The 144,179-nt window shown below is 38.9% G+C and overlaps 3 protein-coding genes across 13 annotated transcripts; 2 read left to right on the forward strand and 1 right to left on the reverse strand.

The window, feature by feature from the left end:
• Positions 1-12,209: 12,209 nt before the first annotated feature.
• On the reverse strand, positions 12,210-37,052 carry STARD6 (StAR related lipid transfer domain containing 6). Of its 7 annotated transcripts, none has more exons than XM_047826718.1 (9): positions 36,987-37,052; positions 36,112-36,408; positions 35,412-35,495; positions 33,383-33,476; positions 33,136-33,185; positions 22,953-23,079; positions 19,860-19,977; positions 16,849-16,942; positions 12,210-12,724 (listed from the first exon to the last, which is right to left on the reverse strand). In XM_047826718.1, exons 4-9 carry the CDS (start codon positions 33,470-33,472, stop codon positions 12,523-12,525), a joined length of 681 nt encoding a protein of 226 aa, XP_047682674.1. In that variant the 5' UTR covers positions 33,473-33,476; positions 35,412-35,495; positions 36,112-36,408; positions 36,987-37,052; the 3' UTR covers positions 12,210-12,522. The 7 variants fall into 7 exon arrangements, with proteins under 7 accessions (XP_047682674.1, XP_047682677.1, XP_047682675.1 ...); XM_047826721.1 differs by having other exon boundaries at positions 36,112-36,171; positions 36,987-37,045; XM_047826719.1 differs by having other exon boundaries at positions 36,950-37,024.
• Positions 37,053-37,127: 75 nt separating this feature from the next.
• Positions 37,128-87,406, forward strand: CD3H18orf54 (chromosome D3 C18orf54 homolog). Of its 5 annotated transcripts, none has more exons than XM_047826712.1 (10): positions 37,128-37,209; positions 37,853-37,948; positions 40,316-40,641; positions 41,726-42,514; positions 42,829-42,979; positions 46,155-46,257; positions 52,302-52,433; positions 53,724-53,794; positions 85,748-85,855; positions 87,276-87,406. In XM_047826712.1, the coding sequence occupies exons 3-9, from the start codon at positions 40,359-40,361 to the stop codon at positions 85,836-85,838; spliced, it is 1,620 nt and encodes a 539-aa protein (XP_047682668.1). In that variant the 5' UTR covers positions 37,128-37,209; positions 37,853-37,948; positions 40,316-40,358; the 3' UTR covers positions 85,839-85,855; positions 87,276-87,406. The 5 variants fall into 5 exon arrangements, with proteins under 5 accessions (XP_047682668.1, XP_047682672.1, XP_047682671.1 ...); XM_047826714.1 differs by lacking the exon at positions 37,128-37,209 and adding an exon at positions 37,218-37,602; XM_047826716.1 differs by lacking the exons at positions 85,748-85,855; positions 87,276-87,406 and adding an exon at positions 62,699-65,287.
• On the forward strand, positions 82,792-99,622 carry LOC125148706 (conglutin alpha 3-like). The gene is made up of 9 exons (XM_047826717.1): positions 82,792-82,804; positions 86,567-86,571; positions 87,282-87,292; positions 91,294-91,524; positions 92,499-92,652; positions 94,291-94,400; positions 95,173-95,286; positions 96,746-96,892; positions 97,766-99,622. Exons 4-9 carry the CDS (start codon positions 91,492-91,494, stop codon positions 97,898-97,900), a joined length of 693 nt encoding a protein of 230 aa, XP_047682673.1. The 5' UTR covers positions 82,792-82,804; positions 86,567-86,571; positions 87,282-87,292; positions 91,294-91,491; the 3' UTR covers positions 97,901-99,622.
• Positions 99,623-144,179: the final 44,557 nt, after the last annotated feature.

A 144,179-nucleotide genomic window follows, 5' to 3' on the forward strand; every position in this document is an offset into this window, starting at 1 on the left:
ACAGTTACATTTTTTTTTTTTTTCCCTGTAATGAGAACTTTTAAGATCTAAGGAAGTCCAGAGTTTTTCTTGGGGTTTCATCATGTAGGGAGGGTTTGGTAAATCATTGACTCTGTGGTTAAACTCCATCTCCAGTTCCCCAGGCTTCTACCTTCCCTGCGTGTCAGGATGGTGCAAAGTCTCACCATTCTAATCATGTGGTTGGTATTTCTGTTGTGGGCTACTGCCATCCTAAGTCTTCCTGTTGGCATAAGCTGTCTAGGGCCCCCCATGAGCCACCTCATTAGCATGCACCATGATGAATAAGAGACACATTGTTTGGGATATTCTAAGATGTTTAGGAGCTCCATACTGAGAACCCTGGACAACAACCAGATAAATTCTATTGCAGACTATTTTGAAATAAGTTTTGAGATGTTTTATGGCTCCAAATGTGTCCTATCTTAGTAAATGTTCTGTGTGTTCTTGAAAGGAATATATATTTTGCTGCTGGATGGAATGTTGTATAAGTGTCAATTAAGTTTAGTTAGTGTTCAAGTCTTCTGGATCCTTACTGATTTTTTTTTTTTTTTTTTTTTTTGTATAGAGAGAAGAGTATTCTAATCTCCAACTATAAGTATAGATGTATCTTTTTCTCCTTGCTGTAGTATATCAATTTTTGCTTCATGTTATTTGAAGACACATTCAGGGATATTAATTTCTGATGAATTGGGCCCTTTATTATTCTGAAATGACCTTTATCTCTGATAAATTCTTTGCTCTGAAAACCAGTTTCCTGATAAGAGCCACTATAGTTTTTAAAAAAAATTGTTAGACTAGTGTCTTTTCTTACCCTTTTAACCTATTTGTATGTTTATGTAAAAAATGAGGGTTTGGGGGTTTCACAACAGATAGTTGGATCTTTTTCATTCAGTCTGATATCTTTGCCTTTTAATTGAGGTTTTTGACTTTATATTAACATGACGACTGATGCAATTTTGTGTAAATCTACCAGTCTGCAATTTATTTTCTACTTTTCCCTATGTGTTCTTTGTTCCCTTTTCTTTCTCTTCAGACTTTTACTGGGATTGAGTATTTTTTTTTTTTTATCATTCTGTCTTTTATCTTCCTTACTGGCATATTAACTATATAACTCTTTGCTCTCTTAGTGGTTGCTTTAGGGTTGATACTATATATCTCTAACTACTACTTTATGTTTAGGGGCCTTACACCAATATACTTCCATTTGTCCCCAACTGGCCCCTGTGCTATTGTTACTATACACTTGACTACTCCATACCTTGTAACTCCATAACATATTTTTATTATTTTTATTTTTGCTTTATACAGTCAAGGGGGAAAAGGCTATTAAATATACCCACATTTCTGGTACTCTTCGTTTATTTGTGTAGACCCGTATTTCCATCTGGTATCTTTTATTTCTGCCTGATAGACTTTAACATATTTTTGTAGTACAAGTCTGCTGGGCATGGATTCTTTCAGCATTCTTATGGCTTATGTCAAGTTGTTTTTATGTTACCTTTATATTTTTGAAGATAGTTTTGCTAAGTATAGAATTCTAATTTGACAGGCTTTTTTCTCCTCTTCTTTAAAGATGTTTTGTTCATGTCTTTTGATTTGGTATTATTTCAAAAATGAAGTCTGCTATTTTCATTGGTTCTTCTCTAAATAACATGTGGTTTTTTGGGGGGAGGAGGAGTAAGGGTCTGGTTGACTTTAAAGTTTTCTCTTTATAACTGGTTTTAAGAAATTTTATTATGACTTTCTTTGGTACAGTTTTATTCATGTTTGTTGTGTTTGGTATTTGTCAAGCTTCTGGAATCTGTTAATTTATAGTGTTTTATCAAATTTGGAAAAATTTCAGCCAGTGTTTCTTCAAATATTTTTATGTCCCCCACTTCTTCTTTGGGGACTTGAATAAGACATTTTCAGGGTGCTTCAAGTTGTCCCATAACTCACTGGTATTCAGTTCATTTTTTTTCAGCCTTTTTTTTCTGTCTCTCTGTTAAGTCTTGAATAATTTTTATTGCTCTGTCTTCAAGTTCATGAATTATTTCTTCCATAATAATTAATCTGCTGTTATTTCTATTCAGTTTTCATGTCAGATATTTTACTTCGTTGGATATCTGATTTGGGTTGTTTAAAAAAAATTTTTTTTAATGTTTACTCATTTTTGAGAGGCATAGAGAGAGTGTGAGTGGGGGAGGGGGAGGGAGAGAGGGAGATACAATATCTGAAGGAGGCTCCAGGCTGTGAGCTGTCAGCACAGAGCCCGGAACAGGACTCAGACTCACAGAGTGTGAGATCATAACCTGAGCTGAAGTTAGATGCTTAACTGACTGCCACTCAGGTGCCCTGATTTTGGTTTTTTTTTTTTATATCTTCCATGTCTCTACTTAATGTACTCAATTTCTAAAATTTGTGTAGATATTTAAGCAACAAGGTTTAATATAGTAAATTAGATGCTTATAGAACCATTGAGTTGCTGAAGTAAGTAGTGGGTTCTGGGGTTGGCCTCCAGAAACACATCTGAGAACTAACTAGGCAGAACCAGTCTGCCAGATGAGTTGTCATTTGAAGCCATTGATGGAACTATGAATTCAAGGAGCTGGAATTAATGTGCTGTCACCACTGCCAGGGCTTGACATCTAGAAGGCTGGAGAATAGTTACCTGCAAGTGTGTCCCAGTAACCAGGGACAGGAAATCCAGAAGATACTGCTGCCTCTGTCATTGATGTACCCACCATTTGGCACAAAAGAATCTAGCAGGTGGGTCCTTGCTGGTCAGCAGAAACAAACAAACAAACAAACCAAACAAACAAATAGGAAAAATGGCCTCTGCCTCACTCCCAGAAGACTTCATCCAGTGGGTGTAACCTAACACATATCCAGAAGGCAGGTGCAATCAACCCTGGGGATGCATGATTTATTTTTTATTTTTTTTAGCTTTACATCCTCTTTAGTTAGAAGCAAGGTAGAATGGAGGTGAACAAGCCAATACATAGAATCTGTCTAGTGTGTGTGTGTGTGTGTGTGTATAATTGAATTTTTAAATAAAAAAATTTTTTTTTAATATTTATTTTAGACAGAGCATGAGTGGGGGAGGGGCAGAGAGAGAGGGAGACACAGAATCCGAAGCAGGCTCCAGGCTCTGAGCTGTCAGCACAGAGCCCGACGCAGGACTTGAACTCACAGACCGCAAGATCATGACCTGAGCCGAAGTTGGACACTCAACCAACTGAGCCATCCAGGTGCCCCTATAATTAAATTTTTAAAAAGTGGGTTACAACAGTGTTTGTCTCACAGTGACAGTTTTTTTTATATCGTATTACAGACTTGTACTGTGATAAAATTCAGCCTGCGGTTGATTTGTCTAAACTAGATTTATGTGGATGCAGATCTATTGAGGTAGAAAAACTTGAGAAGTTGATAGAATACTTAATCTTCAGATTTAGCCGGATTATAGTATTCTAGTTCAGTGTCATCAACTTTTTTGATGTATCAACCTAGCAATGAAAAGAATGAGTAGTCATACATTCCCAGTATCCGTATATTTAACTAGGGATGCACCAAAGTTTAGCTTTAGCCTTGGTTTTCAGCCAAGTTCAGTTATTTGGTTTTGGGGCTGTTAAATAATCAACTACTTTAACATCATTTGTGGCTTTAGGGAAATTGTGCATGAAACCACTACATGATTATATAGGTTGCCATCATATCTAATCATTGTTAGTGATTCTAGTCATAAAAATAAGGCATCAGATTTACTGTTACCATTCGAGTATTTGATTTCAAGTATAAGTAGGCTTTCAAGATATAACCAAATAAAATCTCATGAGCTTCCTCCTGTAATTCCATCAAAGTATAAATTTGTAATTGTTATTGCAAAGTAAATTGTTGCAGTAATTGATGAATATGAAAACTATTAATCGTATGTAGAAAACAGTTATTTTCAAATTATTGAATAGGGAAAGAGATTGATAGGTGTGTGTGTGTGTGTGTGTGTGTGTGTGTGTGTGTGTGTGTGTACGTGTGTACCATATTTGTTAGCCAGAAAACATGAAATCTTGCCATTTGTGAGAACATGGACAGACCTAGAGTATTATGCCAAGTGAAATAAGTCAGGCAAAGAAAGACTAATACCATACGATTTCACTTATATATGGAATCTAAGAAACAAAAATAGACTCCGAGAAAACAGAACAAACTGGCGGTTACCAGAGGGGAGGAAGTTGGGGAGTGTGTGAAATAAGTGAAGGAGATAAACTTCCAGTTATAAAATAAGTCACAGGAAAAGTACAGCATAGGGAATATAGTCAATATTATTACAATAATGTTGGGGACAGATGGTGACTGCTTTTATTGTGAGCACTGAGTAATATGTAGAACAATCAAATCATTATATTCTACATCTGAAACTAATATAATGTGTGTCAACTGTACTTCAATAATACTTTAAAAAGTTGAATTTATATGGATATTGAGAGTGCAATCACTAACTTTATTATGAACATCCCCTCTTTTTGAGTCAACAAAAAAATGTGTGGTTGTTTTGTGGCATTAATTTGGTAACAACTGCTACACAACTTGGTACTGAAGGTGGGAGCTGTACAACAAAATTGTAAGTGATATGCTCTTGGCTCTTGGATAGTAGCAAGTTGAGCAAACCATTAGCTGAGGCTCGAATAATAGAAAACGACATTAAGCTGTTATGAAACATTAGATAAAACGGCTGTTTGTGCTATCTTAGGAAACAGGAAATAGGGGCACCTGGGTGGCTCAGTCGGTTAAGCTTCTGACTCTTGGTTTTGGCTCAGGTCATGATCTCAGAGTTTCATGAATTAGAGCCCCGTGTGGGGCTCTGCGCTGGCAGCGAGGAGCCTGCTTGGGATTCTCCCTCTCTCCCTCTCTCTGCCTCTACCCTGCTTGCTCTGTGTCCGTCTCTCTCAAAATAAATAAACTTAAAAAAAAAGAAAGAAAGAAAGAAAGAAAGAAAGAAAGAAAGAAAGAAAGAAAGAAAGAAAGAAAAAAAACCTGATGAACTTTGGCTTTGGGCAAGGAAGTCTCCAGGCAAAATGTGGAAAGTGCCACCTGGTGGCTTATGGCTGCATAGTCTAAAGTACTACTACACGAAAGAGGTGAACTTTAAAAAGAAAGAAGGAAAGGAGAAAGGAAGAAAAAAAGGGGAGAGAAAGAAAAGAAAGAGAAAGGAAGGAAGGGAGAGAAAGAGAAGACAAAGAAAAAAGACAAAAGGAGCTGGTTAGGTTGCAAGCAGAATTATATAATATATAAAGCCAGAGTTACTAAATTGGAAAATAAAACTGTTGTCTTATCTCCAGCCAGCTCAGCTAGCAAAGTCTTAAAGTAAGACATGAGCACACATCAAACATCAAATCAAGATTGTGACTATCAGATATATTTTTTATTCATATATATTTTTTAATTTTTTTATAATGTTTATTTTTAGTAATTTATTGTCAGGTAAGCTAACACACAATGTATACAGTGTAGTCTTGGCTTCGGAAGTAGATTCCCATGATTTACCACAACACCCAGTGTTCATCCCAACAGGTACCCTCCTCAATGCCCATCTCCATTCAGATGTTTTGATAATACAGTTCTGAGTTGAGTTTAAGGTGTTGCTAAGTAGATCTCAAGTGGAAAATAGCTTAAGGGTGTGGTCCCACAGAAACCTGATCCAAAAAAGTAGCAGTGAGAAAATCTAAAGTGTATATTGATACCAGTTATAGATGTGGCTTTGGGATGTGTAAGGGACCCTAACAAGACAAGAAAGCTCAAAAGTTTTAAAGTGTTACTAGCGGGGTGCCTGGGTGGCTCAATCGGTTAAGCATCCAACTGCGGCTCAGGTCATGATCTCACAGTTTGTGAGTTCAAGCCCGCGTCAGGCTCTGTGCTGACGGCTCAGAGCCTGGAGCCTGCTTCAGATTCTGTGTCTCATTCTCTCTCTGCCCCTCTGCCACTCATGCTCAGTCTCTCTCTGTCTCTCAAAAATAAATAAATGTTAAAAAAATTAAAAAATAAAATAAAGTGTTACTAGCAAAAACACCAAATGCTTGGCGTAAATGATGATCATGCTATAAAAACATCTCTTGGCCTTTGACTTTCTTTGGCATGAAGCAGCTTGAGAAAGTTACTCAGCAGCTAACAAGGATCACGTCTTCAGAAAGAATAAAGGAGACTGATGGGAAAAGAAGCACATAGAGTAACCAAAGGCTGTGGGGAACAAGGAGTCAGGGAGCAGCTCCCAGAGAGCAGTTAGAGATTGGGCTCCAGTCAGGGAACATTTCCGCATTGCCAGAACAGTAGGCCCAGTAGGGTATCGAAATGGTTAGGAACCAGAGACTTTATGCTTCGCTTTCTTCCCCCTTTCCAATGGAACTATTTATTGTGGTTATTCTGTTCCTTTTGAATTGTGTGTGTGTGTATGTGTGTGTTGAGGCAGGGGGCAGGTTACTTTTTACTTCATAGATCTCTGGATCAAGAGGAGGTGCATCTGGATCTGACATGTATCATGAAATCCTAGACTTGAGGGCTGATGCTGTGATTGTATGAGATTCTGGGGGTCCTGGAATGAGTGAGTGTATTTTGCATGTGGAAGGAATGTGAATATCACCACTGTGGACTGTCAAAAATCAGTTGCATTAATGGTCTCATTTCTCCACCTGTTGTATTTATGCTCCTTTACCATTTGACTCTACAGTTGGAATAAAAGGCAGGTTCTAGGGGCACCTGAGTGGCTCAGTTGGTTGAGCGTCCGACTTCAGCTCAGGTCATGATCTCACAGTTAGTTCGAGTCTCGCATTGGACTTTGAGCTGACAGTGCAGAGCCTGCTTCAGATTTTGTCTCCCTCTCTCTCTGCCCCTCCCCATGCAAAATAAACATTTTTTAAAAGGCAGGTTCTATTTCTTTGCTTATTGATTACAAGTTTGGCCATGTGACATACTTTGCTAATGGGATGTTAGACTTGAACAAACAACGATGTTTCCATTTTCTTGGTTTGGCTTCATCATAAGAACATACGTGGTCTAGGCTGCTGGAGAATGAGACAAAGCACGCTCGGTGTCTCCAATTGTCCATCCTTTCTCAGATGACCCACAGCCAATTGCTGGTCATGTCAGGGAGCCCAGCTGATCCCAGTCTAAATTACCCATAGAGTTAACAGATAAAGTCAATTGTTATATGCCCCTGAGGTTTTTTGATTATTATATATTCTTATTGTGGCAATTGGTAGTCATACAATAATTTATTATAATATACTGGATGAATCATCTTTATCACAAAGTATATGAAGAAAGTATCAGTGAAAAAAGTGATAGTGAAAACTCATTTTCTTCTGACTCATTAAATCCTCAACAACCTTTAAATGGAGGATAAAAAAATTTATTAAAATGATTATAGTAGATTGCCTCTCAAACCTGTACATTTTATTGTATCAAATGTGTATAGTGTCTGCAGGTAGTCTAGTAACAATACTTTCCCCTGCATTCTGTCAAACTTTAAAGCATTGACTTCTAAATTCTTTAAGCAAAATTGTAATAAATATTTTTGGATAAACTGCAGACTTATCCTATTATCATCATTTTATGATGATGATAATAGGACCTGGCTTTGATTTGGCCAAAAACTTATTTATTATTGAATAATTGACATATAATATTGTGTTAGCTTCAGCTGTAGAACAGTGATATGATATTTATATACATTATGAAACAGTCACCACAATAAGTCTAGTTATCATCTGTCACCATACAGTTGTTACCATATCATTGACTACATTCCTTATATGGCAATTACATCTTCATGTCTTATTTATTTTATAACTGGGAGATTGTACCTGTTAATCCCCTTATTTTGCGCCCCCCACCCCACTCTGGCAACCATCAGTTTGTTCTCTGAATCTATGTGTCTGTTTCTGTGTTGTTTGTTAATTCATTTGTTTTGTTTTTTAGATTCTACACATAAGTGAAATCACGTGGCATTTGTCTTTCTCTGACTTCTTTCACTTAGCACAATAGCCTCTAGGTCCATCCATGTTGCTGCAAAAGCAGGATTTCATGTTTTGTTTAGTTTTTTCTTTCTTTTCTTTTTTTTTTTTTGGTTGAGTAATATTCCACTGAGTCATCCTCCATTGTGTGTGTATATATATGCCACATCTTCTTTATCCATTTGTCTATTGATGGACATTTAGGAGGCTTCCATACCTTGGCTATTATAAAAAATGCTGCAATTGAACATAGGGCTGCTCATGTCTTTTCAAATTAGTGGTTTCATTTTCTTTGGAAAAATATTTAGAAGTGGAATTGCTGGACTGAATGATACTTTTAATTTTTTGAGGAAGATCCATACTATTTTCCATAGTGGCTGCACCAGTTGGCATAAGGGTTCCCTTTTCTTCACATCCTCACCAACACTTGTTAGTGCAGAATTGTTAAGTTGCTTTTATTTTTGGATGATATTATCTTCAAACTTTTATATGGAATTTTTGTTATTATAGATGGTACCTTCCACAATTCCTAGCTATTTAAAGGTAACTGAGATGGTAAAACACCGTAATCTATAGGGATAATGACAGGACAAGGAGAAGGAATCAAAGATATAGTACTTATTTCTTTGGTATTATTTACATTTTACCTTAAATAGGATACAAGGTCATTAAATATATTATTTTCCTGTTTGTAAAGTGGGGAAAATAGTAAATTTTTTGCTTCCTGGTTTCAAAATCATCTTTCTTGGATATATGTACTGTATTAAAATGTGTTATTTTGAGATTTGTGTGTTTATGGCATTGGTGTATGGCTAAAAGGCTCACAGTCCTGTGAAAGTACAATCTAAATTGGAAAATAGTGAAAGTGGCATTAGGTACTCACGAAATAAGGCACAATCTGAATCATAGTATAATTGCATCTTTAATTATGTGTTTTGAAAATTTTGTTAGAGAAGGAAAAATACTCAGAACCCAGAGTTTTAGGGAGACCAACATCCAAGGATTTGGGGACAGAGGTCAGAGACTCCCTTTAGTTAAGCTGCTCTTCAAAATCTCAGTGGGTTTCTACATACTTCTAGCATCTTTCCCACTATGCCCTCTTGTCCCCCACCCCACCAGGTTTCTGTGCATCCTCTTAACGCACAAAGGAAGCTAGAAGGTGATTATTAGAGAAGTTAGTTACTTTGCAATGAAAAATCTAATCATTCTTCATGAGAATGGTACTTCTGCATCTGCTTACACTTGAATTTTGACATACTTTTATGTGAAACATCAGAAGCTGTTCAAGCCACAACTCCAAAAAGGTGTGTACCTCTTTATAGGTTTGAGATTTGGTATATGATATGTATAAACAAAAGCAGACTTTTTTGTGGGGCTAAATATCTCCTTAACAATAACTTCCATACAACCAGATTAGAAAATCTTGACTAGAGGAATTGCTTATAAAGAGATTTAACAAGCATTTATAATGTAAATGCCTCAATTATATACTGGTAAATAATAATAGGTTATTAAAAATAATGATTTTAAAAACAAATGCTATTGACTATGAGATAGCTTTATAGTTTATGGGGTGCCTGGGTGGCCCAGTCTGTTGAGTGTCTGACTCTTTATTTTGGCTCAGGTTGTGATCCCAGGGTGGTGGGATCAAGCCCTGCATTGGACTCTGTGCTCAGTGTTTCTCTCTCTCTTTCTCTCCCTATGCCCCTCTCTCTCCCCTGCTTGTGCTCTCTCTCTCTCTCATATATATATATATATATATATAAATATATATTTATATATATATCAGTTTGTTCATATATATATGATATATATACATACATCTTATATATATGTTATATATATCTTATATATCATATATATAATTTTATGACTCATTCAATTTTAGGGACTTGGATCGGTTTTTAATTTTTTTTTCTTTTATTTTGAGTTTTGAGATAATTGTGCATTTAGATGTAATTAATAAAAAATAATGCAGAGAGATGCCAAATTTCCTTCACCCAGTTTCCCCCAAAGTTAATACCTTGCATAACTATAGCATAATATCACAATCAGGAAATCTACATTGGTACAATCCACTGATTTTATTCAAATATCATCAGTTTTACATGCACTAATTTATGTGTGTGTGTTTAATTCTGTGCAATTTTGTCATATGTAAATAGATTCATATGACCACAATCACGTCAACACACAGAACAAGTTTATCATAAGGATTCCTCCTGCTACCCTTTCAGAGCTACAGCCACCTTCCTGCTTGCCCCCGCCTTCTTGATCCCAAAATTCTAGTTCTGTTTTCCATATCCATCATTTTGTCAGTTCAAGAATGTTATACAAATGGAATAATATACCATTTAACCTTTTGAGGTTGGCTTTTTTCACTCAGCGGTATTCCCTTGAGACCACCTCAATTGTATCAACAGATCTTTCCTTTGTATGGCTTAGGAGTATTCCACATATGGATTGCTATAGTTTGTTCACCCATTAAAGGATTTGTGAGTTGTTGCCTGTTTGGGGCTATTTATAACCAACTGTTGTGAATATTTGTGTACAGGGTTTTTTTTGTTTTTTTTTTAATGAACATTTGCATTTCTCTGGGATAAAGAGTACGTTTCCTGGGTTGCATAGTAAGCATGTTCCATTTTGTAAGACACTGCCATTCTCTTTTCCGGAGTGGCTGTACCATTTTACACCCACAGTGTATGAGTGGTCCAGTGTCTCCACATCCTAACAGTTGATATAATCACTAATTTTTTCTAAAATTTTGGCCATTCTGACACGCATGTACTGATAACTCAGTGTGGTTATTTGCATTTACCTAATGGCCAGTGATGTTGAATAACTTTTTGTGGACTTACTTGCCATCTACATATACTCTTTACTGAAATGTCTTTTGTCCATTTTGTAATTGGATTTTTTAATACTGTTGATTTTGGAAAGCTCTTTACATATTCTAGATACAAGTCCTTGACAGAAATGTGTTGCAAGGCTGTTGCTTGTCTTTTAATTTTCTTCACAAGTTCTTTCCCAGAACACACATTGTTAATTTTGATTGAAGTCATTGGCTACCATAACAAATTACCACAAATTTGGTGGCTTTACAAAGTTTTTTATTCTCTTATAGTCTGGAGACCAGAAACCCAAAATCAAAGTGTCACCTGGGCCACACTCCCTCTGAAGGCTCTGGGGGAGAATTGTCCTCACTTCTTCCAGCTTCTGGTGGCTCTAGGTATTCATTGGCTTGTGGCTGCAAAACTCTTCTCTGTGCATCTCTTGTAAGGACACTTATGATTAGATGAGGGCTCACCTAAATAATCCAGGAGGATCTCATTTTGAGGTCTTTAATTACATCTGCAAAGATCCTTTTTCCAAATAAGGTCTCATTCAAGGTTCCAGGGATTTGACAAGAACATATCTTTTGGGGGCCACATTACAAAGGGGAAACCATTGAAATACATTGGGTTTGCAGCACCCTGCTGGGTCTTGGTGACACTGGGGGTAAGGGAAGGGCAGTGAAGTGAATAGTAACCCAACCTTCTTTGCATTAGCTGGCTAAGTCTTGTTGCTGCCAAGTTGATGTGGGAGGGAATGCTCACTTTGCCACAGGACCCCACTGACATTACCCCAGGAAGGATATCAAAGGTGGTTCCAGGCTGGAGGCTTCTGCAGTGCCCTGACTGGAATATACGGAAGGCAATAAGGAGACCCCAACAATGACTATGCCATCCCTCAAGTCCTAGGTTTCTAGGTAGTTTGCCTTCTTTTCACCTATGCTTGAATCTCCCTATGCTTATGTGCAGTCTATTAGTTTTAAAGGGAAGGATTTGGGAGGAATGGATTGTTACATCTTGGCCAGAACCAGAAATTGATTCATGCATTCATTCAATTTTACATTTTAGATATCAGTCGTTATACATTCTATTGGAATTCTTTTCAATTTTTATGTACATGTCTCCAATAATTATCAATTTAAACAGTAAGTGAAGAAAAAACAAAATTTTTAACTGGTTATTTATTTTTGAGAGAGAGTGTGCAAGTGGGGGAGGGGCACAGAGAGAGAGAGACAGAATCCAAAGCAGGCTCCAGGCTCTGAGCTGTCAGCACAGAGCCCAATGCGGGGCTCGAACCCACAGACCCCAAGATCATGAGCAGAAGTCGGACGGTTAACTGAGCCACCCAGGCGCCCCAAGAAAAAACAATTTAAAATATATTTTAATTTTTAATTAATGCTGACCTCTGACTGTGTATGCTTTCTTACTGATTCTTTTGCAGGGCATTTTCCAGGGGGAACAAAACAAAAGATAAAAGTACATTAAAGGACACTTGTGATTCACATCATTCTTATATGAGATTAAAAACTATATTGAATGCTGTTCTCTTGCACGACTGTGAGTTCTTATTTTCACAAGGTGCCTTCAGTAATTTGTACAAGGATACCGTCTAGCAAAGTTTAACAGTATTTATGCACATTGACTTGGAGGTGAGTGGCAATGACTGCCACGCATGCTCTTCTGTGGCCTCATTTCTTTTTTAGGAAAGATGAGTGGCCGTTAGGATGAGATCCGTGTCCCGATGGAATTCTGTGTGCTTTTATTCCATCTTTTGCATTGAGGATGAAGCTTATTAAGTTGGAAGGCATGGTTGCTTCAATTATTGATGGGGACAATTTTCCTTTCATTTCTGTCTGGACAAACATCACTAGTTTGGAATGTGCTGGGTTCCTATAAACAAAGGAAGCAGTAAAAATATAAAGATTTTTGGATTTATCTACTGAATTTATAATTTCATAGAAAGCAGGATCCTTGTCTTATTCACCATCGATTCCCTTCGTGGTGCTTATGATAGGACAAACAGTTACTGAAGGCGGGGAGGAAGGAAGGGCACAAAAAAGGGCAGAGTGATTTGCACTCATAAACATTTTACATAAAAATATTAAGTAGACTATATGTTACAGTCTTCAGTCAGCTTTTCCTTTTTGTCATTTTGTTAACTTTTTTAAATTACGAAATTAATATGTGCTTACAAAAATTTAAACAAAACAGAATTTTCATAATTATTCTCCTTATTCTGTTTCCCAGAGATATTTACTATACTTTTGATTGGATCTTTTCAGACTATTGCCTATGTATATATAAAGATAGCTTACATATATGCATATACGTTTGCCTACCCCACATATATACACATACACATTTTTGCTTTTACAAAAATGAGATGTGTTTTTCTGCAACTAGTTTTATTTTCCTCTTAGTAGGACATCATGCACTTCTTTCTGTGTTGAGACATACCAATCGGCCTAGATATTTTTCATGACTGCATACAGTATTTCATTCTCTATGTGACCAGACCTTTCTGGACTATCATTTGGGTGGTTTCTCACTTTTTGCTGCTGTACAAATAAAGTGGCAATAAAACATCTTTGTAATGGATCCATTTGGATTTCTACAAACACATAGAGTTTCTGGGTCAAAGGTTTTGTGCATTTAACATTTGGAAATATTCTTTCCAAGTGACATTAGGAAGACTGTAGTACTTCGTATTCTAACCCAGTGATCTTCAAACTGGAGTATGTGAAGACTTTCCAAAGGGTGTGAGAGGATAATAACATTTAAGGGAATAAATTTTCAGGTCTCTAACCTTCACATGTACCTTTTCCCTAAACTCATCTGAGACCATCTTTGATGGAGATGTAGGCTTCTCCTTTCCCACCAGCATGTTCATATGATCCTCTGTTGCTTTATAGAACACAAGTATACCCATCACCCTCCCTGAATAGTACTGAGTCATACTACAGTGGTTTGCTCTGGCATGTAAAAATCTCTGAGAGGGAAGCCTGGGTGGCTCAGTTAGCTAAGCATCTGACTGTTGATCTCAGCTCAGGTCTTGATCTCAGGGTCATGAGTTCATGGCCCATGTTGGGTTCCACACTGGGTTTGGAGTCTACTCAAAAAAAACCCAACCAAACAAACAAAAAACACAACTCTGAGATCCCAAAGGAAAAATCTGATTAATTGGAAGTGAGTTGGGTAATAAATCATGTTGTCAATTCTTTGCTTTCAATAAAATTTATGGATCTAAATTATTTGTCATTAAAAATAGTTTTTGATTAAAAAATGTTTTTGATTATAGGTCTCTATGTAATTTATGGTACATAACACAAGAGAATTTCAAAGGCATTTAATGACAGTCCTAGAATTATACTCTTTTCATTTTAACCCACTTATTCAAAAAAAATTTCTCAGTACTTACAAAGTTGGAGTAGACAATAGTAAGTGCTATCTCATTTTATTAGTATCACCAATACACAGATAAAAGAGTGTAACAGTTAGAAGCATGGACTCTGGAGCCAGTCTGGATTGGTTTAAAGCTGAGCTTTGCTATTACCTATGTTTAGCCATGAGAGAATTACTTAATCTCTCCTGGCTTCCATTTTCTTTTCCACAAAATGGAGATAGTAATACTACCTACTTCATAAGGTTATTGGGAAGACCAAATGAGCCAATATATGTAGACTGTTTATAGACTGCCTGGCACAGAGCAAATGCTACCTAAGTTTTGCTAATAATCAAGGCATGTTTTCAGTAACAGTTGGCTTTTATATTTAATAGCTATGGAACATTTGGTAATATATTTTTATTTTGCTCTTTTAATAACAATTTAATCTAATACAACATATATTTTGTAACATTCATTTATTTTTATTTTTTAATGTTTATTTTTGAGGGGGGGGAGGGGCAGAGAGAGACAGAGACAGAATCCAAAGCAGGCTCCAGGCTCTGAGCTGTCAGTATAGAACCCGATGTGGGGCTTGAACTCATGAACCATGAAATCATGACCTGAGCTGAAATTGCATGCTTAACTGACTGAGCCACTCAGGTGCCCCAACATATATTCTATTAGGATCAAATTATATGAGGGAAGAAAATAAGAATGTAGGAATCAAGGAGAAAAAGAATGATGTAAATTTCTGAGTGTTGAAGTTTGTATGTATTTTGAAATTGAGTTATGGTAGGTTTCAACTTATTATGGTATTTAGAGTCTATTGGATATGCTTACAAGAGTGATACAACACTTTTTAAAAAAAGTATCAATACTTAAAGTGCCATAAATTGCATCCTCTATATTTAATCCTATGCAGAATTTCAATATCAACTTACAAATATGCAAGGTGGAGTACAGTTTTACAAAATTCTTTTGGGGGGTATAAAGACCACTGCTCCCACAAACTGTGTGAGTGTCCCTTTCCCATACTCGTCTCTATGCAGTTTAGACTATTTTCACAAAAGTGTCTCTGGTGGCAGGATTGAGAATATTCACGAGCCATGGGTAAGGTCTTAAATCTCTTTGAGTTTCCAGTATTTACTAGAAAAGTGCCTTTACTACTGATAATTTTTTTTAAGTTTATTTATTTTGGGAGAGAGAGAGAGAACGAGATAACGAGAGAGGGAGAGGGAGAATCCCAAGCAGGCTCCACGCTGTCAGCACAGAGCCCAATGTGGGGCTTTATCTCACCAACCGTGAGATCATGACCTGAGCCGAAATCAAAGAGTCAGGCATTTAACCAACTGAGCCACCCAGGTGCTCCCTGATAATAAGTTTTGTAAGTTTACTACATGACTAGTTTACAAATGTTGGTTGTCCAAAATGTTGTGCTGCGTGGCACAGAAGAATCATTTTCTATTCATACCTTTCTCTGAGACTATGAATGAAACCATCTTTTCTCTAACAGGATGCTAGGCAGGGCTCTTGCCCGAAATGGGACGTCTAGATCACCCTTTGTTCCATGTTTTTGGCAGTGGAAAGTTAACAAGATGCAAGACGGGGCCTCAGGCTGTGATGCACACCTTAGAGCGTGTAGCTTCCTGACTAGAGTCCCCGCCAGTGGCTGATTTACCCAGTTGATTCGGAGCACTACCCCTTCCCTTGTGTTGCTTTCTCCTGCTGTGGAGAATGCAGTCTTGACCATAGATTCAAAAGTGACAGGTGGGTAGAAAGACCATGTATCACCATCATATCATCTGCACCAATGATCCTGTCCATTAATGTACATAATTGTGAAATTCTTTTGGTTCTCTAATTCAGTAGAGAACACGTTAAGGAATACAGCCTAAAATGTATTTTATTTTGACTTTCTTCACATAAGTTTTTTTTTCCCCTCCTATTGAGAGGTTTATATCTGGCCAATAAAAAATTTTACAAGTTTTTATGTGCTGATATATTTTACTTATATAAAATCATTTAGCAAAAATCAAAACTTAAGGAATTTGTGAAATGAACTACCTTGAATTAATGTACATACATTTACAAAATATGTGTATTTTATGTCACCATTTACCCCTAGGCTGGTCACCTGTGGGCAGTGACTCATCTCTGATTTCTCCAGCTCTTTCCAAATTTACCTACTGTACATCTCATTCTGCAGGTATCTGTAGGTGGTCCACTGGAAAGAATTCATTTAGGACGAAGCATTCATTGCTGATAATAGTGAATATATTATAATTCTTGGGAAGTGTAATTTACAAAAATTGCTTAATAATTCACAGAAGTGACTCTAATGGGGAAATCTGAAGCATCAGGTGAAAGTTAACTGGGGGTGAAGGGATGGGGGGCAGGCAATGCATGTGCATGTGTGACTCATCCCAGAGACCTCACATCATACTTTGTAGGGAATTATCCATTCTCATGATGAAAACACTTATAAAAATTGTCATTTTAAATTACACTTAGGGGCAATTTTTCCCCCCTAACAGAATATGCTGGCATATACTTGTACCAATGAGTTAGGAATTTAGTTAAGAATTGAACTAAAAGCCGTTAAAATAAAATAAATGCAAGTAACACTTACTCTTTCAGAGGAGAACATATATAGCCACAAGCATGGTTATAACCACGTATGTAATTTGACGATGGTGGGTATGCTGGAAAATCCACACTGTTAGCTAAGTGATTTAAAAAAAAAAAAAGAAAAAGAAAGAAAATGAACACTATTCCACAAAGATGAAAAATTCTATTTGAAGTAGTGTATTAAAAAAAAGTGTGATATAGCATTTAATTTAATTTAGTTATTGTCAGCATTGATATTAGTTTTATACCTGTGTATGTATGTTTGTACATATGTATGTGCACACAGGTCAAAACTGAGAAAATGCCTGCATGAGCACTATTGTCCTCTCAAATGATCTCATTCTAGTATCTCTAAAGATGTTGTTACCTTTTACATACAAGAAAATGTGTTAAAAGTATCATTTAATTAGCTCCTGAGATTTGAAGCAAAAAAAAATCACAAAGGAAAAGACTATTCTATGAAGATATCAGGTTTATAAATTTTACTGACCATTTTTTATTATTTATTATTTTTTTAGGGTTAGATCCTTTTTTTACATATTAAAAAATTTTTTTTTATGTTTAAGTTTGAGACTGAGAGAAACAGAGCATGAGTGGAAGAGGGGCAGAGAGAGAGGGAGACACCGAATCGGAAGCAGGCTCCAGGCTCTGAGCTGTCAGCACGGAGCCCAATGTGGGGCTCAAACTCACAGACCGTGAGATCATGACCTGAGCTGAGGTCAGATGCTTAACCGACTGAGCCACCCAAGCGCCCCTGTATATTTTTAAAGTTTTTATTTGAATTCCAGTTAGATAACATACAGTGGAATATTAGTTTCAGGTGTACAATATAGTGATTCAATACTTACATATAAATTGTTAATCATTTTTTAAATAAAATATTTGATGTAGTTATTTGGTGTGTCAGTAAAGATGGCTTAAATGCTCTTTTCTGCCAATTCCCTGTAGCTAATTCAGAGGATAATTAAAAATCAGTAGAATTTGTTTTAAGAACTGTGTGGCATAGCCATACTGTATGTGAATGTAGAAGGGAGGTGATTTGATTCTAAGCTTATGATAATTATATATACCCTTTCTGAAAATATTTTTACATTGTATTTATTTATTTATGTGTGTGTGTGTGAGAGAGAGAAAGAGAGAGAGAGAGAGAGAGAGAGTGCGCACTTGTGTGCTCATGCACGCGGTGGAGGGGCAGAAGGAGAGACTCCCAAGCAGGCTCCTGTGCTGACAGCGTGGGGCTCAACCTCCCAACCATGAGATCCTCCTCTGAGCTGAAATCAAGAGTCAGAGGCTTAACCAACTGAGCTACCCAGGTGCCCTAAAAGTATTTTTAAAAATATATTTGTTTTTTTCTTGGCAACTGAATCCTTCTCTTGTCAGAGATGGTGACTTCTCGTTTAGGATTTTAACACAGGCAATCAATTCTGTGGTAAATGCAATGTAAATCACTTAACGGACAAATGAGGCTGAATGCATTTTCCCTGTTCACAGCGAGTTCATCATCTCAACAGATCCTATTGTGCTGGCATAACGGTACTGCTGGAAGTGATATTAACATAGTGTTTCTCTGTTTAAAATACGGAGATTATCCTGGTCTTTCTTTAAAACTTTTTTGGTTGTATTTCAGAAACAAGTATGGATCTTTTATGAGGCATATAGTTAACCCAGAGTTTGGAAAGTCAGAAGACTTGAGTTTTAGTTCTGGTTCAGCTGCTTCTTAGCTAATGTAGCTTAATTTCTGTGAACTTTAGTTTCCTCATTGGTGAAATGATGCACACAAAATATTTAGCTCAAAGCAAGCTGCGTAGTAAGTTAAATAACAACAAAAGGAACATTAAGAAGAAAACTCAGTATTCATCAAAAATTCATTTTAGGAAAATTGCTTAAAGCAAATTTAGTATTGATCACTGAATGACGGATTACTACTACTATTTGTTGATGTTAACTTCTTCCATACTTCTTTTTTACCTTCCCTCTGACCACTAAAAATGAGATTGAAATGGTCTCCTTCAAATACAGAAAATAACAGATCTATAATTCAGACATATAGTATTTTGTGCTGTAGATGGTGAATAAACTTTTATGCACTCTCATTTTAAAAGGAGACAACTCAATGACGACTACATGAAACTACAAGGGACAGCCACATACAAGTGATGAATATCAGGCCTTATTGCTATGCTGCAACAGAGCTGTGTTTGAGCAGGCAGAACTATGTAGTAGTCTAGTATCTGAAATTTAGAGTACTACAGACATAGAATAACTGAAACTTTGTTGGAATATAATAATTACAACACTTAATTGTCCCTACTCCCAAGTAGTTTACAATAGAGAAGATTATTCAGATAGGAATGGTGAGATTAAATTGAATTCTGGAGAAAAACAGGGCTTTAGGCTACTGTCCTACCAAAATCCCTTCACCAGGAGTTACTGTATTTATCTGAGTCCAAGTATGAACTGGTATGTGTTAAGTAAATAAAGCCAGTTAGGAAAAGACTATACACATTTGCATTTTACAGAGTGACACATTTACAGAGTGACACAGAGCTAAGGATATCAAAACTTCCAATTTCTAAAAGAAATATAAGCACATTTATGTAAAGACTCATCTAATGAAAATTTATTCAGGAATTTTCAGTTACTGGATATGCCCAATCTACATAATTCATATATAACATAGCATATCCAAAGATTAACTTTGTGTCTTAGTAGTTTTAAAATGTATGCTGTGAAGTTTCAGCCTACAAGTTATCTGTCTATACTCAGTGCTGCATGGTATAAATTGCAAAAAGGCCAAGAGATGCCATAATTATTGACTGATATAAATGGCACCTCCAGAGTTGGGTAAAACTCAGGCTTGTCTATATTATACATACATTTATTGGTCTCACCAAATAAAGAGAATAACAAATTAATTGAAAGCAGTTTCTCCCAAACTGTGAGTTAAAGGAAAACAAAATTTATTAATGACTCATAGTAATTCCAAAATATGGGCAAAATGCTTCAACTTACAACTGATAATATCCATATTCCCTTCGCAGTGCTTGAAGTATACTAAGTCGATAAAGTCTCGGGGGGAAATTGAGCCCATGGCAAAACTTTGTGTAATGGTATGACATATGAATGTGTCCTGGAACAAATCAAACCGTAAAGATTGGAACAGTTACTTCATATCTATCTTTTGTATCTCTCCCCAGAGAATTTCACTGCATAACATTAGCTACTCTTTGGAAAAAGAAGGGGGCTTTGAAGTTAGAAGAACATCATCAAATCTACTCGCGTTTTCAGTGTTAGAGGAACATTAGATCTATAACCAGACGCACAGGGCAACCAAAGCAAAAATGTGGGACCACATCAAACAAAAAAGCTCTGCACAGCAATGGAAACCATAAATAAAATGAAAAGGCAATGTACAGAAATGGGAGAAAGTAATCTGGAAATCAAATATCTGGTGACAAATTAATGTAAGTGCAGAAAATTCAGAAAGGAATTTCGTTATTATCTACTCTTTAAATTTTTAGACGAAGGAACCGAAGCCTAACAGATTAAATCACATGCAAAACTAGAGATAAGTACAGAACTAGAACCCATGTTCCTTATTCCCAGTGTATTTCTACCAGTCCACACTGATTAGGTAATATATTCTGACAAATTGGTTTAGCACCCTGTGGTATAAGGCCTTAAAATTAAGGACCAGTATTATGTGCCACCTTGACGTCTGCTGAAGTTGGGAGAGTCTTAAATGGCTTAACTGCAAGGTATTCTCCCCATTCTGTTCCTACAGGTAAGGCCCCTTTGCCAGGCAATGCCCCTTATCACAGGATCAGCCACAGTTCCTATTTGTCCCTGACTGGTGGGTTTCAGTTCCCTGCTGGACAGCAGAATTGATCCAACCAATCACAGCCTCCTGTAGGAGTCAGGGGTCACCTCAACCTCTTGACACCACAATGCTGGTCTTGCACAACCACTGGTTATTTACTCTGCTCCTGGGTGCAACTCCCATGTCACTCCGCATGGCGGTGTGTCCTTGGGAGTTTAGCTAAGCTACTCCATGGTATTGCTGCTTCAGTAAACTTTTTGTTTGGCTACTGAGCCTGTGGGGGCCTTAAACTGACACCAACCCCCCCCCCCCCCCCCGACAAGTGCATGCCTTGGTCACCACAGTCACAAGGAAACGTCAGTTCCTGATGTAACTTCCCCAACACCCCTTCCGATCAATGGTCTCCCCTGCCTCCCACAACCTTCCCCTCGTGAGCTCCTTGGACACCTCTGGGACTTGTGTTTTACAAAGTGACCTGCTCTTTTTGGTTTGAATTGGCCAATCTGGCCTTAGCCCAGGAATCCCAAAGCACTCTACTCACAGACGCTCAGGTGCCTCAGGGCCTGCCTCTCTCTGCCTGCGGCCTGCCTTGACCTCCCCATGTGGCTCCTGGAGGCGTTCCATGTACCTTTTCCAGGACTTGTGAGTAAGAAACTTCTCTATTTCAATTTCTCTTGTGGTCTTTCGTTGAACTGTGGCTCACCATCTGGCACCCTGTGCTCCACTTAACAAATGCCAATTTGACAAAGTTGTAACAGTCCTCCTCTCCTGGACTGTGACTAATGATTGATAAACTGGTGTTGATCTCATTTGTCTAGTGTCAGATGTCATGTCTTTGATCACCCTCATAAACCCTGGAGTAGGAATCCCTCTCTCACCAATGCAGGTGAATGAGTCAATTAAAACATCCCTGGAGATGCATACTATAAACATTCATAGGAAGGTAAAAGAATTCTTGGTGCAGTGTAATGGTATTCAGAGATTCTGTAATATATTGGAAAGGACATAGAATTGGAATCAGGAGATCAAGTGTTAAGTCATGGTTCTGCCTGGTATGCGACCTTGGGCAAGTCACATAATTTCTCTGGATCAGTTTTTTTTGATGCCAAATCTAGTTATTACAGTTGATTTGCAGCAACAGCAGGAACATATGAAGTATAAAAGGAACTGTGAGATTAGTGTCACGCAGTCATGAAAGAGACAGTCCAAATGTGTGAATCTTCATTTGTGGTGGACTATGCTTCTCAAACTGTATGTTTAAATCCCAAGAGAGTAATAGATAGGTGTTTTTTGTGGATAGGAACTTCAGGTGCTCTCTATAAAATGAAACATTTACTTTCCTGGGCTTTTCTACAACCTCCCCCAACTCCCAGGCTTTAAAATCAATTTAATAAAAGGAGGTAAAGTTAACCTAAGTTCTGAGAAGATGATAAGGTGATGGCAGATAAGTAGGATATTTGTTTTGACGTGTGGAATATGGTTTGGAGACTCAAAGAACCAAAGACCCAGTGACCTGAAGTTTTACACGTGTAATTGTTTATGAAAATCATGAAAGTTCACTTTATGACTCGATTTTTAAAAACACCTTATTGGGGTCTAATGTACATACAATAAAGTATAGCTGTCTTAATAAATAAGAGGTCTATAGTGTGCTGCTTTTCTTGTCTCTTACATTAGGTCTTTCCTCCCACCTCTGTGACTTAAACTTTCTACTCTAATTACCTGTACTTTTTTCTCTTTGTTTTTATTCCCCCTGTTCATCTGTTTGAGACAATGTATGTGAAAGTTCCTAAAACCACAACTATATAAGTATATATATAGGTTTATATAACCACAATATATAGATATTATTCCATACTATAACCTTACTCTTAAAAAAAAAAAAACAGTTACAGTATGTGTCTGCACTGTTCCTGCTGTCTAATGTATTATGATTAAGATAAATCTACTGACTTCCCATCAAGAAGGCATGCTTCATCTTTTTTTCTACCTAATGGAGGAGGTGAATACATAAAGTTCAATCCCCTCAAGACCAAAGGCACATGTCTGCGCGAAAGCTGGATAGATTCAGAAAGTGCTAAGCCTTTACAAGAGAATAAAGCTAACTAGAATTAAACGTTTGACTAATAAAGAAGGAAGTTTTAAGGCTTTTATAAAGATTTCAATTCAATGGAGTCTATAAAATATGAAGTGTTTATAATCATACAGGTTTAATATATTCAAATCACTAATAAAACTAAAAATATATTGATACAGTAGAAGTCTGATATCAAACAGCAAATTACCGAATCAATCTTGTGTACCATATTGTACACTTTCAATGATTTATCCCATGTAACTCTGTTTTCAGGTTTGTAGAGGAACTCAGATAGCTTAGTTGTTGATTCTGGAATTATTCCTTCAACACGATATCTATAGTTAACAAAATAGAGAAAATTCAAAATTTTACTGGTTTAGGCTTAGCTCAAAATATAATGTACCATAGTAGGCTAATTTAGCAAATAGCAGTAAAGAACACTTGTAGGTAATATCAGCAATTCAAAACACTAGTATTCAATTGGAAGTAGCCAGGTTTATTGAAATAAACATTGCAGTAATTAATATAAATTATTTCAAGATGCATTTTTCTACATATCTTGTTTATAATGTTTTATAGTTGTCTTATTAGAGGGGCTACTTTCTTTTAGGATTTTTCTAAAATATTTTTCATAAATATTTACCTGCCATATTTATCATAAGCCAAATGCAATTGATGAGAAGTTTGTGTGTTTATACGAACAGTATCTTTTAGCCCCAATTCTTTTTTTTTCTTTTAAAAATTTTTTAATGTTTATTTATTTTTGAGACGGAGAGACAGAACACAAGCTGGGAGGGGCAGAGAGATAGAGGGGAGACACAGAGTCTGAAGCAGGCTCCAGGCTCTGAGCTGTCAGCACAAAGCCTGATGAGGGGCTTGAACTCATGAACAGCAAGATCATAACCTGAGCCGAAGTCAGCTGCTTAACAGACTGAGCCACCCAGGCCCCCAGGCCCAATTCTTAATTTATGGATGTAATGTGGTCTATAGCAGTGGTCAGCAAATTCTCTGGGAGAGGGCCAGACGGTAAATAATTCAGGCTTTGCAGGCCACATGATCTATGTTGCAACTATGCAACTTAGCTAGGGTAGCAGTAAAGCAGCCATGGACAATATATAATGAATAGGCATGTCTGTGTTACAACTGAACTTTATTTATAGACACTGACTTTTGAATTACATTTATTTTTTGCATGTCAGGATTTGGGCAAGTAACTAACCTTTGTGTTTATCCATCAGTGAAATTAGATTTGGCTATCCATCAATGAAATTAAGACAATGTGAGAAAAATGGATTAAAAGTCAGTATTTAGGAGAAGGCTGTTGAACTAAAATGAAGTCTGAACAATATTGGCTCTACTCTTCTCCCAGTTAATCATTCTTTCCAACCTGAGGGGATAGGTTTAAGTAAAATCAAAATTTTAAACCTCTAAAAAGTTATAATTTCTGGGGGGAGTGAGATAAAAACCAAACAGTATTGTTACACTAAACAGTCATATTTATGAAGGATTCTTCCTCTGAAACTTTGTTTTTATGATTTGGGAAACAAATAAGGAATTCATTAGACTATTTCTTTGTATGTTAATTTCTCTTTAAAAGCTCAGTTAGTCCTTAATTTTCTCTATAAGATATCCTCAAATTTCCTTACTATGTAATGTTTCCTTCCTTCAGATCTACAAAGTTTTAAAGAGCTTATTATGAAGCTTTGTATAAGACAATGAGAAAACAACCTGAATAATTATCAGGTCCTGTGAAAAAGAAGTCAGATATGATAACAGTTAAAATTTAAGTACAACATTATTAAGGGATATGTATATACTACCACTGATTGTTTTTTTACATAATGAGTTATCTCTCTCTCTAGTTATATTGTAAACTTGGAGTATGAAGAGTTTTTAACCTTTTGATATTTCTAACTAACATATACATATCTTCCTTGACTTTTGATGGGGTTACACTAAGATAAATAAGATTTGGTGGGGTTTACAATAAGCTCTCTCCATTGTGAGTTGAGAATATCTTAAGCCGAAAATGCACAATAATACACCTAATCTACATCACAGCTTAGGCCTCGCCTGCTGTAATTGTGCTCAGAACACTACTTACTCTACAGTTGGGCAAGATCACCTAACACAAAGCCTATTTCATTAGAAATAGTTGACTATCTCATGTAATTTAGGGAAGGATATCTAATATACCTATAAGTTTATCAACATTTAAGGATTTGTGACTTTTCATATCTACTGTTTAGAATAGGGAATGGCAAGCTATGGCCTATAGGTCAAGTCTAGTGTACTTCCTGCTTTTGTAATTAGTTTTGTTGAAACACAGCCATACTTACTCACCGTGGGTTGTCTATGTCTACTTATGTATAATGCTTTCATGCTATAATGGCGTAAAAATGTATTGTCTATTTATGTGTTGTTCTTCTATGCTATAATGGCAGAGCTAAGTAGGTGCAACAGAGACCATAGTTGCTGCAAAGCATAAACTATTTACTTATTCTCTGTACCTCCACTGAAAAAGTATGCCAACCCCTGGTTTAGACTATCTACTCAATGGTTAATATGTTTATTTCCCAGTCATTTGTAAAGGTGAGAAAAGTATAAGCTACAGGTATTATATGACTACAAGGCAGAAATTATTTATTTCGCTTTTTGGAAGATTATAAAACACAGTTAAAGCTCTGTATTGGGCAAAGGGTAGGCTACTAGTTAAAAATGACCTTATCTTGGGGCGCCTGGGTGGCACAGTCGGTTAAGCGTCCGACTTCAGCCAGGTCACGATCTCACGGTCCGTGAGTTCGAGCCCCGCGTCGGGCTCTGGGCTGATGGCTCAGAGCCTGGAGCCTGTTTCCGATTCTGTGTCTCCCTCTCTCTCTGCCCCTCCCCCGTTCATGCTCTGTCTCTCTCTGTCCCAAAAATAAATAAAAAAAACGTTGAAAAAAAAATTAAAAAAAAAAATGACCTTATCTTAATTCACTAATTAGAGTTAGTGGCTTTAAAAAAATATGTAAATATCAAGCCTCTTTGAAAACAAAACATTAATGTGTCTTGGGTATCAGCATCTACTGTGTTCATGGCTCTTTCAGAGATAACGATTTTGTCATATTTGGATCTAAACTATATTTTTATATCTGTTGATCATTAAGATGAACAGTTCATTAGATATTTTACTATGATCTACACTAAAGCTTTGTGCTCATTATACATGAAGTGACCTCAGGTTAAATTAAAAATATTTTAACCGTGGTGCCTGGGTGGCTCATTTGGTTGAGTGTCCCACTCTCTTGATTTTGGCTTGGATCATGATCCCAGGGTTTTGGTATCTAGTCCCTCCTGCACCGGGCTCCACACTGAGCTTGGAGACTGCTTGGGATTCTCTCTCTGTCCTCCTGCCGCTCTCCCTTGCTCATGCTCTCTCTCTAAAAATTAAAGAAATAGATATTTTAACTATTTTCTCTTGTCTTTTACAGTTTCTAACCAGCTTTAGCTGCTATATGGAATAACTGATCAGTATATGTGAAGTTACACTTTATTTACAGACCATACATTTCATGAAGATTTCAGGCAGCAATGAAAACCTTTTGGTATGTGTGGATTTATATCAACATACCAATTTTAATGTCTCTAAATACTTTATGGCCTTTTATGATTTTTGTAAATGAGCACTGCCAGAAGAGTAACTAGGAGGTTGAGGAGGAGAAAAATAATATAAAGTGTTTATTTTGGCATACTAGAAACTGTAAACTTGGGGAAGCATCTGTAAGATGGTAAGACACTCACGGGCTTTTAGGGATCATATTTTTCACATATCCTATGTGATATTAGAGTTGGGGGTGGGACTTCCAGAGTAGCTGTGTGAGAATTTTAGTAAATCCTCCTCCACAGTGACAACAACTGTTTCACAATAACAAACTGATGAAAATTACCTTAAAAAACAGCTATTGAAATTCTCTAGAAAATGACCAAAGGGCTTTCAGGAAATGGAGAAACATTTATTCAAGAATATCTACTAAATCTAGATAGGAAAAGTAAGAGTCTGTAGCATTTGAGCCACGATCTGCTTCTAGCCAACCCCTTTTCACACCTGGAAGACAAGGAGGGGCTCCCTCTCCCCACTAGCTCCCAGTCTAGGGCTATGGTTTTATCCTAGACGGGTGGGTCACTGACATCACTCAGCTCGTGCTGTTAAACTCTATTCCCAGCAGGCACTGCTGAGAAGACTGAGGCTTCCTTACCCCACCCAGAATTTACTGATAGGAAGAGGGCTCTGTCCAGGGCACAACAGGCGTAAATACTGAGGCCTATTTCCCCTTCCTGCTACATTAAGAGGGCAAACTGAAGTCATAGCAGCATCTCTCCCCAATGTCACCCTCACATCCCCCTTCTGCTCATGGATGGAGGCGTCACTCAGCTCCAAAAGTAGTGCATAGGCTCTGCTCAGGGGCAAAAGCAAGACAAAATGAGCTGGCAGTATCTCAGCTATGCCTGAGAAGATGGATTTCATTTGGAACAAAATGTGGAGAAAATTTTGAAAAAAAAAAAAAATACAGATCTTGTTAGTGAACAATTAGAGGAATTACATGGAACTAGTGCAAAAGCACAAAAGACCAGCCAGAAGTAGGGAGAGATAACAGCTAGATGGACAACATAAGATCACACTTATCCCTGGCAGGGGGGTTGTGGTGTGGAAGGCTGTGTACATGAAGTAGATTGTCCCTGCTAAGATCAAGTGGAGTGGATATATTACGTTGCCCCTACTCAGATATAAGAATGGATGTACAAGGATACCTTTACTCAGAACAGTCAGAGTAGGTACATAGGCTGCCCGTATTCAGAGCAATCAGAGTGTGTGTACTAGGCAGCTCCCACCTAGAAAAGAGGGGATGTACTAGGCTGCCCGAACTCAGAGAAATCAGAATGCATGTACTAGGCTCTCCCACCGGAACGAATCAGATTGGATGTCTTAGGCTGCCCAGACTCAGAGCAATCGAGTTTATGTACAAGGCTGCCCCTTCTCCAGAGCAGTAAGAAGAGACAGGCCTTCCCCTATACAGAGCAATCAGGAGGATATACTGGGCTGTCTCTAGTCAAAGCAATCAGTCAAAGAAGTCAAAGCCTCTAATCAAAACAAAGGGTGTTATACTAGGTTGCCCCTACTCTGAGCAATCAGATTAGATACACTAGGTCGCAGCTATGCAGAACAAGCAGAGTGTATATACTAGGATGGTCCTACTCAAGCATTTTGATTGGGTGTACCAGGCTGCCACTACTATGGGGTAATCAGAGTGGATGTAAAAGACTGCCCACTCAGAAAAATTATACTGGATGTACCAGGCTGCTCCTATTCAGAAACAATCAGAATGGATGTCCTAGGCTGCCCCTCACGGGAGCATTCAATGCAAGGTATGTGTTGGTGACTTACAAGCATTTTCCAAGCTGCATACAGATTAATCAACAAAGAATTGAAGCCTTACTGCCTTTAGATTAAGTGTAACCTCTGACACATAATGTATCCTGACTACTTTAAAATAAAATCATACTCTTTGCTGCTGTTCTGGAAGAATGTCTGTATGCCCACGAGTGCTCCCTCTGAGGAGTGACTGGTTACAGAACTTCCAAGTTACTTGTCCCTGGCTAAGTGCAGGAAAAAATCATAAAACTGCTGAATTGTGAAAACAGCCTGTAAACCACACACAGATCCAGCTGTAAAGGGTAAAAATCTTGCTAGTTTGGGGGTCTTAAGCACAACTTGTGATCAATAAATGGCTTATGTTGATCCCTCCTATAGGCTAAAGGATAAAAACAAGGGAAAAAATCAGAGCAGGGATTATCAGAGGCTGCAGAATAGACTTCCAGAATTGGTCTACACAAACCACCCAACTAATAAACAAATATAACAACAAGCCCTGGGTGGGTGGGTGGAATCTGTATCCAGAGTTGCCACAGTACATGACTTAAATATTCAGTTTTCAATAAAAAACTATGAGGCATTCATGCAAAGAAACATGAGTGTGATGTATGCAAGGAAAAACCGCAGGCTAGAAAATACTTGTAGGATCTAAGAGGAGTAAATTAAACATTGAAGAAAATTATTAGCCTACTGCCTGACATATAGTAAAAGATTAATAAATGTTAGCTGCTGCTAACATTTTGGGGAATGTGTAGTGTTGAATTATGTGCTGGTAATCTGTATTACATCCCTTGAGGGTGGAAAGAAAGAAATTCCCACCAAAGAACTGGCACTCTTCTCTTGCATATACCCAAGTGCTCCAAGCTAACCACAAAAGGAACTTTTTGGGTATGAAATTATGAAATCAAGGTGTAAGTGCTAAGAAGATATCTTTGGTTTATATTTTTGTACTGCAGTTACAAGGGAAATTTAAATACTTTCTATTTGGCAACCAATATAATAGAACTAAAGTCCATAAGTTCAGTCAATACACATTTGCTGAGTGTCTAAGTGATAGACACTCTTCAGGTGCTAGGGATACTGTGACAAACAAAAGTGATTTCTTTATAATCTCGTTCCTATTCAGGTTCCTATTTCCATCAAGTTTACAGTATTTTTTTGTTTGTTTGTTTGTTTTACTGTTTATTTATTTTGAGAGAAAGAGAGTGCGTGAGAGAGCATGTGAGCAGGGGAAGGGCAGAGAAAGAGGGAGAGAGAGAATCCCAAGCAGGCTCCATGTTGACAGTGCAGATCCTGACATGGGGTTCAATCCCACGAACTGTGAGATCATGACCTGGGCCAAAACCAAGAGCCGGACACTTAACCGATTGAGCCACGCAGGTGTCCCAAGTTTATATTCTAATAAGACATATACTAAATGAGAGAACAAAGGAAGAAGATAAATTTCACATAGTGATAGATGCAAATGAAGAAGGTGGCAGGGTGGTGTAGTAAACAGCAAGTGGGTGTGGCCAGGAAGGTCACTCTAAAGAGCAATGAGGCTGAGATCTTGAGGACAAAAATGACATTAGCCTTGGAAAGATTTGGGGGAAGAACATGCCAGGCAAGTGAAGAGCAACTACAAAGGCTCTGAGGTGGGTTTAAGTTCATTGCATTCATGCAACGGTAGTAGGAGAGCGAGGGTGAAATGGTAGGAGAGGTCAGAGAGGTAGGCTAGGGTTAGATAGTGCCTTGCAGAGCTTGATAAAGGGCTTGGATTTTATTTTAGATGCAATGGGAAGGCTTTAGAAGATTTTAGGTAGGGGAGTGACATAATCTGAATTATTTCAAGCATCTACTTTGGCCATTATGTGAAGAACAGGATACAGTTGAGTAAGAATAGATCCATGGAGTCCATTAGGAGTTACTGAGCTAATCCAGATAGAGATGGTAATGGCCTACACTGGGATGACAGCAGGGAAATAACGAAAAATAAATCACTTCTCTGTACATACCTAGTCAATTAGAGCTTCTATTAGAATCCAAATCTGAGATGAGAGATCCATTATCCAGGCCAATATTTTACAAGCATGTCCTTGGTCAGAAACATGTGGAAAAGTTAAATAGGTTTCTTTACACTAGGATTTATCTGATCTTAAGAGTGTATTTCCAAAAAAAGAATATAGTCTGGAGTGTTTAGAAAAACTTATTTGATAATGCAACCCCTTTACCCCTATAGGGCATTTTGAAGGATTACATTTCTCCCAGATACTAGTTTGGCCAATAACATTAGACCATCCTATCTAGCCGAAAGTGTGCAATGTTCACACTCTGTTGCCCATTCTAAATTCATATTCATGTTTCTCACTTTGGTTATTTCCAACTCTGTAACTAAAATGTGGAGCTCCCTTTGATGTACTGGAAAAGTTGTAAGCTTCCCTAGATTTTCCCCTTGATTTGACTGCAATTCTCACTTTCTTCTCAATCCAGGCCAGGGGAGGTCAATTTTTGACCGAGGCAGACCAACCTGACCAACATGTTCAGACAAGTTTCCTTTGTAGTAACCTAAATATCTGCCACAGCTGACACAGAATAATAGAAGTATTTTGAAAAAAAACAACAACAACAACAAAAAAAACTGGTCCAGTCATACTCTCCTTCTGTACATAAACATGGCAAATTTAGAAGAATCTGTGGGATGACCTTGAGAAAACAAGTATGCAAAATGGTTGCATTACCTTTTATCAAACTTAATTTATTTTTATTTCTTTATTTATTTTGAGAGAGAGAGAGAGAGAGTGAGTGAGGGGGAGAGAGGCAGAGAGAGAGAGTCTTAAGCAGGCTCCGTGCCATCAGCGCAGAGCCCCATGCGGGGCTCGAACTCACAAACTGTGAGATGATGACCTGAGCCGAACTCAAGAGTCAGATGCTTAACTGACTGAGCCATCCAGGTGCCCCCATAACCCTCATTTTAAAGCTGTGTTTGATATTTACTGGACTCTAGTGCAACTATAAAAAAGAATTAAAAGACGGTTTTCCAAAACCAGTGTGTGATAGTCTCTAACATGGCCCCCACTCATCTGCACTTCCTGGTATTCACACACTTGTGGACTCCCCTTCCCCTGAGTCAGGCTGGATCTAGTGATTCACTTCTGATAAACTGAATATTCCAAAAGTGATTAGAGGTCACTTCCAAGATTAGGCTGCAGAAAGGCTTTGGCTCCTGACTTACTTGCTCCTTCTCTTGTTTTCTCCTAGACTCCTCACTGTGAGGAAAGCACACGTCATGTTGTGAATAGCCCTGTGGAGCAGTCCCTATGTCAAGGAACTGAGGAAGGCTTCCAGCCTAGAGCCAGAAAGGAACTGAGGACCTCAGTCCAACAAGCCCAGGAAGATCCAAATTCTGCCAACAACCATGGAAGTGAGCTTGGAAGTAGAGCTGCCGCCAGATAAGACCGAAGCCCCAGGTGACAGCTTGATTGCAGCTTTCTAAGAATCCTTGAGGCAGAGGCACCAGGCTGAGCTACCCCTGGAATCCTGACCATGGGATAATAGTGTTAAGACACTAAGAAATGGGGTATGATATTTTTGTGCATCAATAACTAGTACACAGTGCGTATAAATTTCACTTAAAATGTGAGTGTAAAAAGTCCCAATTTTTGTTTAGTTTTGCATGAAAGAGTAAAATGCCTCTGATCAAAAATCTCCATAAAGCTTTAAAACACCCCATTTGGAGCTACTCCTTGAATGGCTCTAGGTGTGGTAGAGTACCTTGCACACAAATATCCAAGAAGTATTGTTGAATGAATAAATAACTTCCAAGGTTTCTTTGACGCATAGGTGGCTGTCTACACTTGTCCAGTATGTAAGACGCCAACAAGCTATAATATTTTTCTAAGAGTTTATTCCTCTAGTGTCACTGGCATTGACCTCACCTACTTCCCTCCTCGGTCTGTTTTTGAAAGCGCCTCTATTAGAATCATTACTTTTTTTTTTGTATTAAAAAAACTTTTTTTAATGTTTACTTATTTTTGACAGACAGAGACAGAGAGCATGAGCGGGGGAGGAGTAAAGAGAGAGGGAGACACAGAATCTGAAGCAGGCTCCAGGCTCCGAACTGTCAGCACAGAGCCTGACGTGGGACTCGAACTCACAGACCGCGAGATCATGACCTGAGCCGAAGTCGGACGCTCAACCGACTGAGCCACCCAGGCGTCCCTAGAATCATTACTTATTTAGACAATGAAAGCAGGGATTATCTTCCTGATAATTATTAAAATGAGTAGGATAAGGCATACCAGTTTTGTCTTATAGTAAAAAAATTGGATTGAGACAAAAGGTAAGCAAATTTTAGTCAGATAAAAAAGAGCAAGAAATACAAAATGAAGAAAAAGTGGACTCCAAAAAAAAAAAAAAAGGAACGGAATAAAATTTGATTTCGATAACATATGATGTGTTTGCATTAATGTGATATCATGAACAATGAATGAACAACTCTTAAGAATAAGGTTAAAAATGTCAGCCCACTACCCTCAGTGTAGTTATATCTGAAATAACAGGATCCTCAAAAATATCCTTAAAAGCAGCTTTCAGAAAACATTACACGTATCAGCAAGAGAAATGACTTGGGGAAAAAAACTTTATTTTATAGTGGCTTATTTAACGGAAAGGTGAAATGTTTGAAAGGCTGCAAAACACTACTGTTATCAAGGAAACACCAATCTGTTTTTATAGTAATTATTTCTTGATGTAGAAATTTCCTGTCTTAGTGAATTGTTTGCTTGGAAAGACTTTTTTTCCTGGTTGTCTTCAAGTTTGAAAATGATTAGGTGGTACATAATTGCTCTAATTTATTAATACCAAATTTAAACTAGTGACTTAATAATTTCTATTTCCTGATTACTATCAAGCAATGTTATAGCCAGTGAAGCAGCACTGAATTCTAGATATATCAATGCCATTGAATTCAAAACGTCTATAAATAGGAAACTGTACTCACAGATTTCCATGGAATCTTTTAGAAGCCTTGCTGGAAACAGTTATCTTTTTCTCAAAGGGGAATAAAAATCCAGAAATAAATTAGCTGTCAGATACAGAAAAAAAAAATGAAAAATAAAAACCAACAAACAAAAAGTAAAAATATATTTTTTTGGTTTGTAAAAGAAAAACATTTTAAAAAGTCTATATAATGAATTGCTTCTCATTAAAAAATAAACTCTTGAACCATATTTAACTTGTTTCCTTACTGAAGTCTTAACCACTTTCCAGCCTGATGTATCTTGATTGTATCCTAAAATTTCTTGAGCAGTTTCTTGGGCAAGCGTCTTATAGTCCATCTACCTGCAAAGTTGTAAAAACAGATGACTGGTAAGAATATAATCATACAAAACAATTTTAAAATGCTGTATTACATTTTAATACTATTTCTACAGTGCCTGTCACATAGTAATGAAGAGTCATTACTTGTTTTTTAATTAAGTTTTTATTTAATAATTGCTAAATGCATGCACGCATGAATTCCTTCTTCCTTATTCATAGTTTTTCAAATAGAAGGTGTGGTATACTATGAAGAGCAGGCTTTGGACTGAAAGAGAACTTGGCCAAATTCTGTCTCTGCCACTAATTGTGAACCACATTATTTACTATTTCCGTTTTCCTATTTTCTGGGATAATAACTAAATGTTGAATTAATGTGAGGATTGAGATAATGCACTTAACTGTCCTACTCCATGCCTGGTACATAATAAGCATTCAATAAATCATTAGTATTTCCAAAGGCTTAATCATGCTTCCTTACTCCTGTAAAGCTGCATCATCTGATGATCAAGTGTTCTTGGAAATTAGTCTTTTTATTATTTATTCATGTATTTACTTAAAAAATTCTTTTTAATGTTTATTTATTTTTGAGAGAGAGAGAGAGAGACAGAGCACAAGCAGGGAGGGGCAGAGAGACAGGGAAACACAGAATGTGAAGCAGGCTCCAGGCTCTGAGCTGTCAGCACAGAGCCCAACACAGGGCTCAAACCCATGAATCATTAAGATCATGATCTGAGCCAAAGTCAGAGGCTCAAAAGACTGAGCCACCCAGGTGCTCTGGGAATTAGTCTTTTTAAAGTGAGGGCAGTGGCATTAAATGATCTGACCCTTGGTTTCCTCTCCAAAGGCAACTCCTACCTGCCTTCTCTCCCACTCAGCTTCAATCATACTGACTTGGCTGTTCCTCAAATACAACCAAGCATCTTCCTACCTCAGGGTCTTTGTACTTACTGTTCCCTCTGCTTGTAACATTCTTCCTAAATATGAATGACAGATTCCTCTTCATTGGTGTCTTGTTTAAATTTCACCTCTTCAGACAGGATCAAATTCAAACCAGTTCAATATAAACATATTTACTAAATCCTTTACTAGGGATTAGGTACTGTGGTAGGTGTGGCAAAAACAGGTAAGATACTGTTTCTGTTCTGAATGGGTTCAGGAAACTGGAGTCTCATTGGTCCTTCGGCCCATCATCTAGTTTTCAGTTACGGGAAGCTGGTTGGTATGGTGGGAAGAAACACACAGCTGGATTCAAATCCTAACTTTGCCTCTCACCACAAGCTACATTATTTTGAATAAATTGCTTAACCCTTAATTTCAATGTTTACATCTATAGATTGGGGATAGTAATACTTATCTCATGGAGTCATTATAAGGATTAAGTGAGTTAATATATGCCAACGTGATTGAAACAGTGTGGGGCTCCTTCTTGATGATCAGAAATACTAGTTTCTTTTCTTGAAATGACACATTTAAATCTACCTTTTAAAAAACTCTCCAAAGAGCTGCCTCAATAAGCCTTCTTAAAGTTTAATGATCAGAACCATGTCTTTTTTTTTTTTTTTTTAATTTTTTTTTTTTTCAACGTTTATTTTATTTTTGGGACAGAGAGAGACAGAGCATGAACGGGGGAGGGGCAGAGAGAGAGGGAGACACAGAATCAGAAACAGGCTCTAGGCTCCGAGCCATCAGCCCAGAGCCCGACGCGGGGCTCGAACTCATGGACCGCGAGATCGTGACCTGGCTGAAGTCGGACGCTTAACCGACTGCGCCACCCAGGCGCCCCGATCAGAACCATGTCTTAATTAGCTCTCACCTAAAGGTCTAGGTTGGCTCATAAATCCACCTTCTCTTATTTTGTTCTCCAGCAAGGCATAACACCTAGTTGACATCTACATTTGAACAGCTTTAGTAAACCATTACAACTCCTTTTTCCTAGTAGACTTTCAGTTTCTTTACCTTTCCTAATAGATCTAGTCCAGAATTTTAATAATTATTGGGACTCTTCTCCAAATCCTTGTGGAGATCTCCATATCTCTTAACCTGTGAAGGAACAAAGAAGAATTATTTTGATCCATGAATTAGGTCAATATATTTGATCATTTCCTTAATATTTTCTCAGTGTTCTTTATTTTCACTTTATACCCTCATTAGGACACATTTGCTATATATGCCCATGATGAAAGAAAAAAGGAGTAAGAGAAGCGTTAATAATACTGTTTATGAAAGCAAACTTTAAGAAATTATTTTAAAGAAGGACTGGTTAAAAAGACATTCTGGTGGAATGTAAATAAAGATGTCTAACTTTTTAAGCTCATGCCATTAACAGTCCTTGGCTGGTCTCTGATCTGTGCTTGCCCCAGCATATATAACACAGTTCTTTATTTCCTATCAGCAACATACTTGATACTGACTGATTTAGAGAAGCACAGATTATTGGAACATAGCACTAGGGTGTAAACTCCTGCAGGGACTTTGACTTACTCATTTTCAAATCACTAGCACTTCCTGCCACAATAAACGTGTTTAATTGAACCACTCAATTGCATTTTATAGCTCGTGGACTTTTTCGTTTGCCAGGAAAAAAGGAAAGGTTAAGTTTAGTGGGCTACAGAGGGTGCAAAGAAGAAAACAAACAGCAGGACTACAGGGCCATTACCTTGTGATGTAACATCGGATGGACTGGAACATATTCCGGTGGAGTAATGGTCAAGGATATCTTCACCCACAGGGTCAGTGGAAAATAAACATAAACCAATATTGAGATGACATCTTTTTTTGGATACACCACTTGGTTGAAACTGGATTCTTCGCACCTCATATCCTGTCCCAGCCTCGTAGACAGAATCACGTATGTTGTTAGTGGTCTTTACATCTGTTTGTATATAATCTCCCTTTTTCTGGGCTGCCTGACTGGGTCCCCAATCCGTGCTGGGTCACTGACATTCATTCTTCCCTGGGAATCAAGGTTCCCAAGGAATTTGTTAAATCCCATCCCTGACCAAACTCCCTCCTCCAATCTCGCATCTGCTCTATTGCGAGGGGCTGGCTGCAAGCCCAGAAGGACCGGGCTCGGGATGGGATGCGGAAGGCACTGAGGAGGGAGGGAAGGAAGTGGTCCGGGGAGCTGCCCCTCCACCACCGGCGGAGATGGTGTCTTATCCCGGGAGGGGGTGCTCTGAAGGCGGGGAGGCCGAGACCAAACCGGCAGCCGCCAGCGCCCCCGAGTCTCCTTCCCCACCTCGTCCCCTCACACACTCCCGGGGAGCCAGCCGAGGGAAGTTCAGCCTATCATCTGCGCGGAGTAGCCGCAAAGACTGGTGACCGAGGAGGGGCGGGCGTGCGGGGCAGCCGGACGAAGCCGTCCGGAGTCCCCCAACCACCCCCTCCGCCCCCCACCCCCAGAAAGACGAGGACGAAGAAACCACACTTCCCGGCTGCGAGGGCGACCTTACACCCTGCCGCGCCCCCTTTCCCCTGCGGCCTCCGCCCCTCACCCAGCTGCCCCGGGCGCCGAGCGCCGCGCATGCGCACCGCAAGCCAGCGCCATGTTGGATCAGTTTGAAAGCGAGCGCGGGCGTCGCGTTCCGCTGTGACGGCGGAGCTGGCTTCGAGCGAGCGGAGCCTGGGGCGGGGCGGTGTCCGGGGCGGGGACGCTGTATCGCGTCTCCCGTCCGGTAACAGGCGCAGGCTTTCGGCGGAGAGTTGTGGAAGTGTGCGTTTTTTTTTTTTTTAATCTCTTTGGGAGACTTCGTCGGTGAGTTCGGTCCGAAAAGGGGCTGTAGTTTCGAGGGGCGCCCCATCCTTTGACGGCCCATGGGAGAAACCAGAGAAAGAGTGGCGTGGAGGGAAGAGGAGGACGGCTCCTGAGGGCGGGCGCGAGTGGACATTCCCCGTGGGAAGAGAACGTCTTTAGCGGGAGGCTCCCGAGCGGGGGGAGTCGCGGAGCGCGACGGAGGGGCCCTGACGTGGGCTTCTGGAGACTCGAGGGCGGGGCGGAAGGGGGATTAGGCCTTGGGGGCTGTCACCTCGGAAAAACGCCGTCCGCCCCGGTGGGGCTCACGCCTGCTGCCTAATAAATGACTTCTGGGTGGAAGTAGCTAAGTGAAGTGTTTGTCTGTGACCGCCGGGGGTGCTGGAATCCTGCAGGGTGGGTGACTCCTAGGTAAAGGGCGGAAGGATTGAAGCCAGCGCGTCGAGAGGGGAAAAGATGCTCTCCCGCAGGGATGCCCGCGATCTTCGCTTTCCGGGTCCTTTAATTCTTGTCGTTTAGCTGTGGAATAAACAAAATTCGGTGTCCAAACATAAACCACAGAGCTGTTGTTTCTAGGAGTTCTTCATTGCGCGCGAGCTGTTCCTATTGGGTATTTAACAGTGAACATTCTGTTCTTGAATCAAAGGTAGTTGAAACTTGTGGCCATTCGTGTAACATTGCATTCTTCGGAATGATGGATTTCCTTTGGGAGATAGGAACGGAAGTGTTTACGGAAGAAATGGTAAAATACATGGGATTTGCTTCCAAATAATCCTGTGGTGGAAGTGCGGAGAAGTGGGCGGATAGAAAGTTGGGGTGTGTGGGTGATTGTTTGAAGCAGGGTAATGGGTGCACGGGGGTTTATTAAAGTGTTAATTCTAGGGGCGCCTGGGTGGCGCAGTCGGTTGAGCGTCCGACTTCGGCTCAGGTCACGATCTCACGGTCCGTGAGTTCGAAACCCGCATCGGGCTCTGGGCTGACAGCTCAGAGCCTGGAGCCTGTTTCAGATTCTGTGTCTCCCTCTCTCTCTGCCCCTCCCCCGTTCATGCTCTGTCTCTCTCTCTCTCAAAAATAAATAAACGTTAAAGTGTTCATTCTACTTTTGTATACTTTGGGGAGCTCTCCCCAAGAAGAATTCAATTGTGGCTTTTCTTTCTGCCCTCCTATGAACTAAAATAAATGTTGTTACCCACTTACTGAGAACTGTAATCCAACAGCTTTGCCTTTTAGGAGTTCGTTTTTGGTTTTGTTTTTTATTTCAAGTTTTTATTTAAATTCTGATTGTTTAACATATGGTAAGTTGGTTTCAGGTGTAGAATTTAGTGTTTCATCACTAACATATACACCCAGTGATCGTCACAGCAAGTACCTTCCTTAATTTTTTTTTTTTTTTATGTTTATTTTTGAGAGACAGAGAGGGACAGACAGACAGATACAGATCGCGGGCAGGGGAGGGCACAGAGAGGCAGAGACAGAATCCGAAGCAGGCTCCAGGGCCTGAGCTGTCAGCACAGAGCCCGACGCGGGGCTCGAACTCTCGAGCTGTGAGATCACGACCTGAGCTGAAGTCGGAGGCTTAACCGACTGAGCCACCCACACCCCACAAGTACCCTCCTTAAGGGTATCACCCATTTAGCCCATTCCCTGCCCACCTCCCTGCATCAAACCTGTTTGTTCTCTGTACTTAAGAGTCTCGTATGGTTTGGTTTCCTCTCTCCTTTTTTGATCCCTTCTCCTGTGTTCGAGTGTTTTGTTTCTTAAATTTCACATATGAGTGAAATTGTATGGGGTTTGTCTTTCTCTGACTTATTTCGTTGGAATAAGGGAGAAAATGTTGGGTCAAGCCATATTTACGTGAGAAAATTTAAACATCATTAGTGAAAGCGGTAAAGAAAGAGCACAGCTGACTTAGTCTAGCCATTCTTTGGAGGCATACCAGCATCACAGTATTCAGGGAAATCAGAGAGGCTAATTAACCGTTATCTTCTGTTCTGTGGCTGCAAAGGCAGATGCATGCTCTAAAGCTGAGGCAGGATGCTGTTTTACTCTTCTTTAAATGGAAAACTTTCAATATTTTAAAGTCAAATTTGATAGTTACTAAGATTACATTAAAAGTTGTTCTAACTTAAACATTCCCCAAATTGTAGCCCAAAGTTGAACATATTAACTTTATAACATTATAGCATGTGTTAAGTCCTAGACATTAATCTTTCCTTTTTAGTACAGAAAAAAATCCATTTCCACTGATTTAATTTTTAGGAGTATCATATCTTACTGAAGTAACACCTGTTTGTTACATTTTAGTTTTTCAAATGATCCTATTTGAAATAGATCCTATTATTACTATTCTAAGATGAGTATGTTGTCAATTTCCAAATTATCTAAGTCTCTTTTAAAAGAGAGGTAGGTTGAATCTGTGTAACATAAGAAGTGAAAATGGTAAGTGTATTGCCAAAAATGAAGGTGAGAAAATGATTAACAATAACGATATTATCTTAGGAAAAGAGCATGTTGCTAGCTCAATAAACTTGTGGTTTATTTCTTTATAATAAATACTGTTAATTACTTTGTTCTTAGTTTTTTTTCCGAGGAAAGGGCTGGCAAAAGTTACATATTGGCATTTACAACATTAAAAGTGGATATTCTGTTCTTGCTTCTTGTTTCTAATACCTCATTTGATGCCTTTAAAAATTTATTGAGCACCTACTATCTGCAGTGTATAATAGTAGGCTTATGAATTGAAAAATAGTCTGTATAGGGGAGTGTTAGGTATTGTGATGTCATAGAATCTATTCCCATAAGAAAAGACTGCTCATCAGTAGTTTTTAGGACTTTGAAATAGTGAGTACTCTTCTCTTGGTACTGTTCTCAGATAATTATGTGTACACAATTCCAGGCACATAGTGGGTACTCAATAAATGTTTTCTAAATCAATGATGAAGGAATTCACAATAATTATAATATAGAAAATCAATGTGTATTGCCTAAAAATTATAGAAATGGATTTTATTCTTTAAAGAAGATTATAAAAAGTTTACAAATTTAGTAATTTCTCTCTATATGGCTATTCCCTTTAATGGAACCTTAACCTATTGTTTTTGTATTACAGTTTTTAAGAGAAATGAATAGAAATAACCCATTTTGAGGAAGCCATGGCAAAATCAATTACAAAACACAGAGTTTGTTCTCGGGAATCTTCAGTATCTTCTCTGCTAGCAAGCTGCAGCCTGAGTGGTAGCAATTCCTCTAACTCTGATGGCTCTTTTCAATATAAGGATAAACTGTATAGTTCTGCCTCTCAGGCTCTACAGGCCTATATTGATGATTTTGATTTAAGCCAGATGTATCCTGGTGCAAAAACTGGAAAGATTAACAACAATAGGTGTTCTGCTCATATGCCAGAATTCTCCAACTATATTTGTAAACCAAACAATGGTATGCTTTTATTTTGTGTGTGTGTGTGTGTGTGTGTGTGTGTGTGTGTGTGTGTGTTACCCCCCACTGATTTAAATAATGCATTTGAAAGATGTGTTGTAGCCTTGAAAAACTAGACACTTTTTTTTTTTTTTCCTTTGGGGTAGAAATGACTTCTGTAATATGGAGGTCTGGATATTTTTCTTAAATAATTCTGTAATTCTCTGGTTCTCAAGAATTTTCAGCTAAGATCTTCTTGTGACCTTGGAGGGGAAGCTGATGAATGTGACTAATAATAGCAGGTGGTTGATCCTAAACCCTTAAGCCATTTTATTTTAGCATAATGGAAAGAGCATTGACATGGTGGTTCTAGGTTTCATTAACTAGCTTGATGACTTCAGATAAATCTCAGTCTTTCTGAATTTATACTTGATTAATCCCAGTTGACGTGATAAGACTCTGTCTGTCTTCCTGATCTGTATTCTATAGGACAATAATATAAGATGTTAAGAGTTTTTCCTTGATGCAGTTCCCATGAAGACAACTTTGGAAAATGCATCTATTGATAACCCAGTTAACACTTTACTGAAGACTTATGGAATAGCCCTAGTATGGAAAAATTTTTCATTCAACTGTTAGAAGTATGTGAGCAATATATATTCCAGAAGACTGTTAGGACAGCTATTCTTTTTGTGTTAATGCTGTTGCAGGCTTAATTGGCAGAAAGCAAATTATTTTTCCACATAGTTTAATAGCATATTTTTCTTCTATGTTGCAGCCAGTGTCAAGTGACTAATAATAATATGAGTGTATTAGTGCACTGGATAGGTCTAGATGAAAAAAGGTTAAACAGTAAATAAAGAACAAGGGAAAACTTACAGGTTGGAGAAAAAAATGTACAACTTAGTTAAAACAAATTGAAGAGATGTGAGAAAACACATTGTATTTCATCAACCTATACTATTTATACTTTTAATCAAACTTTAGTGAAGATAAAGGGAAGCAGCAAAAATGACAAATTCTTAATTCTCATTTACTGTTAATGTAATGAACTATTGTTGTATGTGATTGTGGGAAATAAACAGAACTATGCTTTGTTTTTCAGCTTTTGAAAATGTTGATCACAAAAAAAGCTCCTTGTCCTTATCCTGTAGAAGAGAGACTGTTAATGACATAGACTCCATTAGCCTAACAACTGATGATCTGTTAAAACTTCCAGCAGATGGATCATTTTCTTTTGCTTATGTTGGATCAAATCATCGAATTAGCAAGAAAAAGAAGAAATGCATTGGAAGACTGAGTTCATCAGATACTGAGAAGAATACAAATTTTCAAGAACCCTCCACTCCCATGTGCAAGGATAACTTAGTTACTCCCGTTGTATACACAAATATAAATGGAAAGCAATGTGGTAGGCTGAAAAACCCAAAACTTGTGAGTAAGACTAATAAATGCGTTTCTGAACCATCTTTACCTTTTCCCAAGAAATTGTCTTTCGAGGACAGTTCAGAACACAATCTTGAAAAGAATTACCCAAGATGGCTCACTAGCCAGAAATCGGACCTTAATGTTTCAGGGATAACTAGTATACCTGATTTCACCTACCCAGTGTGGCTCCACCATCAAGACTTGCTACCTGATACAAATAGTCAAAGGATATATAAAATATTTAAAGAAGATCGGTGTTCCCCTAGACATAGTTACCAGGCACAAAGAACTTCTCGACTTATGAATAAATTAGATTGTTTTGAATATTCTTTTGAACCCTCAAACATTTCAGATTCCTTGAATGATGATAAAGGATTGATTAATGAATGTAAATGTGATTCTCAACATAGCCAGTGTCAATGTGAGAATCCAGTTCTCCCAGGACAAAGCAAAAAGCCATTCAGTGGTAATTGTTTTGTTTTATTTTTAAGAACCAAAGAAAGTGCTATAAGTTTGACCTAATGTCTAGGAGCTTTTATGTTACATTCTTGATGTAATGAACAGATGATAAATCTTGAACACATGATGGTCTTCATTTATGTATCATTTTGTGCCTAGAAAATGTCTCTTCTCCCCTTTTTTCCTTTGAAATGTCATTAAAAAATTTGTTACAGATGTGTGTATATTCTAAATTATCTGAATTCTTGTTTGTTGCCTTTGAGATTTTGTTGTGCTCTGCATTTACTTTTTTTCTTGAATTAATTTAATCTTTTAAATTAGGTGACAAAATTGAATTGCTTATCCTGAAGGCCAAGAGAAATCTAGAGCATTGTGCTGAAGAGTTACCGAAGTCTAAGAAAAAGGATGATAGTCCTTGTTCATTAGATAAACTTGAAGCAGAAAGATCATGGGAAAATATCCCTGTTACTTTGTACGTAAGTTACAATGGAAAAAGTTTTTAGTTCTCCAAGTGAAAAATGTCATGTGAACAGTTAATTTATTTAATTTATTTAACAAATTTTTTTCAATGTTTATTTTTGAGAGAGACAGCCAGAACAGGGGACGTGCACAGAGAGAGAGGGAGACACAGAATCTGAACCAGGCTCCAGGCTCTGAGTTGTCAGCACGGAGCCGGATGTGGGGCTTGAACTCACGAGCTGTGAAATCATGACCTGAGCTGAAGTCAGATGCTTAACTGACTGAGCCACCCAGGCGCCCCAGTTAGTTTATTTTTTACATAACTCTGTGATAATTGACAATTATAGTGACATGTTAATTCTATAGAATGTTGCCTTTGTGTTGTTTCTTTGAATTGCATTTTTCAGTTGTTACCACAAGATGGTGTAATGTTGCATAACCTTAGGCACATTATACAACTTTTGTCTTCTCTATGTGTTTTTTTTGTTACACCGTAAAATACTGATTTTACTGGTGAAAAATCACAACCAAAAGCAACCTATTTTGCAGATGGAGGAATGCTATGAAATTCTTGTTGTTTTCTTTTTACTTTTAAGTTTTTTCTCCCTCTATATTCTTTCCATATACGGAGTTATGCAGTTATCCATTTTTTTCATTTACATTTTATTTTCTCTTAGTCGTTATTTTTCTTAAACAGTGGTGGTGTTTTGGTATGGTCTATTGTAATACATTTTTGTAGTTTCTAATATTGTTTTTATTTGTGTGCTTAACCTTGTTACAACATGGTTTCTCAGAATAATTTAAACTGTTTACATTGATACCTATGAAGGTGGGTGTGGAGTAAGAATTGAGCTTAGGTAGGAAAGCTTTTTTCCTTAGTGATATTATTGTCTGAACTCATAAGAAATGCATTCTTGGTAACCCTGTATCCTGCCTTACGCTCTGATAATTTATTATCTTCTGTTGTCTAAACTTTCATTCTGTCATACTCTGTTATAGACAGAGTCTGTTAATTGCTGGATCCATTTTTTGATCACTTCTCAGTTGAACATCTTATTTTTTTTTTTTAATATGGACACTTACTATAATTCTGGTTTGGAATCGTAGCTCTGTTACTTTTTTTGTCTTTGCTGACACCTTATACAAGTTAAACTGCTTTGTACAAGACCTTATATAAATTCTCTACTTGGGGTTGTTGTGAGGATTCATTTGAGTAGAGAATATAAGGTACTTAGGACAATTTCTGACTTATGATGAGCTGTCTTGTAAATTGTTAATAGTGGTGATAATTATCCAGAATATTTTTTTTCCTCATTTAGCTTCATTTCTCAATTGTTGCTTCAATAGTATCTTTATTTTTTGAAACTTGGGTTAATAATTAGCTCACTTAATTCTTAAACTTTTTTTCTAATTTCTTATTTTCTTGTCAGTTGGTCTTGGTAATTGTAAAGTACCATAGCTATAATACTTTACTTTCAATTGCAACCAACAAGAATGGGTGAGCAAATAGTATCAGAGGTGTTTAAGAATAAAATTTTGAATGCTTTTAGTGTATTATGTAATTAGATACTATAATTTATGCTTGTATAATTATTATTATAATTGTTGGTTTGGCCCAGTACCTTGCATATAGAAGTTGACTTCTGGAAGATTGAATTCATATTGTGATGGGTATGTTTGTACATAAAATGAATGATGGATTGTCAGAAGGAATAGACCTGACCTTAGTATGGTGTTGACAAATTATTGTCAATCTACCATCAAAACAAAAATTGACTAGGAAGTAGTCAAGGTAGTATACTGAAAGGTAGAACACAACCAAAATCAGATAACTGCTTTTTTTAATTTGTTTAACATTTTTATAATGGAAAATTTCCAAGAAATACAAAAGTAGAAGAATAGTATAATGAATTCTTATGTATCCCACACCCATCTTCAGTAATCTGGTAAATGCTTTTTGATGGTGGTAGATGGATGTGCAAACTCCTTTGGTAAAGAATGTGAGAAAAGACTACATGGGAGTAAGAAAAACCTCCTAGTAAGTTACAAATCAAAGGAGTCAATAATGAAGTGCTGCTAATTATTAATAAAAAATTAGAATTGTGACATTTATATGTTAGGGAAAGATTCTTAGATATCTGATTACTTGAGTTAGAAACACATTTTATGTTGATATATAAATAAGAAAGAATGACTTTGTTCTCTGTGACTAATAGAATTTGTTTTGGGAGAATTCTGACTTTTGCTGGGGTTGCCCTACTGTCCCTTGAAACATCAAGAAAGAAACTAATATTTATTGTGCCAGGTACATAGAGTTAATTTATGCAATACTTCTGTGAGATAAGTGGGACTACTAATGTAAAACTGAAGTTTAGGTAGATAAATTATATAAAGTCACATAGTGAGTGGGATTGAGGTTTGAACTCAGGAGTTTTAATTTCACAATTGATCTTTTTCCTACTATAATCTGTCCTCTTTATTAATGCCTGTTCTGGAGGGCAGGACCTGTTGCTTTGACGTGGAAGAGCATGTAACTATCATCCCAGTAGAAACTCATATATCTGTGGGGGTTTTTATTATCATTGGGTAACTAACTGTTTATTTGGAAAAATGTACTGCTTATTTCACACAAATGAGCTTTTGGAGTGTAGCCATAGTTCAAGGCTTATTTGTTTGAGGACTAATGTTTTTACTTGATAGTTTTTTCTTAAAGCTTTAAAGGAGAGGGGCACCTGGGTGGCTCAGTCTGTTAAGCCTCCGACTTCAGCTCAGGTCACAATCTCACAGTTCAGGAGTTGGAGCCCCTTGTTGGGCTCTGTCCTGGCAGCTCATACCCTGGAGCCTGCTTCGGATTCTGTGTCTCCCTCTCTCTCTGCTCCTCCCCTGCTCACACTTGTTGGCACGCACGTGCTCTCTCTCCCTCTTTCTCTCTCTCAAAAATAAATAAGCTTAAAAAATATATATTAAAAAAAAAAAAGCTCTAAAGGAGAAACAAGGAGATAGGGAGGGTGAGATTCTAATATCAGTTTAGGGAGATAGGGAATCACCAAGCAAAATCAATATGAATTGTATTCGCAATGGTTGTTTCTTGGTGATTATTTGTATTTAAATGATAACCATTCAGTTATAGACTAATTTCTATAAATTGGGAACTTAATTACTTTCTTGTATCCTTAAATCCTATTTAGCAAATCTCCTGTTCCTGTTAACTCTGATGATAATCCTCAACAAACTTCAAGGGCAAAGTGTACTAAAGGGTTCCTCGAAGATTTTTTAAATAATGATAATCAGGTGGGTGAAATTAAATCTTTTTAACTTCTTAAAAGAGGATTTTTTTAACTTATTAAAAGGATTTATGACTACAGATTTTAATTTCTGAGTTGTTAAAAAACAAAACAAAAAAAAGATTCAAATCCCCTCTTCCTCAACATAAATGCATAAAAGCATCACTCCTAGAATTATTCATAATTTTATTTTAGTATTTTAAAGTAGAGGGACCTGGGATTGAATGCTACAGAGAGCTTAAATTATGTTTTTGTTTGTTTGTTTGTTTTTGGGTTTTTTTCGACAATGTATAAAGCATACCATTATAAAGTAAGTTATATTTTCCCATAGGATGGTTGATTATTGAGAGTTGTGTTTCTAACTAAGAAAAAATTATAGACCTCTTTAATTAAAGAAAATTTTTTTAATGTTTATTTTTGAGAAAGAGAGGGAGGAGGGAGGGAGAGAGGAGCAGAGAGAGGGAGACACAATTTGAAGCAGGCTCCAGGCTCTGAGCTGTCAGCACAGAGCCCGACGTGGGGTTCGAGCCCACAAACTATGAAATCATGGCCTGAGCTAAAGTCAGATGCTTAACTGACTAAGCCACCCAGGGGCCACATAAATCTCTATAATTTAAAATAGGAAAATTATTACCCAATTTTGCAAAATCAACATATGTGCATCTTGCATGTAACCCTACAATAAAAAATAATGTGTATGTATGCACGTAAGGAATTATATATAATTTGACATAGAAATACAGCTATGGCTGTTAAATATTGAAACCATACTTTTGGGATCTTAAAATCTGGAAGATTTGGGAGGTTGAACACTCAAAAATTAACTGAAAAATTTAGTAAACTGAGTTCCTTCAATGAAATTTACTAGAGAAAATAGAGACTTTCATAATATGTTTGATCTTAGAACTTTGTGTAAGATACTATAGCAGATGTTGGGTAAGTGAAGCTTAATTATTAAATATTTATTTGATAAATGTTTGAGGGCCAAGCACTTCTTTAGGAACTGTCTCCCCAGTAGTGAATAAGAGGGAGGAAATCCTTGTGTCTTGGATTTTTTATTCCACTTGGAGAGACAAACTAAACAAATATATAGTATGTGACATATAAGGGAGTACTGTAAGTATTATAAAGAAACATTAGCTGGGATAGGAAAATACAGGTACAATTTTAGATAGGGTAGTCAGGAATGATCTCTCTGTTGAGGTGATACTTGAGCAAAAATCTAAAATGAGTGAATAAGCCAGATATTCCTGAGGAAATAACTTTACATGTAAAAGTAATAGTAATTGCAGAAACCCCAAGGCAGAATTGTATTTGGCATGTTTAAGAAATATCAGACTCTAGTAGTGTAGCTCAGTCAGAATGAACAAGAGAAGGATGGTAAGATGGAGAGATAACCAGGAACCAGAGCGTGTAGCATCTTACAAGTGATGGAATGAAGATTTTTATGTTATATTTAGGTGAGATGAGAAGTCACTGGAGTGTTTTGAGTGGAAGCATGAAATGATGAGATCTACATTCTAAAATATAAAATGGCAGCTATATGGAGCATAGACTTAAAAGGAGCTGGTGAAGGAGCAGGGAACCTAGTTAGGAGACTTTTTCAGTCTTTTGGGATAGGATTGGCTTAGGGTGGGTACATTGGACGTAGTCAGAAATGGGTAGACTTGGCATATATTTTGAAGATAGACCTAGTAGGATGGAGATAGAATTCAAAGAATGAATTTAAGATGTTTGAGCCAAGCAGCTAAAAGATTGGGTGATGCCATTTACTTAGGTAAAAAGCACTAGTAGAAGAACAAATTTGTAGAAGTTCTTTTAAGTTTGAGATGAATGAATGTTAAATACTAATCAGTGGTCCCTTTTCCCCTGCCAGTACACACACAATCTCACTACCAGGGTGTTTTTGTTTTGTTTTTAATAATTTTAGATGCACCCAAAATTCCTGTCGCCATACTTTCAGCTTCCCTAATGCTATCATCTCATATACTGTAGTATAATGATCACAGACAGGGAATTAACTTAGGTATAATTTTGTTATCTAAACTATAGACCTTACTCTAATTTCACTAGTTTCTCTACCAGTGTCCTATTCCAGGATTCAACATTGCATTTAATTGTCATGATTCCTTTTAAAATGGTCTTAAAAAAATTTTTTTTTAAATGTTTATTTTTGAGAGAGAGCACGAGCAGGGGAGGGGCAGAGAGAAACACACACACAGAATCTGAAGCAGGCTCCAGGCTCTGAGCTGTCAGCACAGAGCCTGATGTGGGGCTTGAACTCACAAACCATGAGATCATGACCTGAACCGAAGTCAGATGTCTAACTGAGCCATCCAGGTGCCCCCAATTGTCAGTTTTCATTAATCTACATCAGTCTGTGGTAGTTCCTCAGTCTTCCCTTGTCTGTCATGATCTTGACACTTTTGAAGAGTACTGGTTGGTTATTTTGTTGATAGTTCCTCAGTTTGGGTTTGTCTGACGTTTTCTCATGATCAGAATGAGGTTATGCATTTTGGCAAGAATGCAATAGGAATCATGCTATGCCCTTCTCAGTGCATCATATCAGAGGGTTCATGTTACATTGATATCATTGATTTGTGTCTGATAATGTGTCTTAGTTGGGCTACTTTAATAAATATGCCATAGACATGGTGGCTTAAACAACACACATTTATTTCTGTTGGCTGAGCAGTCCAAGATCAAGGTGTCTGGTGAGGTCCTGCTTCCCAGGATGCCATCTTCTCCACATAATTTCCCATGGCAGAGAACAGGGAGGAAACAAGCCCTCTTGTGTCTCTTGGATCAGGGCACTGATCGCATTCATGAAGGCTCCACCCTTATGACCTAATTACTTCACTAAAGTCCATTCTCCAAATACCATCACATTGGGATTAGACTTCAACATAAGAATTTTAGGGGAACACAAACATTCAGTCCATGGCAATATGTGAATAATATATTAATATACACAGTTATGTTAATACTTGGTGATGTTAACCTTGAACACTTGGTGTCTACTGGCTGTCTCTTTAGTAAAATTACAGTTTCCTCTTGTAATTAATAAACGTTGGAGATATTTTGAGACTGTGCACACATGCACATCTATATTTCTGTATTTGTATATGTGTCATAGTTTATATGTATGTATAAAATCGTGAGTTTATACTTATACCTTTGACTCCAGTTCAGTCCTGCATGGCTTATTTTAAGCCTTTCTTGTTACTTATTTGTAACTTCTTTCTCCACTGGTAAGAATCCTATTATTATCCATAGTCTCTTAACTATTCGTTCATTCTTAGCATACATATAGTTTGACAATTGCTAATCCATATCCCTGTAAGGAACGAATTTACTAACTAGATCACATTATTTATGTATAGTTCTTTTTATCTTTAGCCTTACAATATCCAGTCAAATTACTGTTTTCCAAAGTTACCTTGGTTAATTATTTTCTTCCCAACCCTTCAGTGTGTTCATGTTGTTCAATTGTAATACTGTTAGGTTGTTAATTTTTATTGTACTTACTGGGTTTAAACCACATTCTATTTGGTTTAAATTGTTTTTTGAATATGTGAAACATTACTATAGTTCTGAGAGAGCTACACAAAAAAGATATACTCCAAGACATTCACTCAAGTTTTAATGACGAGTCTCAGGACAAATTCTATCAGACATACCAACATTTATTAAATATTCATTAGTGAATTGCACAAATAGTTTGTATAATGTGTTTCATAGTTTTCTTTTTGGAACTCTGATCACTAGTTTGCATGAAAAATCCACTCCAGGCTTTTGTAACCCTTATGGTTGGCATCAGGCAACTAGAAAAAAAAATTTTTTTTTAATGTTTATTTTTTTAAGGCAGTGGCTGAATGCACGTAACTTAGAGATAATGCCTCAGGTCTGTCTATAAGAGTCAGGAGGATAAGGCTAATTGAATCCATAATCCTTGTTTATTTTTCTTTATTTTTATCACTTTTTAAAATATTTGTTTATTTTTGAGAGAGAGTGTATAAGCAGGTGTGAGCATGAGTGAGGGAGGGGCAAAGGAGGGGGAACAGAGGATCTGAAGCAGGCTCCAGGCTCTACACTGATAGCAGAGAGCCTGATGCGGGGCTCTCAAACTTATGAACTGTGAGATCTTGACCTGAGCCAAAGATGGAAGCTTAACCAACTGAGCCACCCAGGCGTCCCTATTTTTCTTTATTTTTTAAATTTTGGTGAAATATGTGTAACATAATATTTACTATTTTAACCATTTTTAAGTGTACAGTTCTATGCAGTAAGTACCTTCACATTGTTGTGCAGCCATCACCACTGTCCATGTGTAGAACTTCTTCATCTTCCCCAACTGAAACTATACTCATTAAATACTAACTCCCCGTTCCTCTTTTGCCCCGCCTCTGGCTAGCACCATTCTGCTTTCTGTCTCTATGAATTTGACTACTCTAGGAACCTTACGTGTTTTATTAGTCGGCTGTGATAACAAAATACTTTAGCCTGGGTGGCTTAAACAGTAGAAATTTATTTCTCACAGTTCTGCAGTTTGGGGAATCTAAGATCAAGGTTCTAGCTGGATCTAAGATTAAAGGGCTAGCTGATTCTGTTTGTGGTGAAGGCTCTCTTCCTTGCTTGTAGGCAGCTGCTTTCTCACAGTGTCCTTCCATGGCCTTTCCTTGAGCTGTCAGGTGTCTTTTATTAGAAGGACACTAATCCTGTGGTATGTGGGCCCTACCCGTATGACCTCATTTAACCTTAATTACTTCCTTATGGCCCTATATCCAAATATAGCTGCATTTGAGGTTAGGGCTTCAACATGAATTTTTGTTGGGAGGGGTACAGTTCAGTCCATGGCATCATGTAAGAGCCATACAGTATCTGTCTTTTGGTGACTGGCTTATTTCCCTTAACCTAATGTCTTCAAGGTTCATCCATGTTGTATCATATGTCAAAATTTCCTTCCTTTCTTAGACTGAATAATACTTCATTGTATGCACCATGTTTTGTTTACCCATTCATCTGTGATGGATACTTGGGTTGTTTCCACTTTTTGGCTATTGTGAATAATGCTGCTATAAATATGGGTGTATAAATAATCTGTTTTGAGTCTGTACTTTTATTTCTTCTACCTATATAGGCAGAAGGGGATCATAGGGTAATTCTGTGTTTAATTTTTTGAAGAATTGCCATACTGTTTTCCACAGCAGATGCACCATTTTACATTTCTATATCCCATTTCTTATACTCTGTTCATGTAGTTGTGGAGAGCGTGCTTAACTTTGAACCTCTTCACTAATGAGATTCTATTTCTAATATTCTTGTGCTTGTCAACATCTTCCTCTAGACTTGAAGTTTAAATAGTATGTCAGTTATATTGTCTATACTGAAATATATTATTATGTGGTAGCTACCAGGACACAGCAGCTCATTTGAAAAATATAAAAATAATAGGTTGGTAAGAAGACTTGAAAAAAAGTTTTAAAAAATATCCCTTATGGATTCTCTTAAAAGAATCCTGATCATTTTATTTAGTGCTGCTGCCTTCTTTGGTTGCAGGTAAGATCGGTTGATAATTGAGGTGTGGGTGTTTTTTTACATAGCAAGGAATGTGTGACCAATGAGTAAGTGAAAAACTAGTATTCTCTGTGTGAAAACATTTAAAAGTGTTTAGAGAATGCTGTATTTGAAATTCTGGTTCTTGTTCAGCTAATAACTAGCTTTATTTACATACCCGAGAAAGAGCATGTTGGCCTACCTGAGCTCTGAGGACCTTCCATTTCTAAAAATCTGTGATTTTAAATGTATAAATGAAAGCATTGCAAATGTGAACATGTACTGTTCATTTGAAAAGAGCAGGGACTAACTTCATGGTTGTCTCTAAATAACTTATCTCGCAATTGGGTAAGAGGAGGTGTTGAGTTACAATAATGACTTTTCAAAACACATTATTGATTTGAATTTTTGCATTTTATATTGTGGGGAAAATACAAAATAAAACTTTTTCCTCCATGAATTTGCTTGGTTAATCATTCATCTGTTTTATGTCAGAGCTGTACCCTTTCTGGAGGGAAACATCATGGACCTGTTGAAGCCCTGAAACAAATGTTATTTAATCTTCAAGCAGTACAAGAAAGTTTTAATCAGAATAAAACTGTAGATCTGAAAGAAGAAATTAAGCAAGTAAGCACAAACTTGATTTATGAATTGAGATCTGTGAATGTGAATTAAGATCTGTGGAGATATACGATACCTTCCCAGATCTTTTTCAGTTTGACCTCTAGTTTTATGTCAATAAACATGCCACATAACTCACGTTCTAGAGTTGTAATACTGTTATTTTTTGTAAAAATTAACTCAAATTTAATACTGTTACATTTCTGTAGCTGTGTACCCCTGAATAGATTATCCTCTTTTGTTCATGGTTATAAGTACAGCATCTTGTTTAGATATGACAGTGTTACAATTATAGTTATGGAAGGATTGTAGGAATTGTTTTTTAATGCACTGCAACATTATTGGTATAACCCAACTTTTTGTATTTATATTTGAGGAGGCCTGGAAATCCTTTTTAACTTTGGACTTCTCTACATAACCTATGTCTGCTGAAATTTTATTGTTACCATGTGTTTGACTTTTCTTATAGTTAATGTAAAATTTTATTTCAAAACCATTGTGTTTTTATGTATTTCCTAGGAATTTTGAAATCTCTTGGTGCTTTGGACTGCTATTCTATAGGGGTTGAGTTTTCTTCACAATAGTACAGTATTTACATAAAGTTTATATTCTCACAAGTCTGATTGTAAATTCTAATTCTGCCACTTAACTAGCAAGTGCAGTATTTGTACAAATCTCTTAACCTCTTTAGTTTTAGTTTTAGTTTCTTCTTCTGTGAAATGTGGTTGTTGAAAAGATAAATTGAGACAGACTATGTGAAGTACTTATATAGTGCTTGGCTCCTGATAAAAACTTAATAGCTGGTAAATACTTAATAAATATTTTTATTGTCATTGCTTTGTTATTCTTATTCAGTGGAGCTTTATGAAATTCAGTTTAAATTACAAATGAATGGATCAGCTCTTGGAAACTGTCAAGCCTGAATTGTATTTCAATTTTTCTATACATTTTAATGATTATTACAGTAACGTATAGCGTGTAATCTATCCCTTTTTCCCCCTCCTGTTTTAGACATCATTGAGACATAACCTTGTTCATTATAGTCTTAATTTGAAGCCAAGGTTTTATTTTTATTGGACATATAATTTAGAAGCATAGTTGAAAGATGAATAAGTAGTAGTTTTATTTTTAGAATAAAGAAAATAATGCTTTACTGAAAATTATTTGCTAGAATTATTTCCTTGGAAATGCAGACTGTTTTTTAATGTTCTCATTTTTCACATACTAAGTAGCACTTAAGTTTATAGTTACATAATATTTTCAATATTTTGTTATATTTGGTGTTTTTAATAATAGGTTTCAGAAGACAATTTCTCTCAATTACAGTTGAAGGAAAGTATGGTTCCTATTACTAAATCACTTCAAAAGTAAGTATTCTCTACTAATTTCTTAAGATGTTATGGATACAAATCCATTTTAGTCATCTCTTTGAAATCAGAAGATTCCAGGAGAAATTAAGTAGTTCTAAGAATAGATAGACTTGATATTTTTAAAAATACTAATTTTTAATTTATATTCAAGTTAACATATATTACAATGATGATCTCAGGAGTAGAATCCAGTGATTTATCCCCTATATATAACACACAGTGCTCCTCCTAACAATTGTCTTCCCTAATGCCCATCACCCATTTAGCCCATCCCCCCTTCCACAGCGTCTCCAGCAGCTCTCAGTTCTCTATATTTGTCTCTTATGTTTTGTCCCCCTCCTTGTTTTTATATTGTTTTTGCTTCCCTTCCCTTATGTTCATCTGTTTTGTATCTTAAATTCCACATATGAGTGAAGTCATATGATATTTGTCTTTCTCTGACTAATTTTGCTTAGCATAATATACTCTAGTTCCATCCATGTTGTTGCAGATGGCAAGATTTCATTCTTTTTCATTGGTGGGTAATACTTCATTGTATATATATACTACATCTTTATCCATTCATCTGTCGATGGACATTTGGGCTCTTTCCATACTTTGGTTATTGTCGGTAGTGCTACTATAAACATTGGGTTGCCTGTGCCCCTTTGAAACAGCACACCTGTATCCTTTGGATAAATAGCCAGTAGTGCAATTGCTGGGTCGTCAGATAGTTCTCTATTTTAAATTTTTTGAGGAACCTCCATACTGTTTTCCAGAGTGGCTGCACCAGTTTGCATTCTCACCAGCAGTGCAAAAGGGTTCCTCTTTCTTTGCATCCTCGCCAACATCTGTCGTTGCCTGAGTTGTCAATTTTTAGCTATTCTGACGGGTGTGATATGGTATCTCATTGTGGTTTTAATTGGTATTTCCCTGATGATGAGTGATGTTGAGCATTTTTCCATGTCTATTCATGTCTTTTGCTCATTTCTTCACTGGATTATTTGTTTTTTGGGTGTTTGATAAGTTCTTTATAGATTTTGGATACTAACCCTTTATCTGATATGTCATTTGCAAATATCTTCTCCCATTCTGTCAGTTGCCTTTTAGTTTCGCTGATTGTTTCCTTTGCCGTGCAGAAGCTCTTTATCTTGATGAGGTCCCAGTAGTACATTTTTGCTTTTGTTTCCCTTGCCTCCTGAGACATGTTGAGTTAGAAGTTACTGCATCCAAGGTCAAAGAGGTTTTTGTCTGAAGTTACTGCATCCAAGGTCCAAGAGGTTTTTGTCTGCATTCTCGAGGATTTTGATGGCTTCCTGTCTTATGTTTGGGTCTTCCATCCATTTTGAGTTTAGTTTTGTATGATGTAAGTAAGTGGTTCAGGTTCAGTCTTTTGCATGTTGCTGTACAGTTTTCCCAACAGCATTTGCTGAAGAGACTGTCTTTATTCCATCGGATATTCTTTCCTGCTTTGTCAAAGATTAGTTGGCCGTACGTTTGTCAAAGATTAGTTGGCCGTACCCAGAACATTTCTGGGTTCTCTATTCTGTTCCATCGATCTAAGTTCTGTTTTTGGTCAGTACCATACTGTCTTGATGATTACAGCTTTGTAGTACATCTTGAAGTCCAGAATTGTGATGCCTCCAGCTTTGGTTTTCTTTTTCAAGATTGCTTTGTCTATTTGGGGTCTTTTCTGGTTCCAGACAAATTTTAGGATTGTTCTAGCTCTGTGAAGAATGCCGGTGTTATTTTGATAGGGATTGCATTGAATATGTAGATTGCTTTGGGTAGTATCAGTATTTTAACAATATTTGTTCTCCCAATCCATGAGTATGGAATATTTTTCCTTTTACTGTGTATCTTCTTCAATTTCTTTCATAAGCTTTCTATAGTTTTCAGTGTATAGATTTTTCATCTCTTTGGTTAGGTTTATTCCTAGGTATTTTATGGTTTTTGGTGCAATTATATATAAATGGGATTGAGTCCTTGATTTCTCTTTCTGCTGCTTCATTATTGGTATATAGAAATGGAACTGATTTCTGTGCATTGATTTTATATCCTCTGATTTTGCTGAGTTCATCCATTGGTTCTAGCAGTGTTTTGGTGGAATCTTTTGGGTTTTCTGTACAGAATATCATGTCGTCTGCAAAGAGTGAAAATTTGACTTCCTCCTTGCCGATTTGGATGCCTTTTATTTCTTTGTGTTGTCTTGATTGCTGAGGCAAGGACTTCCAATACTAGGTTGAATAACAGTGGCGAGAGTGGACATCCCTGTCGTGTTCCTGACCTTAGGGGGAAAGCTCTGAGTTTTTCTCCATTGAGGATGATATTAGCGATGAGTCTTTTGAATATGGCTTTTATGATCTTGAGGTATGATCTTTCTATCCCTACTTTCTTGAGGATTTTTATCAAGAAAGGATGCTGAATTTTGTCAAATGCTCCCTCTGCATCTATTGAGAGGATCGTGTGGTTCTTGTCCTTCCTTTTATTAATGTGATGTATCACATTGATTGATTTGCAGATATTGAACCAGTTCTGCATCCCAGCTATAAATCCCGCTTGGTCATGATGAATAATTCTTTTAATGTATTGTTGGATCCAGTTGGCTCATATCTTGTTGAGAATTTTTGCATCCTGTACTTGGTATTTTTAAGCTTCATGGAACATACTGTTTAATCCTCAACTTTTCTCTTAAACTTGTGCTGTTTCCTTTAATGTGTTTTTAAGACCTAATGAGATAACCTTAGATGCCTAAATATAATGGATATGAGTGGCTTAGAGAGATTCTCTTTTCATTTGTGTAACAGCAACAATTTGACGTAGTATTGTTATGGATATCATGGAAGAACAACTTGTTTATGAAATGTGTTTTTATGTATTCCCTCTAGAATACATATAATAATGATAAATCTGTCATTATTTGACATCTGTCTACAGAAACCAAAAGTGGGCATAATGTCCTGGATATAAAGATAGGTCTAAATGCCTTGAGTGGGTTAATCCATCTGTTTTCTTAGTTACATTATCTTAAGCAAAAAATGTGGAGATGAATACAAATCTTTCCTATAGTCATGGTATTTGCAGAGGGAATGGTATTTATTTATTTATTTCATAATTGAGTTTTTATTTGTTGTTCCGAGGATCAGTACAGACAATTCAATTTGTACATAATTCTTAACGTACGTACCGAAAACCTAAAAAAACCATGTAGTTGTGGTTCTTTTCTCAAAGTTATTCCAGTGACCTTCCAGCTTAAAATTTGGAGGCAAATTTCCCTTAATAGTATATCAAGTACCGGTATCTTCAAATGTTGATATGCTGTTACATATCACATTAATTCACAATTTAATGTCATATACGCTACTTTTCAATCTTGCACAGCACATTAACAAAGTTACTAGGAAACTGGACTACCACGAGGAATGGTATTTATTTATGGGTTTGGTTGTGTGAATGTTAAGTGCCCTCAGAAGATGGAATACTGAGCTTTAGGAAATGCTAAGATTGAAATTTTTTACTTTAGTAACTCCATTTCACTTGGCTAGAAGTGGGGCTAAACAAATCTTGTCTACCTTTTGTCCTTCAGAATGTGTTTAGAATTCTGTTATCTAAGGAAGTGGTGGAAAAGTGAAACACTAGACATGTAAACTTTTGACTCTAATTGCCATGATATTTATGTGTATGTACGTGTATGCACACACACTTTTTTTTTTTAACTTCCATAGTTTAAAAATATATGCATGTATGATTTTTTTTCCCTGTGACTTTATGATTTATAATTTTCTGGGTAGAAATAATGCCTTACTTTACAGTTTGCCATAGTATTTTGGTATCGTATTCCTATCTGGTAGGAGTCCGTAAATAATGATAATAACATTTTTTGAACACTTAACCAAGTGTCAGTGTTCTTAGTGCTTTTGAGTAATTCGTGTGATCTTTACAACCCTATGAGGTTGTATTATTATTTTCATAATTCAGATCAGGTAATAAAATTCAAGTAATTAACTTGCCCAAGGTTATATAACTAGTAAGAGGTAGCACTGGGTTTCAAATCAGATGGTCTGATTCTACAGCCTATGTTGTTAACACTCCTCTTATTAATGATAGCAGTACATTATCCATTTGGACTGGTGCAGGGCCTCAATTGATTATCTAGTATAAAGACCTCATTCTGCCTTAAAATTTAAAAGAAGATGACTTCAAGCTTTCCATGTTTCTTAAAAGTATTTGTATTGAACTTGTGTCATAGACTTAAATATGTTTTCTAAGTACATAGCCTGGAAGATGTTTTTGTTGGTGAAAATGAACACTGGGCCATAAGTAATTAAATGAACACAAAAATTGATACTGATTGTAGGGGCACTTACCATTAGCTGAAAGTTTTTTTTGGTAGTAGTAACTTTTTTTTCTGGCTTAGACAATCAGTAATCTTGACTAGATATAAAATGCCATTTTCAGAGTAAGATTCATGTTTGCAGATGGCTGTTAGCTGTTGATTCTGTTAGATTAGCTGGGGCAATCTTGATTTGGCTTTTACTTTACATTTCAAAATTATTATCAGTAAAGTACTGATATGAAGTAAGTTTAAACTTTTAAAAGTATGTTAGTACATGTTTTCTTTATTTTTAGTATGTAGATTATTTTAAGGACGATTTGAAATTCTGATTTTTCTGGTTAGGTTTATGGCCATCTTTTCATATTTTAAAATAAATAGACTCAGCTTTTTCAAAAGTTGCAGATTATACCTTGGATGCTTTAATGACCTTTCCTAGGATGAAAATCCTATTATGTCTCTCTGTATCCCTCAAATAAAAGTTCTTGTTTTTAACAGTTTGACTGCTAACCAGTTTTAAAATGTCTTTCATTAGGCTCAGGAAACACTAAGCTCTTAGTATGGGTTCTGTTTACTCTGTTGGACACTCAGTTTTCTTATGTTCTTTCATTAGAAATAATTGCTCTCTAGGAAGATTCATTGGACCAGAAGTATAAAAGACTGAGTAGCCTAAGATGTTATTTTTTTCCAGAGGGATTTTGCTTTGAATAGGAATCTAAATTGTAATTGTTTTGTATCTTTATAATTCTTAGCTTTGTCTTAATGCATTTACATATTAGGAACTTGATAAAAACGTATTAACTGAAACCTCGAAGAGAGAAATTTGCCATCTTTAAGCAAATGAAAAAATTGTAGTTTTTGAACATGGGCCTTTTCTAGAACCTTGTATGTCATGTAAGCCACCAGCTACTCTGTCTAGGCTGGCTGTGAAGAATGAGCGATAATTGTATTGCTCATACACTATAAAGGTGAGCAGTAGGAGACGATTGCAAAATCATCAGTCATCCAAAAATAATTTGTACTGGCTTTAGAGTATATTGCTTTATATATAATTTGGAAATGAATGTGTAAGATTTTATGGTTTTCAGCAAGTTAAAGGCCTTTCTGTGAAGATTTAATGATAGCTAGAAAGTTGTCCTGTTTCTCACTTCTCTTTTCCCCACTGTTTTCTGGTCTTCATTCTATACCAGAGATAGATAGAATTAACCTCTCAGATTTGTAAAACATGATCCTAGAGCAAACATTTTTCTTTATACTAATGTTCTCTGCTAAGATGTAGGGAGTGGTAGGCATTTTGTTTAGTTGTTGCTGGATGCGAGCCTGAATATAGGCCAGTAAACATAATACTTAAGAACAGCCAGTATATTGGGGCGCCTGGGTGGCACAGTCGGTTAAGCGTCCGACTTCAGCCAGGTCACGATCTCGCGGTCCGTGAGTTTGAGCCCCGCGTCAGGCTCTGGGCTGATGGCTCAGAGCCTGGAGCCTGTTTCCGATCTGTGTCTCCCTCTCTCTCTGCCCCTCCCCCGTTCATGCTCTGTCTCTCTCTGTCCCAAAACTAAATAAACGTTGAAAAAAAAAATTAAAAAAAAAAAAAAAAATAAAAAGAACAGCCAGTATAGCAGTACTAATAGAAAACCAGAGGCAAGGTATCAATGAGTAAATTAAAATACAGTTTGATTGCTTTCATAAAATCAGTCTGTTATTAAGTTTCTATGGGCTCATTGATCGATACATTCTCATAATAAGACATGCATCTTTTAAATTTCAGTTTTTTTTTTTTAATTTTTTTTTTTTTTCAACGTTTATTTATTTTTGGGACAGAGAGAGACAGAGCATGAACGGGGGAGGGGCAGAGAGAGAGGGAGACACAGAATCCGAAACAGGCTCCAGGCTCTGAGCCATCAGCCCAGAGCCCGACGCGGGGCTCGAACTCACGGACCGCGAGATCGTGACCTGGCTGAAGTCGGACGCTTAACCGACTGCGCCACCCAGGCGCCCCTTAAATTTCAGTTTTTAAGGTGAATGACTATTCAGTGTTGTAACACAACTGTTAAATTTATATTTTTCCCATTAGCTTGCTTTTTCACTTTTTTAGAGAAGAAACTCGAGTAATTTCCTTATATAATTTTACCCCATGCTTCTCCCTACACATACCTTTGAAATAGCAAATCACTTTGGTGGCCTCTTCTCTAAGTAGATTGATTGATTGATTGTCTTGTTCTAAGCAGGGCAGATAGAGGTTAAATGAAAGGAATGAAAGGAAATGAAAGCTGTTGTGTGTAGCTGAGGTAGGGGGACTAAAGAGTTCACATTACCGCTTAGCTTTTTCATTCATTCCCATCATACCACACCCCTCCCTTCCCTTCCCATCCTTCTTCTTTCTCCCTAATATTGTTTTTTAAAGACATAAAATAGGACCAGGAAGGAAACCAGTTATATTGAGTTATAGGTATGAAAATATTAAAATAATTTCTAATTGCTAATTTCTAAATTTCATATGCTTCTTACTGCATTTAAATAAGACATTTAAAATACAGGTAAGTTAAAATTCATTTAGTAAAATGGCCTTTTGTGTAACTTAAAGCATTAAACCATGATGTGGTCTTTTACTTAACGTTCACATGTTGATCAGCAAACGGAGAAAGGGAATATTGGAAAGCACCAGTGGGTCACCACTGAGACTTCACTGTTTGCTGGATGAACAACAAGGCTCAAAGTTGTCTAATAGTTGGCCAGTTATGTCATATGAACTTTTGGATTGTAGACAGAAGGACTGAGGTTACATGTGTAGTACATGTGTTTAGTAATTAATGTAATTTTGTAACTATTATATAACTATTGTAATTTTGAAGTCGTGACTATAAAAGAAATTTTGAGGTACCTGCAATGACTATAATGTAATAGAAAAGATCTCTGATTTCTCTGGCATATGAGGTCACAGATTTGGGTCTGTTGTTTGCATTCATAATGGAAGGAAATGCTAATTTACAGGTAGCATTTAGTGAAAATAAAGATGAGAATATTTTCCCACATTAAATTTTGTAGATTCCATAAATGCAAGGGATCTGTGGCCCTCAGAGTTGTAAATAGATAAGATTCTAGCCACTTGTCCCTCCCTCCCTCCATCCCTTCCTCTCTTTCTATTCTCCTCCCTCCCTTCCTTCTTCCCTTCCTATTTTACTTTTAGCAGTCACCACACCCAGTGTGGGGCTTGAACTCACAATCCCGAGATCAGGAGTCATAGGTTCCACTGACAGAGCCAGCCAGGTGCTCCTCTTTCTTTTGAATCATAGGTGTTAAATAATAAGCCTGAAAAAAAGGTAGATCTAAGTCCAAAGTATATTCACAGATTATCTTCTGTCTCATAAATATGTGTCTCTAGGAAGAAAATAATTCTTTAGGTAAAGAGATTTTACTATAGGATGTAGAAATGATAGAGTCTAGTTAATTTTACCTCTGATTGCTTAGTAACTTTGGGTGAGTTATTGTCATTTAGTTGATGAAGATACAAATCTCAAAAATCAACTGAAGTTGGCAAAACGGTGGCAAAATCCAGATTCTTAATATATTTGAGTAAAAGTGTCCAAGAAGTAGAGTACAGGGAAATAGATATAATGTAGTAGTAAGTAACAGTACTGGTTTCTTCCATCCCCTTGTCCTGGGTAAAGTGAAAGATGTATTTTATGTAATACATACTTACCGAAACCCGAACCTGTGTTAGAGACTGTAGAACAGGCCATTGTAGTCACCACCTTTCAGCTCACCTTCGAAATAGTAATTTCTGTTAGTAAACAGGTTAGTGCACATCATAATTGCTACATTACTTGCTTTTCTTGGTCCCTTATTAATAAGAGGTCTGAAATATTGTTGATTAACTTATGTTTTCTGAGTGGTCCTTGAGGTTCTGAATGAGTAATACGGAGGACAGACTGGAAGAATATTTTTAGAGGAAAGTTAAGGGCTTCTTTTTTCTTAGTTTGTTTGAGGGATGATTACATTTTGTCCACTGAGACCTGACCTAGAATTTTAGCTTTGTTTTAGAGAAAACAGATTGTTGATATAATACCACGTAATTGTCATTTGTTTCCCCCCATGCTCAATAAAAATGAGTTTTCCTCAACTGTGACTGATATTTCAGTGCTATTTTTAAAATTTTAGCTATCTTAAATGTACATCTTAATGAATATACTTCCTTTCTTAAATAATATACACTGTATTCCAAAAGAAAGGGTGTAATTTCACAGTTATTGTGAAAATTACATGAAGAATGTATCTTGTTAAGTGTGATACAAATAAACCTATTATTAAAGTTCTTGGCAAACTTTCAAAAAAAACCCTCCTTGAATGTCATAAAATATATATTTTTAAAATAAATGTTTATAGAATTTAAATGAATTATTTTAGCCTTCAGTTACTCAGATCTCAAGGTTTTATAAAGAAAAATTCCAAATGTTTGATACTTACTTACAAATCATTTCTCATACTAATTTTGAAGTTAATAAACAATGTAATCACCATTTGTTGCTGTCTGCATTGTCTGCTCAGTCTTTAATATTGGTTTATAATGTGTTTTGTACTTTCCAATGAAGGGCTTTGCACCATTTATCTCGCCTGAGAGACCTGGTTGATGATACCAGTGGGAAACAGTCACCGAAAACATGAAGAGGAAAATAAAACATTCCAACTAATAAATAGTCACCACAGAACAAAAATGTATATTTTTCCTATTCCTTAAACTGACAAAGAAATTATAACTCATACATTATTCTGTGATTGGTTCAAATATTATATGTTTTTTTTAAAAACCAAACTTGAAAGTGTGCATAGATTTTGTGACCTATTCTCATTTTATGCCAAAATGCTAGAATGTGAACTTGAAGGACCCACACTGTGTCCTCCAGTCTGATTTTGGTTTTCAGGCCAGCATATGTCCTATATTCAAAGGTGGATGATTTCCGTTCTTGAAGCTTACATGGATTTAATCTTCTTGAACATCCTCATCATTTTATCATCTGTTTCTGGATTATTAACAAACTCTTCTTGGTTTCTATCCAAAGTCTCTTAAGTAGACTTTTTGATAAAATTAACATCTACTTTTAAGTAGCTTAAAGGAATATCAAAGTTGTTATGGTGTATCTTATCCATATAGAGTATGTTAGTTTTAATTTTCCTAAGTATTTAAGATATGTTGTATTTGCAAATAACATTAATTTAATAACGGGGTGACATACTGCTAAAGGAACGTTGTTTTATGTTGTGAAATCCAAGAGAAAACCTCATTTAATTGATATTTTGATTTTGATTCTGTGTAAGATTATCTTGGTCTTGATAGCTTACAAAGCATTTCAGGGGTGTATATTTGAGAATTTAATATTTTGATACTGATTATTTCCCAGACTTTAGTTTTGGGGTTAGCTTAAACTAATAAAAGCTATGAGATCAGTGACCAATTACTTCATGCAATTTGACAAATAAAATGAATATGGAAAATCCAAAAACAACTCTGTATTATGAAGCTATTTTGTAAGAACTGAACTTTCTTTAAAGCAATCTGTAGTCTAAAGTCTGTAGCTGGAACTGAATTGAGCTCTGTAATTTTGCATTTTCTACCAAGTAAACTTCTAATAAGCAAGAAAGCATCTTTACCAACAACACTAGGAATTAAGTCATAAAAGCATATTTTAAAAGCCTGATGAAATGAAAGAATATCTGTGTGTTTATACAAATAGTACATTTTAACATGTCCAAATTGTAGCATCTTTGTTAGGTAGTTTTACTGTCAGATAGGAATTTCTAAGTACATTGTGTTGAAGAATTTTTTCCCCCAAATTTAAATATAGACCTTTGCTATAGAACTTACACATCAAAGACTATAGAGGGAACGTTGTCATTTTTTTTTTTTTTTTTTGACCAAGGAGTCACCACCATGCAGTTGTTTTTCCCCAGTTTGAGAGTCACTTGCCATTAAGTTTGTTTTGTTTAGTCTGTGGAGGTATTTCTGACATCAACATTCTATTTTCTGATTATGATCTTCTGCTTTAAAACAAATAGTTTGCATACACTCAAACAAGGCATTACTTTGATGATGAAAGTACAATGGATGTTAAAAATGCGGATTTTAAGTAGGTGAACATGAAGCCAATTTGGGTTGATTATGTTCCAGTTTAGCTAAATCTTCTGTTAGACAAATTCCAATGGAGGCAGAAGAGATGAATATATCATCAGGTAATAAACTTCTAATCGCATATATGTTGATCAGACCTAGTATTTAGTATTTGCCTATAAAGCATTTCCAAAGAGATTCTGCTATAATGACTGAATCGCACTGATTTGATTAGTGCTGCCATTTGCAAGAAAATAGCTTCAATGCTAAGTAAAATAAGCCTTCTAAATTTTTATAACTAATATTTTAAGAAACGGTTGATTCTACTTGATTATACTTACGAAAGGAGTATTTTTCCTTTGTGTTAAATATGGAAGCTTAGTCATTTTAACCTAAAATACAAATTAACTTTACTAAAGTGATTCCAATTAAAAAAAAAAATGTATAGGAGAGTCAACTAAGAAAAATCTAAATGATAAATGTTCATGAAATTCGCTACAGAATTGATTAAATTACATGTTAAACGTTTCAGTACTTTTTGAGTTTTCCAGGAGTGAGAGGAAGGCAACAGTATTAAGACTGCTGAATTGGAAATTTAAAGAAGATAATGAGCACAATTATAGGTTTTAAAAGTTGCAGTGTGAATATAAATTTTTATCAACCCCTTTCTTTTAGGTGTATTTAAAAGTGTTAGGTAGAAAAAGAATTTTAATAAGACATTTCAGATTTTTAGTTGAGTATGAAAAAAATTGAACCTAATTCCAAAATTTTTTTGAGATCAAGGGATAAAAGTGCAATGAGTATGTGAAGACTCAAAACTCAACTGTATTTTCTTTAATACCAGTAGGAGCTTTACTTTCACTGTTCTCTGTGTTAGCACATTTCTGTGTCCTAGAGATTTCTGACCAAATTGAGGAACACTGTCTTGGGTTTGTTTGGATTATATGTCTTTCTATGTTATTTCTTGTTGAAATTTATAAATGTGGATTTTTTTTTTTTTTGTATCTAAAGTTTAAGCTAACATCTTGTTAACTTATATATAGTTATACCAAAATGTTTTTTGAAGGTAAATCATGACAAGATTCTCCCTTGCCCCATGTTTTGAATACATGGAATCACTCATAGGTTTGAATTTTTGTTTTATCTTTCCTTTTCCAACGTGTACTGTGTGTCTCAAAACCTATTTGGTGGAAGTGCTATGAAGAAGTAAACTTGCCAAAATGATGCTAGTACTGTGAAAAGAGACAAAAGAAGCAAAACGCCAATAAAATTGATGATTCGTGAACAATTGAAGTTTCTTGAAATGTGAAAGAGTGTGTATCATTCTGTTCCATGTACCAATTGGATGTTTTATACATGGTTATATATTGTGTTAGTTTGTAGTGCCGATCATACAATGATTGGTGCAAACCTGGTTCTGAATATGTGAACGAACACATATTCAGGTTATATTGTTAGATTTTTTTCCCATGACATTTGAAATTATTCCTTTTCTGTTTCCCTATTTTCTTTCTTTATATTCATCTGTGGCTAAGATTGTTTTCCTTTTTTGAACAAAAATACCTTAGCTTTTTGCCCTCCCAGTTTGTTTTAGACCAGATTTCTATAACCACTTTTCTCACAATGTAGCAACTTTTCTAACAATGTAACAAGTGTATCTGTCCATTCTTCATTATCTTAACTAAGAGGAGTCTATTTGTCTAATACCTATTTATTTTTTTAATGTTTATTAATTTTTTGAGAGAGGGAGAGCACAAGCGGGGTAAGGGGCAGAAAGGGAGAGGCCAAATCTGAAGCAAACTCCAGGCTCTGAGCTGTCAGCCCAGAGCCTGATGCAGGGCGCGAATGCCTGAACCAGGAGATCATGACCTGAGTCAAAGTTGGATACTTAATCGGATTGAGCCACCCAGGCACCCCTGCCTAATACCTATTTCAACCTTTAACATTCCTTCCCTCACTTTCAGCCCTTACATTGAAGAGTGGCTGACCCGTCTGCAAGACACTGTTGTAACACTAACACTATAACATTACTAATCTACTTCAGAAATTTGCTGTAAATTGCCTTACTCATTCTCCCAACTTTCTATATATATTCTCACCTTTGTGGATGTTATTTCCCATACTTGAGATACTTAGTTTTCTTTCATTCTGGTTATGTAAAGCTTACTCCAGAATTTCTTTAAAGCTCTAATTGAATGTTGTATTTTCTTTTCCAAATATTCTAACGTTCTTTCAAACTGGTTAGGTTGGCTTTCCTTTTTCCTCTCCCATCATTCATTTAGCTATTATATTTCTTGCCTTTGTTATGAATAATGTCTCTCTACCACATTGTGTCCCTAGGGGAGAGAATGTCTCAAGAGTTAGAGGATTGATTTTTATCTCCTTGATAAGATAGTACCTCTTAACATTACATTGTATAACCAGGAACGTGTAAACTTAAAGTCGTGATTGATAATTTTAAGCGTAGTTCTCCCTATAAGAGTGTAGGCTCAAGAAAGGACAGATCATACTGTTTTATGTGATGTTCTGCAAATCCTTAAAATGAAGTAAATTAAGCCTATTTTTAGATGTTGCTGGTGCTCTTTATCAAATAGGATCAACATTTGTGTACTTTGGATGGTGTCTGTAAGCCTTCTAACCTCTTGAGCTCTCAAAGCTAAGATTTTTTAGTTTTTATATATTTTGTATTTCATCATATATACAAATTATTTTACAGATCTAGGGCTATGTCTAGGAAAGCTTTCGGCAGCTGGTTTTCATTGTGTTCTTTTGAGCTTGGCTTGATGGGAAACTAGCATTCTGGGTCCAATCTAGAAACAGGAATGACATAGTGATTATAACAAGAGAAATTTAACATGAAAACGTTTTAAACTGTGACAAAAGAAATATGAGAATTCTATATGGTACCCCAGAACTGAGGGGGAGTACCCAAGGAAAAGGTACCCTTGGGTACCTATTGGAAGTAAGGGGCTTAAGATTTGGATTCAGATCTCACTGAAGAAGGGGTAGCTGTAGCCTACTGGATGGCAGAGAAGTTTACTGGTTTGGCCAGCCCAGAGTTGGTCTTCAGTCACTAGGCAAATAGGAAGTCACCCTCCAAGGTTCAGGAAGGCTGTAGCTAGTTACTGGGTGTGTAGGCACACAGAGGCAGGAAGGGGTCTCAGTGTTGGCAGGACACCTGAAACATGAAGTGTTTGTGTTGGGAGGGTTGCAGGAAGGTGGTTACCAGCCTGGTCCAGATCTGTGAGTGCCAAGAAGACCCATAACATTCTGGGGTTGTGACTGGGAAGAGATCAGAGGTCTTCATACCCACCTGGTTTGCTGATGGTGCAGCTGCCGGAAAGCAGTGGGAGAGCCCCTTCAGGGTGAATTTGGAACTGACAGACTGTAAATTGATAGATTTCGAAAGGTTTTGGTGGGAGAGAACACATATGGAAAATACAAAATGCCTCACCTATCTTTGCCCTCTGTTTTGCAACATCTTATATAGCCTATTCAAACCAAGAACTAGGCATAAAGGTAAGGTAGCAAGAATGTCAGGTCATTTAGAAAACAGGTAAAATGGGAGAACATGGGCCAGTGTTTTAAAAATCTAACGATCGGTGCCTGGGTGGCTCAGTTGGTAAAGTGTCCAACTTTGGCTCAGGTCATGATCTCATGGTTCGTGAGTTCCAGCCCTGCGTGGGGTTGTGTGCTGACAGCTCAGAGCCTGGAGCCTGCTTCGGATTCTGTGTCTTCCTCTTTCTCTGCCCCTCCCCTGCTCATGCTCTGTCTCTAAAAATGAATAAAATGTAAAATACCTAAATAAATAATGAATTTGGAAACTTAATAAAATAGTTCTGAACTAGAGATCTGGGACTATGTAAGTATTATGGAATTAAATGAATTATCCTCTTAATCAGAATATCAGACAGGAATACAGTATATTGCTTTCATTATTTTTCATCAAGGTAGCCACATAGCTTTAAATGAATGTTTCGGGAAATGAAGTTTCCTGAAATTGGAATGCTTTGTTTTATAGTATATTTTTGCTTTAATTAAACAACTTTTTGCTTTTCTGTGTCTTCCCCGTATTGCTCTTAATTTTTCCCCTCAAGATCATCTCACATGCGTATTCAGTCTTCCAAGTATTGAAATCAACAAGAGTAATGCTCTTTCCATCTGTCAGGCTAAGTATATCTAGTTTCTAAAGTATTTCTTTAGACAAAGTTTTCATTATTGTCTCACTTTGTGGATGTTCCCTAGCTTTCAATATTTTGTTGTTTAAGAGCCTGGCTTTATTTTACAAATGATCCAGGGCCCTACTTAATAGCAAAACTAGAGTATATCCTTTATTTATTTTTTTTTAATTGAGTTATAACTAAAAGTTTGATGTGTACAGCATGATGATTCGATATTTATGTATGTTGTGAAATGTTCACAATAAGTCTAGTTAACATCCTTCCACTTTTTAAAAAAATTTTAATTCTAGTATAGTTAATATGCAGTGTTACATTCGTTTCAGGTGTTCAATATAGTAATTCAATTCCATCATCCAGTGATCATCATCAGTGCACTCCTTAATCCCCATCACCTATTTCATCCATCCCCACCCACCCACCTTCCCTCTGGTAACCATCAGTTCTCTGTAGTTAAGAGTCTGTTTCTTGGTTTGTCTCTTTTTTTCACGTTGTTCTTCTTATTGCTACCTGTAGCTAGTTTTTTTTTCTTTGCTGAGGTATATAACTGATAAAATTGTAAGATATTTAGAATGTGAATTGTGATGATTTGATATACATTATGAAGAGTGCCCCCATCTAGTTATTGCACCCACCATCTCATATATCTCTCTTTTTTTTCTTTTTGGTGAATTATTTTTTTCCAATGTGGCACCAATATGCAACGTGTAAAGAGTAGAATGGAACCCTACATTCGATTCTTTATTACTCCATCCGGCTAGCATGCATTTGGCTCCTGGCTCTGTGCTAGATGTGTTTGGAGGTGGATGGAGGAGAGGGGAGTGCAGGGGTGGGAGAGGCGATGAATACGAAGGCATGACTGTCATGAGGAACTCATGGTGGAAAGATGTAAACAGACACGATTACACTACAACCGGTAAGGGTTGTTTCAGAGGACTGAACAGCTGCTGTAAAGGCACAGGAGGTGGAACACCTAAGTGGTCTGGGGAGATCAGGAATTCTTTCACTCAGGAGGGAAAGCTGATCTGGAAAAATGAAGTTTGCCATCAGAGAAATTGGGTGGAAGGCATTTCAGACATGGGTGTAATGTGCAAAGACTTGAGTGCTAAAATGGTCTGCTACAGGATTCATTGACTCAGAAGGGAATGTTGTATGTTTTAGTGGGAGACACTTGTGCTTTAGTATCAGGCTTCTGATTCTGCCGTTTATTAGCTATTTGTTGTGAACAAGGTACTTGACCTTGCCCTTTTCTTTTGTTTTCCTTCCCATTTGTAACAGCTACTTTATAGCTTTGAGCATTAAATGGTGTAAGTTATGCCTGGCATATATGACATGGTGAATACTAGCTACTTATGTGGCAATGCATCCCGTTGAGGGAGGCACTAGGAATAAGACGCAAGGCTGCTTCTGTCCTCATGCCTCCCGTTCTAGTCTCCATACTATTCTAAGACTTGTCCTTTAAAAACATGTCTGAGATGTACCTCTTCCCAGAATTCCCAGTGGCTTCCCATCTCAAAAGTAAATGTGAAGTTTCGACTATAGCCTAAGAAGTCCTGTGTGGTGTGCCAACACCTCTTCCCTCAGCCCCCCAAACCGGAACATTTCCTATCACTGGATTTGCTCTCTGATTCAGTCACAATGGTCTTGTTCTCAGGTAACTACAAATATGCTTCTGTCTCCAGGCTGTTGCACTGTATCCTACATCTGTGCGGTCTTTCCTCAAATACTCCATGATTCTCTCCCTCAGGTGTCTGCTGAAATATTTTATCACAGAGGCCTACCCTAACCCCCGCCACTCCCTCTGCCTTTATTTATTTATTTATTTATTTATTTATTTATTTATTTATTTTGCATCTTTACTCCTTTTTTTTCTTAAAGTTGAGGGCAGAGACTTTGTTTTAATTCACTCTTTTCTTCCCAACAACCAGAATTGTGCCTAAGATTAAAGTGATACATAAATATTGTTCTGTGAATGAATGAGGCTGAGAAAGTGGCTTGGGGTCCCATCTAAGACCCTTGGAATACTCAGCTAAGAATTTTTTCCAGATACTAAAACCAAATATTTTCCTTCTTTCCAGTAGTTAGTCCATATGACCTGATACCATCTTAGCGATTTTTTAAATTTTTTATTTATTTTTAATTTTTTTCCAATATATGAAATTTATTGTCAAATTGGTTTCCATACAACACCCAGTGCTCATCCCAAAAGGTGCCCTCCTCAATACCCATCACCCACCCTCCCCTCCCTCCCGCCCCCCATCAACCCTCAGTTTGTTCTCAGTTTTTAAGAGTCTCTTATGTTTTGGCTCTCTCCCAGTCTAACCTCTTTTTTTTTTTTCCCTTCCCCTCCCCCATGGCTTTCTGTTAAGTTTCTCAGGATCCACATAAGAGTGAAAACATATGGTATCTGTCTTTCTCTGTATGGCTTATTTCACTTAGCATAACACTCCAGTTTTTAGTTGTTTTCTTTAAACATTTTTTAAAAAGTTTATCTTAGAGCTCAAGCTCTAAGGGGAGGGGCAGAGAGAGGGAGAGAGAGAGAGCTCAAACTAACCGTGAAATCATGGCCTAAGGCAAAACCAAGAGCCCAACCCTTAATGGACTGAGCCACCCAGGAGCCCCTAACTTGTTCAGAGGTATACAACTACTTTTACTGAGGCTCCTATGATATTTTAGTGTAAAATAAGTTCTCAGAATATAGGTTTTATTTTTTTTATAATAATGCTTAGAGGGCTATTGATTTATTTGTATTAGGTTGCAATAGTAGATGCTGTTTGATTTACTGAATAATTGGGTTTTTGGATGAGAGTGTAAGACAACAACAGAAATGAGCACAAAGAAGTCTCTTGGAAGGGGATTCAGAAGCTCTGATGACCATTATTGTGCATAACTTGGCTCATCCATGGTTAAAAGGAACATGATCATGCCCCTGACAAACTAATAATTTAGCACCCCTTCAAATAATTTAAATTTTGAAAAATTTGGGAGGGACTTAGGGGAAATATGAACAATTTTATTCATAGACAGAGTTACTGGGGGTATAACTCAGTGGTAGAGCATTTGCATAAACAGAGTTACTTATTTCATCGTTGCAAATTAAAGCATAATTGATATGCTATTAAAAAGGAGCGAAGAGTAGCAACTGTTTCCCAAATTTCTGCTGTAGTTCTTGGTTGTGTGTGTGTGAGCATGTAGTTTTGAGTCAGATTTCTTAGGACAGTTTAAAATTTAAAGGCCATAAACCCACCCTCCCCTACTTTGTTAGCTGTGGTGCCTTGGGCAAGTTGCAGCTTTAAATGAGGTAAAACTTGTAAAATGCTTACTTATTAGCACAGTGCCTCACACATAGTAGGTGCCCAGTGTTAGAAGCTATTGGTAAATACAATTTTTTCAGAATTTCAGCTGATCATAATGGTTGTCATGTAGCTGCCTGTGTGTGGATATTTTGTAGAAATAGATATGGGTCCGTGTTAGTAAGGACTGCTTAAAAATTTTCTCCCACTAGAGGGCACTGTCTTCTTTGGCAATAACAAGATTAAGAAACTGGCCTACTGCCCCAATCTGGTTTTGAGCTCCAACCCGTGGCTCAAAGTTCTCCATTTATAACTCTTAAAGATTGTGCTAGAATATGTTAAGAAATGATCTTTCTTATCTTCCCTTTCCTTCCCACTTAAAGATACGTGATTGATTGATTGATTGATTGATTTTTGAGGCAGGAGAAACATCTTTCTCCATTCTGTAGACTGGATATATTCTTTAGACTTAAGACATTATGATTCTGGGGAGCCTGGGTGGCTCAGTCGGTTGGGTGGCCTCTTATCCTTGATTTCAGGTCAGGTCATGATCTCATAGTTTGTGAGTTTGAGACCCACATCAGTGCAAAGCTTGCTTGGAATTCATTCTCTCTCTCTTTCTTCCTCTCTCTCATGCATGCATGTATGTGCTCTCTCAAAATAAATGAACTTAAAAAAAGATATTATGATTCAGACCCTGACTCCTCTCTGCAGCATACTTCAGTCCCAGGATTCTTGTTAGACCGCTAATAGACTTGCATTGTACGAGGTCTCTCCCTTGTCACCCTCCTCCAAATTGCATAATGGAGGAGTATTTGGGCCTTGGCACATGCTTATGTCATTGTAAAGGGTTGGCTCTTGAAAGAAAAAATTGACTTTGGGTCTTGAAGACACAGGCTTGACATCATGAACTGGGAGTAGAGGTTCAAGGGAAGTACCCTGGTTACTTATCATCCTTGAAGCCTCTTCCTTATACATATGGTTAAAGCAAACTTAGCTAGTAGACTAAACCAGTGGCCATAGCTTCCCCAACATCTCTTCATTTCAAGTCAGGGAGAAAAGAGAAGAGGTGAAGTGGTGAAGGAGAACAAAGGTGGAAAAGGGGCAACAAAAGGTGAAGTACAAAGTTTGAAAACCTCACTATTTAGAATTAACACCCTGCTTAGGTTAATCTTTTCATGGATTAGTAGAAGTTTCTGATTCCTACCTTGTAACTATGCCTACAGAGTAACTTTGCGAAGGATGATATAACATCCATATCCTAGTCTGTATGTGACTTATCGTTTTCTCCCTTGGTTCAATCTGTATGCAGTGGTATGTCAATGTGAGGGGCCCAGGGACTATGTCAGGCCTCCACTTAGTGATGGCCACAAAAGGGAGTCCCCAAACATGAAAATGTGAGCAAGGTATAGAGATAAGGGACTAGGAGGAGAGTGGACAATCTGCCAGGATGACTGGGTTGCTAAGAATTCTCTAAGGCCCAGTGGGAATAGCCGGGGTGGGGCTGGTGAGGAGGGCTCCCCTTTGAGTTATCTTCGTATAGTCCTGAGTTGTAAAATCCTCTTAGGAGCTGGAGCACCCGTAGCTCAGTTTTAGGTTCTAGAAATATCTAGATCTCATAGCATATTTTTTCATAGCATTCTCTCTGACCCATAGTCTCAGATTCAAATGAAAAACCCCTGCATAGCAGGGGTTTCTCTGACCTCACTTGTCAAGAATCTCCCAAACCAGGGCTTTGGTTCAATAATTTGAACAATGTCTCATCCAAGGACTACACATTCTGACATCAAATGAAAAGGGCAAAGTAGGAATACTTTTAATATTGACAGAGTTGAGATAATGGCTAAAATCAGAGACAACTGAGGAGTTTCCTGAAAGCTGGCCAGTTGTTCAACACTGGTTCTGTAAGAACTAGCTTATACACAATCTAGTAGAAATAATCATCCTTCTAACGAAGCAGGATCTACCCTTCCTGGAGGAGTAACTAATAAATGGTGATTAACTGATTCTTAACACATACCTTTCTAATGATGGGGAGAATTTATATCTGTGTTCTAGACTATGACTCACAGGTCAAATGTAGTGTGCTGCTGGCTTTGGTACAGTCCACAGCTAAGAATTTTTTTTTTTTTTTTACATTTTTAAATGATTGAATAGAATTTAAAAGATGAATATTTTATGACACATAGAAATAAAAAAATACAATATACATCAACATTACTAGCCTAAGTACTCATCACAATATTTCCAATTCATAGAAAAGCAACAAATTAGAAAAAAAATTGTAATAATCACGACAGAATTTCTTCACAAAAATAAAAAAATGAAAATGAGGCTGAAGCCGCAGTGTTTTCAGTGCCTTACTTGTTAGCCAAGTAAGCTAAACTGTTTGTTGATAGTGAGTTAGTTAAATTGTGATTCATTACAGCAACTGAAGGAATGTGTTCTGAGAAAACAAACTTGTTTAAGACTATTAGCTTTTTGGGAAGAATAGCTGATCAAAGTGCTGATGGCATTGGGAGCAGTATTAATAAATTAAAAATCAGGGCAAACTATTTCAATGGCTTTTCTTGGTTCTTGATGAGTCTAAAAGATGTTATGATACCAAGTTGCTTTTATTCCAGAAGTTAATGCTGAGCTTGAAGTGACAAAGGAATTAGCCTCTATGAATGGTCTGTTTTTAATTTTTTTTAATGTTTTATTATTTATTTATTTTTGAGAGAGAAACAGAGCTTGAGCGAGGGAGAAGCAGAGAGAGAGGGAGACACAGAATCCAAAGGCTCCAGGTTCTGAGCTGTCAGCATAGAGCCCAACGCAGGGTTTGAACCCATGAACTGCAAGATCATGACCCAAGCTGAAGTCGGACACTTAACCAACTGAGCCATTCAGGTGCTCCTGAAATTTTTCTTAATAAGAACAAGCCTCAAACATAATGGAACACTGAGTGGCTTTGGAAGTTAGGTATTGAGGCAGACCTCATAATGTGTCTTAATGAATTCAGGCTAAAATTGCAAGGTGGAACATCAGGTATATGCCAGTCTTAGACCTTGGTAAAGTTGTTTTGATGACAACTAATATTTGAATCTTAAGTCATGTCAAACGCTTCTCATGCTTTCAAATGTTAAAACAAGAAGCAAGATCTCCACTCCTACACACATTTGCAGGGGATGTATTTTTGAAGCTCAAGCTAGTTTCAGCAACAAGTTTTGGACCTCCCTGTGACTACAAAGGGGATTTCCATATTTAAAAAAAATCCAGTTGTACAATTGAAGAGATTTCACCTTACTTTCAGTTGAAGGTGATTAATGTGAGGACACACTAAAAAAGGAAAATATCAAGTGAAGAAACTCATAAAATTCTGTAAATGCTTCCCAAATGATAAATATGCTCAACTAAAATAATTTGGTTCTAGAGCAGTATCAGTGTGTGTCACTAACTGTGTGAAAAGATGCTTTAAAAAATGAAGTATGTAAAATCTCATATGGGTCAGCATTAATAGATGAACATTTGCAATTGGTTTTGATGATAAGGAGCATTAACTTTGAATCCCAATGAGGCAAAATGTTATTTCCCTCCAAAGAATTCAATTTTCTTCATTAATAGACTTGGTTATGAAAATTATACATATTATTATATTTTAATTTTATCAAAACATTGAACCTTATTTTCTTTCTTGGTATGTAAGTACTTATGTAATATCTTTGATTTTACCTCTGCTTCTTGGACCATAAAGACTAAAATATTTACTATCTGGCCCATTATAGGAATTTTTTGTTGACCCCTGCACTAGAGTTATGTTTCTGCAATATTGGATTGAGGAGTAACTCTCTAAGTATATATTGAATCCCTAAAGCCTTAGTGGTACCCTACAACCACAGTGCCTGAGCCACTTTCCTGTTATATTTATTGCTGTGGTGTGTTGGCATTTTAAAAAATGTATGCATTCCTTCAAGGATTTTATTATAGTTGGTAGGACCATCTAGAAGTTTCTGTTTGTTTTTTTCTCCTGTGAGATGAACATTGGTTCTGTAATTATACCTTCTCTTTAGAAATTTATCTAATTTAGCCCTTGGGAATCCACAGGTGAGCCCTTCTTTTACTTGGTAATTGTGTATAAGCACATGTACTGATTAACTGTTGAGCCCCTCTTTCTTCTAGTTCTATATGTGACCATTGATGCTCTCAGTCCTTCTTGGTTTGGGTATAGTATCTGCTTGCTCTAGGATTACTCAGTTCACTCACTGTTCCCTTCCCTGTGTTTACTGTGGTATCTACAGAGAAGTAAGTATATATCTATAATTAATTAATTAATTAATTAAAAAGTTTATTTATTTTGAGAGAGAGAGGCAGAGAGAGAGGGAAAGAGAGAACACCAAGCAGTCTGCACTGACAGTGCGGAGCCCGACGCAGGGCTCCATCTCACGAACTGGTGAGATCATGACCTGAACCAAAATCAAGGGTTGGGCACTTAACCCACTGAGCCACCCAGGCACCCCAGTACATATGTACAATTTATAAACATATTATTAGTAGAATAAACAGATCCCTATATATTACTACTCTTCTACTTACAAAAATATAGAATACATTCTATTTATCCTTTTATATTACTTTTTATCCTTTGAGTATCATTGTAAACTTAGAGGATCATTGAACATTTCACAGGTTCCGTATATTTCAATTAACCACAACAGAATTTATTTGAAGCTGAAATTATCACAGTCTGGCTCGTGAAGGCTCTTGAAATCTTCCTTTGTGTTGACATTCTCGAAAACATGATTGCTTTCTGGAAACAGAAGGATGTTCCAGACCCTTCTTATTTTTTCCTGCCATATGATCTAGTCATAACCTCTTTTCAAGGAATCAGGAGTTCTTGTTCCTCATGGCAGAGAAGTGTATTAGGGACCAAAATCTGGACACTCGGGGAGAACACGACAGTGGATGGAGGGCAAAAGTACAGATACTACAGATGTCATTGGACTGTTAGTAGCAACGGAGCTGGAAATGCATACATGAGTTCACACTCATGTTTCTTATTTAGCTCATCACATTGCTGTACCATACCTGTTTTCTCATGCTTTGTTTTTTTTTAATACTGTTCTGTATATGATTTAATTGACTGCTTAGATTTCCCCCGATTTAACATTCTAGAAGGGTAAGATAGGGGGAGACTGATGAAGGCTGGGTGCATTGGTCACTAGTAGGTAATGGTTTCGGGGAAGAGATATGATTGTATGGAATGTAAAGATCATGTAAGAATAAATTCATTCATTTAAGCCTACTAAATGCCCCAAGTATTATGCTAAGCTTTGATGACAGCGTCTCTGCTCTGTGTAGTCTATAATCTGGCAGTGGAGGCATTCAAGGAACAAATAATTCTACCATGAACTGAGATGAGAACTTCATATGAAGCATAGAGGGTGTTCTGAGAATGTATTATAGGAGCACTTACCTAGTTCTGGGGTGTTAGAGTAGATAGAAGGGACAAGGAAGTGGCACTTGGCAGGTGAATGGGGAAGAACAGTGAACCATGTTCAGAAGGAGCTTGCTGTTCAGAGATATCCAGGGCTCACACAGAAGATGAAATTGTAGCTATTGAAGGCTTGTTGTGTTTTTTTTTAATTTTTTTTTCAATGTTTATTTATTTTTGGGACAGAGAGAGACAGAGCATGAACGGGGGAGGGGCAGAGAGAGAGGGAGACACAGAATCGGAAACAGGCTCCAGGCTCTGAGCCATCAGCCCAGAGCCCGACGCGGGGCTTGAACTCACGGACCGCGAGATGGTGACCTGGCTGAAGTCGGACGCTTAACCGACTGCGCCACCCAGGCGCCCCATAAGGCTTGTTGTTTTTTAAGAAATAAACTTTTTTTTTTCCTTTGTGAATTAAAAGAAAAAAAAGGGGGGCCATAGGATCAAAGTTTATGGACTGCATAAGTTCAGACTGTTAAAAAAGAAAACCACAGGTCCAAAATGGTATCCCTTAGGTTAAGGCCCCAAGTCAGTAAATCAAGACTTAATATCTGACCTGACTGTAGTTTCAACCCCTCAGGAATGTAACCTTTAAGCAATCAGCATGGGATTTCCTGGCCAAGACTAGGAAATATACTTATGGACCCCTTTGGTTCCCCTTAGGAACCTTGTCTAAAGGATGGAGTCCTTGTGAGTAAATTTCTTCTTTTTTAAGAGATTTCTTTTAATATTTATTTATTTTTGAAAAAGAGAGAGAGACAGAGGGTGAGCAAGAGATTTCTTTTAATATTTATTTATTTTTGAAAAAGAGAGAGAGACAGAGGGTGAGCAGGGTAGGGGCAGAGAGACAGAGGCACAGAATCCAAAGCAGGCTACGCTCCAGGCTGTGAGCTGTCAGCACAGAGCCCAACGTGGGGCTCGAACTCATGAGCCACGAGATCATGACCTGAGCTGAAGTCGGACCCTTAACCAACTGAGCACCCAAGTGCCCCAATTCCTTCATTTTTTAAATGCCCTTTCTGCCTGTAAAAAACCTTTCTTTTGTTTTTCTCAATGAAGCTCCCCTCTATTTGTCAGATGGGATGCTGCCTATTTAGGAGTCATTTAATAAAGCCAATTAGATCTTCAGATTTACTCTGTTGAATTTTTTTTCCCCCTTACCAACACCCACGTACCCTAAGAGTAAGAAAGAAACAATTTATATTCCTTTTCTATGGGCACATAGCTTGGCACCAATAAAGCTGAGCCTCCCTTTTCTAGGAAATTTTGATCACCTTCTTAAAATTGCTCCCTCCCAAGCCACACACTTCTGCCTTTCCCTGCTTATTTTTTCCCCATAACACTTATCATTTTCTAATGTAGAATGTGAATTACCACTTTTTATTCATCTATTTGTTTGTTCTGATCCTTTTCTAGAATGTAACCCACATGTGGGCCGGGCATTTTGTCATTTTCATATACTGGTATATCCCAGGCAACTAGAATGACACCTGGCACATATGGGGCATTTAGTTAATATTTGTTAATTGAATGGATTTGAGCTGGGGGGGGGGGGGACATTTCCTCTGCCTTTCAAGTTTATTCTGGCTGGTCTAGGAATTAAATTAACATGAAACAGAAATTAACAGAAGAAAAATCAAACAAAAGTTTGTAATAACACGTATACCTCCAGCATATATGGGAGAGACTCAGGAAAAGTAAGTAACTCCCATAATGGCCAAAACCATCATCTTAAATACCATTGTCAGCTAAAAATAAAAGATGCTGGGATAGGGAGTCCTTTATGGGAAGTTACCAGGACACACCCAGTAAATAAGAGTAAGATTGTTATGCAGATTTAAGCCCAAACCTTCTTGATAAGAGTTTCTTGAGATTGAGTCATCTCCCCTCTTTCTGACATAAGGTGGGAGAAACACCCTAACTAATGATATTTCCCTTAGGGGAACTTCTACTTTGTTTTCAGAGTTTCTCTCATTTCTGCTGTTTCTTAAAAATAACCAGCTTGGGGCGCCTGGGTGGCGCAGTCGGTTAAGCGTCCGACTTCAGCCAGGTCACCATCTCGCGGTCTGTGAGTTCGAGCCCTGCGTCAGGCTCTGGGCTGATGGCTCAGAGCCTGGAGACTGTTTCCGATTCTGTGTCTCCCTCTCTCTCTGCCCCTCCCCCGTTCATGCTCTGTCTCTCTCTGTCCCAAAAATAAATAAAAATGTTGAAAAAAAAATAAAAATAACCAGCTTAAAATAATCAATAAGCCAAAGAGTATATCTTGGGGTGGCAAAATTTGCTCCCCTTCAGCTGTAAGGGTTTCTGGAGTTGGACTCAGCTAGTTTTTTGTTCATATAATCACTCAGTGGCCTTCCTGGAGTTATCTTTCTCTGTTAATATGTTTTTAGGTTGGCACTATACATTATATATGAAGCAACTTAATTTGGGGAAAAATAACTGCAATGTTGAATATCCTGAATCATTATGTCCAAGAAATCTTGAAAAAATGGGAGTGTCGGGAAGCTAGCAGTCTAATGCTTTTTCTCAAAATAATTATATCCTCAATTCAAGTGTGTAGAGCTAGACTGTCTTAAGTCCATTTAGTCTAGCCTTAATTTTATACATATGAGGAAACTGACTTAACAAGGTTAAGGAATTAGTCTAAGATCAGATTGTCATGTAGAATTGAATGAATAGAATATTTTCATTTTCATTTCCTCCCTTCCTCCCTTCCTCCCTCTTTAGAGAGAGTGAGCACAAGTGGTAGCTGGAGTGATAGGAGAGAGAATATTAAGTGGGCTCCAGGCCCAGCGCAGACCTGGAGCTCAGTTGAGTGGAGCTCAATCCCATAATTCTGAGATCATGTCCTGAGCCAAAGTCAAGAGTCAGGCTGGCTTAACTGACTGAGCCACCCATGGGTCCTGAATATTTTCATTTTCTTAATTTCACAAGTTCAGAAATCATTCCCAGTGGTCTCTGACAATTATTTTAGAAGCTCATACCCACATAATTCCTGTAATATTAGAGTTCTTCTTGAGAACCTGTTGGAATGGATAATGATGGAGTATGGGAGCAGGGGGAGTATGTATTGAGCCTTTTTCCATTAAGATCTGGAATTTAAATGGATGGCATTGATTTTGAGGATATAAAATACTTAAAATAATTGCTTAATTTTTCTCTGTGGGGCCAGTAAGGTGATTTCCTCATCTCGTTGACAGGGTACCATAAAACTTTATGTTTTTCCTGTTTGATTTCCCTTGTGCATTTGTTAGCTGGAATGAATCATTATATTGTAGAGTCTTTGAGGCAAGGGCCTATGTCATCTATGACTTTTGTGATCTCTGCAGTGTCAGGTTTATAGTACATCCTCATGTATCTGTGGTAGCCAGTGGTCATCTGAAAGTTGAACACCAGATAAGAAACATTTACATAATGAAGGCATTGATCATTCTTGTTACTGGTAGAGATTTCAAAGGAAGTAATCAGAAAGAATAACTCAACATTGTCTTATCAATGTACGCCACATGAACAATTATAAAAGGCAGATAACCTGGAGATGGAGGAAGTTGGGGAAATGTTCTTATTGGAACCTAGAACTTCCCTGCTAGTCATGTAAGCTCTAGTTGGCCCAGTTTAAGTAAAATAGTATTCTTTTATGATTGGATGTGCTCCAGGAAAATAAATTCAAGTTACTTAATGAAGAGTTATATCTTAATATATATTCAGTTTATCTTTTTGATAGATATTGCAATCAGCAGCTCTTAACACTTGCCAAATTTATTATTCGTATGCTCCTAGCCCTTGGAATGGAGATAAACATTTAAAAAATAAACCTGGCAGCAAACCTTAGTGAGAATAATGGCTGGAGATGGTATAAATATGTTTGTTTTAGTTTGTGGTAACAAATAGACTGCCCAGATGTATACTGGTGAAATAGAACAGAACTTTATTATTTGTTTATGCAAGAATTTGAAATGAGAGTTCTTGGTTGGTAAGTGGGTTTTGTCTACACAGTGAACTGTGGGCTTAGGCTCCTTCCCTCTCGTGGCTTTGCCATCCCCAGGCTCTCTCTGCATCCAGCTGGTGAAAGGCAGAGGGGGCATGGTGGGGGCTTACTCTCTTTTGTTTTTTTTGTATTAGCTTGGAATAGAATTTCTGCTCATATGTCATTGACTAAAACTCAGTTACATGGCCACATCTAACTGCTAAGGATGTTGGGAAATATAAACTAGTCTGGGCCCAGGAAAAGAGGTAATGGTTATTTCTGAGGATTTTCTTTCTCTCCCTCTCCCTTCCTGCCTTCCCTCCCTCCTCCTCCTTTCTTCTCTTCCACCTGCCCTCCCTCCTTCCTTCCTTTTTCCTCTTCTTTTTTCCTTTTTATTTTAAGATAGTCATACACTTCAGACCTTGGCATTGCAGATATTCACTGAATGGTTAACATCTACATAACCTTAGAACAGCTTTCAAAAGCTGGCACAATACTATTAGCTGAACTTATAGACCTTATTCAGATTTCACTAGTTTTCCCCCAAAATGTCATTTTTCTGTTCCAGGATCCAGTCCATTTAGTTGTCATGTTTCCTTAGTCTCTTGCCTTTTATGACCTTGCCACTTTTGAAGAGTCAGTAATTACTGTCAGTAATTATGTAAAATGTCACTCTGGGTTTGTTTTATGTTTTCTCGTGATTAGACTGAGGGTAATGCATTTCCAGGACGGCTACCATAGACCAGAGATAATCTGCCCTTTTGGTGCATCATATCCAAGGGTATATGATGTCAGCATGTATCACAGATGATGCTAACCTTATTCACTTGGCCAGGATGGTGCATCCCAGGATTCTCCACGCTGAACTCACAATCTGCCCTTTTGTGTAATTATCGAGTATTTAGGAGAGATACTTTAGGAATATACAAATATTCTGTTTTTAGCTTAACCTTTCAACCAGTAATTTTAGCACCCATTGAGGGATCTTGCCTGCAGCAATTATTACTTTGATATTTTAATGGTGATTTTCTATTTCCTACATTAAAAAATGGATTTTTGTGGGGCGCCTGCGTGGCTCAGTTGGTTAAGCGTCCGACTGCGGCTCAGGTCATGATCTCGCCTTAGAGTTTGAGCCTCACATCAGGCTCCGTGCTGACAGCTCAGAACCTGGAGCCCGTTTCAGATTCTGTGTCTCCCTCTCTCTCTCTGCCCCTCCCCCATCATGCTTTGTCTCTGTCTCTCTCTCTCAAAAAGAAATAAACATTAAAAACATTTTTTTTAAGTAAAAAAAAAACAACCAGATTTTTGTTAGATATCTGATGGTTGCTGATAGATATTAAAGATTCCTGCCTTCTTCCCAGCACTGCCCAGTTTGGAAATTAAAGTGATCATGGTTTAAATAATATTAAGTAGATTAGAAGAAGATGAAGGGGTTAAAAGAGAATATAAATATAAAAAAGAATATAAAAGATTATATTGCTTCTGCTTTGTAGTACTTAGATATGGTCCAGATAGGAAGCTCCTTGGAATGTCAGTAAGAAAACCGGGGTTTTAGTTAAAATTCTACTAGCTTAATGTAAGCAGGTCTTTTTACTCTAATTTTAAAAATAAGGACAATTTATATATTGTTCAGGGTAACAGGTGGGAATGTAGTAATTTGAATTATTATGAGGGCTCGTAGATGGTTTATGAGCTCAAGTGTCCTTATGCTATGGTAAAGTATAGGTATTACAGTGAGTCTACTTGTACTTATTAAAAGGAACCAGACGAACATTAATTGGGTATGTACTGTATGCAGGCACTGTGCTAAGTGCTTTATGTATATTAACTCGTTTAATCCTTTCACGCTTTTACGAAGGCAACATTACTAACCCCAATGTATGATTGAAGAACTTGAGGCACAGCAAGTTTAAATGGCTTGCCCCAGGTCACACAGCTAATAAGTGCAGAGTTAGGATCCAAACCTTGGTGGTCTGGCTCCGGAATGTGCACTCTTCATCATTCCTCTATAAACTCGTGCTCTGGTTGTAACTATGGGCAGGGCTGATGTTCACCTAGCACGCATTCATCTAGTGATCATGGCAACTAACGACTCCTGTTCTGACTGCTCAGTGCCTGTGCCCTCGAGATGGTTAAATCTTTTGGGTACAAACCTGGCCACTGATGAATAAAAATGTTTGCATTTCCTAGTCATGTTTGAATTGGGCAAGTATTATAGTTGACAGCATAAGTGAACCTTAGGAGATATTTGCAGGTGTTTATGTTTGGAGGCACACTAGCTTAATCATTTTGAAGTCAAAACAAAAGTATGGGGCATGTCTTTGTTAATTGTTATTTCCAATTTTGAGATATTGACCCATGTTTGTCTTTGCCCACCACATATAAGTAGTATGGCACTTGTTTAAAAGTGATTATTACATGTGGGATTAGGTGTATTACAAAAAATGGGCTGTTGGAAAAATGGGGTCACTAATGTTCTTCTCTTTGTAGAACTGCTTGGTGATTTGGCTGCTATTTGCAGACTCTGGTTCAGTTTGCAGTTCTGCCTACTTTCTTCCTAGGCTGCCAAGCATTTCTGGTCTGGCAGAAATGACCCCACTTCTGTGGGTGGTGTGAATGGCTAGCATACCCACTACTGAGGGGTCTCTGAGCTGCACCACCCACTTAACATTCACATGTCTTAGCATGATTTTGATACTATTCCTGCTTTCCACTGTTTTGCTTCAATTCACCTTGAACTATGTGTACATATATCAAAGGCATGATGTTCCCTTGCAGCAAATAGAAATAGGAAAATCTGCTGAAAGTGGGAGAGCTGGGCATTTGTTTTGGCTCTGCAAGTGACTTACTGTGTTACTTTGGGAAAAATACTTACCCTCTCTGGCCCCCCGTTTTCTTATCTGCAAAGATCAAAAGGACCCCATTCGGCCGCAGCATTTCTGATTTAGTGCTGAAGTGAGTTTTCATATAGCTTGGTGGATGATTTGCTTGTCTTGCCATTTAAATAAATGCTAAGTGTAGCTCCCAGAGGTGAAAGAGGACTGTGTTTTCATACTTCCAAGAAAGAAAAACAGAAAAATACAAAATCATGTAAAACTTGCTTTGAAGATTTCATGTAGTATACCATTTGTCGATAAGACCAAGGAAAGTGGCAAACTTTCACTGAGTCTTAGGGAGCACTCATTGCAAGACACAACCCATTTTCAGAGATGTTGAGGTGTGGAATGGATTCTAGCTAACAAATGCACAGGGAAAATCCAACAGGAAAACATTGTGTTTTATGGTACCCTGAAAACAAGATGGCATCACCTTACTGGCCCCACAGTTAAAACAATTGTTTTAAATAATTTATGGCTTCAAAATCAGTGCCAGTTTCCATTTCTTGGCTGGAAAAGGCTAAATTAGTATGACGCAGGGCTGCATCTTACATTTGATGAGCTGTGATAGGAAGGCCACAGGGTCAACTCTCCATCACTTGAGCGTAATGACAACCCTCATCCTTGTTGGATCCTGAGCTGCCTGGCCCAGAGAGGGTTTACATTTTTACGATATGGAATGTTGCAGAGCCGCTTATAGACAAGCTAGAAATATGGAATAGAATGAAATTAACTGTGCCTTTCTGCTGAAGCCGTGTTGGTACTCCAAGGCTCAGCTCAGAATTATGACTTCAGAGGAGTTCCATATCAGACACAATCACTATCTTCTCTCTCCTTGCAGGAGAGTCTTGTGCATACTTCTAGCATAACACAGCACAGTCTTTGGTAATGGTTTACTTTCCATTTCTCCTGCTAGATTATGAGCTATTCCAAAGCCTCGTGCCATTATACAGGAGTGGCAGACAGTCTGGAATATAGTAGGCATTCAGTCATGTTTATTGAAAGAATACAGATAGGAAGATAGGAAAGAAGGATGGACTACTTTGTGGATTATAGGAGTGGTTTTTTGCATTATTCAGGCTACCACTCATCACCAGGAAGTATGATGCAAATGAATTTTAAATGAAGATTTAACTGTAACAAAATTCTTCAAGAAACCACATGGAAAAATCAGTCCCATTATTTAGAGACAGGACTGATTTGGGTGAAATAGATTGCACTAGACTAAGCACCCACCATGAAACTGCCAAAAACCAGTGTCATGAAAAATCTTCAAGGGTGCTTTGCTCTGACATTAAAATTAGCTATATGATTTTGGGCAGTTACTGCACTCACTCTCCATGCCTCAGTTTCCTCATCCACAAAATGGGAAGACTCATGGTACCTGATAGAATTGCTATAAGAACTAAATCACAGAATGTATGTATGAAGCACTTAGGACAGTGCCTGGCACGTAGCAAGAGAAGGAAATAAATGTCATTTATCATTATCTGTGTATGCGTCATCAGTGGGCAAAGAGTTGAGGACCAATGGAAGTGTTTTATTGGACTCTAATTTGGCAATTCTCTCTAGGTTTTTTTTTTTTTTTTTTTTTTTTTTTTTAACCAAGATTATAGTTTAAGAGACAGCTTCCTTATTTCGTTTCCTTTCAGCTGTATATAAGGACTCCCTTCCTTAAGAATTACCATTCTTCACCTCTCAGGGATCTCCCCATGTGCTAGAGCTACATTCTTCCCCTTTTTCTTTTTCAGTGAATTGGTTGCTTGTTTCTGTGAATGGACAACTCAGCATTTGAAATGCATGAAGATGCCATGCAGAATACTTTGCCTGCGGGGAAGATGAACACCATCTTCAGAATGGTAAAGTGAAGATTTATATCCTGAGATTAGCTCACCGCCAACCTTTATGCGGACCTTAGGAAAGAATCCCTCTTTAGACCAGCTTTCCTCAAGTAACCCTCTTTGGAAAGGTTACATCTCCTGCTCTGAGCATTTCTTGATTTGCTTTCTCTCATAAACTCTTAGCTCACAGCTGCATTAGTTCTGTAACGGTCCAGGCCTCCATAAAGAGTTGTTTATGGTGCAGTATAATGTCGTGATACAATGTTAAACTGGATATGTTGATACATGGTTATGCTATGTGAAGTGTATCATTTAAGAATGTTGATGTACTCACATCTATGTCAGAGTTGCTAGTAATCAAAGATATGCCTGCTCGGGGCGCCTGGGTGGCGCAGTCGGTTAAGCGTCCGACTTCAGCCAGGTCACGATCTCGCGGTCCGGGAGTTCGAGCCCCGCATCGGGCTCTGGGCTGATGGCTCAGAGCCTGGAGCCTGTTTCTGATTCTGTGTCTCCTCTCTCTCTGCCCCTCCCCCATTCATGCTCTGTCTCTCTCTGTCTCAAAAATAAATAAAAAAACGTTAAAAAAAAAAAATGTCAAAAAAAAAAAAAAAAAAGATATGCCTGCTCAGAGAAGAAGGAATTCAGAGAACAGTGGACAGGAGACCATCAGTACCTACGAATGCCATTGTAGTGGTCAGAGGAGTGAGGGCAAATTGATCCAAATGTTAGGGTATGTGTTCTCTTCACAGCTTTCAGTAATGTGGATTTTAACTCACAGAAATGATACTGTTGGCTTTAGCATATATTTGTGATGTGAAACCAGGAAGTAGTAACATGGAAATGCATGGAAATATTGTGCTCAGACTTGGTAGATGGGTTAGTGACTCATACTGGTAATACACTGAAGGAAGGGGTTTAATGAAGCTATTTAAATGAAGGAGGGAGGGACAAAGAGGCTGAGACTTCTCAGACCTGTTTACTAGTATGTTACTTTTCTCATGCTTATTACCTGTACATGTAAATGCATATGTACATTCTGGAACTAAAAAGTTCACAGAAAATAGTCTTTATAACATCTTTAATTTTCAGGTGAAGAACCTGGTAAATAGGGACTAATTGGCTGTGCTGGAATACATTTGATATACAAACTTAACTGGCTACTTGCTTTCCTAGGAATTTATTCTGTGCCTCGGGTTTTCATATGTTTAGTTTTTTTCTTGTTTATTTGGTGTCAGCAAGGTATATGGGATGTGTGTGTGTGTGTGTGTGTGTGTGTGTGTGTGTGTGTTTATTTATAACATGTATTATTTTACTGAGTATATTTATTCCACACATGCATTTTTTTTAAATAAAAGAAAAAAATAAACCAAATTAAGAAAGGAGGCAATATTTTTAATGCATCAAGAGTAGAGAATAATGGCTTCATAATTTCTCTTAGGAAAAGAAGAGGCAGTGGTCATTGATGAACATTTTCCTGGTATGTCTCTTGGCCTGTACCATCACCACCGCAGTAGGAGTACTGATACTTTCCTTGGTTTATACTCAGAACTCTCAGCCACATTCAGAAGTTCATTTAGGACTCGAAGCCTGGCCTCTGCAAACAACTCCTATAGTGCAAAAGGCTGTGGATCCAAAATTCCAGTTTCTTAACCATTTACCTAAGTCCAAGGTATGAATCATACATTTAGGAAAAAGAATCCTCTATTGTAAAGGGGATTTCAAAACAGAGTTTCCTAAGCTTTGTGCCCTCCTCATTGGAAGGAACCAGTGGGGGGCCGTCTAACTGAGGGGAGGTGGGCAGCAAGAAGCATAGGAGTTGGGTTGATGGGCTCGAGGCAGAGAATTTTTGTGGTAGATACAGCTCTATGTCGGGCGGGAGGGGAGAACTGCAGATAGACACATGCGAAGCTTCGATTCTCTTGTCAAGACAGGTGTTCTTTTCATGTCTCACAGGGACTAGACTGACAGCCCTGGAAGCCACTGCTGTCATCCCCCAAGTCTTGCAGACCCATTCGTCCTCTTCCCTTCTGGGGCTCCAGTATTTGCCTCACCACCACTGCCTTTTCTGTTTTGCCTCCCTCTTACTCTGTACACCACAGAGGCCTCGTGTTCCGTGGGAGATGGCCTCCGTGTTGATGGCTGTTTGCTCGTGCCTTTTCAGGTGTTTGAATTCCCCGGTGGTGCAATCCAGTGGGCCCGGTATAGGAACGATGTCAAAGACTATCTCAGCATCGAAGAAGAGGCTTTTGGCAGCAGCTTGAACAGTCAGAGATCACACATGACTCTGGGGACCCTGAGGATAAAAAGCAATGGCCTCCGGGCCCCTCACTGGCACTTCAATGCTAACGAACACGGCTATCTTGCACAGGTACAACCAGCTTGCCCGGCATGCTGCACCCGAGTATTTAAGCTCTGTGTCCTCAAGCTATTATTTTCGTGGTTGCAGAGCCTTCTTAACTCCATGACAGACAGCATCCAGGCTTTGGCTGTGTGTTCAGTTAGATCAGTTAGCAGTGCCTTCAAGCATTAACCTGTTTGTTGTAATTATTCTTGGCATCACTTTGAACTTTTCTTCAGTATCCAATCATTTTTCATCTGCTGTTGTTAAAATGAGATCACTGTTCCATCCTTTGAGCCAAAGCTAAAACTGGTAGCTCTGATCTAATGATCAAAGAGACGGCAGCTTTCTTCTAAAGAAAAAAGCGGATTGCTGATTTTCAGCCTGGAGTCCCTAAGATCAGGCCAATTGGATGTCCTTTTGTGGTTCACACTTTGTAGAATTGTCTGGAAGTCAAGTGAGATAGAGCTGGAGGTAAAATGTGTGTTCTCCCTTGAATTGCAAATAATTCATGAATTCTGAAACGTGTGTATTGTTGCTTTCTGTATTCCAAACACTGGGGAAACTGTAGTGACTAAGTGTTCATGTCACTTTCAGAGTTTGGTCCTGCCCTGCTGATCTTCCTAATAGATCAGACAGTCTTACGGGACACATTTCCGTTGTTCATAAAACTCCTTTTTTATACATGATAATTCATTCAGGTTTAGAATTTATAACAGAAAGAGAGATTAGAGTTGCATCTGAGACCAAACACTTCTTTTAAAAAGAAAAAAAATTTTTTTATGTTTGTTTATTTTTGAGAAAGAGAGTGTCAGTGGCAGAGGGGCAGAGAGAGGGAGACACAGAATCTGAAGCAGGCTCCAGGTTCCAAACTCTCAGCACAGAGCCTGATGCGGGGCTCGAACCCACGAACTGCAAGATTATGACCTGAGACGAAGTTGGACGCTTAACCGACTGAGCCACCCAGGTGCCCCTGAGATCAAACACTTCTTACTTCTTATGAGAGAACAGAGGCTCAGATAGATTAAGTTTTCTGAAGATAAACTGTAGTTATTGGCTGGCCTGGGACAAAATCCATGTCTTCTGACTTCTTGTCTTTTTTCCACACATCCCAAATATGTAAAAGAGAACAGTCTCCAAAAGGCTAGTTTCCGTGGCTTTGGCTGAGTAGTGGCAGTGTGGTAGGAAGAAGGAGAGGCGGATAGATGCAAGGGGACCCTGAAAAACAAACCCCAAGCTAGGGAGATTAATGTGGAACATGTTCTGGTGAATAACAGTCCTGGACTCCAGCTCAGTCTGGGGCTGCTGTTCTGGAAGCCCAGAGAAAGTTTATAATCTGAGCTTCTACCTGTGGGCTAGAAGGCGGCCAAAAGGTACAAACTTCCAGTTATAAAATTAGTAAGTCACGGGATGTAATATATAGTATGGTGACTGTAGTTAATAACACTGTATTGTAAATTTGGAAGTTGCTTAGAGAGTAGATCTTAAAAGTTCCCATCATAAGATGAAAGTCTAATGAGGGTGATGGATGTTACAACTAGCCTGGTGGTGATCATTTCACAATATCTGTAAGTATCAAATCTTTATGTTGTGTACCTGAAACTAATAAAATGTAAGTCAATTATATCTTAATTACAAAAATACAAAAAGAATTCAACTCCATAGGAAATAAGTTTGGGCTAGAATATTGTTTAGGTCCCAGCAAAATGGTAGGACCAATCACTCACATGGTAAGGAACCAGTCAGTAGGATGTGAAGGAAGTCCCTCTACTGTGTAGCCACCCATGGAAGTTGCTTTTGTTTCTGAGTGTTTTCACAAAAACCTTGGGAGGAGTGGCCCTGAGAGGAGCTGTGCAGCGGGGTGGCCAGTGTGCATGGCCCTGCGGTGTGTGTCCCATCGGCCACTGTGCTGTCTCTGTGCCTGGAGTAGTTGGTTCCGTGATGTGACTAGATACACGCTTCTACTATTCTCCACCTGTAGACCTGGAGAGAGCTCTTTAGAGGTTCACCTTTCCCCCACATCTTTAATACCCGTCTGGAACATGTTGTACATGTCTGTGCAGACACAGTAAAGACTGCTTGTGGATGCTTCCCTAATGACCAGGAGTTTCTGGTAAAACTCTGGAAGAAATAATGTTACCTTCTCTACTTACTTGGCAACATAATGCTGGGGAAATGATTAGAGAATGAGAAAAAGGATTTTGTGTAAGTGGAATCGAAGTATGGTGTCATATGGATTAAGAGTGTAGACTTCTGGCCCCACCCCCAGCCTCTGGCAACTATCACTCTAGTCTCTTCTTCTAGATATCTTGGCTAGATAATTAAGTTTTAGGGATCTTCTTTACAACATTGTGCCTGTCAGTAACAGTACTGTATTGAGCACTTAAAAACTTAAGAGGGTAGGTCTCACGTTAAGTGTTCTTACCACAATTTAAAGAAGTGTAGACTTTGGAGCTGGACTGCTTACGTCTTAATCCCAGCTTTGCCATTGACTGGCTGAGGAACCTTGAGGAAATTGTACATTCTGTCCAGATTCAGTTTCTCATCTATAAAGTGAGAATAATAATGGTATTTGCTTTATAGGGTTGATACAAGGAACAATGGAGGTAAGCCAGATAAAGTGCTGAGAAGAATATCCGACACACAGTAAAAGCACTGTGTTATTGCTATCAGTATTATTGTTAAAATTGTATATAGACCTTTTATCTAGAAAATTCACTTGCATCCATATGCATAATGTACATGCATGTCACTGTGACCACTTGTGAACATCCATGTGCTTGGAAGTCTTTTCAAACTCTGAAGCATGAACTTAGAACTCCCAATTCTCAATGGGGGCTATATTACCCCCAAGGGGGCAAAAGCTGGTCCTTGGAAGGTGAAAAAAAACTTACTCTTTTTATGTACAAAGCACAAATATGTGTATACCACATACGCAGTATGTACGTACAGTTTACAGATTTACTGCATCTGTAGTGTTAAAATTTCATGGGGTCATAGGGTGGTAATTGATTAGTAAAAGAAGACTATAATGTGATCTGATAAGAGAGGTAATGAAAAAAGTTTGAGAGACTTTCCTCTAAAGTGATGTTGCATGTACTTTCTGTTTATGTTTCAGGGGACGGCATGGATTGGGGTGGTTGACGATGGTGGTGTAGTTACCACGTACAATGTTACAGCTGGCCAAGTGATCTTCTTCCCTCAGAATACTCTGCACTGGATAAAGAATGTGGGGGATGAAGACTGCTTTTTCTTGCTCTTCTTTTCCACACATGATGAACTTCAGACGCTGGATGTTGATGATGTGTTTTTTTTGATGCCTGAAGACATTGCTTCCAGGTCACTTAAGGTCTGTACCACTGCTGGAAACAAATCCCTGCACGAGGGTATGCCTTACATAGGCACAAAGAAAGCAGGAGTACTTGTGTTTCTAGGGTGGCAGTCAGTAGGGTAGGAGTTGGCTAATAGACTCAGGAGCATAACTTGAGTTCCTGCTAAAGACATAAAACGTGTTGAAGTTGAGTTACCTTTTACTTTCCTTTATGAAGGACTTCTGTAGGAAACTATACTGAATTGGCCAAATAGTTTTGATAGCATTAATAAAAATTACTATAATTTACATCCCTGAAAAGCTATAAGCTCCTCCAGGGAAAAGTTGGCTACGGATGATGTAATTGTGTTTTCCTAACCTAATGCAGAGAAGCCCATAGTTTTCCTGAAGGGAAGCTACTTTTGGTCTCTCTAAATAGTTACATGATCATGGAGGGACTGTGCATCCTGCTGGGTGTAGAGGGAGAGGGCCAGATGTAGATGCTGACAATACAAATGGGTGATCAGAAGAACTGGCGATGGCCTGTGAGTGGCAACTGGAAGGGGTTCTGTGGTAAATTTAGAAGTCTGTCTAGTGAGGGTTTGAGATTTATCTCACAGTAGATCCTGGATCTGATGTTACAGGGAGAAGTGGAAAAAAAATGAGTTATTAGGAGAGTATTGGTAAGTATGAGTACCAGAGTATATTTTTGTAGGCGTTATAAGGATTATAAAACACCAACACACACACAAAACAAAACAAAACAAAACAAAACAAAACAAAACAAAACAAAACAAAACAAAACAAAAAAACACCAACACATTTAAAGCCAAAGTGCCTTGAAAACTCAGAAGATTTTCATAAATATCACAAGCCTTAGGTGAATTGAGGTCATGGGCCACTGAAAACCACACTTGTGCTGATGCTACCCTATCCTCGGCTACCCACCCTTCCATTACTAAAATTTGTAGAATGTTTCACCAATATCTTACATGATTTTTTATGTGTTTCAGCCTGAAGGTGGAATTAATTTCATTAGAACATTCCATAAGCAAAAAGAGGATCAGGGGGTCAACCTTCCTCCCAACTTGGCAGAGCTGGTTATAAATCCTAGTTATGTCCAGTCTCCAGATAGTCTTGTGTGGAAATATTTTTATGACCTTAAAGGTATAGTATGTTATTTTGTGAAGCCTTTTCAGTTAACGGTTTATATATGTGATTATATAGGTGTATTGGATATAGCATGCTTTTATTTTACACTTGGTCACAGTCAAGAGGAGTTTGAAAAAACACATTTCTCTACAGAGTAGGAAATGAGAGAAAAGGATTAGAAGCAAAAGAGAATGTCATACAAGACTTCGAAGTGTAAGGGGTATATGTTGGGGCTGGAGGTGTCTCGGGAGAAGAGGCTGACAAGAGAGGAAGGGGTCTAAGAATGCAGGTTTTAGAAACCACAACAATGAGTCTATACTTTATCTTGGTGGAAAAGAGGAGGAATTAGAGATTTTAAATAGGACTGTTTTAAATAGTTTAAAATCTATTTAAATAGATTTTAAATACAATTAGGTTTTGTATTTATTTTTTATTTTTATTTCATTGAGATCAAAACTCGGATGCTCAACTGACTGAGCCACCCCAGGCAACCCTTGTATTTAGTTTTTAAAATTATTTTGTTTATTTCGTTGAAGTTAATTGACATAAAACATGATATTAGTTTCATGTGTTCCACATAATGACTCGGTATCATTGAGAAATGATCACTACATGAATCTAGTTAACCTCAGTCACCATACATAGTTACAGAATTCTTTTTATTGCAATGAGAACTTTTAGGATCTTAGCAACTTTCAAATATATAACATAGTATTATTAATTATAGTTGCCATACTGTATATAACATCCTCATGACTTATTTATTTTATGATTAGAAGTTTGTACCTTTTGACTCCTTTCACCCATTTTGCAGGCACCTTAGTTCCTGCCTCTGGCAACCACCAATGTGTTCTCTTTATCTATGAGCTTGTTTTTTGTTTTTAGAGTCCACCTATAAATGAGATCATATGGTATTTGTCTTTCTCTGTCTGACTTATTTTCCTTGACATGATGGCCTCAGGGTTCATCCATGTTGTCCCAAATGGCAAGATCTCATTCTTTTTTATGGCTAAATAATATTCCATTGTATATATGTACCACATCTTCTTTTATCCATTCATCCATTGATGGACTCTTAGGTTGTTTCCATATCTTGGCTATTGTAAATAATACTGTGGTGAATATGGGGATACAGATATCTTTTTGAGTTAGTGTTGGCTTTTTGAAGTGATGGTCAGTCTAGCTGAATTGTGGAGAATAGATTGGAAGGGACCAGATAAGAGGCAGGGAGATGAGTCAGGAGGCTCTTGATGTCCCTCAGGTGAGGGAAGATGGTGGCCCACACTGTGACAGTTTTGGGGAGATAATTGTTATGAAGCAAGAGAATTTAAAGAGGTAGGGCTGATGGGACCTAGAGGGCGAGATAGAAATTGATATGTAGGATGACTGTCGAGTTCTTTAGCAAGGTCCCCTGAGTTGAACAGTCTGTTCAAAATTTCAGGAGAGCTTGGAAGGTAGGATAGTATCTGATGTATTAGGTACGTATCAGATCAATATCTTAGGGGCACATAGGGTCTGATGGTAACAATTCCTACCATGTTTTCTGTGACTGTAGAAGAGCTTAAGTACCTTAGTGGGACTACATTTGACTCTCCTTCTGTAGTACCATTTTGAAGTATTTTATCTTTGTTTTTTCAACTTCATCTGACTCAGGCTCAAAAGAATATAGATTTCCAGGAGGAATAATACAACTGGCACAATACTGGAAAAATGCAAGTGAACTAAGCAGCCATGAACAAATTTTTAGTGAATTCCTGAATCAGGTAATTGAGGAAATTTTTTTTTAAATGTTTATTTATTTATTTTTGAGAGAGAGAACACGAGAGAACAAGAATATACAAGCCAGGGGAAGGACAGAGAGAAAGAGAGAGAGAGAGAATACCAAGCAGGCCCTGTGCTCTCAGTGAGCCCCAACACGAGGCTCAATGCTATGAACAGTGAGATCATGACCTGAGCACAAATCAAGAATCAGACACTTAACATACTGAGCGACCCAGGGGCCCTGAGAAAAAAAAAATTTTGATGATGGATTAAATATGAAATTTAGATTGGATTCAGCCTTCTCTTGGAAAAAAGGAAGAAGAAACATCTAGTCAAACATTGGCTGATTTGATTAATGGAAACTATTAATTGAGGCCTCAATGTGGATTTGGGAGCTTAACTTCTCGGCATGGATGGTTACATTAATCAAAGGACTGGATGCTTGTGAGATTTCTCTTTGATTTGTTTTTAAATGCTCAACCCACTGCCTTGCATAGTGACCCACAAGTTCCCTGATTCTAATCCAGTCCCACCACTGCTGACCCTAAGTAAATCACAGCTAATCTACATTTCACTTTTGTCTCCTGCAAAAAAGGTGGGGGATAATACTGCCAACCTTATGAGATTGTGACATAATAAATGTAAAGGACATAAAAAATCCTGTGTTCAGAGTGAGGGCTGCATTTAGGATTAGTTATGATTATGTGAATGGTTAAGTTGCTGAGTAGGATATTTGCTGAATAACTGGATTTAATTCTTTTTTTCTTTTTCAAGCATCAAAATGCCCTCACTTTGAGTACACTCAGAATTTATAACAATGGATTACGACAGCCACATTTTCATTTTAATGCAAATGAAATGGGATATGTAATAAGTGGATGTGCTAAGGTAATTTCACTGCGAACACTTTTTCGAACTTTCCTTTTGAGTTCAGAAAGAAGGAAACACGAGGTTTTTCTTTGGTTCAGTTGTTGGTAACATTGAAAGACTTGGTGCTAGCAGCTTTCTGGGCACAGTTTCCTCAGAAGATACCATGCAGGTCCTACTAGCTAGCTTCCAACTTTGACATTGGCGTGAGAAGAGGCTAAGAACATTCAGAAGTGATACAGAGGTTATTACTTATGGTGAAGGGTCTGGAACATTTTACATTCTCAGGGTTTTGCATTTTTAGGTAATGCAAGGTTTAACGTGCTGCCCTTTGGGGAATACAAAAGAGCTGTTTGCCTCTCAGTGTAATGTGAGTGGTGATGGCTGGGGAGGTGTGTGGAGCGTCACTAGGGCAGCCATGTAACCTTGTTTATGCAAGATCCTTCTGATGTACACTTATCTTGGTGAGACTGCTGACTCTTCAGAGAGTCTTGGTTTGGGTGATCAATCACATGGTTACCATAAGGAAAGTCACAGTGAGTAGCGTGTTACAGTAGGGACTTAATGGCAGGGCTTCTATGCCAGCTTACGTGAGTCAGGTGGGCTTCTGGCTTGTACCTGTCTCAATCCTGACAGAAAGAACCAAACCAGACTGAAACACACTTATTATTTCATCCATAGCAAAAGTTTTATGTTTTTAGAGGTGAAGGCTTTAATAAACTGGAAATGGGCTTTGTAATCTCTCACAAATTGTATTTCAAGGATCAGATTTTATTTTTGGTGTTGTTATAGGCTCACAGGTGTGCATTTGTGTGCTCCTTTAAATCAAATCTTTTTTTTTTTTAATCTTTATTTATGAGAGAGAGAGAGAGAGAGAGAGCAGGGGAGGGGCAGAGAGAGAGGGAGACTCAGACTCTGAAGCAGGCTCCAGGCTCTGAGCTGTCAGCACAGAGCCCGATGTGGGGCTCAAACTTATGGACCTTGAGATCATGACCTGAGCTGAAGTCAGACACTTAACCAGCTGGGCCACCCTGGCACCCCTGTGTGCTCCTTTAGTGTCTCTTTTAAGGAAGACTGTTAGGCTGCTGCTCTCCCAGAAGGATGAGTTTTCCCAACCAGGGAGGAAGAAGGGCATGAGGGGGGCAGTAGAACCCTGAAATGTAAATCCTCTGCCTGATTAGGGAAAGTAATTTATAACCTTTAATTAGAACATAGTGACCGGTGCTCTTTTTGCATGATGTTCCACAGTATTGAACTCACTAATGCATGTTGAGGAACATTTACTACAATAGAGTATCTTTTGACTTCTGTGGGACTGTCTCAGAAACAGATTTTATGTGAGAGATGGCCTCCATTTTCTGCCATTTACCCTCACTAAGTAGTATTTTTATTCATCTGTTCTTCGTTATTAATACTTCTCCTTTATGAATATTTGATTTTATTTGCTTAACTTCAACCCCGTTTTTTCCCTTCTCTTTAGGTTGGCGTTATTAACACTCAGGGTATCACAGAGTTTAATGTTCACATTGGAGATGTGGTATTTTTCCCCATGGGAACTCAGCATTACATTAAGAGCGCATGTGATGAGGATTTGCTTCTTATTCTTGCCTTCAGCACTGGAGACCAGGTGAGTTTAAGGCAGTTTAAGAGAGATTGCTGAGTGCCAATGATGTGCAGAATATCCTGCTTAACACAGTGTCTGGACCACAGGGGAGCCTCAGTAAATGTGAGCTGAATGAATGAATGAATGAATGAACTGGTAGAATCTGTATGTCAAGAGAAGGAGAATCAAATAATCTCATTTGGTTATAAAGGGATCTAGTATTTCTAATAATTCTACAATTCTAGAATTTTCTCCTAATTCCCATGCTCTGAACCAACTTAGAAAAAAACACACATAGATACAGAGAGAGACAGAAACACACAGTGAGACAAACATAGAGGAACAAATCAAGAGAGGCTGACTGAAAAAGAGAGGTAGTGAAAGAGAGGAAAGAGAGTGAAAGAGGGAACAAGGACAGGTCGTCAGACCCAGCTGACTGGACAGCCAGGCCAGATAGGCAGAGATTATCAATCCAGTGGAGAGAGCCTGTGTCTGGCTGTAGAGCACGAGGACCACTTATTAGGCAGCAAAGTTCTCTGTCATGTGCTGCTGGAGCTCTGAGAAGCCCTTCTGTTACCAGTCCTTGCTCACAGGAAGACAAGGTCTTCCCTCATCAAAGGGAACTACCTTTTAGTAGGACAGACAGCCCTTCCAAAGGCGATGCCTCAGCGCCTCCACCATCAGTCACACTTTCCGTTTTCTCAGAATTGAAAAGGTGAGCTCCCCATGCCAAGGGAAGACAGGCATACAGATGACCATTCACAGGAATTCATAGCTGTGGAGAGTTACAAAGCCAAGTATCCTGCTGTCTTGCAAGTGCCTTGATGGCTGTTAAGATGTTTGTAGGAATCTTAGTACTTTGGCGCTGATGCATCTTGTTTTGGTTTCCACTGCCAGTTGCAAACCCTGGACATGGACGATTATCTCCAGGCCACAGCAGACCACATCCTGGCCCAGCTTTTTTTCAAGAAGCAAAGTGAGTTTAAGAAGATCCCCAAATTTGAGGAGGACCAGGCAATCAACCTGCCTTAGATTTGCTGATGAGTTCATATCTATCCTTCCTTCTTCATTTGTTATTGTTGTTTTTAAAGGACCACTTTGCTAATGAACCTAGAGCTCTGTACAGAGTAGAAATGGGAAAGCAGGTGCAAAACAGCCCTGTGGGCTAATTTAGCTTAGTGATTATAGGCTGTGTATGCTAAGGGTGCATTTCAGTATACTCTGCATAGATTGGCAGATCTATGGAGAAGATCCTAAATTAATCTATTTTTTTATGGATTTTTGTATGTGTGTATATATTTATTTATTTTCCTTGTGTTACTTAAATTTTATTACTCTAAATGAAAATCCATTTTTTTATGCCTATCAGTAAATCTTACTACACTGCATGTATTTTTGTCATTCATCACTGTGAAAGGAAGTCAGCCTGTGTATGTATATATTGAGGTGCTGGAACCCAGGTACCTCAAACTTTGTCTGGAGAGTTCTGTATAGAGCCCAACGCTGGGGATTCCTAACCCTTCTGTTGGTTTGAAGATACTTTTTATAATGGCAAAATTTTCAAGGGCTCACTCATTTGGTTGTATACTTACTGCATATTAGCCAAGAAAATATTCAGTGATAAAGTAATAATGAGTTCAGTACCTTCTTTGAATATATTGGATTTCATTAATCACATCATCAACTATTTACATCTGAGGAGTAGTCATCCCTATATTTGAGAAGCATGTGGTTTATTTAGTCCATAGGCCATGCTGGCTATGTGTGTGGATTCAAGAACCATTTGTCATCACTTGGAAGCTGGTGGTCTCTAAGTTGGGGGTCATTGTCTTAAGTGGAAAAGAATTTGTTCAGATCTAACCTGTGCTGGTTTTTGTTTACAATTTATTTTAGCAGGTATTTAGTCCCTGCATTGTGCTTGGGTACAGCCATTAGTTCTGGGCTACCCTATATAAAATCCTCAAGTCAATATAGCTGATTTTTAATGCTTTTGACCATCACCCACCTTCAAATATTCCCTTGATACCTAATGGGATTTTTAGATATTTTAAGATATTTGTTCCCAGACTAAAAAGAATATATATGTTCCTTTCTCTCTTTGTCTCTGTTTCTATTTCTCTTTCTGTCTGTCTGGATTGCTAGTTCTGTTGACTACAAGTACAGAATTCAGTGAGAATCAGAAATGGCTCACTTTTAGCATGAGGAAGTAGCCATCTACATAAAGTACCTAATCAGATAACAAAAGCCCTGTTATCGCTTAGAACTACTGTGTATTACCTTATTGCGCTTTACTGGGTGATCCAGCCAAGATCAAAGCGTGGTAACAATGGGAGGTTTGTGATGGCGATGTTGTCTTGAAAAGACTTTATAGAGAATGGGTCTCCAGCCAGGTGGAGGAACATGGTTGAGAAGATTCAGGGAACAGCACCAGGCATTAGGTATATGGAAGAAGGATGTCCAGATAGAGAGGAAATAGTCAGAAAGGTAAACAGCAATGTGTGTAGACAGATTTTATCTGCAAATTTTGTTTGACTTTAGGAACTTTTTTTATATACTATAAACCAGCTTATAATCCATTTTCCTATGTCAGGAAGTATTATTTAATAAAGATTTTATGCGTCTTTGTGTATTCTTTTGTCATTGTAATTTTGAATGAAATCTGTTCTTTATGGATTATGTATTTGAAGCATTTTTGGATTCCCTGTATGCATCCTTGAAATATGACTTAGGAATCTAGTCCACTGTGTATTTAAAAAAGAAAAATCTTAAAAATAAAGATAATGTAATGAGACAATTCAGTTGGAATATTGTTGGTATGTTATTTTATGGGGGGATGTGTTCTTCTATTTTGTTGCTCTCATTTCAGTCCTTCATCCCTCCTTGGGATGCTGATTTCTAGTTATACCATTTTATTCTCTAGGGTAACTTAATCCATTTATACTCAAGTGCTTTTAGGCTTTTTGGTATATCAACTTTATTATCAAATCAGTAGATTAAAGAGTGAATTGCTAGATCAGACTGATTATTTGGCATCATTCAGGCAAACCCCAGACCTTTGAATACTTCTTTTAAAACCAAACTCACCTTTAACCATTTTATATATATAGTCTATTATAGACACAGTAGGTTCATTTGAAATGGCATGAATTGTTCTTTGCTGTTTTAAAAAATCTTTCAAAAGAACTTTCTTTTTAACAGCACTTTGAATAACTGAATAGAATGAATTATTTTGAATAGAGGAACTACAGGTTAGGTAAACAACCCCAAATGTTCCTTATTGCTTCTAAATAGTGAAAGGTAATTATAAAAAGTTTCTTTGTTCATACTCTCACCCCTTCCCTATTGAAAAGCAATCAGGCTGCTTTTTATCACCCAACTGATTAAGGAAAAGGAAAATGGTTAAATGTTACTATACAACTTGATTCCCAATGAGTCTATTTTCTCAATGGTTGAAAATGATTCGGCAGTATAATATCATTGCTTTAAAAAACTATAAAAGGGGCACCTGAGTGGCTCATTTGATTAAGCGTCTGACTCTTGATTTCGGCTCACGTCTTGATCTCACTCCTGGAAGGACTCTACCAGCTCTGCACTGACAGCACAGCACCTGCTTGGGATTCCATTTCTCCTTTCTCTCTACCCCTCCTCTGCTCATATGCACACACGTGCACTCTTGCTCTCAAAACAAATAATTAAATTAAAAAAAAAGTAGAAAACTAAAAGAGATCTTTACATAGTTTGGATACTAACCCTTTATCGAATAGGTCATTTGCAAATATCTTCTCCCATTCAGTAGGTTGCCTTTTAATTCTGTTGATTGTTTCCTTCTCTGTGCAGAAGCTTTTTATTTTGATGTAGTCCCAATAGTTTGTCTTTGCTTTTATTTCCCTTGCCTCCAGAGGGAAAACGTTGCTATGGCTGATGTCAGAAACATTACTGCTTGAGCTCTCTTCTAGGATTTGTATGGTTTCAGGTCTCACATTTAGGTCTTTAGTCTATTTTGAATTTACTTTTGTGTATGATGTAAAAAAGTAAATAGGTGATGGGGATTAAGGAGGGCACTTGTGACGAGCACTGGGTGATGGAATTGTTGAATCACTATACTGTACACGGAACACTAATATAACACTGTAGGTAACTATACTGGAATTTAAAAAAAACTAAAAAAGAAAGCCTCAGAATAAAAGCCACGGTGATTTTGTGCTATAATTAGAAGTTATAAGTGGTATCTCCTACATAGTCTGCACTCATGATAGTTTTATGAAACTGGTATGTTCATTTTGGATCACTCTTCCTTTGAAAAGAAGAGGAAGACACTTGAAAGTTCAGAAAAGAACAGGGATGGCTAAGGAGGTGCGCACCTGTATTCTTCATTGTATTTATGTTGGAACTGTTTGGGGAAAAGAAATCATAAATCTGGTAGAGGCCATGTATCATTTGGTCTCATTACTTTAGTTTGCAGAGATGGAAACTAAGTCCTGAGAAGGGTACTTCACCCACACTGCAACGAAGTCCAGAACTTTTGAGCCCCCCTACCCTTCATCCTGTGTAGTGTTTTTTTATTTTTTATGTTTTGGTTACTATCCTCAAATGTATGAAGGATTCCTCGACATGAAGCAGAACTCTATAGTAGAAAATATTACACCGTCTACAAGCGGGAGAGGCAGCTTCTATTATCCACATATAGGCAGCCCCTGATGCCAGAACTTCTCCTATGTGGGCCTCCCTCCCACCCACCAGATGCCCAGCTTCCAGCTACTTCCATCAAGGAGGTGGTCAGAGCCTCCTGAGATCACAGGTCACTATCCTTATCTAGCCAAATGCTCACTGCTTGTGTTCTATTTTAAATTTTTATTAAAAAATTTTAAAATTGTGATAGAATATACAAAAGGTAAAATTTACCATTTAGCCATTTTTAAGTGTAAAATTCAATGGCATTAAGTACATTCACATTGTTACGCACCCATTATTACCATCTCCAGAACTTCTTCATCATCCCAAACAGCAACTGTCCCCATTAAATACTAACTCGGGGCGCCTGGGTGGCTCAGTCGGTTAGGCGTCTAACTTCAGCTTATGATTTCGTGGTTGGTGAGCCTGAGCCCTGCGTTGGGGCTCTGTGCTGACAGTGTGGAATCTGCTTGAGATTCTCTGATTCCTTGCTCTCTGCCCCTCCCCTGCTCACACTCTGTCTCTCTCTCAAAAAAAAAAACATTTTAAAAAATTAAAAAATACTAACTCCTCCTTCCTCTCTCCCTCCAGCTCCAGTAACCTCTATTATCAGTCTATAAGAATTTGTCTATTCTAGGTGCCTCCTGTAGGTGGAATAATAAAATATTACTTAATGCTCATTTTTATGAGATTCTTGCTTATTTTAAAAAAATGTGCCTTTACTATGTGCTTAGCACTGTGGTAAGATATTGAAAATTAGTAATTTATGTGTTTCTTATTCAGTTATGTACTTCTCTTCCCTTCTGAACCCTTCCCTGAAGTCAGCCCTTATCATGAGTATTCAAAGAATGTTTATTCATTCAGATTATATTCAGAAGTCCATAGTAACAGATATGAAAAAAGTTAGAGAAGCAAATCTATCTTCTGTTATTTCCAGAGAAGGCAAAATACAACCCCCTTGGTGATTCCCATTCCAGGATCTTAACCTTAGTCATTTGTTCTCAGATTTTTCAAGACTCTCATAAAATTTCTTTGCCCCTGCTTTTGGGGGGGTGGGGTGTGAGGCTTCATTCTAGTCTTTGAAGTTTAAACATCTAGCTAAGACTGTTTTGATCTGGTTTTTTTTTTTTTTTATAATATTAACAAGAAACCCCAAATGGCCTCGACAGGTGTCTTTCAGATCTCTTATCTTGGTTCAGTAATGCCCAGCTTCATCCTGTTGCAATAAATCCATGATTATTATTTTAGCCTGATGTATTCAGACTTTTCCTTGGTTCAGAGGGCGGAGTAGCTCCAACTGAAAAGAAGTGAACTGTGGTGTGCAGGCTAAATGGTATTGTACCAGACTGGGTATTGTACCAGACTGGCAGTAGTGAGGGGGCCCTGGACTCACACAATGTCAGAAAGGGAATTAGCACACATCCAAAAGCCCACTTTGGATGTCAGGACAATGACAAGATTTAAAAAATCTAAATGATCACCCCCCAAAAATAGAAAGCGATTAGTAACCACCGCTGTTTTAGTTTGTTTTTGTCCCTCTTTTTGGGAAACTGAGCAGCTTAAGAGGCAGAGTTTTAAATTTGTTTTTGTTTTGGTATTAAGGATGCAGAGTGTTGTAGGTGTTAGTACCATAAGGAATAAATTAAATGAAAAATAGAATGGTTACTAGTATTGCGGAGTTTTAGCACTGTTCAGATGATATTATCCTTGTAGACTATTTGTTTCTGCACATAAGGAGTTATAGACAGTAAAAGCTGAGACGAAAAAATTACTGTTAGCCAGGATGAGCTGTTCTTCTATCTTATAAAATAAGCAATTGGAGATGGGCTTCCAGGTTTATAGTATAGATCTCCCACCTGGCCTGGGTGAGGGAAAAAATTCTTAACATACAGACAGCCACAGGACAGAGAGAAGCAGGAACACACAAAAGGGAAAAGTATGAGTCTAGTGTTTGTTTTAAAACTTCCTGACTTGGGGCATGTGGGTGGCTCAGTTGGCTAAGCATTGGACTTCAGCTCAGGTCATGATCTCATGGTTCTTGAATTTGAGCCCCATTTTGGGCTCACTGCTGTCAGCATGGAGCCCGTTTCAGATCTTCTGTCTCCCTTTGCCTGCCCCTCTCCTCCTCTCTCTCTCAGAAATAAGTGAACATTTAAAAAAAATTTAAATTTCCTGACTTGATCAAGGGCTGGAGCAGAGGTCTGTTTTCTGATGAGATACCTTGAATGTGCTCCATAAAGTATTTGCTTTTGGATGGGATACTTTTCTAATCAGCCATGGTCTACTTCAGCCTATATTTTTTGCTACCACCCCTTAGGTTTTTAACTTTTAACTTCCTGAAATGTAGCATACATGGAGAAAACTGTACACATCCTAAGTTTACAGCTTGATGGATTTCTGCAAACTGGACATGCCCATCCAACAGCAGCTCAATCAAGTGCTCTAGTGACGGCAACTTCAGTCGCTGCCCCCAATATGATAGATATTTGTGCCTATTTTTGAACTTTACGTAAATGGAATCATACTATATGTGCCTTTTTGTACCTGACTTCTTTTGCTCAGCTTTATATTTTGTGAAACTCATTCATATTGTGGCTCCTTTCCTTAATTTTTATGCTTCTTAATTTTTTCTTTCATCTGTCTTCAGATTAGCCGTTGGCTTTTATGTACCACCTCCTTGATTCAGTGTGGACAGCCATGACATGTACATAGAGTGACTCTCGTGGTGGCCTTTGATGGCTGAGGTTGTCCCTGCTTTTTCAGCTCTACATAGTTATCTGGATGTAACTGTGTTCCAAGCAGCCTAAGGGCTGAATATCTCTAACTCATTAACCTGTGCCTGTTAGCTTATAGTTTCTACTACTTGTAGCCTCTTTGAGGTTTCAACCAAACACTGATCCTGGGGAAGCAAGGAGCCAGGTGTTCCCAGAAGATCAGACGTGACCGCACTAGAAAATAGCCATCCCTGATATCAGTAAGTGTGCTTGAGATCAAATGCTTACCCTGCACATTGACCTTCACCACTTCCCCGTGCCTCCCTGTTAAACAATTCCTGCTTGGTCTGGGACTCTGGAGATGGTCTTCAGACATTAGTCGGCCATCTTCCCAGGTTGCCAGCTTCCTGAATAAAGCAACATTTCCTTTCTAACCAATACTTGTTTCTGTTGGTTTTCTAGTGAAGAGCAGCTGAGCTTGGGTTTCAATAACAGGAAGAACTGAGAGCTACGAAGAGAGGAGGTCAGGGTCAGTGCACTCTGCCCCTGCAGTATCTTTTCTTTTAACACTCTCTTCCTGTCTCCAAACCATTGCAGCCCAGTCCCCCAGTTAGCAGGAGAGTAGTAGGTTCCCATTACACCAGCTGGGGTAGATTCCACAGCAATGCTTTTCCAAACAGGACTCACTTTCCTCTCCAATTCGGGAGGGAGCAGTGGAGGGACATGGTATGGGAACAGAGGATCAGCTTTGATAAAGGGATGGTTTGGTTGGCTGGTAATTTGTTCACGATTTTTTTCCCCTCTTCTAGCGAGCTTGTCCATGAGAAATGAAATAATACTTTATAAAATAGGTAAATGACTTTTTTTGAGGGAGATTTAAACTGCATTAGAACATAGCTTAGATGAAACAACACAAAGGTTTTGATCCATTCACGTTTGGGCAATTGATTTTATGAAGAATTTTTCCGGGTCCCTTTGCAGCATAAAATTTATAATAGTAGCTCTGTAATTCTGTAGATTATCTTTTTACTAACTACTAGTCAAATTCATTCATCTTCATGTGCTATACAGAGATAAAGTCAATGGCTGTCTGAATTTGTCAACTTCAAATGCTAATGAAGTATCAAGAAAATCAATAGGATGTATCACCACTCTTGCAACTTATTCTTTTGGCCTCAAAGGCAGGGAATATTCCTTGGAAAGAAGTCAACTCAGATTTTGAAGTTACAGCTCAGGTGGTCCTTTAGACCCTCCCTCCCCAGCTCTAGACTCTAATATGCAACTGTCCACTTGACATTTCCACTTGCTTGTCTAATAAACATCGACCAAAAGTGAATTCCTGATGGTCTCTCCTAAATCAACTCCACCTGAGCCCTTTTCATCTTGGTTAATGGCCAACCCTAACCGTCCGATTACTCAGGCCAAGACCCTCAGGGTCACCCTTGCCTCCTCTCTGTCTCACACCCTCCATCCCCTCTGTCAGCAAATCCGGGATCTGACCAGTTCTCACCACCTCCACTGCTACCACCTTGGTCTGAGCCACTATCATTTTTCTCCTGTCTTGCTTCAGGAGCTTCTTAACTTGGCTTTATTTCTGCCTTTGCACTCCATTTCAGTCTATTCTTAACAAAGTAGTCAGAGGGATCCTTTTTTAAGTAAGATCGTGTCATTCTTTCCTCAGACACTCCGGTGGCTCCCCATTTCACTCACAGGGGGAACGTTCTGTCTCCTCCAGCACACGCCTCAAAGTGGCACACCCCAGACACACCCTTCCAATCCACACCCTGTCAGCCATGCCCTCTTCGCCTCCGTGCCCCTCCTCTTCCATGGTCAACCCCTCCACGCATCACCCTCCTCACTCCTGGTCACCCTACTGCAGCCACACCAGCCTCTGGGCTGAGCCTCAAACTCTCTTGTCTTTACTTCTGCATTCGGGCATTCGACGGGGGGTTCCCTCTGCATGGATCACTCCAGCCAGATTTCCAACTTCTTTACACCTTGCCCAAAGGTCACTTTCTCAATAATCATCCTAGCTAACATGGGAAAACACTTGCCACCCCACACATATCTCACCCCAGCCGGTCTTGCATATGGATATGCACAGGAATGTTTCTAGGTGGGAAGAAGCTGGGGGAAGCTCTCAGAACTCTCGCGAGAGCCGGCGCACAACACCCTGGCTCCTTTCTCCCCCGCACGCGGGTGTGTAGGCCGCGTGGTGCTTGCAGTTAGTGTCCGGACGGGAACAGGCAGCGGGAGTCCGCAGAGCTCTCTGGCTGCCTTCCTCAAAGAGTCCAGGAAGCCGAAAGCCCCTGAGCGGGTGGACACCGTGGAGCCAGGCCGGGCGTAAAGCGCGGCTCCCTGCCGTGAGAACTGCTTCTGCGCATGAGCTGTGTGCCCAGCGCGGCACCTGTTCCTCCGGGGGGCGCTGGCGTCGGCTCGGTGACCGGGGCCTGGGTGGGGGGAGGACGACAGCGACAGGGCGTCATGCCCAGCCACGTCAGCCCAGGGTCAAGCCCTGGAGGGGCTGGACGTGGCGGAAAAGGAACACACCACGATGGGGGCCGCAGACTGACGGCTGAGGGACAGAGAGGGCCGGACGGGATCGCCAGACAGGTAAGGGGTGCCTTAGAACACGTGATGCCCGGTTAGTAGATTGCCTCGTGGGGAGGCGGGGAGAGAACAGCTGGGATGGAGTAGACACAAATTTTTGCCTGCTGTGGCCACACCTACCATCCAGAAGGATTCTGCCAATTCACATTGTCACCACCAGTGTGCTAATTCTTGACTCCAAACCCTTGAAGACACTTGGCGTTATCATCAAAAAAATTCGGCGCAGTCCCATAGGCAAAGGCTTACATATTATTGTTTGAGTTTGTATGTCTTTAATTACTATTGAGGATGAACATCTTTTTACATCTTTATTGATCATTTGGGATTTTTACTTCTATGAATTATCCTTTACCTATTTTTTGTTGTCCGATTATAAAAGGTCTTTTTGAATTAACCGTTTCTTAGTCTTAAACATTGCACCCGGTTTACTTTTTATCTTTTTTTTTTTTTTTTTTTTTTTTTTTTTTTTTTTTTTTTTTTTTTTTTTTTGTGGTGTTTTGCTGGTCAGGAAAGCTTTAAGTGCTTAGATAGTCCACTGTGTCAGCCTTTTCTCTTATGGGATATATATGTTGTTGTCTGGCTCAGCCCTCCTCATATGAATGCTTATCCATAGTTTCTTGTAAGTTTTCTGTGATCTTATCATTACACTGAAATGTTTCCGAAATCGGGAGAGAGTATTCAGGCTTAATATGTGTGGTGGCTTGCAAAACTGGCTACGGTCCCCCACCCTTCCCAGTAGGCTCCCCTCTCTGCCCTGTGGTATTGCAGTTCTGCCCAGGAGGTGGTGGTCTCCACCTAGTCGGTCTGGGCTGGCCTGGTGACTCTCTTTGACCAACAGAGTGGAGTGGAGGTGACCACGTGTCTGTTCCAAGACTAGACGTCTTAAGGGACCTTTCGTGCTTCTGCTCTTGCTCTGTCAGCTGCCCTGTGAATAAGCTTGCTGGGCGAGGAGACGCATGAGGCCTTTTGCTTTTCCATCACTCAAGCTGACAGCAAGCCAACTTGAGAGGTGCGAACGAGGTTATCTTACACCAGCTGGTCCCTACCTAAGGTATGGGCTGATCGGTAGCTGACAGCCACAGGCGCATGAACGAGCCCAGCCAAGGCCAGAAGAAGAGCTGCTCCTCTGAGCCACCCACAGAAAAGTGAACGAGTTACATGGTTGTTTTAATTAAATAATCTTTTAATGGTTTTTATTTATTTTTGAGAGAGAGAGAGAGAGAGAGAGAGAGAGACAGACAGACAGACAGAGAGCGAGCAGGGGAGGGGCAGAGACAGAGAGGGAGACACAGAATCCGAAGCAGGCTCCAGGCTCTGAGCTGTCAGCACAGAGCCCGACACAGGGCTCAAACTCACGAACTGTGAGATCATGACCTGAGCCAAAGTTGGACAACCGACTGAGCCTCCCGGGTGCCCCATATATTTTTAATTTTATGTTAAAAAGGCTACTTTGTTCATATTTTATAGTTGATTATTTTTGACATTTAGGAAAATTATTTACCCTGATGTTTTAATTTTGTAACTACTTTCCTGAACTCCAGTTATACTAAGAAAAATGTTTAAAGTTGCAACATATGAATCATGTTGCAAATAATGATTTTTTTTTCCTCCTCTCCAATATTTTTTCTCTGTTTTGTTTTTTTAACCTTGTCTGGTTAGCCCTCACGGAATAATGTTAAAGAATAGTGGTGACAGAGTCTCCCTCTCCTGAATCTTGCTTGTGTTGTTTTCTTTAAATAAGACAGTAACTCTTTGAGAGCACAGTCCACGTTTGGTTGTTTTATTCTTTTTCTCTTGATCCTTGGCACAGAGCCTTGCTTATATTTGACATTAAACACAGATTAGTAATGCAAGGTCAGACCCTTATTGCTGACCTTTCCTGTTTCAGACATTGTATTGGGAAAGGTAGGTGTGTGTGTGTGTGTGTGTGTGTGTGTGTGTGTGTGTGTGAAGATTGTGGTTCTGCTGCTTCAGGCCCCCGTTCATCCATTTATATTGTATGGGCTTTGGTGTCAGTTAGAACCAGGGCCAGACCCTGGCTTTGTGTCTTATCAGTTGTGGGACTTCAGAAAATTTATTTTCCTTTTTTTTTTATTTAAAAAATTTTTACATTTATTTATTTATTTTGAGAGAGAGAGAGGGAGAGGGAGAGCGCAAACCAGGGAGGGGCAGAGAGAGAGAGAGAGAGAGAGAGAGAGAGAGAGAATCCCAAGCAGGCTCTGCACTGTCAACATGAGGCCCCACGCGGGACTCGAACTCACCAACTATGAGATCATGACCTGAGCCGAGATCAAGAGTTGGATGCTTAACTGGCTGAGCCACCCAGGTGCCCCTATGGCACCTTTCTCAATTTCAGTTTTATCCCTCTGAAAATCTGGAAGTTAACCATAATGCTGTCATGAGTTTGTTGGCAAGGGTGAAATAATGTGTAGAAAAGCACATTGAAGGAGTTCTAAGTAAATGAACGGATAGGAAATACAGGAAGAGCAGCCACGGTGGGTGAGGGGAAGTGTGGGCACAGATTTGGACATGCTAAGTCGAAAGTACCTGTGGAACTAAATGGAGTTATATGTCGGGCAGCTGAACATACAGATCTGGAACTTGGAGAGATTTAAATTCATGAATGTGCTACTTAGGTCCTTAATGTGTCAAGGCCAAGAAAATCACTCTTGCCATTACAAAAAGGGCAGTTTTGGGGGGCGTGTATGGGAGGCCATGCATATGAAGCTAAACTGAAGATGGAAAGCCGACACAATGGAGGCAGCTCAAAGGTGAGGGCGTTATCAGGGGGAGGTAAGTGCCGTGGAGTGGTCCAGGGAGCTGTGGATGACAAATGCATGGATGTCAGCATTTGGAAGGTCACTGGTGCCCTCTCAGGAGCAGCTCCACGGAGGGGTGGAGTGGAAGCCTGATTGCAGAGCAGGTGGGAGGTGAAACAGGAGAGAAGAGCTCTGCAGGGAGGGTAGAAGGAGGTGCAGGGCTGGCTGTCCACGGGCTTGGGGCTGGTTCATATTCATTGTTGGGGCTCAGATGTGTGTCTGGGAAAGTCTGTGGGTGGCTACAGCAGAAGCCGGTTTCTGTTAGGGCTTGAGCACCCCTTCGGCAGGCAGCTAACAGGGTGTAGCTGCCAGTGAGAGAGCGGATCTCCCCACTTCATGATGGAATGCAAGGGCACCGAGGATTCCAGGGAGTGCAGAGCGTCTCTGGCTTTTCAAGCCTCCGGAACGCCAGCATGGTGGGCCAGGCGTTGGTCAGCAGCAACGTTGCTGCAGTGCCTGGCAAACAGGATAGCACCCAGCAGCAGAATCACTGGTTCCAGGCGTACCCGTGACCAGTGACGGCAGCCGTGGTGGGAAGGAATGACAGGTGATTTCCAGAGGAGGCAGTTCCCAGTGGGTACGGCGGTGCCTTATGACACGAGAGGAGATGGTGGCTTTGTCTCCACATGATAGCTGATTGGGCTCACCTATTAGTACATTTGAGGCAGTCCTAGGGGGGTCTCAGGAGATACATAAGGACGGTTTGAGGGCTTGAGAGTCCTATGTGGCAGGTAAGTGTAGGAGCCTGCAAAATATGGGTCACGGGTAGTCCTGTGTTCCCTTGTGTACCCATGAGCTGGAGTGTTCCCAAGGCAGCGTGGGGTGCCAGGTGAAGGAACTGTTCTTAAATAGGCCATAGGAGCCCTAGCAGAACAAGACAGTTTACTCCTGTTTCAGGGATTATGCGTGCATTCCATTTTAGTGAACACACACACACATTTCTGGGGTGAAATAATCTGGGAAACAGTGGGTTAAGTAACATTGAACGGGTGTTTATTTTATTTTATTATTTTTTTTTAAATATGAAATTTACTGTCAAATTGGTTTCCATACAACACCCAGTGCTCATCCCAAAAGGTGCCCTCCTCAATACCCATCACCCACCCTCCCCTCCCTCGCACCCCCCATCAGCCCTCAGTTTGTTCTCAGTTTTTAAGAGTCTCTTATGCTTTGCCTCTCTCCCACTCTAGCCTCCTTTTTTTTTCCTTCCCCTCCCCCATGGGTTCCTGTTAAGTTTCTCAGGATCCACTTAAGAGTGAACACATATGGTATCTGTCTTTCTCTGTATGGCTTATTTCACTTAGCATCACACTCTCCAGTTCCATCCATCCATGAAAGGGCCAGATTTCATTCTTTCTCATTGCCACGTAGTACTCCATTGTGTATATAAACCACAATTTTTTTTTTCAATATATGAAATTTATTGACAAATTGGTTTCCATACAACACCCAGTGCTCATCCCAAAAGGTGCCCTCCTCAATACCCATCACCCACCCTCCCCTCCCTCCCACTTCCCATCAACCCTCAGTTTGTTCTCAGTTTTTAAGAGTCTCTTATGCTTTGCCTCTCTCCCACTCTAACCTCTTTTTTTTTTCCTTCCCCTCCCCCATGGGTTTCTGTTAAGTTTCTCAAGATCCACGTAAGAGTGAAACCATATGGTATCTGTCTTTTTCTGTATGGCTTATTTCACTTAGCATCACACTCTCCAGTTCCATCCACGTTGCTACAAAAGGCCATATTTCATTCTTTCTCATTGCCACGTAGTATTCCATTGTGTATATAAACCACACTTTCTTTTTTTTTTTTTTTCAACGTTTATTTATTTTTGGGACAGAGAGAGACAGAGCATGAACGGGGGAGGGGCAGAGAGAGAGGGAGACACAGAATCGGAAACAGGCTCCAGGCTCTGAGCCGTCAGCCCAGAGCCTGACGCGGGGCTCGAACTCCCGGACCGCGAGATCGTGACCTGGCTGAAGTCGGACGCTTAACCGACTGCGCCACCCAGGCGCCCCTACACTTTCTTTATCCATTCATCAGTTGATGGACATTTAGGCTCTTTCCATAATTTGGCTATTGTTGAAAGTGCTGCTATAAACACTGGGGTACAAGTGCCCCTATGCATCAGCACTCCTGTATCCCGTGGGTAAATTCCTAGCAGTGCTATTGCTGGGTCGTAGGGTAGGTCTATTTTTAATTTTTTGAGGAACCTCCACACTGTTTTCCAGAGCGGCTGCACCAGTTTGCATTCCCACCAACAATGTAAGAGGGTTCCCGTTTCTCCACATCCTCGCCGGCATCTATAGTCTCCTGATTTGTTCATTTTGGCCACTCTGACTGGCGTGAGGTGATATCTGAATGTGGTTTTGATTTGTATTTCCCTGATGAGGAGCGATGTTGAGCATCTTTTCATGTGCCTGTTGGCCATCTGGATGTCTTCTTTAGAGAAGTGTCTATTCATGTTTTCTGCCCATTTCTTCACTGGATTATTTGTTTTTTGGGTGTGGAGTTTGGTGAGCTCTTTATAGATTTTGGATACTAGCCCTTTGTCCGATATGTCATTTGCAAATATCTTTTCCCATTCCGTTGGTTGCCTTTTAGTTTTGTTGATTGTTTCCTTTGCTGTGCATAAGCTTTTTATCTTCATGAGGCCCCAATAGTTCATTTTTGCTTTTAATTCCCTTGCCTTTGGGGATGTGTCAAGTATGAAATTGCTACGGCTGAGGTCAGAGAAGTCTTTTCCTGTTTTATCCTCTAGGATTTTGATGGTTTCCTATCTCACATTCAGGTCCTTTATCCATTTTGAGTTTATTTTTGAGAATGGTGTGAGAAAGTGGTCTAGTTTCAACCTTCTGCATGTTGCTGTCCAGTTCTCCCAGCACCATTTGTTAAAGAGACTTTTTTCCATTGGATATTCTTTCCTGCTTTGTCAAAGATTAGTTGGCTGTACTTTTGTGGGTCTAGTTCTGGGGTTTCTGTTCTATTCCATTGGTCTATGTGTCTGTTTTTGTGCGAATACCAGCTTTTGATGATTACAGCTTTGTAGTAGAGGCTAAAGTCTGGGATTGTGATGCCTCCCGCTTTGGTCGTCTTCTTCAAAATTACTTTGGCTATTCGGGGCCTTTTGTGGTTCCATATGAATTTTAGGATTGCTTGTTCTAGCTTTGAGAAGAATGCTGGTGCAATTTTGATTGGGATTGCATTGAATGTGTAGATAGCTTTGGGTAGTATTGGCATTTTGACAATATTTATTCTTCCAACCCATGAGCACGGAATGTTTTTCCATTTCTTTATATCTTCTTCAATTTCCTTCATAAGCGTTCTATAGTTTTCAGCATACAGATCTTTTACATCTTTGGTTAGATTTATTCCTAGGTATTTTATGCTTCTTGGTGCAATTGTGAATGGGATCAGTTTCTTTATTTGTCTTTCTGTTGCTTCATTATTAGTGTATAAGAATGCAACTGATTTCTGTACATTGATTTTGTATCCTGCAACTTTGCTGAATTCATGCATCAGTTCTAGCAGACTTTTGGTGGAGTCTATCGGATTTTCCATGTATAATATCATGTCGCCTGCAAAAAGTGTGTTCTCAGTTTTTAAGAGTCTCTAATGCTTTGGCTCTCTCCCTCTCTAACCTCTTTTTTTTTTCTTCCCCTCCCCCATGGGCTTCTGTTAAGTTTCTCAGGATCCACGTAAGAGTGAAAACATAGGTATCTTCCTAGCAGTGCTATTTCTGGGTCATAGGGTAGACCTATTTTTAATTTTTTGATGAACCTCCACACTGTTTTCCAGAGTGGCTGCACCAGTTTGCATTCCCACCAACAGTGCAAGAGGGTTCCCGTTTCTCCACATCCTCGCCAGCATCTATAGTCTCCTGATTTGTTCATTTTAGCCACTCTGACTGGCGTGAGGTGGTATCTGAATTGAACGGGTATTCTTAATAGATTCTTTCATTCTGGGTCTCCAGTGTCCTGATCTATTCAAGTCATATTCGCTGAGCACCTATCAGGTAGATGAGGTACGCTGGTGAATACCACAGACATGGTCCCAGCAGGATAGAAGGGGAGACAATGCTAATATAGATTGCGAATCTCTAGGAGGAAGTGTATTCAGCATTCCCCATATTTACAGCATGAATCTCTTCTAGAGAAACACCGATTACTAGCTTTTGTGTTCTGTGGAATGCAGTTTGGGTGCACTGTGCTATATCAAAGGAAAAGAAATGGGGAGGAAAGCTGGACGGGTATGGTATGGCTATCTGGTCTCTAATAAAGGACATTAAATTAATAAATGAGAGACACAGAAACAATATATACTGTAGAAAGTGTTTATAAAGGAACAACAGATCTCAAATTGGGGTTAAATGACAGGAAGGAGACTTTGAATTGCCCCCATCCTCCAGAGCCCTGAGAAGGACCTCTGTACAAGAGCTGGGTTATTCCCATGTGGTTAAGGACTGAGGGCCCTGTAATGCACAAAAGTCACACAGTGAAGGGTCTGGGTTCAAGGACTGAAAAATGACAACCAGGACTTGACTTAGGTGACTTTTACTTTGGTTTAATAGCACAGTACTTCTCTCTCTTTGTTTTTTGTTTTGTTTCTGTTTTTGTTTTTGCTTGAATTACCTCTAAGTCATTTGGAAACTTTTATTGCCCCTCTTGCATTTATACTTGATATTTAAAAATTTTTTATTATAATTTTAAATAGTCATAAATGATGCAGTTACCAGATTATTGCATATTATGTATGTGCTTCAAATATATATTTTTTGACACTGCAGATTTAAGTTAGCTATTCATAAAATATGCCCACCATGTAATTAATTGAAAAAAAAATTCCTCGTCAATTCAAATAGCCAAATCAGACCTTCTTTCTGACAAAGGCTTTCTTTTTAAACTTTTTCAATTCCATTCAAATACATGCCTGTGACAGCCATCCCACTTCTGAATTCTCATCCTAAAGTAGAGGGAAAAGGGCAAGAAGAGAATACAAAGGCTGGAGACTGCCTTCAGCATGACCCTGGATGAGTAAGGCTTTGCCTCCACTGTTTCCTACCTAACTCGCTTTGCTTTGTCCCCACACGGTTCTGTTTCAGGGGAGATGCTTTCCAAACTGTCTCTGGTTTCAGTGACCTGGAAGTGTTTCCAGTTTGGGACAGTGCTTCAGGATATGATTGGGGAAGGCTGTGTCTTTCCTTTGTGAGGAGGGAAAGGGGGGTTGTGAAAGAGGTAGTGACAGGAGGCCCTGTCCACATCAGAGAGCTGCTTAGCGTTGTCACTTTTAGGAAAAGACATGGAAATTGGGGATCTAGTGTCCATGCCTGTGTGTCCCCCAAAAGCCTTTCTGTGCCCCAGCTGACTCGTACCATTTAAAAGACTTGTACCAGTTAAAAGATCACTACTGGGAGCGCCTGGGTGGCTCAGTTGGTTAAGTGTCTGATTCCTGGTTTTGGCTCAGGTCGTGATCTCACGATTTTTGAGTTCGAGCCCTGTATCCAGCTTTGCTCTGACAATGCAGATTCTTTTTCTCTTCCTCTCTCTGCCCCTCTCCTGCGAATGCTCCCCTCCCCCCGTCTCAAAATAAATAAATAACACTTAAAAAAATAATAAACAGAAGACCAGTACTGTACCAGTGGTCTCTCATCAGAAAGCAATGGAAAGAAGGTGCTCCGATTAAGCTCACAGTCAGTGCAGAGGTTGGGAGCCTCTGTTCCTCCTTAGGGAGGCACCCCTGAATCCAGATGTCTAGTTCACTGTCTTCCAGTCCACTTGGTGGGGGAGGATAAAGCTGCAGCTGGAACCCATAGGTATTTGAGTCACTTTTGGCTTGGATTAGGAGGGAGGGGCCCCCCATTGGCCCCTGGGGACTATCCTGTCACAAATGGGGGACGTTTTTGTTGTGCCTGAGTTGCATTCTTCTCCTCCCCATTCTCTGTGTTATTGGGTCCCTCCTACTTCCCTCCGCTCCCAGGTTTCAGTGTATCAGACCCGTCTTCACCTACATGGTCCTCTCCTTGCTGAGCCCACCGGTCTCAGGGAGAGAAATGCTGGACCTCTGTCCCCAATCAGGGCAGTGGTTGCCACAAGTGATCTAGTGCCCACGTTCATAAAACCTCCATGATCCTTTCAGCTGTAAAAGAGTGGACCTCTATCTAGATATTTTTCTAGCTTCCGGCAATCCCTCTTGGAATACTTGCAGTGTTGACTTTTTTCCCCCAAGTTGTCGAGATTTTTTTATCTCCATTGCCAGAGTGGAAACTCCTTGAGAGCAGAGGTGTTTTTTTTTTTTTCCTCCATATTCATTTTTGTTTCTTCTGCAGTACCAAGAATGGTGTATCACACACAGTAGGTGCTCAACAAATACTAGTTGAGTGAATGAAATTGGAGGTGACATAAGAGAAATAGATGAACTATGCCTCCATAAGACTCAGGCCGCAGCTATAAAATAAAATTAGCGTAGAGAAAAAATATGGACATCAGATTTACAACTGAGGTTTTTAACAGTTATAATGGATATTATTGGCTTATGCATTATTAATAGAGAAATTCATAGAACCTGAGCAGGTGGCTCTGTGTTTTTTAATTAAGTTTTTTGTTTTAATTCCAGTATAGTTAACATACAGTGTTATATTAGTTTCAGGTGTACAATGCAGTGATTCAACAGTTTTGATGGCATTTTGTGGTTAGAATGTCAAGTCTGAAACCACAGGTCTGATGCTGGAGCCAGCCTGCCTCTGGACACCAGATGGCGCCCACACACCACCAGCGAAGGTTTTGCAGCTGGCATCAGTCTGGGGTTCGTGTTTACTGAGGGAGATGGCTGGCTCTACAGGAAATTCTGCAACAAATTGATTTTCTGAAGACTTCCGGGCCATTGCTCTAGTTTCCAAAGGAGGGTTTCATATGCATGCATGCAAACCTGATTGTAAGGCACCCAGCTCAGCCCGTATTGAAGGCCAAATCCTATTTCTGTGAATGCAGTGACCTTGTCTTTTCCCCTGTGGTCTTTGTACCTTTTAAACAGCTTCCTTACAGAGAAAGAAAAGACCAAAGGAAAAAGCGGAGAAAGCCAGAGAGAGAGGGTATTCTCAGGAAACACTGCTGACCTACAGAGAAACCCAGGACAGAAGTACTTTGGCAAATCACTTGCCCTGAGTGAGCAAGCCTGGGTTTCTTCATACATGGAATGAAGACACTACCTCAGAGCTTTCAGATCTCTGGGGAGGCAAGTTTTCACTATGTCTTGTCACCTGTCATCTCCTTACTCTGCAAAACTATTGTGCCGTAATCTCTCTCTCTCAGCTGTTTTCTCTCCTCTATTATTCCAGGGGCTTCCATTATCAGAGTGCAGGGATGAAGTGGTAAAAACAAAAACAAAAACAAACAAACAAACAAACAAAACCAGGCTCTGTCACTTTCCACCTGAGGTAGTGTCCTCTTTGAGCCTCAGTTTACTCATCTGTAAAATGAGGTTAACAACACATACTTGAAAAAAGGTGGGTTTTTTTTTGGTAAGAATCGAATAAAATCGTAATGGGGCTCCTGGGTGGTTCAGTCGGCTGAGTGTCCAGCTTTGGCTCAGGTCATGAGCTCATGGCTTATGGGTTTGAGCCCCGTATCGGGCTCTGTGCTGACAACTCAGAGCCTGGAGCCTGCTTCGGATTCTGTCTCCCTCTCTCTGCCCCTCCCCGACTCGCACTCTGTCTCTCTCTCTTTCAAAATAAATAAACACGATAAAAATAAATAAATAAAAAGTTTCATCCTTAGGTTTGTGGAGGTTTTCTCCAATAAACAAGAATGCTTAGGTGAGATACAGTTTGTATGTTTGACTAAAACCTGTATAATCTTGTAGGGAATACGTTGTTTCTAGGTAATGCTGGTGTTAATCCCAGTGGAATTATCCACAACACCTATACTCCACCCATAAAATTCTGGACAGGTTTACACCTGCCAATTGCTGATTCTTGGGTGTGTTTCACAAACCAAAGATTAGCCCCAAAATTCTAATGCTTCTGTGAGTTCTCATTAAAGAATGATTCCAGGGGCGCCTGGGTGGCTCAGTCGGTTGGGCGTCCGACTTCGGCCCAGGTCATGATCTCATGGTTTGTGGGTTCAATCCTCGCATCGGGCTCTGTGCTGACCACTCAGAGCCTGGAGCCTGCTTTGAATTCTGTGTCTCCCTCTCTCTCTGTCCCTTCCCTACTCATAATCTGCCTCTCTCTGTCTTTCAAAAATAAATAAACATTGAAAAAAAAAAAAGAATGAGTTCAAAACTTCACGAAAAGATGAGGTGACAGCATTGGGTACATTGTAGAAAATCAATCAGTGTTTTAAAGCATTTTTTTTTTTTAATTTATTTTTTTGGGACAGAGAGAGACAGAGCATGAACGGGGGAGGGGCAGAGAGAGAGGGAGACACAGAATCGGAAACAGGCTCCAGGCTCTGAGCCATCAGCCCAGAGCCCGACGCGGGGCTCGAACTCACGGGCCGCGAGATCGTGACCTGGCTGAAGTCGGACGCTTAACCGACTGCGCCACCCAGGCGCCCCTCAATCAGTGTTTTAGGAGTGGGAGATGAATTCTTTCATATTCCTTCTATATTCACCCCTCCTTTATAGGAGGTAAAATACACGTGTATCTTATGTGTTGATAGGTTATGCAGGTAGTTGAAGAGCTGCCTGAACAGAATGATTTGACGATAAGATCTCTGGTCAGAAATCTCTCATGAAGATCTGGAGTGTCACACTTTGCTTCTTCATTTCAGGTAAAATCTTTGCCTTGTAGCCTTTCTTTAACTACAAATATATTAATCCATCATGCTAGGTTAGGTTCCGGGAGGAGTGCAAAGGACACCACCCCCACTCCCGCCATCATTCATTCATTCATTCATTCATTCATTCATCATTCTACAGCTATTTCCTGAGCACACTTTATATGCCAGATGCTATGCTAGGCTCTGGGAGGAATCAAATAGCTAATGTATTTTGAATGCTCACTATAAACAGTGACCGTCTAACGTGCTTTTTATGTGTTAACTCATAGGCTTCTAGTCCCTGTTGATAAACCAGAAAGTGATGTCCAGAGAAGTTAGGCGAATTAGCTGAGATCGTCCCTCTAGGGAATGGTAGTGACAGGATTCAAACTTGGGCAGTTTGGCTCTAGAACCTGAGCCCTGCCAGGGTCCCTGCCCTTGAGGAGCTCACAGCCTAGTTGTGGGGACAGAAATGTAGAGAGACAAACTACAGTCCAACAGGGCTGGGATCAAGGGGTAACCAAGAAGGACTTCTGTAACTGGCTGCTGGAGAAGCTGGGAAGCCATCACCAGACAGGACACACTGACCCTGGAGCCATAGCTTCGTCACAAACAACATGAACATGATACGGCACCTCCTTCCTTCCTCACTGACTTCTTTGCTTTGCTGTTTAGGTGTATCATGCCTCTGAGCTAACTTCAGTAGTGCAATTTTAAACTATTTCTGAAGTAATATAAATGAGTAAATTACTGATGGAAACAATGAACAACATTTGGGTTTGTAAGATCTGGCAGGTGTGCCATACGTAAAGAATTTCACTGTATGTTCTTGCTTTTCTCTCTCAACTCCTTTTGTTCTCTGGGTTGGGCGTGGGGCCACGGCGAAAGTGGAGATTTCAAGACACTGGTAGCAATTCTATTTTGCTTAAGAGGACCATGTAGATCTCATTACAGCCACTAGAAACAACCTCAAGGGGAAAGTGGATGATAAATTTAGCCACACCATGAGATTTATCCATGAATCCTCTACTTGCTTATTGTTCCTCAAAATCTGTGTCTTTTGTCTCCTTTCTGTGAAGTTCAGTATCATTGCTCTTCCTGACTAAAGGGCACAGCTCATAGCCTGCCTCTTGAAGGAAGCTTTCCCAGGACCTCGCCACTGATTCCCCTCATGTCAGACTCCTGTGGTGCTTAGGGAATACCATCCATCTTACTATTAAGTAGGCATGGCTTTGAATAGGTGATATTTTTGTTATGACTTCATATTTCATCTCTTTCCCTCAGATAGAAGCTTCTAGTTAGCTATATGTCTAGGGTAGGGCTTCCTTTTAAAGCCAAGGAAATCTTGAATGTGCACCTGTTAAGTTTCTCTCCTTTTAAGATCATAAGCAAGTCAATTCTCCCAATTCTATTTTGCTTAAAAATTAGTTCATCTTGTGATTGCCTGCTTAACACTTTTGTATAAGCTTCATTTACATTGAGGTTATAAAAATTTATAAGTATCATCATGGTTGTTGCACCTTTTGAGAATATTTGCATCGTTTTGTTTCGATTTTTAAATTTTTAGTTTACAAACTTATTTAAAATCACAAAAATACATGTAACATGCAATTTACCATCTTAACCATTTGTATAACCTTTTAAAATCTCCAAGCTTTTGAGTAAATAATTTGAATGCATTTCTTTATTTTTATAAGTCTAACATTTATAAATGTATAGGGCTCTGTGTGTCATTCATCAAATGTATCCTGTTGGCACATATTTTGCTCAAATGGTAATCAACATTTTTGCTGTTTTACAGTGAAAACACATGATGATACATTAGGGCTATATTTACACAATACTTTCATTACACTTTAGTCTTTGTAATCCTGATTAACTCTGGATCATGAAAGGCTAAGTTCCCAGTTACGTACAACTGCACCACACTCATCTCATTGTGCTTTTTACTTCCACCCTTCCCTAGGTTTCACGTTTATTGATATTCAGAACTAGGAGTGAATTGTTCCTGACATTACATTGAACACTGTGATTTAAAAATCCAATACTAATAATATGAATACTCTTACTGCTAGTAGCTAACATTTGTTAAGTAAGTGCTTAACTATATTACCAGGGGCTATTCTAAGTGACTTACATAGGTTGACTTATACGTGCAAAACATTAATTCTAGTCAATTCTATGGAGAGTAACCATCAGTAACGTCCCATGAGGTTAGACCTACAGATGTTTCTTGTCCTCCCCTGAGTTTGTTCTTGGGATAATCAGGCACAAATATTAAAGCTCATCTAGACATAGGTGAATAGAAAACTACACTAGATTGGAAGTCTCTTGAATTATTTATATCTGATGCCCCAAGTGTTACTTAGCACATAAATGGTTGAGAAATAAATTAATGAATATTATTAGCTATGAGCCCAAAAAATGTAGCACTATGATGGGCTTTGAAATGGCAGGGAAAACAGCTGTGCAGGGAGCTGAGTTTGCAGCTAGAACTTACCTGCTGTTGGGGAAGGAACTATTCCTGTCAAGGAAAAAATTTAAAGTACATAGTGTTGGCTTCGTTCATGATTGCAAATGTCAAAATTCCATTAATTTGATTTTTAAAGTTTAAGGTATTCTGCCATTTGGTTACTCAGTATATGAATAGAATGACATTTATTCTACTTGGCTCTCTGTAAGCTACACATGCACATTTGTTTGAAGGGTATCAGTTATTCCTTTAATGAGAGTTTTGGGAGCACACCATGTTGGGCTAAATAGGATATGTGATCTGAAGGAAAAGAAGATACTCTATAAAGTTTAGAATCTAATGGAAGATGGATCTAATATACGTGAAAGTCTTAAGTTATAATGAAAAACTGTGGGATTAGTGGCAATGAGTGATATAGACAAGACAATACATGTGTAGAGTTTGGAGAAGGGAGAGAATGAGCTGCGAAGGTCTTACGAGGGTGGTAAGATCCTGTTCAGACCTAGACTGCAGAAAGGGGAAGATAGAGGGTCTTTTAGGAGTAGGGGTATATTGTGACCTGGAGCAGGAATAAATAAGGACTGATTTTTGAGGAAAGGTAATGATTTTTTTTCCTGGCTGGAGTGGGGCGTTTTGTTTTTGTTTTTCAATAAGGTTATTTATTGAGCATTTACACGCCAGGCATTGTGCCAAATATTAAGGTACATCATTAACTTAATGCATAATATAGCCCTATGGAGTAGCTATTACTAACTTCATTTCCAGATGAGGAAATCAGGCTAAGGGAGGCCAAGTCACTTGTCTCGGGTCATATAGCTCATCAGCAATGGAGAAGACACTTCATCTCAAGTCTCTCTCACAAAAGTTTGCGCATTAACCTGTCTGCTCCCATCCCAATTTGTCCAAGCCTAGATAGAATGTATGTGCCAATCTCTTTCTCTAAGTCTTACCTCCCTTTAGTATATTTAGGGAGCGGTGGGTTTATGTCATGTTTCCTCTGAGTTATTTCTCTGCAGCACAAGTTCTTGTTCATTTCTCTCAGCTTGGCCCTGGGGTTCTGCCTGTTTCATGGGCAGTCAGTAGCCTGGTCACTACAACTGTAGTCCTTGTGATCTGATGCTGGCTTCAGCAGAATGGTGATACGGAGAAGGACACAATGTTTTTTGCTGATCTGTTACTTGATTTTGTACCATGTCAGCAACATAAAAAATTACTGAAGGAATAAACTGGAGGTTATCTTAGTTTGGATATAGGTTTAGTTGTGGAAGCAGAGACCCAATGTTAACAACGGTTTAACTGTGATGGGAGTTTGTTTCTCTGCCATATAAAAGTCTGAGCTGCTACATGGCTCTCCTTTATCACAGGGACAGGGGCCCAGACTTCCACCTTATTGCTCTGCCATTACAAGGCAGCTTCATGTAAGGTCCAGGGTGGTACACCAGCATGTCTATGTCTTAGTTGAGTCTTTTAAAAGAAAGCCTTGAAGTTGCACACATCACTTTTATAGTCATCCTATTGGGCAAAACGTAGTCACATGGTCCTAGGTAGCTATAAGGGAGGCTGAGGAATCTTGTCTGTGTTCTGGGTGACCAGGTAGCCGGCTTAAACTCAAAGGTTCTATTACTGTGAGAAGAGAAGAATGAATATTGAGGGATAATTATCAATCTCTGCCTCAGAATTATAAAAAAGGATAAAACTATAAGACTTGGATGGTGAATATGGCTGTACCAAGAGTCTATTAGAAAAGACTTAAACTATGAAATCTCTTTGGGAGGGATTCTTTGCCTAATAGACATTGTCTAGTTACCATCTTTGCTTTCCTATTGAAGATGTGCTTTCTTTTTTCAGAGAGAGAAAGAGAGAGAGAGAGAGAGAGAGAGAGAGCATGTGTGAGAGAGGGAGAGAGAGAGATCCTAATGTACCTCTCCATTCTTTTAAAGGCAACTATGAACTCCTTTCCACAGAAATAGTTCCCCCTCTCAGACCCTCTTCAGGCACTATTGGTAGACACAGTAACCTGTAGCCACACCTTTGCCAAATTCTGAATTGTTCTGTCTAGAGTTACAAGTGCATGAGCAGAAAACCCCAGCATTGGCTTTTGTTGAGGTGAAGTTACGCCTCCTCATTCTCCAGCAGACTACACGGGTAATTAATGGGGTATGTGTGTGTATTCATATACCCAGACATGCACCCATATCCCACTTATAGGGACAAAAATGATTCTCAGATTCGATGCAGTCTAAATCTAAATTAACAAAGAGAAATGCTGTTGAAGGGTCCCCATCTGCATAGACACTGCAGCCCACAGCGTTGAGTGAGCCACATGCTTTATGTGGAGTAATGTTTCTCCTCATTCATGGAAGAATCAGTCCTCTTTTCAAACATCAGGGCCATCTATTCCCTAATGACTACTGTTAAGCTATTTTAAGAAGGTTTGGAATTACACCTTTTCTGCTTTGGGTCAGATAAAAATTTTATTTAACACGTACTCCTGTCTCCCCAAACTAGCCCAAGGTCATAATAAAACAAAACGTAAAAATATGTATTTGCTTATTTTCAGAGTAAACCATAGTGTCTGTGTGGGTGTGGTAGTTAGATTTGTATTTCTAATTACATTTGGTAAAAACGTTCTCTTATAATTTGAGAATTCTCTGAGCTCCTGTATCCTCTGGTGATAGTGGTTTTTCTGGCTTGATGCGGTTTTCTTTGATGAGTCCTTGGATTGCTTCTATCTGCCTTGCCACCTTTTAGCCCCAGCTCTGCTCTGTTGAGGATACATCGCATCCTTCCTGCCAGCTGCTAAATAGTTACTTTTAATCAAAACCCCCACTTGCCTTTCCCCAGCGGCTCTGTTGTTCAAGAGTTCCCCTCCAGAATCAAAGCATGAATATCTAAAACAAATATTATATAGAAATATAGAACTTCTAAGCGGCAACCATGAAGGTTAATAGCTGTGTTTTCTCTTCTCTCCTTGCATCTTCTTTTCTAACCAAAGGAGACATTTAACTACAATGGAGTTTAAAGAACTTATGGATAATTTGGGTCTAAAAGATTATGTTATTAAAATTACAAGTGGTACAGACATAATAGAATAGTGTTACAAATGCGGTCAGAGTGGTTTTTGCTTTGTATCGTCAGCTTTGTCCTTCTCGGAAGTGAAGTAGAAATGAACATTCACCCCGAGTGTCCCTTGGCAGCTGGTTCTCAGGCTCCTCATGGTTTTCAGACTCAGCGGTCCTTTGGAGTCCCCAGGGAAACGTTTAAAATATCAGTGACTGAGTCTCCGTCCCAGCGCTTCTGCAGTACTTGGTCTTGAACGTGGCCCGTGGCCTCGGTCTCAAAGATTGAAGAGGTGATTTTAGAGCACAGCCAGGGCTGGGCTCTGCTTCTCAGCCTTTAGAGGTAAAATTTTGACCGTAAAGATTTAGATTTACTGTGTGCTTTGGATAAGTGCACAGGAAACAAGGAATCCCAAGCCCAGGAGTAGAATTAAACTCGTCTTCTCTCAAGCATCCCTCTCAGAGCTGCTTGGGTGGCCCTGTGTGCAATGAGGGGCTCGGATAAAGCAGGTTGGACCTGCCCTGCCTCTCCCCTATGCCATCTTCTCTTCGAGCTTCCCCACTGGAAGACCACGGATGGTTCCTGATCAAGCCTACACACATTTAGATTTGCCCTGGACCTTTAAATCTTTCTAAACCACTGTTTGCAGCTTGCCCCTTTATTCAATTAATCTCTGTAATCGAGGCGTTTTAAAGGGAGCTTTAACAAATGAGACAGTCAGAAGTGGAGGAAAATGAGAGAAAATTCAAATTTTCACATTTGAAAATTTGGAGACACGGGGCCAGCTGGTGATGCCTTGGTGAACAGTATTAGTATTGCTTCAGTTTACTCCTCAAAGATATTTTTTTTTGCTCTTTGTAGGCCTTTATTTGGTGTTTTTCTGCATCTGCTTGGTCTTTGATAATTAGTAAGAACTGATGTGGGTCCAGATAGAATAATGTTAAATGATTATGTTTGACTCATGTTACATTTCTGTCTTATAATAGTCCCTTTTAACAGACGATTCATTTTTCATTTAAGTGCAATAACAACATTGATTTGGTCTTTCCTCATTTTTTTCTGGTAACCAGCGGAGGCAATGGTTTGTAAAATTCATACTTGCTTTGGAACCCTGTAGTTTGAAAAATTACTGAAGATATCTGAGCCTCAGTTTCTCTTTTGTAAAGTGGGGATAATAATCTTTACAGGGTTGTCATTTTTATTGCTGTTTTAAAATTCTTAGTATTATTTGGTTTTTAAAAACCCCATTTTACAACACTGCAACAATTTGGTCAACAAAATAAATAAGATACTATTGAATTATAATCCAAACTCCAACACATTTTTCAATCCCAGGTCAAAATAAAGTGTCTAATGGTAAGTAAAACAAATTAATTTCAGAAAAAACCCAGACCATGGGGCGCCTGGGTGGCTCAGTTGGTTGAGCGTCTGACTTCGGCTCAGGTCATGATCTCGCGGTTCGTGAGTTCAAGCCCTGCGTCGGGCTCTGTGCTGACCGCTCAAAGCCTGGAGCCTGTTTCAGATTCTGTGTCTCCCTCTCTCTGTGTCCTTCCCCAGCTCACGCTCTGTCTCTGTGTGTCTCTCAACAATAAATAAGTGTAAAAAAAAAAAAAAAAACACCCAGGCCATACTGAATTTGTAATACTTAATGATAATGAGCTAAACGTTGGAAAGTTTAGGGATGTCAGAGGGAGATAATTCTTTGAAAAGCTTTAAAATTATGTTAATAACTTTCTGTCTGTGGAAAGGGGAGCCCTTGAAGTTTTTCTACCTTTGTTTTGAATGATTTTTAAGCTTGTAATCCTGTAATACCGTTTTTTGCTGATTCCTTTGGGTCCTTTTGTTTTTCCTCTCACTTAGAAAAATGAGGCTGGAATAGTTAGTTCTATTTTGCTGACGTGGAGGAGAGTAGACTTTGGTAATATCATTCCTTCTCTTTCTCTCCATCCTTATCTGCCGTGCCCCTAACTATTATTTTATGGGTATTCCAAAACTGTTCCTTTAGCTAAAGGTCAGATATTTTTGGAAAAGTGAAAAATACATGTTTCTTCTCCTCCAAAGTCTGTTTCTATGTCCCTTTTGGTGACATAGGGACATAGGAAACATGGTGACATAGGGACATGGTGACATAGGGACATCTTTTCCCCAGGAAAAGATGGATACATTTGAAGGCATGAAAAGGATCAGGAGAGGCTCAGGGAGAAAGAATGCATGAATATGTCAGGGATTTCTGCTCTTGTTAAGCAAGGCCTCAGCCGTCATCACCTTTCTCCTGCTCTCCTCCCGTAACAGAGATCACGCTTATCTGGCAGCTTTGCACGGTATCCACAGGGCCTGTTGAAAGTGTATATTTGCATAATACTTCTTAATGTGTGGTTTCTATTGTGCTCACCTTCGTATTTTGTGGATCTAGTCTTGGTAAACCTTGTTTTTTTTGTTTTTTTTTTTTTATTTTTATTTTTTCAACGTTTTATTTATTTTTGGGACAGAGAGAGACAGAGCATGAATGGGGGAGGGGCAGAGAGAGAGGGAGACACAGAGTTGGAAACAGGTTCCAGGCTCTGAGCCATCAGCCCAGAGCCCGACGCGGGGCTCGAACTCACGGACCGCGAGATCGTGACCTGGCTGAAGTCGGACGCTTAACCGACTGCGCCACCCAGGCGCCCCGGTAAACCTTGTTTTATATGAAGTCTCTGAGCATCAGTGCCTTACTTATTTCCAAGACCTAGGAGCAAAAGCAGTATGTCAGGATCAATCAGCTGGCTGTTTTCTTCTGTTATTTCCCCTCCTTCTCTATTTGAGGAGTATTTCCTGCTCTAATTTTTTTCTTGCTCAGAGATTGTTGTAGGATGGAAAGGGGAAGCAGCCCTTCCTTCCTTCCTTCCTTCCTTCCTTCCTTCCTTCCTTCCTTCCCTCCCTCCCTCCCTTAAGAACTAGTGGGGATGTCCTACCAGGAGAAGGGAAATAGATAAGGCCTTTGAGGTCCTGAAGAAATTAGGGTGGAAGATTCTTCCCAAACTGATGAGAAAGGTTTGAGGTCTCGAGGAAGTAGGAATGAATGCCCTGCTCAGGCAATGGCACCTAAGAGAAGGGAGACATTTGACCTGAGGACTGCCAGTCCAGGAAAAGATCCCTACTGGCCCATTCATGGCAAGGAGACCAGGGACCCTGCCCTAGCAGGATGATACTGGGTTTGGAGAATGAGGAAGTTCACCCAAGTTTTTTCCTGCCTTGTCTGCAGTTCACATGACCCCATTGATGCTGGTGTAACCTAGGAATGGAAGGAGTGCTTGTATGATGGATGAAAATGCAGGCTTGGTGCCATATTAAGTTGATTAAAAAGCAATAAAACAGCAATATTTCCAGAACACCTGAGCTTGTGGGACTGAGATTCATATCGGCTACACTAGAATTAACTCATGGCTAATTGATTTGAGGGGAAAATATTGATCTTTCACACCACAGAAGTCATTGACTTTACTTCCAGCTGTCCTCTTCCTTCCATATCCAACTCACACACTGTCTCATTTGTGGAAAGAGCACAGGGCTGGGAATCAGGACTTGGATTCCAAACCTTGGCCTTGGATAAGCCATTTAACTCCTGCATACGTAAACCCATGACATGCCTGAGAGTCCCCCACTGGTGGAGGTTGAGGATGGGAGCAGATCGTGGGGAATGTGTAGTGTGAAGAATACTGGGCTGGCTCTGAGGACTGGTACTCACAGTTTGAGTTTTAATACTAATTTGTATGACTTTTGGCAAATTATTTAATTTTTCCTTGCCCCTTTCCTAAACTGGAAAATGTTGATAATTTTTTAATAAGGGCAAAAGGCAATGGTTATGTGGGTGTGCTTTGTAAATTATAAAGTACTACCAAATTTAAGGGCTTATCATCAATTAGTAAACAAAGATTTTGAGAACTGAAGTATGGTGCTTGGGTCTGCCGGAAAAATGGAGAGGAGCCCATCATGACTTCACATCTCAGTGAACTTGCAGATGTATTCATACGAGAGCAAGTGTAATATATGTGAAACAATGAGAGGATGCTTAGCCAAAGGGAACTTTTTAAAAAGATTTATTGGGGCAGGATAAAGAGCTAGGGTCAGATTTTTGTATGTTATTAAAGTAAATAAAAAGTATGAAATTAAAGTAAATAAAACAATTATTTACCAAGTCTTTGAACGTCTACCAAAATAAATCCAGATATATCTTCCCATATATATTTTTTTATTTCTGTTTTTTTCCCCTGGAACTTTAAATATATTAGCAGCAGACAATTTCCATTGTAGTCAGAGAATTCAGATTCTCTCCCTGGGTGAGAGAAATCTTCATGTCGGTTAAATCCCAGGTCACTAAAGATTCTTCTTCTTAATTTTTAATTTCATGGAAGTGGCTTGTCTACCAGCCGTGTGTTTTAGGAAGAAATGATAGTAAGTGCCAGGCGGTCATCATGCTTTACATAAATTAACCTAATTATTCCTCACAATAGTCTTGTGAGTTAGGTGCCATTATTTTCACCAGTACTGTCACCTGTTTTATAGAGAGGAAACTGAAGTAGAGAGAAATCAAGAACATCTGGGCCTGAAGCTGAAGCTGTGTAGCCTAACCCCAGGGCCTTGCACTTAACCAGTATTCTGTGTTGCTACCAAACACAGAATCATCTTGGGTTCTTAACCTTTGCTAACAATGACATTTTTACCGAGAGTTCTTAGGGACAGTTTTTGGGAAAACATTGTTTTATTTCATTTCAAGTGAGAGTATCTATGACAATCTGTTCATCGTTGGAGTAGTCAGACCATATCCCAGGAATACTAGTACTTGCCTTTGTGCTAAGGATTCTCTAGCATGGTAAGACTGGAATCTTGAGGCCTAAGCTCATATATAAATGACAGTTTGAGATGGAAAAAAAAAAAAAAGAAAAGGAAAAGGAAACAAAGAAGGAAACAACAGAATGAAGTCTTGAAAAGACAGACTAGAAAAACAACATATGCCAGGTTTATTTTAATACATCTCACTTGAATTCAGTGCATATTGTGAACAGTTTTTTAGTGAGGTATTTGAATTCCCAGAGATTTTTTTCTATTAGCATAACCTTTCATTTTTGAAAATTTTATGTCAGGTATTTGCATGACTAGATACTTACCTTTAAGGCAAAAATAGCTACCTATGTACTTAAAAATAAATCACTTGTATAGCAAACATGTTGAATAAAAAATATTAGGTCTTGGGCAGAGGATTCTATTCATGATTAATTTCTATTTGTTAAACAAACCCATGTGTAACTATATATCATTTTGAAAAAAAAAAACATGGAGAGCTGTAGTTAAGGTATTACACAAGCAACAATAATAACATTTTACAGTTGTGATGATTGGGTGTCTTATCTCTCCATTACACCCTATACACCTTCAGACACTTTGAAGAATGAGGAAGAAATTATACCTAATGGTAATTATATTAAATTGCCAACACCTATTTGTGATACTGAAAAAAACATCGTCATATTAGATGGCAAGTTTAGATGAAGAAACAGGACTTTGCTTAAGGAGAATTAGACCTTCAGAAAACTTGAGAAGTCTGGCAGTAAAAATTTCCAGTGTGTAATTACTTCATAAACACACACATGAAAAACCAATTTTACTGCCATAACATTCTGCTTCCTCCCTCCCTCCCTTCCTCCCTTCCTTTCTTCCTTCCTTCTTTCCTTCCATTTCCTTGTGCTTCTCTTCCTTTTCCCCTCTGTTTCTTCCTTTAGCACATAGGTATTGTCTACTATAATTCCAATCATTGTTTCAGGCACCCAGAGTGCAACAAGACAGGTGGGTTTCAGGTTCGGATTTCTAATACATACATAAAAATGACTCAGTCCTCAAAGTGATGATCCTCCATGGGTAACAGCGAGATACTGTTTGTCTAGAGCACCTTTCAGTATTTCAGATTCTGCTCTGCTATGCTCAGGGTGTCCATATTTGGGCTATTGTTACTTCTAAGTTATGCTAATAATTTTTGCACGTCTGAAGTAGAACTCACAGTGTTCCCTTTCTAACTTCTCCCTCTTCGTCATTTTGCTTCCCACAATGGTAAATGACACTGCCAAGCACCCAGTTGCTGAGTCCAGAGACCCTGGAGTCATCCTTGACTTCTTTCTTTCTCCGTGGCCCCAGGGAGTTCCTAAATAAAGCCCAGAGGTTCTAATTTCAAAATGCTTTCCTACCCAACCCTATTTTTCTTTCTCTGGTCCGAAGCATCATCTCCTCTGGCCTGTGTTCCCACAACAGCCTCCTAGCTTGGTGCCTTGATTCTACTCTTGCCTCCTACAGCCTGTTCCCACATGGCAGTCAGAATTAATCTTATGAAACGTTAAATTACATTAAAAACCTGAGTCCCCTGCTTCCCCAGTGACTTCTCATCCCTTAGAAGCGATGCAAATGCCTTACAGAGGCCCTCCATGACCTGGCTCCTGGACATGTCTTTAGTCTAGTTTTCTACCCCTCTCACCTCTTGCTCATAGCCTTCCAGCTGCACTGGCCTTCTTATGGTTCTTCTGACTCACTGTGCGTGCTGTCTCCTAAGGGACTTAAATTCCTTAAGCTTCAGTTCCCTTTGTACAAAGGGAATATTTGGATAGTTGAGAGTTTCTGTCTCACGATGCTTAGAGAGATTACAGTGGATTAGGCTTGTAAAGTGTGAGACACTGTGTTAGCATATGATACTTTCTCAATACATTTTTACCATTGTTCCTCTTTCAGCACTAGCCTCAATTTTTCAGCTGTCCTAGATGTCCCTCTGGCAAATCAAATTCAGTATTCCAATCTGAACTCATGAGCACTCCCCACAAACCAGTTCTTTTTCTTGGCATTCCTGTATAGGTTAAGGCCATCACCGTTTTTCTAGATCCCTGTTCTCAAACCTCTGTCCTCACTGACTCCCCCTCTCACCCTTGCCCAGTTTCCACCTGTAACCAGTCACCAAGTTCTGTCTAAAAATTTCCATCCACCCCCCTCTTTTCTTTCTTAGTGCTACCAGCCTAAACACTCATAGTAACTTCCTAACTGACCATTCTGCCTCTGGTCTCTCCTTTCTACTCTCCTGTTAGTTGTGGAGTTTGTTCTGTCAGTCTTCAGGTTGATTTCTGGGATATTGAGAATTATCTGATAGTTACCTAGTTGTGTTCTGGGACGAGAGGAGCCTGGGGTCCTCCTACTCCTCTGGCATATTCTCTCTGGTCTCTTCTCTCTAACTGATCCTGTACTCCATTCTGACATTCCTAGGGCTTGGCTTAGCCCTGGCCATGCCATTCCTGGGCTCAGAAATCTTCAGAGTCTTCCTTCCCCTACAGAAGGAAAGTTCTGTGATGTAGCCTGTTATTTAAGCCCTCTGTATTTGCGAGGGTTCTCCCGAGAAACCAAACCAGTAGGGTGTGTGTGTGTGTGTGTGTGTGTGTGTGTGTGTGTGTATTATATGGAATTGGCCCACATCATAATGGAGGCTGCTATGTCTGAAATCTGAGGCTGCTGATGCTGCAGCTGTAGTTGGAAGGCTGGCAGGGTGGAGACCCAGGAGAGCTGATGTTCCAGTTTAAGTGCAAAGGGATTCTGCCGTAGAACTAGGAAAAGTCAATGTTGCCAATGCAGTCTGAACGCAGTGTACCAGTGGATTCTCTATTGCTCAGGAGAGGCTGTTTTTGTTGTTGTTGCCGTCGTTGTTGTTGTTCAATTCGGGCCTTCAATTGGTTGGATGAGACCCACCCACATTATGGAGGACAGTCTGTTTTACTCAAAGTCCACCAGTTTAAATGTCAGTCTCATTCTGTGGGGCTCCTGGGTGGCTCAGTTTGTTAAGCATCTGACTCTTGATTTTGGCTTAGGTCATGGCCTCACAGTGAGTGAGTTCGAGCTTTGCATCAGGCTCTGTGCTGAGTGCCAAGCCTGCTTGAGATTCTCTCCCCTGCCTCTCTCTGCCCCTACCCTGCTCATGCTCTCTCTCTCAAGATAGATAAATAAACTTCAAAAAAATTAAATGTTAATCTCATTACAAAATACCCTGACTGAAGCACCCACAATAATGTTTGGCTAAATATCTGGGTACCCCATAGATCAGCCAAGTTGACACATAAAATTAAAAGTCCATCTCTTACCAAGCCCCCTTTGTATAGGCCAGCACCTGCTCTTTACTTATGACTCCTATTTATTTATTTATTTATTTATTTATTTATTTATTTAAAATATATGAAATTTATTGTCAAATTGGTTTCCATACAACACCCAGTGCTCATCCCAAAAGATGCCCTCTTCAATGCCCATCACCCACCCTTCCCTCCCTCCCACCCCCCATCAGCCCTCAGTTCTCATTTTTTAAGAGTCTCTTATGCTTTGGCTCTCTCCCACTCTAACCTCTCTCTCTCTCTCTTTTTTTTTTTTTACCTTCCCCTCCCCCATGGGTTCCTGTTAAGTTTCTCAGGATACACATAAGAGTGAACACATGGTATCTGCCTTTCTCTGTATGGCTTATTTCACTTAGCATCACACTCTCCAGTTCCATCCATGTTGCTACAAAGGGCCAGATTTCATTCTTTCTCGTTGCCACATAGTATTCCATTGTATATATAAACCACAGTTTTTTTTATCCATTCATCAGTTGATGGACATTTAGGCTCTTTCCATAATTTGGCTATTGTTGAGAGTGCTGCTATAAACATTGGGGTACAAGTGCCCCTATGCATAAGCACTCCTGTATCCCTTGGGTAAATTCCTAGCAGTGCTACTGCTGGGTCATAGGGTAGGTCTATTTTTAATTTTTTGAGGAACCTCCACACTGTTTTCCAGAGGGCTGCACCAGTTTGCATTCCCACCAACAGTGCAAGAGGGTTCCTGTTTCTCCACATCCTCGCCGGCATCTATAGTCTCCTGATTTGTTCATTTTGGCCACTCTCACTGGCGTGAGGTGATGTCTGAGTGTGGTTTTGATTTGTATTTCCCTGATGAGGAGCAATGTTGAGCATCTTTTCATGTGCCTCTTGGCCATCTGGATGTCTTCTTTAGAGAAGTGTTATGACTCCTTTTTAGCTCATTTGGAAGTTTAAATCAGCAATCACCTGTTTTTTTTTAATAGCAAAATATTATTAAAATTATGACTTTTGGCCTCTGTCCTTTTCATTTCCGTTCCCATGCAGCAGAGGCTGCTGGGTATGAACTCCTCCCCATAGTTACCAGAAAACTCCCTGAAACCCCCAAACCAATAGGAATCCAGCAAATGAAAAAAGAATCTATCATATGTCAGGCTGAGCATGAACTATGTACTACACCAAATAGCCCTGAATGATGGTTCTTGTTCTTCCCATTTTTCAGCTGACAACACCAAGGCTCAGGGAAACTGAGAGGGTTTAACTAATTCTCCTGAAGATACATTTTAAATGGCTAAACTGGGATTCATCCTGGGAAATTTAAAAATAAAAACACACAAACAAAAAAATGAAAAACAAAAACCCAAAACCCAAACTGCTAACACCTAGATCTATCCCCATCCCTGGGAGATTCTGATTTAAGAAGTAGGGCCCGGAGAATCTCCCTAGAGATTCTGATGTGTAGACCATTCTTTGAGAAACACCTACCAACAGGAGTGAGCTTGTGAACATGAATGAGTTCACAGACACAGCTCTGCTGTGGGTTGGTGTTCAGTTCTCTCAACCTGGCCGTTTACTATTTCAGATAAATTGAAAAGAGGACAATAAAATTTAGTCAGTGGGGCTCACAAAAGAGTAGTCTAGTGCAACACAAGGAGCACACTTCTCACGTGGGGAGATATGAGACAGCTCACATTAGGAGGGTTTGAAATAATGATAAAGAAATGCTCTGAGCCGAAGGCCAGTTGAGGAATGGACTTAATAGGGTGACCTAGACATGTTAGGATTCCACGTTTTTGCAAATAGATAATCCAGTGTCAGCCCAGACCCCCTGGAAGAGACCTGGGAGAAACTCCTGCCTCTGTTCACAGATGAAAATGCAGCACATAGAACCAGGACTCGTTGTCTTCAGTTTAAGGAGAAAATAGCCCCCGTTGGTCCTGAATAAGTGGTAGGAGATATTTGAGTGTGATTTCTGGGGGATGTAAGATGTCAGAAAAATAAATTACAAACAGTGACCCAAAATGAGTTTTGAGGAAATTCAGAAAGAAGAGCTAAGGGTTTTCTGCCTGTTGTAACAGGGTCAGAACACTGAAGTGCAGAACTGAGCCACACAGAGCCCAGAAAAGGAGTCCAGAGGAGTCTGGAATGCCCAGGAGCAAAGATGCTGTTTTGGTTATTCCTCACCAGTAACGAAACACTGAATCATATTCGTTGTGTGTTTGTGTGTGTACAAAACATACATATATATGTATTATAACTGCATTATAAAAGTGTACATATATATATAAATATTATTTTAGGGTAGTGTATTTTTCGATTACAGTAAAACCTTGGTTTGTGAGCATAATTCATTCTGGAAACATGCTTGTAATCCAAAGCACTTACATATCAAAGTGAATTGCCCCATAAAAAATAATGGAAACCCAGATGATTCATTGCACAACCCAAAAACATTCCTATGAAAATGATTACAATACAGTAATATAATACAAAATAAAAAGTACAAAATATAAAGAAAAATACACAAATTAACCTGTACTTAACCTTTGAAAACCTTCATGGCTAGTGTGAAAGAGACAAGAGAGAGAGGAGGGTTATTGTGTAGGACGACTTTGACTATCACTAACGAATCACTACTAGCCATTGGCTCAGTGGAATATTCTTTTGCATGGAGGCCATGGTATATACTCGCACGGATGTTGGCTACAGTACAGTATTGATAAACTCTTTTGTCATATACTGCATTTAATGTAACTGGCAATAAGGCGGCAGAGGAAAGGATCTGTATCTGCAGGCAGCCTGACCTAGAGGAAGGCAAAGCATTCCTAAGCTTCCTCTTGTATGGAAAAGCAAAGGACTGTCATAGGTGCTTTGAAGGGACAGAAAATCCACCAGTGTCAGTGTGGGCACCTTCCAACTTTCTGAAAAAGCGCTGATTTCCGCCAACCACCGTGGCCTGAGATGGAGCATCTGAGCATGGGAGGCGACCACCCACAATCCTGTAGCAAGAGAGAGAGAAGAACCATTGACTCAGTTGTGATCATGTGACGTTTGGTGTCCTGTTAGCTACTTGTATTGCAAGACATCGCTCGCTTATCAAGTTAAACTGTATTAGAAATGTTTGCCTGTCTTGTGGGACATTTGCAGAACAAGTTACCCACAATCCAAGGTCTTAACTGTATTTCCATGTAATCCATTTGTGGTCTTCATGAAACCCTGAGTTCAAGTCCCTGCCAAGTGTTGTGACTGGATTGAATGGGTCTGAACATTAAAAATGTCACAGTACAAAAAATATAAAAATTGAAAATGCCTTATTAGTAATTCTTTCATTTCATTTAAAAAAGTACAAAGAGAAACAGAATTGCAGAGAGGAGGCATCGCTTATCTCCAACAATGTAAACAGAAAACCTGGAAGGGGAATGTAAAACACAAAAGGAAATTTCAAAGTTTACCTACAGCAGTGATATAGATCGTACCCTAAACAATCATATTTCCCGTTTTAAAAACAGTATATATTTGCAAGTTCTAAAGTGAATGTTACCTATTCCAAGTTACAAAATTTGTGTTCAGCTTATTTAAAACAAAGGCAGGATGACAGATTCTACACATGAGAATTTTTAGCAATACCATAGAATTCTAACACTGCTTTTTGCATATCAGGGATTTTTTTTTTTTTTTTGGCAACAGAGAGCCCCGTGAAACAGGAACATATTAAGGAATTCATCTATGAACTGAATGCAGTTTTGCAAATGCCAAATGCTTACTTAAGGTATTTGATATTTCACAGAGCTGGTGAGAGGACTTTCTTTCTTTCTTTCTGTAGTTTCTTGCATTCTATTCCTGCACTCAGCCAGCTTCTCAGAATTCAAAAGTTGCCAGACCACAGCACCTTTTATTTGTCTTAATTTTCAGAAATGGTCTTCCTGCACTAATGGCTAATGCTATGAAGTGTTTTTTAAATAGAAGGCAGATAAAAAAAATTCATCTGACAAATCAGAGTAATTACAAAACTGTAGTCAGAGATATTTTATTCCACGAGCCTATCAAAAGAATCAAAATGATGTTTCTTCTTCAATATATGTATAATACATGTATCCTTTCAAGCCCAGGACCTAGCATAAAGTGGACACTCACTAAATGGTGGTAATTTTTAAAAATCCCTTTTATGATTTATTGGCAGAAAAAAAAATTTGACTCTTCTAAGAAAACATGCATTTTAAATAACATGAACAGTGAGAATTATATACTCTCCCTTGTTTACCTATGTTATAGAACTGATAGAGATACAAAGCTAAATTTAGTGCTTACCTTCGGTGATTCTCTTACTCTAATACCTAACACATTTATTTCCAGTTATCTGACAATTTGTAAAAACAATTACCTGTCTCCTGTCATGTGTGTTTTAACATTCTGACCAGCTTCAGTTGTGTTTTTGGAAGGAGATGAGAAAAATGAAAAGAAAACCGTCACAAGTTAGAATACTGCAAGACCTCCAACTATTGAGAACTTTCATGGACATTAGGGTACATCTGAACAAATACACAATATTTATGCCTTAAAAATAAAATCAGCTTAGATGCCAACAACATTTATATATATATATATATTTTTTAATTTTTGTGTCGAATATTTAAAATATTTCTGTTGACCTCCTTCCCTTGGCGGTGGCGGGGCCGGGGGCAGGTTTGCGCAGGCGGATGGTGGAGAAAGGGCCAAGCTAACTTAGCTCCATGCCTTGGCCCCAGGGAGGAGGAGCTCCTGAAACACCTGCAACCTTGAAGGTGCTGTCCCAGCTGTCGTGGCCAAATGACAGGCGGCAGGGCTCCCGGGCTCTCCAGAATCCAAGTTGTTCGCAGATCCATCGCCCCTGTTCTCACTGCCCTCCACCAGACTCAGAAATAGAAACTCAGGAAATTCTGCAAGGGTTCGAAGGGCGAGCCCCTGGATGTGCGGCCCAAGGAGGCAGGCGCCCTGCGCGCCTGCTGGCCTAGCCGGCCGAGCGCGAGGAAAACTTGAAGGCAGAGAAGCAGACACGGAAGGAGCGGCCACACCCGCCCTGGGTCAAGGTACGGTTCAGGCACGGTCAAGGCCTGAGCATCAGCATCGATAAAACAAACAAACTGTAGAGAAAAATAAAATATTTCAAAGATCACAGGAAAATAGTCTGGATGACACATTTGTGCCCCACGTAAATAAAGCAACAAAAAAACCCCAAGGTTTTACAAAATTGAGAGCTTTTTTTTTTTATTTTTTTATTTTTTATTTTTTATTTTTTTTCCCAAAATTAAGAGCTTTTTAAGGAGATCTCTGAAAGAAGCAAAAATATTAATTAATGCCATATTTTAACACTTCAAAGGGTCATGCTGTATACATGGCTATATGGACTGAGTCTGACACACCTGCGTTCTCTGATCCTGTTGCTGCCACTTTGCTGAGTGATCGTTGGAGTCAACCCCTCTGTGCTTCCTTCCTTATCCGTAAAATTAAAAAAACCCCACAACTATCATTCATAGTTGTAAGGATTTACGATAGTTTATGCAGCTAGCCTAAGACAAAGCCTGATATACATTAAATATTCCATAATTGGTGGCTGTTGCATTAATAATGAAACCAACAATAGATACAGCCTTGGTTAGCCTGAGAAGCGTGCAGAAAGAACATGAGCCCCCAAAGGACCTCCGATAGACTGAGCTGAGCAAGCAAAGTAATATTGGTGGCAAAGCAAGCAGGTTCTTCTAAGGTGACTCTGGCTGGACTGGTATTCTCCCTGCTTGAGGAAGCTGGGTGTGGAAATGGAGACTTGACGTTATTTTTTACAGCAAGTTATTACATATTGGTTTTTGCTTATATCAAATATCGAAAGTAACTTAACACTTAGAAAATAACATCGTGTTATTTACATAGCTACACTTCACTTTTTTTTGGAAGGGAGAAAAATAATTACTTATAATAATCAGGATAGACATGTTTTTCAGGCTGTAGGGTTGTTTCCTGTAACACCCTGGGATAATTATTTACTTTTGTCCAAAATCCGTCCTTGGTTCATTGCATAAAATTTCTGTTGATTGCCTTAGAGGCGTGCTAAGATTCCAAAAGGCTGAATTTTGCTCCTGACATAGTATGCAATTTGAATCTGGAAATTGTACCTGTTGGAGAATAGACACTGACTCAGAAGGTGGACTCTAGTCTGACTGTACGTGGAAAGATGCTTTCTCATCTGTTAACATTCCTGGTGTCATCATTGTCATTTTTTTTTTTTTTTGCTTTGGAGGAAGATGATAATATGAGTCTCAAAACGTCAAGGCTGTATATAGATCTACTAAAGTAATAATTTTACTTTGGTCTGCAACATTTTTGCGACTTCTTGCATTGGTAAAAATGAATTAAGCAGAGAGCATCCTGAGTTCAATGTGTATCAATTTTGACCTCTTACTTTTACCTTTGGTGGAAAAATACAAAAACAAACAACTTTACCTATGAGTTGGTCTTCAATTATTAAAACAAAAATAAAGGAACAAAACCTATCATATGTCCTACATAGATTCATACTACCCAGAAGAGCATGCCTTTTATAACAGTGTAGCTATAAAGTCTAGGAACACATCACATTTAACTCTGTCAGTACACCAAATAATGACTGCACTTTGCTGGGGGAGGGGTGCCCTGGAGTGGTTAAGGGACTGGTGGGGTGAGGTCTGCTCAAACTGCTTTGGACTGTGTGGCTGCACGGAGTGGGATGCATGCTTCCCAGATATGAAGGCCATGGTTATTTCTTCCAGTGTGTAGGCTGAAAACATAGGTTTATTTAATGAGTACCAAAGGTACAAATCACCTGAGACAGTGCCCTGCAGATGTGTATGTATATATGTATGCAAGGATTGATGGCAACGCTGGGTTAATGCACTTCATTCATTACTATTTTGTACATTGCAGTGAAATAGGCATTGCTAATGAGGGGATATTCTTTGAATTTCGGTGTATTTCATTGAGCACCAAATATCCAGTATCACCAAATCTGTATATTTGCCTATGTTTGCAAAATGTATAGTTACTCTGTAGCTCCCCAATCCCTGAGTAGCACAGTGACTCAGATGCCCAACTGTCCTCATCCGCCTGGGCCTGAGGAGTTTCTTAGGACATACAGTTTTAAAATTAGGAAAGTTCCTGAAAATAGCCGTACAGTGGATCGCCATAACAGTGACATACAAAAATGTGAAAAAGTTGGTCAATGTGTGGCTTCTTTAATACCAGTATACGAAGTGTGAAATCAACCAGATGTTAATTTCTAATGATAATTTACACAACAGAGTAGTAGCCATGTTCTCCACCTGCAGTTGCTCTGGGTCTCAGGAGCATTTTCATCATTATCTCCTGCATGGTGTTTGTAACATATGGCGGTGAACAATAACTACCGACCAGGAATTCACAGACCAGCTCAGCTACCCACACCAAGTCTCAGCATGGAGCCAGCCAGAGATTTTGTTCAGAGATGAACAAAATCAGAAGTAATCAATTCTGCAAGGATTTGTAAACCGTTTCCTCAGCCTTAGAGGGACCTTTGTAGGAAATATTAAACTGGATGAGCTGGAAGAAAGGGAGGTATAATCCACTGCAAAGAATCTTCCTGGTTTTGTGACTACCTCCTGTCCCTTTCATGCAGTTGTGTTAATGAGCTCTGGAGAAACAAGGAAAAGAATGTAGAACTCTGGTGTCAGGCAGGAAAGGAATCCTGTCTTTACAACTTCTTGGCTCTGTAGCCTTGATCAATTTACTTAACCTTTCTGAACTTCTGTGACCTTATCTCTGAAATGAGATGAAGTGATCCTTAGTCTGGATCAGCTTCCTTTGTTCTATACTCTCAGAGCATTTCCTTTTCACTAGAGCACAGAGCTTAGTATTGAATGTTTGCTCAGTGTCAATCTCCCTGTGAACTCTGTGAGAGGAGGGACCATCACCCTTTTCACAGTAACTGTATTGCCACAGTGGGCACTCAAATGTAGGGTTTGTTGTTGTTGTTGTTGTTGTTGTTGTTGTTGTTGTTGTTTTTGAATGGAGGAATGGCAGTTTTTTGTGAGGATTGCAAGAGATAACTTACATATAAGCTTCCTGGGACCTCCTTTTCTTCCTATCTCCCCAGAAAATCCCACCCAAATACCTAATGTTCCAGTGTTGCTTCCATATCTGTAGAAAAAGTTCTAATGAATAGATATTTTGTAAATATGTGGTGAAACTGAAACCCCAAGATCAGAAGGCATATCTGCATGTTCGTCAAATCTGCATATTTGGGCAAAATGCCAATTTCTCTGCACGTATTTTGAGGTAATATACATTCAAACTTAGGTTCCAGCCAAGGAATTGTGACACGGAGAACTGGCGGTTTATTTCCCTGTGACTAGCGGTCTCTCTCTGTGATGAGGATGGACTGACTACCAGCGATTTAGCTGAATCGCAGACATTTTCAGATTATTTGTTTGTGCCAATTTTGAGCCCAGTTATTACATCCTAGTCAAGAATTGTGTCTGAGCAGGCAGTGAAAAGTGAGGACTGGTGGGAAGTTTGTTTCATTTTACCCAATCAACTCAGTATTTCAGCTGTATGTGATTTTCTGTCCAAATGCTGTAGTTGATTGCTTCAATTTTTTACTTCCTTCTGCACGTCTAGACACATCATTAGAACTGACAAAGAAGGTAGAGAATTTCAGTGGTGTGCCCATCTCCAGAGCGCTGGGCCTAATGAGAAGGATAATCCCAGGGATTTATTCCTTTCTAAAACAATTCGTATAAAACAGGCTATACTGTTTATTTGTATAAGGAACTGTTCAGTTCACCAAAAAGTTGATTTGGGGCAGATATGCCGAATACAGGTCTATCCTGAATGGATAAATGGCCATTGCCATTTTCTTGCCTCCCCATGGGCTCTGCTTTTCCTGAATATAGTGCTCTCAGCTATGCTTTCTTAAAGGTGGGAAGTAATGGTGAAATTAAAAACATGCAAATCAACCAGAAAAACCTTGCGAATATTTTATGCATAAACCTAGTAAGAATGCAAAATACAGGTTGTCGCTGACATTAAAACGCCATTTTAGTTTTTACGTGGTTGATTCTAAGGGAAGGGAGATCTTTTGCTCTACCCGTTTCGGGTTCTCTAGCTGGGCCCCGTAGATCAGACTGGCGAAATAATTAACAAGAGAAAAACAAACAGATGTCTGTTAACATGTGCATCATGCATGTATCACATGGGAGTACTAGATAGAGATGAATAACTCAAAGGTTTGGTTAGCATTTGAGAGGAGTAACCAATTTTTAGAGAAGTGGCGGGACACGAGGACAAGAACCTTGAGTCTCTAGGGGCAGCAAATTGAGGAAAGGCCAAAATATGGAAACTAATGGAAGATAGGGGCTTGTTGGTAAAGTTTGTTATGTAGGTTTCTCTGGTGCCCTCTCATGCTGATAGGGCTCTAAAGTCGTCTCAGGTGATGAACTTTTGTCCTTCCTGGTAGAGAAGAAGGAGGGACACCTTTATCCGTTTATGCCTGTTGTAGGCAAATAGGGGGAAAGTAGGGAACTTTTCTCCTATCTGCTTTTCCTCAGGTGCCTTCAGCTCAGAATAATTTGCATGTCAAAGTGCTACATTTTGGAATAGTGTATTTTTCTGCCCCACAATGTCATTGACCTATTCTTTTGCAGCTTTTTTGCATGTGTGTTTGTTTTCTTTTTAAACTGTAAGATGAAATTGACAGAATTAAGGGCATATATGATAATCTGTATATAGCACTTGTTGGCATATTCATGGTTCAAATGAAATACGTTTACTTTGTAGAGAACAATTATATGATATGATGTGAAAAGTAACTTCAAATGACTTTTTAAAATAGAAAATCATACCAAGATCACCTTTTTTATTCACTGTATCAATTCATTCTTAGAGTCTAGGACTAAATTTAGAAATAGTTTGGCAAATAAAATTTCTAGAATAAAAAGCCTGGGAACATTCAACTCTCCCAAGTCCAACATTTTATGAACTACATGGAAACACATGTCATGGCATATTTGCCAAGTGTTTTCCAAGAGAGTTCATTCTTTCATCCCAAAATGGTTACTGAGTACCTCCTATTTCTCAGGTCCTAGTGCTGAGCTGCTGGATTTAGGAAGTGAGCAAGACCTCGCCCTAGCCCCTGGGGAACTTACCATAGTCACTCTTATGTGATGTGATGACTGCTTTGATAAAGACAAGTCCAGAGTTGCCCACTAGTCCCCTTAGAGGTAGATTCTTTGTCAAAGTAACTAGTGAGACAAGTTAAGCTATGACCTTTGAGATTAATCGTGGCAGTGGGCTAAGTGGGATCATGAAGAGTGTGATAGTCAGGATGTAGTTGGGAAGCCACAACCTTCCTCACCTGAAATCTTCTAAGAGGACACTTTCCTAAGTTCTGGGAGGTACTTAGAGCCATGATGGAGATGAGTTATCATGAAGTGGACTTTCTGAAAAATCAAAACACATTTCTAGGTCCCCTGCCAAGTCTCTTGGTGCTCCTTTATTGCTCTGCCCTAAACTTACCCATGACGTTCTCCTGTGCACCAGAATTCCCTTGTATTGCAGCACTTAGAAGATTTATGTGAAAACAAAGCAATGAAAGCTACTTGCATCAGGAGTTGCAACCCCACATGTGCTGTTAAGTGTTTCTGGGGGACGGCTCATCTTCCTTTCGTTCTTCGTCTTTTTAAGCATGTGGATAGCTTTATCACATGAGAGTTTTTGATGAACTCTGAAGTCCTTATAGCCCTCTTGTCAGATATATTGGTTCAAAAATTTTGAGTTTGTCAAATTTGGGTCATCTAATGAAATCAGGTGATTTTCTTCCTCTAATCTCCTTATTAATTTTTTTGGTAATGTCTCCAAATACGTATATTTAAACTAATTTTGGGGGAGAGAGAAAAACATTAGAAAACTGAAATGTCAGTGAGACTGGAAAAGTTGAAATCTGATGAAGAAAATATCTCTCTTCACAAAAGCTATAGCACTGTTTGAAGAATAATGATTTTTTTACTCTCTATCTCCTTCATGAGAAGAAATGTATAAATTTTATAGGAGGAAGAAGATAGGTAAAAGTTCTTGGAGAATAACTTCCTCTAGGATGTTTCAAGACAGAGGAATTGGTCAATGCAGAAATTTCTATAATTTCCTTTTTGACTTTTCAAATTAATGTTGATACTCATCTGACTGGGTTGATGTATCAGTGTTCTTGTCCAAAAGTTAGGATGGCTTCTTTTTTTTTTTTTTTAAATTGTGTTTTGAAGTTTATTCATCTTGGAGAGAGAGAGAGAGAGAGAGAGAGAGAGAGAGAGAGAGAACGAACAGGGGAGAGGCAGAGAGAGAGGGAGACAGAATCCGAAGCAGGCTCCAGGCTCTGAGCTGTCAGCACAGAGCCCGACGCGGGGCTCGAACTTGTGAACCACGAGATCATGACCTGAGCTGAAGTCGGACACTTAACTGACTGGGGGACCCAGGTGCCCCCAGACAGGATGGCTTCTTAGTGGAAATTTATTTTGTGTGTTTTGTGACGTGAAATATGGATCAGCTCCTCTAAGCTTCTGTTTCTTCTTAAGCAAAATGAAGATAATAATAGCTCCTACCTTACAAGTCATGGTGAGGACTAAATAGGACAATGCTTATAAGGCTCTAACTTAACAAACACTCTGGCAGATGGTAAGCAATCCACAAATATGAATTATTGTTATAATTACTATTAATAAAGGAGACACTCCTTTCATCACCAGCAGCAGGACATGCATCTTTAATTTTTTTTCACATTAGGCATGACTTGTGTTTGTTGTCCTCCTTTGGAATATTGACAGATATTTATTTGTGTGTCTGCTGATTAGGGTAAATGGGCATGTTCTGGTGGGAAAAGATACCAACAGGCACTTCTTAAAGACATATGCTGTTGCCCTGGCAAAACTCAGACAATAGCATTGTTGTTTTGGGGAGAGGGTATCTTTATGTGGGGCCCAGGGAACTAGCAGCAGGTGCCCCTCTCCACAGAAACAACGTTCATATTTTTATGTGCAGACCTATTTGGTATAAAGA

The sequence above is a fragment of the Prionailurus viverrinus genome, chromosome D3 (assembly GCF_022837055.1).
Source record: "Prionailurus viverrinus isolate Anna chromosome D3, UM_Priviv_1.0, whole genome shotgun sequence".
NCBI classification, from domain to species: Eukaryota; Metazoa; Chordata; class Mammalia; order Carnivora; family Felidae; genus Prionailurus; species Prionailurus viverrinus.

What these genes read in the sequence shown, in the direction of transcription:
- STARD6 (XM_047826718.1), bottom strand. Translation starts at nt 33,472, where the DNA reads ATGGACTATAAGACGCTTGCCCAAGAAACTGCTCAAGAAATTTTAGGA. An exon ending in GGAAAGTGGTTAAGACTTCA is followed by an intron (nt 33,186 to 33,382) that starts GTAAGGAAACAA and finishes TTCCCCTTTGAG; the next exon opens with AAAAAGATAACTGTTTCCAG. An exon ending in GAATATGGATATTATCAGTT is followed by an intron (nt 16,943 to 19,859) that starts GTAAGTTGAAGC and finishes TAAATCACTTAG; the next exon opens with CTAACAGTGTGGATTTTCCA.
- CD3H18orf54 (XM_047826712.1), top strand. Translation starts at nt 40,359, where the DNA reads ATGGCAAAATCAATTACAAAACACAGAGTTTGTTCTCGGGAATCTTCA. An exon ending in AAGCAAAAAGCCATTCAGTG is followed by an intron (nt 42,515 to 42,828) that starts GTAATTGTTTTG and finishes CTTTTAAATTAG; the next exon opens with GTGACAAAATTGAATTGCTT. An exon ending in ATTACTAAATCACTTCAAAA is followed by an intron (nt 53,795 to 85,747) that starts GTAAGTATTCTC and finishes TTTCTTTTTCAG; the next exon opens with TGAATTGGTTGCTTGTTTCT.
- LOC125148706 (XM_047826717.1), top strand. Translation starts at nt 91,492, where the DNA reads ATGCCTGAAGACATTGCTTCCAGGTCACTTAAG. An exon ending in ATATTTTTATGACCTTAAAG is followed by an intron (nt 92,653 to 94,290) that starts GTATAGTATGTT and finishes CATCTGACTCAG; the next exon opens with GCTCAAAAGAATATAGATTT. An exon ending in TTAGTGAATTCCTGAATCAG is followed by an intron (nt 94,401 to 95,172) that starts GTAATTGAGGAA and finishes TTCTTTTTCAAG; the next exon opens with CATCAAAATGCCCTCACTTT.